The 118,961-nt window shown below is 41.8% G+C and overlaps 6 protein-coding genes across 12 annotated transcripts; 3 read left to right on the forward strand and 3 right to left on the reverse strand.

Moving 5' to 3' along the window:
* Nucleotides 1-7,468: 7,468 nt before the first annotated feature.
* On the reverse strand, nucleotides 7,469-48,330 carry LOC135496329 (uncharacterized). 3 transcript variants are annotated; one of them, XR_010448645.1, is made up of 10 exons: nucleotides 47,555-48,330; nucleotides 46,603-46,827; nucleotides 46,149-46,388; nucleotides 45,642-45,714; nucleotides 45,166-45,368; nucleotides 42,896-44,926; nucleotides 42,496-42,629; nucleotides 39,213-39,263; nucleotides 25,121-25,157; nucleotides 7,469-8,196 (listed from the first exon to the last, which is right to left on the reverse strand). XR_010448645.1 is itself a non-coding variant. In XM_064785593.1 (8 exons), the coding sequence occupies exons 1-8, from the start codon at nucleotides 48,264-48,266 to the stop codon at nucleotides 8,131-8,133; spliced, it is 3,678 nt and encodes a 1,225-aa protein (XP_064641663.1). In that variant the 5' UTR covers nucleotides 48,267-48,330; the 3' UTR covers nucleotides 7,469-8,130. The 3 variants fall into 3 exon arrangements, 2 of the variants coding, with proteins under 2 accessions (XP_064641663.1, XP_064641662.1); XM_064785593.1 differs by lacking the exons at nucleotides 25,121-25,157; nucleotides 39,213-39,263 and having other exon boundaries at nucleotides 46,603-46,821; XM_064785592.1 differs by lacking the exons at nucleotides 25,121-25,157; nucleotides 39,213-39,263.
* A 194-nt stretch (nucleotides 48,331-48,524) lies between these two features.
* On the forward strand, nucleotides 48,525-59,811 carry LOC135496215 (importin-4-like). Its single transcript, XM_064785402.1, has 26 exons — nucleotides 48,525-48,595; nucleotides 49,600-49,686; nucleotides 49,983-50,068; nucleotides 50,308-50,349; nucleotides 50,454-50,589; nucleotides 50,963-51,099; nucleotides 51,430-51,472; nucleotides 51,707-51,772; nucleotides 52,176-52,277; nucleotides 52,470-52,553; nucleotides 52,836-53,039; nucleotides 53,189-53,298; nucleotides 53,386-53,494; nucleotides 53,662-53,800; nucleotides 54,008-54,121; nucleotides 54,871-54,987; nucleotides 55,365-55,488; nucleotides 55,624-55,839; nucleotides 56,164-56,241; nucleotides 56,602-56,762; nucleotides 57,186-57,379; nucleotides 57,673-57,846; nucleotides 57,971-58,179; nucleotides 58,347-58,479; nucleotides 58,819-58,923; nucleotides 59,120-59,811. Exons 1-26 carry the CDS (start codon nucleotides 48,530-48,532, stop codon nucleotides 59,324-59,326), a joined length of 3,243 nt encoding a protein of 1,080 aa, XP_064641472.1. The 5' UTR covers nucleotides 48,525-48,529; the 3' UTR covers nucleotides 59,327-59,811.
* Nucleotides 59,812-59,915: 104 nt separating this feature from the next.
* On the reverse strand, nucleotides 59,916-64,603 carry LOC135495656 (uncharacterized). 3 transcript variants are annotated; one of them, XM_064784488.1, is made up of 7 exons: nucleotides 64,422-64,603; nucleotides 63,141-63,254; nucleotides 62,540-62,750; nucleotides 62,152-62,336; nucleotides 61,831-61,917; nucleotides 61,340-61,489; nucleotides 59,916-61,001 (listed from the first exon to the last, which is right to left on the reverse strand). In XM_064784488.1, exons 2-7 carry the CDS (start codon nucleotides 63,202-63,204, stop codon nucleotides 60,757-60,759), a joined length of 942 nt encoding a protein of 313 aa, XP_064640558.1. In that variant the 5' UTR covers nucleotides 63,205-63,254; nucleotides 64,422-64,603; the 3' UTR covers nucleotides 59,916-60,756. The 3 variants fall into 3 exon arrangements, with proteins under 3 accessions (XP_064640558.1, XP_064640556.1, XP_064640557.1); XM_064784486.1 differs by having other exon boundaries at nucleotides 63,126-63,254; XM_064784487.1 differs by having other exon boundaries at nucleotides 63,126-63,302.
* Nucleotides 64,604-65,168: 565 nt separating this feature from the next.
* LOC135495237 (probable Na(+)/H(+) antiporter nhx-3) lies at nucleotides 65,169-96,557 on the reverse strand. 3 transcript variants are annotated; one of them, XM_064783695.1, is made up of 15 exons: nucleotides 96,236-96,557; nucleotides 94,718-94,960; nucleotides 94,070-94,299; nucleotides 92,565-92,824; nucleotides 91,855-92,072; nucleotides 90,823-91,025; nucleotides 89,333-89,422; nucleotides 89,025-89,095; nucleotides 88,574-88,792; nucleotides 87,971-88,030; nucleotides 87,062-87,236; nucleotides 73,781-74,000; nucleotides 72,677-72,796; nucleotides 71,613-71,726; nucleotides 70,684-70,821 (listed from the first exon to the last, which is right to left on the reverse strand). In XM_064783695.1, the coding sequence occupies exons 1-14, from the start codon at nucleotides 96,477-96,479 to the stop codon at nucleotides 71,635-71,637; spliced, it is 2,445 nt and encodes an 814-aa protein (XP_064639765.1). In that variant the 5' UTR covers nucleotides 96,480-96,557; the 3' UTR covers nucleotides 70,684-70,821; nucleotides 71,613-71,634. The 3 variants fall into 3 exon arrangements, with proteins under 3 accessions (XP_064639763.1, XP_064639764.1, XP_064639765.1); XM_064783693.1 differs by lacking the exon at nucleotides 71,613-71,726 and having other exon boundaries at nucleotides 65,169-70,821; XM_064783694.1 differs by lacking the exons at nucleotides 71,613-71,726; nucleotides 87,971-88,030 and having other exon boundaries at nucleotides 65,169-70,821.
* A 903-nt stretch (nucleotides 96,558-97,460) lies between these two features.
* On the forward strand, nucleotides 97,461-102,026 carry LOC135495716 (sphingomyelin phosphodiesterase 5-like). Its single transcript, XM_064784586.1, has 5 exons — nucleotides 97,461-97,541; nucleotides 98,282-99,191; nucleotides 100,186-100,399; nucleotides 100,644-100,733; nucleotides 100,966-102,026. The coding sequence occupies exons 2-5, from the start codon at nucleotides 98,355-98,357 to the stop codon at nucleotides 101,286-101,288; spliced, it is 1,464 nt and encodes a 487-aa protein (XP_064640656.1). The 5' UTR covers nucleotides 97,461-97,541; nucleotides 98,282-98,354; the 3' UTR covers nucleotides 101,289-102,026.
* A 393-nt stretch (nucleotides 102,027-102,419) lies between these two features.
* On the forward strand, nucleotides 102,420-117,403 carry LOC135495476 (uncharacterized). The gene is made up of 27 exons (XM_064784163.1): nucleotides 102,420-102,587; nucleotides 102,892-103,258; nucleotides 103,560-104,218; nucleotides 104,389-104,601; nucleotides 104,707-104,977; nucleotides 105,077-105,258; nucleotides 105,515-105,646; nucleotides 105,862-106,028; nucleotides 106,165-106,376; nucleotides 106,813-107,070; nucleotides 107,180-107,493; nucleotides 107,739-107,877; nucleotides 108,061-108,253; nucleotides 108,374-109,548; nucleotides 109,665-109,907; nucleotides 110,293-110,481; nucleotides 110,832-111,013; nucleotides 111,228-111,429; nucleotides 111,768-113,126; nucleotides 113,300-113,547; nucleotides 113,670-113,863; nucleotides 114,150-114,331; nucleotides 114,546-114,746; nucleotides 114,935-115,441; nucleotides 115,606-115,761; nucleotides 115,904-116,062; nucleotides 116,643-117,403. Exons 1-27 carry the CDS (start codon nucleotides 102,525-102,527, stop codon nucleotides 117,131-117,133), a joined length of 8,658 nt encoding a protein of 2,885 aa, XP_064640233.1. The 5' UTR covers nucleotides 102,420-102,524; the 3' UTR covers nucleotides 117,134-117,403.
* The last annotated feature ends 1,558 nt before the right edge of the window (nucleotides 117,404-118,961 follow it).

A 118,961-nucleotide genomic window follows, 5' to 3' on the forward strand; every position in this document is an offset into this window, starting at 1 on the left:
CTTCCTCGTGCAACAATGACAGGCTTAAAGGCGACATTCTTCGTACTATGTTTCTTGGAGAGGGGCAGGCGCTATAGCCCCGGGGACAATTGCCTCAAGCTACAAGCGCTGATTGTTGGAATGGATTATCGAAAATACCCTCGCCGTTATCCGATATGATACAATATCTGAGAGAAACCTGTGCATTTCTCAAGTTGTTATCACTATAAGGGGAGTTAATTGGTGTATTTAGTGTAGAGTTATTGTTCTGGAGCTGATCATAATATTAGCCTCCGTCACCCGAGACTATCACTTCTATTGTCAGCTTGATCCGCCGCGAATCGAGGCCAGGCCCGGGGGTCCGGGGTCAACTATGTCGCTAGATGCTTAAAAAATAGGAAACGTGTTCATTGTTTATCACTTTTGTACTTGAAAATCAAACCTGACAGCAAGTATGACGGCCGAAAATACCCCACGCAACCTCCCGTTTGCCGAGATGTATCGCTCGTATTTGCAGGGTAGCAGAGTTGTACTTCACGATGCCGCTGCTTGCGAATTCCTCCTCAAAATGACCATCTGGAAATTCCCCGCTGCAGCAAAAAAGTGCCACAATTGCCGCCTCCCACGCAAGTCATGGTGTCGTCTGCTCTGAATGATATCTGGACGGCGCAGACGGTAATATTCATATCATAACTAATCAATACGGGGGTGGATCCAAGACTCGCTCAACTGTGTGACAGGCAGTAATATCCTGATATTAATAACCGACAATAATGGGAAGGCTAGTGTTCCCGGGAGGCAGCGATGCGTCAGGACAGGTGGGAGTCATCGGATACATCCGATATTAGCTATTGAAAGCCAATCAAATCGTCATAATAATTCATAACGGAGATGATTACCATTCGTGATGTGTCGGAAAACATCGGAAAAATTGTCGGCGGAAAATTGTATAGGTGAATCTGTCTTTTCTTGGCATCTGACACGCAGGGGATAGGAAATAATGGAATTATAATCAGTTCATTTTTAGAGATAATTTCCTTTGATGTGTTGTGGAATGCGATTCATAACGTCATTTTAGCTGATTAACGGGAACATGGTACATGTATTTGTATTTGTCGTGGGTTGTTGCACGATTTCTTTGTGCAGTGACGGAGTCAGACGACCTTTGTCATGGGCGATTGGAAACTAACTGATGAATTTTAATTATAAGGTTATTTTATGACTATTTTGGAGCTCGTTTAGGAACGAAACTGATTTGTCTCATTCAGCATCCTCTGTTAGTCGCCATCATGTTTGTAACAGGGGTAAAATTCATTCTACGGACTGCCGTAGAACATTCAATGGAAACAAACAATTTAGGACCGGCGCCCGTGTCCTTATTGGAGAGAGTGTCCTTAATAGAGAGGTGTCCACTAAGGGATGTGCCATTATATTTTTGAAATATAGCCTACTAATTCCGTGCTCAGGACGGCGCTGTCACTGACGGCGCTAGATTTACTTACCCAACCTAGCTAATACAATAGATTAGATTTGCCCTCTGGAGCCCTTCCAGAATCCGTGTAAAATATCTCAGATTGGCAAGAATCTCTCCATAATTGCTTCTGTGTCAATATGCGCGTCTCCAATAGATCTTCATTTCCTTTCCTTTAACATTAATAATTGTAAGAGATTTGATTACACGATGAGACAAGCCGGCCATGCATCATTAGGATGCGCAATAATAAAGACATCAGGCCAGCGCGGAAGAGACATGAGCAACTTGGAAATTCTTGCGCTGCGCTGTCAACAACAATTTTAGGAAGGTTCTGCGACTGTTACGATCATCCGAGTTGAATTCGAATTCGCACTTTGTACAGTAAAGAGAGGTTCTCCTTTGGCTGACAGCGAAGAATGGATTTTGTATTGTTTATGATGCTAGCGATTACTGCGAAATCAGACTTCGCGTACCTTAATCTTACTAGGGCTCGTGCCTAGTCTCCCTTTCACAGCTTTCGGTGTGAATAATCCCTTCTCTTGCCGCAACAGAAACGTTTGGCAGGTAGCGCAGCCTCTCACCGCATTGCGAAACCGTCGCTTTGCACGTCATCTATCGCCATGTCTTTAGTCATCACTCCTGCCTCTGATCACACAGATATTATCCTTAAGCCAGTTAGATGATTTAGTGACCCTAATCATGACATGAAATAAAACAGCAGGCGAAAATAAAGCCATTTTTATTTCAACATTGCCCCGAAGCAGTTTAATTACTGGCGCGCGTGCGCGTCTTTTATGAACGTGCATCCTTCGGAGACGAAGTGTAAACCTTTGAACGACTTCGTCGTCGTAAACGGTAACCCGTTTTTCGGAGAGTTCTCAAAGAATTCACGCAGACGTAAATTAAAATCATGTTCGACTGTCGTTTAGATGGTTGGAACAAAAGCTATGACTTTAAAGGAAGTTAAGCCTCGGGCTCATTGCTATTCATAACTAATATAATTATCTTATATTTATCTAGTTCCCCTCTCTAGTGATTTGCATAATTAATAAGCAGACGACGAGGAATCAAAGACGGAATGACGTTGACACAAGTGAATTGCATTAAATACCCTCTGGTGAGTTCCCCCTCCAGCAGATGACAGTACCAAAGTCAAAGAAACCGTCCGCCGAACAACTTCGGGAGTTTCCGGTGAACATCGGAACCGCTCTGCAAGAAAGTAATGTGCCTTTCTTGTATGTTGGTGCCCTTCACGCGCGTAAATACATAAAGGTCGTCGTAAAGGGTAAATGAAATGGAATGAAAAGGAGTGTATGTGATAGAAACCAATGTATCAGCAGCGGGAGGCAGTATAGTTGGAAGAGGGAAGGTGGTCAAGGAAATATCCCCGAAAAGAAGAAATCTGACCGCAGAAAACGACCTCTTTTTCTTCCTCCATCCCAACTCCAACATATCAATCCCAAAACCACAAATTTTAGCAATGAAAAGGCCGACGCCAAAAAAACTAGACTGCGAAATCACATTTGGTTTACGCCATCATGGCCATTTCCTACTGGCCATCTTCAAACATAGCCGAGAGAATGGCCAAACAATGATTACCGCGTCCAAGAAAATATGTCATCCGCGTAGAAAAAGTCCTAAACCAAGATATTAGCTAAATAGCGGTCTAATGCATAGAACCACTCACCCGTCCTTGATGTTATTGACGACCAATATGCGAGATGGCGGGGGTAACAACATCAGCCTAATATGGCCCGAGTCTGGCGACTAGCTTATTAATTTGGATCAGCCGTCGGGAAAGATACTTGGTTGGAAGGAATAGCGGCTTTGGTCGCCTAGTCGAGCTCGAGCTCTGCCAGTGACGAGAATAAAACAGAATGACCCAGCCACCCAGACATCAACAACACTCAAATGTTTTCCATGGCCTGATAATATACTTTCTTTTCTTACCAATACGCCGAGATAAACAACCACCTATATTCTTGAGATGACTATAATTTCATGACAGACTATAGTATCCATCACGGCATTAAGCCATGGAGAGATGAACCACTATGATGAAGCTGGAAACGAATTGATGCTCCAGTCACAAATCACGAGCCAACAATCTCGCCACTAATTAATGACCGCGTCATAAGTAATTAATAACTCGCCGCTAGCCATCTCCTCCGAGCTAAGACTGGCCAGAACTGGATGCTGAGTTTGTTTAATGCGACTTGTTGGATTAATGAAAAAACTCAGATTCGGCCAAGAAAATGTCGCACGCGGCGAGGGAAGTTACTTTTTACCGGTCTTCTTCCTTTTCAAGCTGAAATATACTATATGCTTGCTTTAAAAGGGGGTTAAGGGCAGAAAGACGCCGTATCCAGCTAATATGATTGTCTGAATACCTCCAGAACTGAATATCATTTCCCCCCATGGTCATGATGGTGATATTTGTGATCAGCGGACGTTCAAAGATGCCGATCACCGCCCGGAGAAATGTCAACACGCCGGGGACAGGGAAATATCTGTAAATATGGGGACATCTTTCATATTATTACTTAAGCAAACAGCCTAGAGTGTGCTCTCAGCTCTCCGTATCAGTTTACCATGGAAAACGATGTTAATACCGCTTCAATCTCGGCGCTAAACGGATTTCGCCCTGTGTCGCCGACTCAGCCGGGGCAGCGCAGAGTTTCTCCCGTAAATCAGATGACAACGCGGCGAAATCCATATGGCAGCTGCCAGCCTGTTTTCTTAATTCAAATATAAATTTCAAATCAGTTTGGTAGATCTTGCCATTAGCGGGAGGTGGTACACTAAAATTTCTAATGTCCATCATCACACTCCGGTGAACATATTCGTGAATAATTTACGGCCGGATGGCGCGGTGAATCTTCTGCAAACATGACGAAAGGATGACTGATTCGGAGTGGGGAGTTGGACAGTCATAGCGCGCGAATGAGCTCTTGATGGTGTATGATCACCCTGGGCAATCGGCAATAAACCTCCGAGGGTATAGGCCACCTCCCTGGGTCAATGCTAACCACCTCTTCGAGTAAATCCAGCCTCAGTCGAAGTCTCTATACCGCTGAACAGGGATCTCGCGTACACGTCCTAAGGGTACACAGGTCAATAAGGTTTGCCATTTTAACAGTGGCCTCAATGAATCGGCAGTTGGCTTTCCAAACAGGTGATTTTGATAATCATACATAACGAACACATTCTCGAGAAACAAACCAAGATAACCAAGAAGAGCTTGTAGCGTGAGGAAAGTGAGGAAAAACCTGACCAGCGTCCGCCTTTAATCTATCCCGCCTGATATCAATTTGGCGTGCAAATAACAAATTTTGACAACTTGCTGGAGACGGACAGTTTTTCTGATATAATCATGCGTCTATTCGAACCCATGGGGGTCATTTTCATCTCGGACCTGTGATATTCTGACCAAACGATTCTCTGTTTTTCGCTCCTCTTTTTCACCTTATGGACAAACAAAAGATGTATCATTCCCTTGGAGTGTCTTCCATTTATGTTATCGAAATTGACGAAACTAGAACAATTATGAATTCACAGTACGTGATGTTCGTCAATAGACAGATCAAAGCTGTTTGCGGGAACACCAAACTTGGAATGACATGAAGAGCAATGAGCTGCGTGCCATTGCCGGTGAGCAGGTCACCTTTCAGTTCTCACTGCAGAGGACAAGTGGCCCTGGCTCACGGCTCCGGGTCTCCTCCTTCACCAATCGTTTCAAGGTCCTTTGGCTGAGCACTCGCAGGTCCATCTGGTTGTGACGTGCCCTATCAAAGCGTCTCTCGCCTCTGGCTCGGCCACTTCATGAGCCCCATACTCAAGTCCTCTAACCACGGACGGGTATGGCGCTGGCTGCTTCTCCGGCCCTCCGCCCTCCAACAACAATTGTCTCAAAGTGATGGCCCCGAAACTAAGACACATCACTGCAGCCTGCAATTCCCAGTGAGAGATTCCCCAAGCAGATTGATCCTCTATGCAAACAGCCATCTGTTCCAAGACAACACTGATTTCGATCTTTAGAGAAAAACCACTTATTAGAAATGATATTCCCGACATTCGAGCCTGCCAATCGCGGCGTTTCGCGACAACCCATTCTCGTTAAATCGTAATGGATTTCTCCCCGAGTAAGCAAAGACTACCACTCTACTCGCATGGATGTTGTTAAAATTGAATTTTCAAGGCTCACACGATAAAAAGAAGAAAAAGAATTAAAAGAGTTGCAGATTTTTCAATCACTCACATACGTTACGCTTCGGATCCAACACGACTTTTTTTGCTGCCATGATTTCTTTAATGTGCACTCTCTATCAAAACTTGATGCGTTTCTTTTTGCTCCGCGCATGGAACGCACTTTGCGGTGATTTTGTGAATTTGTAAATGGATAAATCGGTCGATAAGCTATATAGGCACGACGAGATCAAAGAACGTAAATTAACGAAAGGAATTTGATGTTCTGTTGTTGTAAATGATGCAGCAGTGATGATAGCAGCATCATCGAATATTTGTGAAAGTATTTTTTATCAATCACATTTTTCGAAATCTTATAGGCAATCTTGTTAAAATCTTTACTTCTAGCTTCTGTCCAAAATATCACTCATTATATCTTTGATTATATGCTCTGTCGACAGGTTTAAGCCAGTTGAGAGGTCATCTTTTCTACAAAGACCTAATACAGATAAATATAGGGGCAGCGGTAGCGCAGTGGAAGAGAGTCGGCCTCATGATCAGGAGGTCGTGGGTTCGACCCCCGGCCGAGTCACTGCTTAGTTCCCCTACTGGTCGAGTTCAAGTGAGCACCTTCTGGTTGCTCCTTGAAACCCCTGATTGATTTCTGTGGAGACCGGGGTAATAATATGATATCCCAAAGCGCTTTGAGCGAGAACTATAGTGTCACGGAATTGCGCTATATAAAAGACTCATTATTATATTATTATTATTATAAAATAGGCCTTTCAGCCAGCGTAAACCTGTTGACACAGTAAATATAGTCATCTGGTGCATGACTGCAGGTCCAGCTTGAAAAGGGTGACTTTCTTGTTTACAATTCATCTGGGATCTGCGACAAGGCTAGGTTTTTTAAATCTGATTAAAACTCAGCCACCACCAGTGTACCCAAGTCTGGTGTCCAAGACACATCCACCACTATTCATATCAGACTAGAACCGCCAATAATGATACATATCATATTTGGAGGCCGGAGATGATAGACAGACATCTGCATATCTCGATGTCTCCCCGGAATTTCACCGCTCGTCGGGAGGAAAAGTTATCTTTGTGAATAATATTACAAGAGAACATTCATTTTGAATGGGAATCATCTCGGAAATTGTTTATATTATAATAGCCTGCGCTATTACATTGTTCTAGACTTTCTGTGTAGGTGGCGCTATAAGTGGTAACCAATTATGCCAACAAGGACACCCAAAGGGGTTGCAGCCCATTAACGGAACAGCCTTCTATCATAGATACATATCACATTGAAGAGATCAAGCAGAGAAAAGCATGTTTATGCATATCGTTGAGACATAACGCTGGCTGGGGAGCGGAACGCATGGCTAACATCTACGACCACCCTTGAAAAGAAACTGCCCAGTGAGGGGGACCGTCGGGCTTGACGTGATACATACTTTAGACGCTACTTGAATATTACATACTTACAGAAAACCTTTTGTAAGAAACACCCCATCAGGCTCTCCAAAGACGACTTGAATTGAAGGGAGACTAGAATGTTACTTGGAACCCTTTTATAAGAAACGGCCCATCGTGAGTGAATCCTGTCATGTGTGTAGACACAAAGAGTCATTGATTGGTACAGTAGAACCTCTCTATTAAGGACACCCTCGGGACTGACTAGTGCTGTCCTTAATAGAGAGGGTGACCTTAATAGAGAGATGTCCACAAAGGGAGGTTCTGCAGTACTTGAATCAAGAGTCCTTAGCTAAATCATGTAAAACAGCAATTACAAATATTTTTCAATTTTTATTAAAAAGTTGACAAAAAATAGTTCACTTTACAAAACATTATGTAAAAGCTACTCACAAAATATGTGTACACAATATACAATTTATACACAAGTTTCTCACCATAATATGACCAAGGCCGTTGAAAAGCTTTGATTAGCTACATATAATGTACATGTTTGTTCAGACTTGAAACTTATTTAAACTATCAAAATAGTTTCGAGAAATTCCAAGGCGGACTTGGAACGCAACACCTCAAACAGAACCGCTAATAAATCTAAAGGACAAAATCACTTTACTGAAACTTGAACAGTTATCGGAACGACTTTGACCCAAAGACACATGTTCACTCAAGTTTGTTAAGTGAATCAAAAATTAAAGCAATTCCATCGAAACGATGACAAAACCTTTACGTCCATTTAACAATTATTACAAAATTTCTAACATAGTTTCATTACCACTTAAGTGGCGTAATTGAATTATCAAAAGTTAATGAGTTATCTGTCGGTCTTTGACCCATGGTTTGCGCTTTCTGTGATGTCAGGTAATCAAGCATAAAACAAGAGTTTGAACAATAATGGATAAGCATGACTTTGTTTGATCAATCAACATATACATTAACCCTCAAGGGTTGGGATTTAAATAGACTACAAAATTTCATGGAAGTTTCTATTTCTCTAGTAGAAACCAAGACAACATTCACAACTCACTCTCATCGAGCTCATCTTCGAACGGCCATGACCACGAGGCGTCCATTTCTATTCCCTGCAAAGACAGAAAGAGGAATCTTTCAGAATAAGATCAATTTCTATCAGCAAAGTCTAAAGAAAGATGTGAACTTTTCAAATCCTGGGAAAGGAGTTTAAAGGGAGCCCCTATAGGCAGGACCCAAGCAGGTCAGATTGAGCTAAACACAGATGTCAATAGGGGTGACAGCGCAAAGTAAATATTCATGAACACAAAAGTAAGAGGCACGCAACTAATTCCGGGTTCACAGTATAGAATTTTGCCTCTCGAACAAGGAAAATCCCTGAAATCCACAAAAGCAACGGGCAATTCTTTTGACCCAAATCCCACATTAATTTTTCAGAGGGCTAATCCCCCAGCTTGCTCCCATGACCTGACAACGATAATTGACTTGTTCGAGTCTCAAACTACTTCAGAGACAAATGTTTCTTTTCGGCCATTAGCGCGAATCCATTTGGGCTCAAGTTGTCACCCGATATAATAACAGAGATCGAAGTGATTATGGCCATATTATATGGTATTAAAGGGTCAACTCATACATCATACGGTTGAGCCGAGTGTCAAACGGTATTAGCGCCGCGTCGTGGGATTTAGAAATTATCACTCGCGGAGATGGTCAGTCTTAATGAGCCGAGAAGGAGGGTACAGAGGTGTCGCTGGTCAAGGAGTGTTATTTAGAATGTGACGCCAATGTTTAATTAGATGAAATATCGTTAACCCCTTGGCGTGGAGCAGAGATAAGGCCAACGTTCGCCATGCCATTTACATATTAGTTTAAGTATGACTTTTACATTGTAAATTTCAAATAACCTCGATTTGAAAGGAAATTGCGAAAAATATCTTCTTGATGGGGAAAAACTAAGGGAAATTTTGCAATCTGCCAGAGAAAAAAATTGTGAAAATTTTATTTCTGGCAGTTATTTCTGAAAGGAGAGGTTGTTTGCACCCCAAGTGCACCCCAAGTGCACCCCAAGGCCAGGTATAGCTTATGTTAGTGATGGATTTTTACACTTGTTCAGATTGGACTCTTCTCTGAGAGTTTGTGTCATGCACCTAAGCTTTGGAGAATCTGCAAGAAAAAAATCGTGAAAATTTTATTTCTGGCAGTTATTTCTGAAAGGAGAGGTTGTTTGCACCCCAACCGCACCCTAACTGCACCCCAAGGCCAGTTTTAGCTCATGTCAGTGGTGGATTTTTACACTTGGTTCAGATTCGACTCTGCTCTGAGAGGTTGTGTCATGCACCTAAGCTTTGGAGAATCTGCCAGAAAAAAAATTGTGAAAATGTTATTTCTGGCAGTTATTTCTGGAAGGAGAGGTTGTTTGCACCCCAACCGCACCCTAACTGCACCCCAAGGCCAGGTATAGCTCATGTCAGTGGTGGATTTTTACACTTGTTCAGATTGGACTCTGCTCTGAGAGGTTGTGTCATGCGCCTAAGCTTCGGAGAATCTGCCAGAAAAAAAATTGTGAAAATGTTATTTCTGGCAGTTATTTCTGGAAGGAGAGGTTGTTTGCACCCCAAGTGCACCCCAAGGCCAGGTATAGCTCATGTCAGCGGTGGATTTTTACACTTGTTCAGACTGGACTCTGCTCTGAGAGGTTGTGTCATGCACCTCAGCTTTGGAGAATCTGTCAGAAAAAAAATTGTGAAAATGTTATTTCTGGCAGTTATTTCTGAAAGGAGAGGTTGTTTGCACCCCAACCGCACCCCATGGCCAGGTATAGCTCATGTCAGTGGTAGATTTTTACACTTGGTTCAGATTCGACTCTGCTCTGAGAGGTTGTGTCATGCACCTAAGCTTTGGAGAATCTGCCCGAAAAAAAATTGTGAAAATGTTATTTCTGGCAGTTATTTCTGGAAGGAGAGGTTGTTTGCACCCCAACCGCACCCTAACTGCACCCCAAGGCCAGGTATAGCTCATGTCAGTGGTGGATTTTTACACTTGTTCAGATTGGACTCTGCTCTGAGAGGTTGTGTCATGCACCTAAGCTTTGGAGAATCTACCAGAAAAAAAATTGTGAAAATGTTATTTCTGGCAGTTATTTCTGGAAGGAGAGGTTGTTTGCACCCCAAGTGCACCCCATGGCCAGGTATAGCTCATGTCAGTGGTGGATTTTTACACTTGTTCAGACTGAACTCTGCTCTGAGAGGTTGTGTCATGCACCTAAGCTTTGAAGAATCTGCCAGAAAAAAAATTGTGAAAATGTTATTTCTGGCAGTTATTTCTGAAAGGAGAGGTTGTTTGCACCCCAACCGCACCCCAAGGCCAGGTATAGCTCATGTCAGTGGTGGATTTTTACACTTGTTCAGACTGGACTCTGCTCTGAGAGGTTGTGTCATGCACCTAAGCTTTGGAGATACTCGGTCACTTTTATCAAGACAACAAACTCCATCCAGCAGTCAGGGACATAACACTTAGGCAAGGGAACCTCCATCATTTGGACGCAGTTGACCACGACTAAATGATGAGCGCATAAACAATGCGGCGTCCTAGGGATTGAGTCATCGTTCATCGTTCCATTGTCTTCCAATCTTAATGATTGCCCAAGGTTTCCGAGGCGGTCTCGGGTGTCGTAGGTCATCTACGCTTCACTTGAACGGCAGGGAAGAGGCTAAAGTGTCCATATGTCATCGTTGGTGGTCATTTTGAGGAGTCTGATGGCCGGCTTGCATGCCTTCTTCTGTGATCACTCTCTCTTTTTAGCAGACACTGTTGTACTCTTTTGAAACAAATTTTGAAGCCTGTCCATACAGGGCTGAAAGTGTCAATAAGTCCCCTTGGGTGGTCGTCGTTCCATCCTATCCAAATTTCAAATGATCAAAACTGTGACAGTTCAAGATGGCTGCATAGATTGATGCACATGTCTTCACACTACATGGGTGTAATTAGGGTCTAGGCATGCATGGAGGGGAAGGGGGGCAAAACACCTCTGTCAATCCAAAAGGTGCCCCGAATCTCCCCTTCTCCTACCCTGTAAGACTTTTGGGAATTCATCCCCATTGAGCCGGTCATATCGAAGAAGTGATTTTCTGTCTGTTTACCTGGTGCCTAATTTGAATATAAATTAATACTTGTATCTGCGATAGAAAGTACGCTATTTGATTAGGCGGCTTTATGAAGAATTGAACGAGCGGTGATGAGATCATCAGTATGCGTAAGACGCAGCCCCCAGCGCCACAAATAGTCAATCCTTTCGGCGAACTGACAACTTCATATCCTGTTGCTGGAGATGGAAAAAGATTCTTATAGGAACCAATTTTCATACAAATCACCGGCGTATATTGCCTGATTAAAAATACTATCTGCGACGGCGGATTCTTTCATCTCTAAATTACTCATCGGCGAAAACCAAATCTGGATGTGACAGTTTTGGATTACCTTCTTGATATTAGCATTAGAGAAACATGACGAAAATGAAGCGATTTAGTTACTTTGTTTAACCAATTAGAGATGACAGAAGTGAAATTTCGATGAATAATACGAGTGAGTTTTCGACGGGCGCCGACGACAATTTCATCCAATCGCAATTAAGAATATTACCATATATGCAGAAGACGGAACGCTTCGTTTGCGTCAGTCCGTCGTGGCAAAGATGTGCAAATTTCAACTCATTTTGAAGTAATCTAATCTGCATATTTAAGAGTTGGGGTGACTCCATTTGAAATGTGATTTTGTTTAGAATCTCTAAGACAGCGAACCTAGATTTGATGAGAATGCCTACTAGAAAGTCTGTTATTAAAGAGGTCCGGCCATGATTTGTTGAAAAAAATTCTGACTCTAAAACATGGCATCCCTCCCACCCCCTCAGGGAAACAGATTTCTTTTTATACGATTAACAGTATAATTGAGAAGGCCCCCAAAGATAAATTTAAGTTTTCAGTCTTTTATTTTCTGTCAGAACTGCTCCACTACTAAAAAATTAACTTGGTTAAGAGTGTCATGCCTAACCCAGACCAAGGTAGACTTCACACAACTACTTCCTGGCGTTATTCCGCGGTATTAAATCTTCATTTACGAGGTGTTATTGTTACAAAAGTTGACGCGAGGCCGTCGGATCTTGCCATCAACGATAATGGATATTATGTGACTTACTTATCTCTGCGCTCATCATTTCGCTGGCTCAGTATTAAACTGATGAGTTTATTGAAACTCATTGGCGGGAATTTATTTAAGTCAGGATGTACGCGGGGTGCCCTTGTTGGTGATGTGGTGACGACGGTGACAGGCCCTGACTAATATACCTCCAAGAGTGAGAGAACACAAAAAGGAGAATGGCGTAAAAGCATATCATGAAAATAAGAATGTCACAATCTCAAATTCAAGTTCAAATTTCAAATTTTAAATGCAAATAATTTGGCCTTCTTACATTTCCAGTGAAAAAATTTACTGCACATTTCAAATTTTTTTTGTTTAAAATACACACATGACATCGGAGTCTTCCAACCTTGGAACAGACCCAAATTACAATTGTCACTCTGCAGGCACGAATCTGTGCTCATCGCCAGATTTTACCCATAATTCAATTCTTATAAACTGGTTTGGTATTCTCGACATGTAGCGCTATCTGAATGATAAAGTTCGAATTTAACAATTTCGGATAATTTGATAGAAATTAAATGAAGGTCCTAGAAACGGGGAAAATTAAGTTTGAAATGAACGCTAAGATTTTTCAATTGGTATATTTTATTGGCAGATCTAGAATTATCTGTGGTAATGCTTTTATGTCGAAAAATCTGACAAATTGAATTTCTCAACTTCTTTACAGCAACAAAATCTCTGGTGAATTTGAAGAAACTCCAAAAAATAAGCATAAACATTTGTTGGTATCTATAAGCATAATAATGGTGATCTGATTTGTGTAATAATCATAAATTGAATCAATCATTCAAGGAATAGTGTGGTACCTTTGAGCAGAACTAAATTCAAGATGGCTGCCATAACGGCCATCTTTAAAAAGTGAAAGCATGAATGTAGACAGGCCGCTCCCTCTATAATCAGACTCCAAACAGCCTCATGAGATGGTATAAAATGTGTCAAAAGAAGATTCCCGGAGCCGGACACAGAACAAAACAGCACAGTAAAATATGACCGCAGCTAATGGCTGACCACGTCAACGAATTATGAGGCTGCACCGGATTGGACCACATCACCCTGCCCATCCGAAATCTGGTCGAACAAAAGCACGAGATAAGTAATGAGAAAGATATTGTAAAGCCATGTAGCAATTCATTATGGAGGGGAATCGACGCATCTCCGTATGATACAGAGTTGGCAACGCAAGATCCGCCCAATGCAAATAGACTGCGGTCACATTCGTATATGAATAAGAAATGCTAGCACTTAACCAGATGAACTAATTTTCTTCTCAATCAAACTTTGTGCGAAAAACTCAATGCGTCACTAAAAGTACAAAGCATTAAATGATACTCGAGTATTTGCTCAGCTTGACAAGATGGCAATGATTTCAATCTCAAGCTAACGTCACCTGAGTAACCTGTCTGTTTTCTGTATGAAGCAGTATTGTTGCGGTCATCCTAGGACGGCACAGAATCCTGTCTAAAACTAGTCTTACACTTTCCTGCACAATTCCTTCATGCGACTGTTCATAAACAAATAAAGATACACCTGCTCTTCTAGCAAATTCAGTGACACCAATTCTAGTCAAAGATTTTTCTATCTAGTAATTTTCATGTGGCAATGGGAGAACTTTCCCGTGGCCAGATTTTGGTCACAGACGACGGATTATATCACACCGCCAGAATATTTTTCTAACACCATCTATTTCCTTTCACAAAATTGGAAGATTTTCGTCGGGATTTCCCTGGTCTTCTTCCTGAGCCACATGATGAATGGCACATTAGCAAACGGAGAAATTATATACAATAAGGGAATGGCCTAATCTTGAAAAGTTGGCGAACTCATCTTGTGGAAGTCAAATCAAGGGCTGATGAATATGCAGTGTGGTCATGATTTATCTAGGATTGAGAGGCATTCTGCCTTTACTTTAGGCAATAGTTTTGGCTAGCTCAGGCATGTTAGAACTGATTATGTGTTTGGAATGCAGGAGAGAAATTTCCCCACAACGGATTATGGTACCATTTAGGAACTATGACGTTCTGATGGCCATTGAAACTTTTATTCAGGCCAGCTCACCTTTAAGTGTTGTTAAACCCATCTGCAATGAACTCAATGCCAGAATGAGTTAACTGATGCCAATTGAGACAAGTTATCTAGCGGAATCGCGAGACTATTGTACCGCCTCGAGCAGAGGTGTCAAAATGCATTAATGTCTCAATGATGATGGACGCAGATCGAAGGTGTCACATGGCCGTCGCTTCCCAAGTGAGCAGTCGAGGCAAAATCTCGGGCAACGGAACGAGAAATATGAATGCGGCGATGCGAAATCTGATCACATGACGCTGGACAGGTCGCGGGTAATTATTCATCCATTAGCCTGGTCATAGTTCAGGTGCGAGCGAATTGACGATTCTTAGACCAGATCTCGTGTCATCATCGGAGACTTAGCCTCATCGGAGTCGCCAGTGCAAAAATTTATTACTTATTAATGTGTTGTCACAATGTGGAAAGTTAGGCGGCTCTAAAGTCCATTAGCGGGGTCGTGTTTAGAGTGATGCTACTTTCGCCGCTCTGACCCGCCACTCAAAATACATAGATCGGGCTTAGTAGGGTCCAATCCCATGGGGGTTCTTGCAAACTTGACACTCCCCAGACGGACGTCGTTTGAGTGATGCATTCATAAATGTATGGCTCCGTTCGGTCAACACATGTTCACACATTGAACGTCTCATCTCGATGGATTAACCCGGCTGTTTAGGAGACAGCAAAGGGCCAGGGGGTAATGGACCCCTCTCATGGTTCGGTTTGGAGGAAGCATTCAAAACGCACCCTTTATAGGTATTGTCCCAGAGTTTCTGCCCCTGAAATTGGCTTACAGAATATCCCCCTTCATCCCCCCCAGAAAAGGAAACATATTGTGGCCTATTAGAACCTTGAGGAACCAGTGACCAGTGACTTTTTTTGGACAATGCCCCAGACAATCATGACCATAGCAAACTCAATCTTGAAATGATTATGCGCTAACCTGGCCCATCCTATCGTCATAAAGAGCATTATCCACGCGCCCGGGAGAAATACTATCTACTGCCCGCTTAATCTTAGCAATAAATATTCCATTCCTCATGTCAAAGCAGCATTATTACACACAAGGCAAAAAATGCATCTTCCAATAAGATCACGAGTGATTTTGACATGCAATAAGCTTACGGACATGGCAGCGTTATTACAGCGTACCGATTCATCATTTTGCTCGTGATGTCAGATTGGCAAGAAATTCTGATGTAGAGAAGACTTTTTTCTTATTCAATTCCTTGTTTTGGACAACTGGGCCCAAATTTGTAAAAAAGTTTCATAACGTTTCATTCTCCCCTCCTCATATCAACGGCCAGCCTGGCCTGACAAGCCCAAGATCTCATCATCGCTTTCCCATGATTCGAATATCCCCTAACGTCACCCGCGTCAAGAAAGTACTCGCCGAGTGTATGATTATTTTATCATTACGATGTGTCGTTCATCATCATCATTCGTGACACTTCGCCGAATTAAACCATGTACAAATACGTGGCATTTTCCCCAAGATTATACATAGTTGACATCCGATAAATTAACGATGGCCCCATCTGATAAATCTCCTTGACGAGAAGACGTTCATTTATTACGGGGATCTCGAATGAAAAGAAACGGAATTGCAAAATGAAATACATTTGATGATGAATTCGTGACTTATTTTCGTACAGATGGCTAAGAGGAACGGACCATTTTGACATCTGTTCGAGGAAGATGCAAGATGTACTTTTACAAAATGAAAAGAAGATTGATAAAAGCCCAAGTGGTAATCCAGTATGTCTCAAAGACGACAACATTATTCAGTTTCGCATGCTTCTGTCCCTAGTTCCCATGCAACAAATTCCTCCATGGCTGTGTTGCAGGTCGCGAAGATAAAAATCGCCCGTTTGAGAAGCGTTTTACAAACAATGGTACCAACCATCAAACTAATCAGTGTTGACGAGGTGCTAATTATCAACTCATTATAAATTTACCATGTCCTACCCTGGTAGTGAATATTTACAGAAAATTGCACCGCTAAATCGTGAGTGTGACATGAAATCACAGCCGACACCCAATATCTAATTTGTGTATTTTCACAACTTGTATAGCGAGTGGCGCTGACAAATGACATCGAGTTGTTTAAAGTTTACACACTGGAAGCTCTTAAGAGAAGTTGGAGCACTCTAAACATCGTCGAGAGACCCCTCGAAAATGTAACTAGATACGAAATAATTATTAGCTCAAATCTCGGCAAATACCGGGTCAAGAAGAAAACGCGCTTCAACGAAGACGATTCAATTTGCCAGCGTCTTCAAAGCTACTTAATTACCATTCAATATGATATTTGTCAGCGCGGGTCATCATAGGATCACGCTGATCTGAGCGAGAAACGGCGCCTAATGGAAATCATAGCAAGGTTAATTTAAACTTGAAATGGAATTTCGCGCATTGACATCTGGCCGGCTTGCTCCAAGTGTCATCCAAGCAGAAATGATTACCGCTCGGATTCTTATTAACCGAACAGAACGCAAAATTGGATATAACGGGAAATAGAAAAGGAGTAATTGCGATGTTTCTGGGGTCAGGGTTTGTAGGGAGCGTGGTGGTGTAGTGGAACTGGCCTGATTGATAACCAGGTGATTTCAGGCTCAAATCTTACAGCTTTCCAACTACCTCTTAACTCGGGTCGCTGCTGAATGTCACTGATCTAGGGATACATATTACGCCACGAAAAATGTGTGATTACTCACTTCTAAGAATAGATTGTACGCATTTATCGCCCCAAATAAGGACGATTTTGAGGTCAAAAGGGTTTAGCACATAAAGTGCAATGCTCTGTAATATTTCACATCCGAACAAAGAGAATGACGTCTCGACAAATTATTCGCAAAAGTCGCCGAAAACACGTTCAACATTTATACTCCTGATTAAATTGTTTGTTTTGGGTTTATCGAATGCGGGGATGATTGATGATGATGATGTTATTTGGGTAGATATAAGTCGTGGAATTCCTTGATACCGCCACTCGCACTTTTCCAATCATCAGTGGTATTGGCCCGTAATGACTTTTTAACTGTTTTCCACATAAAGGTTCATTTTTCAACTTTTATTGGAACAAGTTGTCTACATTTTGCAAATAACTCACATCAGGGCAATAAATTGGCATCAAACTAATAAATTACCATCAATTAAAAACGATTCAACTTTGTAGCTCATTGTGTGATCGCATAATTTGTAGACAGAAACATCTGATGAAAGTTGAAATCCCAAACCCTGGGTTGTACTGTCATAAAAGAGCTGTGATCTGAAACCATGTGACAATCTGAGCAACTCCTAACGAACTATTGGATTCGGATCGAACTTTATATTCAAATATCCGATTACCCCCCTCATTAAAAACCAAATCATTCAAAAACAAAGCAAATATAACCGGATAATTGAGTTATCTTTTGATTCAGATTGTTGGTGTCACATTAATGTCCACGTTTTTATATCCGAGTCGCATTTCAACCGCTGAGGAATCAATGTTATGATGTGCAGGATCATTTTATAATGAGCACTATGCATGGTCATACCAGGTTACATTCTGGGCAGTGTCCACGCCCGGGGGCATATGATTCTTGGCTAATTATCAAGTTTTTGTTTGTGATATACTGTCACAGTTCTACTTTGCCCGCGGGCCCCCTCCCCTTCCTAACATTGCTAGTATTATGAAACACATTATTTATATGGACAATGTCTTATGAAGTATTCAGACTTACAAAACTAACCAGAGAATAGCTGTGTTTACAGTATCAGTAACCCATCCACAGAAGCCTCACGTCGTATTATTGCGACAAATTTTTCACTAGGTAATGTCAAGTCATTGTCACAAAAACCAAATCACTTCCTCGCTTTTATGGTTTCGAGGCGAACGTTTTTGACAAGCGGGAATTTCTAAGATGCGCCCTAATCAAGGAGATGTCAATGGTGTAATGAGTTGTGCGGGGTAGGCGTATGATGTTGGTGATGGGGTTAAGCATGGTCGAAGGGGTGTTTTTTTCTGTTGGGTAGGGTTCATTTAGGTTGAGAGATGGACAGACTAAAGTACAGTAGAACCTCCCTTAGCGGACACCTCCGCTAAGGGACACCCTCTGCTAAGGACACCCTCTCAATTAAGGACACTAGTTTTCGTCCCAAGTACGTTGTTTCCATTCAATTTGACCTCTCTAATCAGGACACTTCTCTATTAAGGACAGCACTTTTCAGTCCCGAGGGTTTTCTACAATGCACAAGGGCTGCTTGCTATAAAGTAGAGAGAACGATAATTGACACAATTCCTTAAACGACTCAAAACACAAAATACTGCTTTGCCAGCCCCTTTGATGTTACGATAGCCGACCCAAGACCATGAATAGCTGAAAATGATAAATAACAAATGTCAACGCATAAGCCATGAGATAAGTCTAATCATGGGTAAACTGCTCTAAATGGCCGCATTAAACCTAACGTTATGATAACACGCACCCCGTTGACATTCGTCACCCGGCATGCCGCCGGAAATATCATACCCATGGTCCTCTAGCGAGTTAAATACTTGATAAAACCGCATAATCTAGTGTCGAAAATGAATCGCGAAAATCCTCCCTGGGCAATCAGACGGTGAAAAATGACCCGGAGATTCCACTTGCAGCGGCATACGCCAAGTTTAATTTTGGAATTTTAGCACAACCCAAAGCTATAAATCACCATTGTGCGCTTATCCGAGTACAGAGTCACCGGGAGAATTTATAAAATGGCACCCGTTGTAATCTATTCGACAATTATTATTTTGGTTCGCTGGGCCATATGCTATGAAAATGTGTTGAAGGAGGCAATTGGCAATTGTTTTATGCATCCCATAATATTCATTGTGCGTCTTGATCAGGAAAGTCACGAGCAGACGACGGTCGTTTGGTTTTGAATAATCGCCAGATATACAAAATGAGAGGCCGACGAGAGTAGTGGAGATTTAACCCCTTTCGACTATTGGCCACTTTTGGAGCAAACTATTGGAATTTGGAAGGAAGGTCCAGTCTACCTGCAGTTTTGTTATGCTGTTGAACAGAATATATGTCAGGTGTAATACCAGCTCATAATGTCTCGACGCTCAACTCTCAACTCAGTTTTTTACTTTGACCTGAAATCCCCTGTCTATTTCAACAGGGAGAGAGCCAACTACAAGTTACACCTCTCCAATAGCAGTCCGCGAAGATGACGTCACTGCAGCTGCTGCCCTCTATTTCCCCATCGCTGAATTACAGGCAATGTCGGACAAACATGCGGTTTCGTAATGGATTCAGGCTTTCTAACTAGGGCAGTTAGATTCAATCTGGCACATGTCCGAGTGTTGGAAATACTACATAATTGTTCTGAATACTTCTCTCTCTGACTCTATGGTATCATTCATACTAAAAACAATGCAGGGTCAAAGATAATTGACTTTGAAATAAGCTCAAATGCGTAGAAATAAGTGTCGATGTCCGACTGTCACGTGACTAAAACGTCATCAATATCTTATGCAAATGACCTTGTGAGCTATAAATAGTAACTTCGCGGAATGCTATAAAGACACTTTCAGTCCAATCATCATGACAAACTATCATCTTACGTCCTCGACGTTCCCGCAACTCGTCATCTTCTTATGATATTACAGCCACACAATTTGCCGGCCCTTTAAGATATTGATATTTTATATTGACGCATTAATCGCTGACGATGCCCGGCGGGAATATCGCTCATAAGCGTTATGAATTATTGTAGCCGTCGAGAGGAGACCCTTTAAGAAACTACGGTTATGGGGGTAGATGACTTGGTAGCACTAAGAGGAAGAGATTCAAATTCTGGAAGTTGCAAGTTTGAATCTTATATTTCTTGAACACTTTAACTGCCAAACCATATAGATTTACATGGAGCCAAAATCCCCTCTTCAAAGTAGTCAAACCTGCTCTATTTCTTGAACACTTTAACTGCCAAACCATATAGATTTACATGGAGCCAAAATCCCCTCTTCAAAGTAGTCAAACCTGCTCTAAAAGCTTTGACGTTAAAATAAACACCATTTTAGGGAGAGGCAAGGAACTTATCTTATCATCCTGTCACGTCATTACCCTATGCCAACTTTTAACACGTTATAAAGATGCCCCGCGCCACTCACCGCGTACGAGGACAAGATAAAAAGATAGCATGTCACTGGTTTCACACCTATCACCATCATAGGTCAAGATTCAATTCCGATATTCCCCAATAATATCACCTATCAAAACATTCGCTGCAACTCAAAGCCCCCGTTGAATAATTTACGATTTTTATCGACCAATCAAATATCCCCTTATTATATTCAAATCAAAGATTATCGGTTCTTTCACGCACCTGTCTAAACCTTGACATTTTCACAGAAAACATGTTATTGAATATTCTTAATAACACGCTTCAAGTTTGCAGCTGTCCTAATCTGTACTGTAATCGTCAAATATAGGCATTCCGATCGCGAATTATGATTTTCCTAATCACGGTACTATCATGTGTTAGCTGAGCATCATTATTACTCGCTGCGCAATTATTGGATAGTTTAGGATTTGATCCAGGGGATTGCCGCGAAGCCCCAAACAAACAAGACAGATGCGGTAAACTTTGTCATCCGATCATCCTATCGTCCTCCGATATCAAATAATCCCGCGTTATTCGTCCAATCTCCTCGCAAACTTATAGATTTTAATAGCCATATTATCCTACAGGGATCGCGATCCGATTCCTTGTGTCAATTGCAAATCGATCGACCCCAGACGGCCTGTGCCCCCCTTGGTAAATCTTCATAACGATATCGCCAAGTGAGACATTTACGCGCGTTGTCAGCAAACGGCAGAACCCCGCCGAGCCCCGTCAATACCCAAGATTCCGTTATGATGAAAAATAAATGAAATCTTCTCCGTGATAAATCATACGATGATAAAACGCCACCTAATGGGCAATTTGGCGACAAATATATGAGATTTTACAACGCCTTGTCACATTATTGCGTTCAGAATGACGTGTACACTTATTACTCACAATAACTCGTTATTTATTTGATATTATATCGTCAGCTAAAGGACTACTCGGCGTATTAACCTGTGAATTAATACGCATTATGTCAGGAACTATTTTGTATGGTAATCGCCACTCACGGGTCAATGGGACCATGTAAATATTATTTCTGCGACTATCATCACGACGTTTATAAGATTGACGGCTACGACGCAATGCATTATGGATGTGATATCGTAAGATCTTAAAGGGTCATTGCACGCTATTGCTATAATAACTTATTATCGTTATGAGACGGCATAATGCTCCTATCGCTGTAGCCTGTGATGATTGAAGCTGACTAGCTCATGTTATCAGTTCAACGGGTGATGAGAGGCCGGGGAGAAAGTGCACGGCAATATTGCCATAGCATGCTACGCTATTATATTAGCTCTTAAGAGATCGACATGCGTTATGGCTATGATAAATTCTGATGGTGACGAGTTATCAAATCAGAAAGAAGAGTTTGTGGCCCGTGGAGCTTAAGACACGGTCATATACATGTGTACTGAGAAGCAGATGACTTGATGTCTGGAGCCAATAGGGGGCACTGTGGTGTAAGGGTTCTAGTATAACGCTCAGACGCCCCTTCCTTTACCAGGATTACGTAACCACAGACTTTCTGTGCCCATTTATTTTTCAAATCTGCAAAGTTCTAGGAAAAAAATCTTGGTAATTTCCACTTTGGAGGATGACAAAATTTCTGAGCGTTTTTCAAATTTTACCGCATTATTTTTGATAGGAGGTTCTACTGTACCATGCAATGTACCAAACACTGTAACAAAACCGTGGCAACGAAAGTGTGCTTCATCAACTCATCTGCCCTGGGGTATCGATCCACGAAAGGAACAGAATTTGTCGAATTAATGAATAAAATTTTCGACTGAGATTAATCCAGCACCTGTCTCTAACAAAACTGTCCTAAATATTTGGATGTCGCGCTATTATTTCAGGCTTTTATATCAATTGGTTTCACCCAAGAGTCAATCGAAGTATAGATCACCTGGGTTCACGCTCTCTGGGAAGGCATAAGCCACTTTTTGTCTCAAAAGGGACCAAAGCTGCCTGAAAACCAATATTTTTCAAGCCAAGTTTTCTGTGGCCTACGACCAAGGGAGATCGAGGGGGGGTGAGCGCAACTGAGGGCAAAGACGCACCGATTCTGTCGCTAGATCATGTCTAACTCGTGTCACAGCCTGTCTTGTGTCTATTGATTTTCTTTACTGTTTGTGAAATGAAACAACTAATTCATCACCTGCACATTCATCTCGCAATGATTGAATTTTTCACCAGGAGGTTGGTTATTGACGTAGCGGTGTACTGTAAAATGTCAAATTTTGAGAATAATCTTGATTCGTAAAGGAACACTTTCATAAAGGAAGTACAGTGCTTCAATAGCGGACACCTCTCTATAACGACTCTTCTATAACGACTCTTCTGTAACGACTCTTCTGTACCGACTCTTCTGGACTCTCCTATAACGACTCTTCTGTAACGACTCTTCTGTAACGCCTCTTCTGTACTGACTCTTCTGTAACGACTCTCCTGTAACGACTCTTCTATAACGACTCTTCTATAACGACTCTTCTATAACGACTCTTCTGTAACGACTCTTCTGTAACGACTCTTCTGTAACGACTCTTCTGTAACGACTCTTCTGTAACGACTCTTCTGTAACGACTCTTCTATAACGACTCTTCTATAACGACTCTCCTATAACGACTCTTCTATAACGAGATGTAAGAAAACGTACCCCCCTTCCCACATTTACGAACCAAACAAGCAAACTCGAAAACACATTTTTCATGCAGAGCTAGTAATTAGCCTACATATCCTAGGATGATCCAATAAGATCACACCGATTATAGGATTAAGGCAAAAGTTGTATCACTAATTGCTTAATTTATTAACGGCCCTATGCATAATGTTTTCTCATCTTTATGATAATTTTTGGATTACGTCTAATATGACAGATCGATGCAGCTGACAAAAGGCTTTATCTTATTTTCTTAACAGGGATTCCTCTCATATTCTGCTGTACTAGTTGGCTTACAGAAGATTGTAGTCTTCACGTTAGGGTCGACACCAGTCTATACACGCCCTAATATTTCTCCTGGCAGGTTACAGCACCAGCATTACCCCACTCTGTCATTGGTCCATGAAGACTCCAAGAATACCAATAGAATTTTTCACCCTATGATCGAACACGCTCAAATAGATTTAAGAACTGATGCCATTCCTTCTGACACAAGTGACAGATATTCTCCGCCGCGCTAATCTTTAATTATTCCGTATTAAAATGATCAGTACGCATGCTGGCTTCGTCGAACATTGTGAAATTGCATCATGGTCTTGTTACGATGTGTTTGATAAATAACGACAGATAAAAACGTGTTTTGATCTGCCGCCAGGCGAACGCGATCCATTTGGATGAATACGCGAGTTATCGCGCTGACGGTTTTGTTTGATTCAATTTTATTCATTTTGATGAAATCGATATGAATTGTTGCTAGGGTCACATGCTTGGGTGCTTTTTTAAATCGGGGTGGGGCAATAGGAAGGTTCTCTTCTCAAAAATGACATTCAGAAAAACCATATCCCTGGTGGCACAATGCCCGAGGGGCAAAAACACCATGTCACCAGATACAGAATCTGAAGCCGAATCATCTAATCTCGCATTGTCACACTTGGCTCATCTTCTTAATCACGCGGAATAGGCCGACCATGGCGTAATGGACCTGAAGTGGTTGCACGAATTTGAGATGTATCGATCCATAATTAGCGGATTTTATTTCAAATTTTAATCCCTTAGAAGACGACAAAGATTTAATGGAACCTTAAAGGCATGTGCCGTTCGTTTAAAAAATTTGAAATTTGAAATTGTATTTCAGATTTTTCAACTGTGTAGATACATTTGAATATGAATTTCAGCATTGCTGTTCACCGATATATATATATATTCTGCAATCTGTGTGATTGGAATAAAATGGAGGGGGCACACTAGGAAAATTGACAAAATTTTACACTGAAATTTGAAATTGTATTTCAGAATTTTCAACTGTGTAAATACATTTGAATATGAATTTCAGCATTGCTGTTCACCGATATATATATATTCTGCAATCTGTGTGATTGGAATAAAATGGAGGGGGCACACTAGGAAAATTGACAAAATTTGACACTGAAATTTGAAATTGTATTTCAGAATTTTCAACTGTGTAGATACATTTGAATATGACTTTCATCATTGCTGTTCACCGATATATATATATTCTGCCATCTGTGTGATTGAAATAAAATGGAGGGGGCACACTTGAAAATTGACAAAATTTGACTACGCTACAGGCTTCCTTCAATACCATGGCACTTGATTAGCAAATATGATAGCAGTGTGTCTTCCCCATGAGTGGAGTCTGCATGCAACTATAGGACATTCCTGACCACCACCTGGCCAGTTCACATCACAGAATGTTCCCACTCTCCAAGGCAAGGGTTGGCTAAGTGCTATTCACTAACAGGAGTTTGAGGACATCAATGGTTAGCAGTAGATTTGGAGAGTTGTGGCTAGACAACTGAAATTGGTCAAGAAAACGGAATTTTAAAATTAGAGGTTATTTGGCGAGACATTACTTGGCTAGCCTTTACATTCAGAGTCATGCATAGGCTATTAAAGAGGGATATTTTTCATCTCAAAGGAGGATATCTTTTTTTCCTAATAATGTCTCTTACCTTGAAATATGGTCCTATATTCCAACAATCAGAGTTTCTGCAAAGACGAGACAAAAAAAACAAGATTATGACGACAGCCTGAATTTGAAATTATATACACCTTGCTTACTTGTGGTATAATGCACAGTGCCTTATTTTGGCGGCAGCAGTCATGATAAATTCAATCCATTTTCATCTTCACCATGTAAACCCAGTTGATGAATATAATAACTCAAATCTATTACTATAAACGAACAAGGTGTCAGCCAACAGTTTACCTGATAAAGTCATTTATTTTCATTTGAGAATCGGTGACAGGCATAACGATAATTTATAACGTGGTGCCGTTACGTCTCCCCGCAGACGAATGGCGAGTTAAAGATGGCTTCCTTGGCGGCGATGTTCTCCCCGCGGTTCAGAATTAATAATGAAACTTATTCGTACAACTCTTTCACAGTCAGTCACTTTTGTTGTTCCTCATCAGAGAACGCATTCATTATCTCCGAATTCGTTTCACCCCATGAAGACCTGAACTATAGTGCATTGCATGTACATTTCACCATTTGCAAACGATTTTTCATTTCACTACATCAGGGACGCAACCGAAAGTTAAAGAAAGAGAAACACTTTAAAAGTGGCGGGATTCTCTATCGGTTTTTACAACAAGTTCTGGGCAAAAATTTTACCAAGGCCAGCATTGCCATAGCAGTTGGGGCCTCGAAAAAGGGTCTTCTCACTTGTCTCTCAGCTCTTCTTTAACACTTTTCAACACCCCAGGCCAAAATGGCTCTAAAAAGGTCCCCTAAAACTTTTCGAAATTTGAGGCCTGCATGCTGGTTTCTCAATATTTGTGGTTGCCCCAAGATACTGAAAAACGCTGTGATCCTTGTTTATTTCTGAAAAGGTCTTTTCATTTGTCATGAGAAGACTGCCTGGTTGGAAATGGCCTCTTGATTATGATGGTCTTGTTTCTCACAGGATGCCCAGCAGCGGAATGACCATTGCATATTATTCCCCAATCAATAGTTGAAACAATCCTTTGACGTTTTTTGCACCAACTACCGAGGTAAGAGGATTGGTCTCCAACTGAGATTAACCTCCATCAGATTTACTGTCTTTTTGCTCTAAATTGTTGTCTAAACTAAAACTAAACGCCTCGGTTTCCGCCGAATTCAATACCACTCCATCATGTCAGTCGTCTGATATATCGTGCGCGCCGAAACTACCAAATTTATTTTCCGTAAATCAAAAAGAATTACATTTATCATCAGAAGTGAGGGTTTAGCCAAGTCTACTGATTAAAACGCCGAACTCAGATGAGTCCAATTATTTTTACAGGGGCGAATATCTCCCTCCATTAATTGATCGGAGCGGATGGTGAGGTTCATCAGTTTTAATTCCGCGCAGAATCAATTTGACTTTTTATTGTCTTTAGCGCATTTGTGGCAAGATGGTCGCTCGCGATTGCCCGTCCCACCGGAGTAGGAAAATTAATAACGAGGCTATAGCCAATGGAAATATCTAGAGTTATATCGTGGCAGACTCGAGTGTATTAATTAACGTGCCTCAGCAATGCGGAGAAATCGTAGATCATTTTGGTCTGGAATTACTCCCCAGAGGTCGTTCTTATCAAGTGTGAAAATTTCCTCGATTCTTTTACGCGCACTGCGTCAATGTCAATTTTGGAATATTTTCATCAAAATTATCTCCATGCTGCAGTGCACTTTATTCTTGGCACAGCGGTGGTGCTAGTTCGCGATTGTTGATTCATGGAAAAGATGGCGGCTTATTCATCCAATCAATGGGGCAAAATGAATAAACAGTTCACTTGAGATTCAGAAATATTGACGCAGACAAGATAACCTTGACTTGTGCTCAACTATGTGGGATCATGTCCAAAGTCCGCACCCAAAGTTCGAATGAGAAATGTGCACATTTTGTCTGACTCCATCCCTGAACACACTGAGAAATGAACCACCTTCTTATGATTTGCTGATGCATCACCATGTCAATAAATAAGACCCCTTAATTACCCTTATCATTTTGACCCTGAAGATGAGCCGCTTAACGAGCGACTCAATTAACAAAGGTGGACATGAAGCTGTCACTGTCGCTAATCAAGTATTCACGTTATGACTTTCGCTAATTAAATTAGCACCTTGCGACCTTTCATACAGATTTACAACGTTGGGTCCATATTACAATCTCAGAATCACCGATATAATATCTCGGGTTAATTACACTCCCTGATGAGTTTACCCTCGACCAATCAAAATTCCCATCTCATACTTTTATAGCGTCTGTACCAATGCACTCTGGTGGAAGCTAACCAGGATGAAATTCGTAATACGATAAGTTCTGAAATACACTCATCTTTTCATTCAATTTATATGGAAAAACATTTTAAAGTCTGTTCAACTCAAGTAGAACTAATGCAACGTACATTTTGATACTCATACCAAAGGAAATGTACACATAACTGAGATCAAGTTGACCTGAGATTGACTGACAAAAGTAGACTGTCATTTCGGCACCATTTCCATAACCTCATTATCCCCATGCTGATTAGCCCTGGAGCTGAAATAGGCACGTGCAATAATTCAATAAAGGCATTCAATTTTATCGGAAATACCAACAACATTCCTGGGATGTATCCATGGAATTTTGATCAGGTTCGTTATCTTTGAGATTTTAATTACTCATCTCATTAGGACGGATAAGAGGTTCAGTGCATTACGATTTGGTACAAGAAGCTCCGGGAGCTGGGAGGGTTGGGTCTGGGCTAACCGTTGCCCCGGCCATTGTAGAAGGGGATAAGTAAATGAGTGCATGAACTTGACCAACTTCCTTCAAAGATCCAATGGACAGCGGAGACCACTGGCTATACCCTCCAGTATGCCGAGGCCAAAGGTAAAGGAATGCTGTGTCGCTTTCCATCCACAACCATTCCTTTGTTATCTCTCCCGCTATCGAAAAACTACCGCACGGTTTCCCCATCTCGCCGTTACAGAAACCATATCAGAAGGAAATTATACGCCATCAATAATGAATCGAAACAGCAGCCCCAATCTGACCATCAATAACACGAAGACCAAAACTATCTTTTTTCCCGCGCGCTGATTCCCCGCATGAATTGCAAAACAATACCGTTGAAATGATACGCTCCTTTGAGATGAGTTCCCAGCGCATTTCTGCGCAAAATATCTACCAGTTATGTCTCGGATGGTCTTTTTTCCTCCCCGTGGACGGAGAACAATTGTCGCAAAATCTCCTCATCTCAGCGGCCAACCACGCGCCGTCAAACCGTACAAACACATCGCCATATTTTTGGATTAAAACCCTCTGAATAAGTAATAGGGAGAAAATTGACTTGATATGTTTAAGACAGTCAGGGATGTTCGGCAAGCTTTCAAATCTCCTTCATGATCTCGGCTGATATTGGAAATTAACCTTTCATATCAATGTCAATTTGTTGCAACAAAAGGCTACCAACTCTTCATTACCGGTGTCATTTCATATTTTTTCAATTGCCCGTGATGCCGCTGTGATTGGTCATTATATTAACGGCGTAACCCTCCTGTATGATTCATGACAAGGCTAAGCCCCAAGATGCCCACGGAAGCCATAATAGCGCCCGCACGCTAGCGATTGGTGGGTTAGCACTTTGCAGTTGGCATCATATTCATACTCTAATCCGAAAACGTCCAAATAGCGTATGATTTATCCAACGTTAAGCTTCATTCTATCATCGCAAAATAAACGAACCCAAGGGCGATCAACGCGCATTTCAGGTCGATATGTCACCTTTCTCGATCGCCCAATTCCCACGTTGATATAAATGGACAGAGAACGAGTCTGATTTACTCCAAACTTAAGCCATCATTTTTACATTTATATTGAAGAAAACGGTACCAGTGTCGGCGATGTTTAGCCTCTCATCAGCGGCACTGACAAGGTGACAGGTCTCAAATTGAACATGACTGTCCATCTTAAGGTTAAGCTATCATTTGCAGATCATTAATCACCAGTAGTTAATGAGTCATCATTCATCATTAGCTATTTTATCCTCATATTGGAAACGTCTGAGAATCGACAAATTAGCTCAAAAAATTGATTTCAAATTTCATGGAATTTTTCATTGTTTGATCTATGGCAGCACATGTAGGTGTCGATTCATCCATAACCCTCACATGGGAAAGTTTCTCAGAATCAGCAAATGAGCACAAAAATTGATTTTCACATCAAGATAGTTCTTATCAAAGGCATAAACTACACAGGGATTTAGATACCAATATTTCGTGTCTTACCATGGACGTAGCAAGCGTACGCCACACTTTGTCCAATATACAACTGGGCTTCCGCAGTGCGCTTTCGAAATCTCGTATTCTTAGCAAGGTGCAGTTATCGCCTATAACCTCATCATGTCTGCTTGTATGAAAATAGCGCAAGATGTAACGTTATTGCTCTATTTGTTGTAAATCAATATACATTGCAATTGGTGTGTAACAATTCAATTCTGGCGATACCAAGGGCTCTGGCCTGTCACATGGATACATTTGGTGGACGGGAAACTGGGAGTCGTTTTAGCCATTACTGCAACGTTGGCACGTTATAGCAATGGGTAGTTACGATTGGGGGGATTTCCGGTATTAATTCATTATACAAAATGTATACACGGATCAGCGGCAAGATATAAGGATTTGCATACATAACAGGGAATAAAGTCATGAATCAGACAGACCAGGATGGATCATACTAGGTGACACAAAAAACATTATATACTTTTGATCTTGAATAACTCCTAAAATAAAAAGAGATTTTTACAAAATTTCTGCCACATGTATATGTACTTGAGATTGATACTTTTTTGCATCACCTATGGTGTTGACCCATGAAATTTCACAGAATGATGCAGTACTTAGCCCAAAGGAGCCTTAGATATATTAGCAATGAAGTCACATCCCCTTATCTGGTGATTTTTCTCCGAACCATAGGTCAGGCCAACTCATCCGAGGGTTAACCCGCCACCTACGCTCAACACAATATCATGATATATCAGACATTTTCCAATATTACCCAAAACAAAAAACACCCTTTCTTAATTTCTTTATCAATAAGTTTCAGCTCCGCGATCAATTAAGACGCCTGTCTCGGATGATTTTCTAAGACGTCACAATATCTAATTGACAGACACATTAATCATCCGAACACAATAGACAATAGCGTAACAAAGGGATTATAGGATTAGTCCACCTTAATCCATTGTTCTACGTTTAATGTATAGTTGTCACCTCATCAGTGTCAGGTACAAATTGTCACTTATATCTTCAAGTGTTGAGATACCGTACACCGGAAACGTTCGCAATGCCAAAAATTGGAGCACCTTGATGGCTCCCCACCACCAAGGGTTAAACAAATATCCCAATTCACACTTTTATGGTGGCCAGTTAATATATTTGATTAGCATAACTTGGGACTCATAATCGCCAAGACCCGCCCTATTTGCGGATACGTCCAACAATATATCAACTCAATTAAATTAGGTGGCGATATATTAATATGCCCACTTAAATACCTAATTACAATATGCCTAATTAAATACTTAATTACCATGAAGGCAATCATCGTAGCAGAGCCAGATGCGAATTTTCAAGTTTCAGAAACAAAATCATCTTACGTTCTGAATGAAATATTGCCAAGGATTTAAAATTCATCATTTCTCTCAAAATAATTCATTGAAAAAGTTTCATAGCATTCAAGGGGATTTAAAGTTGATTATTTGGTTCAAGTGCCTGTTATTAATGAAGTTTGGTCTATTTTGGTGATGAGAACATTGAATAGCAGTTTCCAACATGAGTTATGTCTTCTTGAAGGTATATTGACTTTCAGACTCAAAGTCATTATTTTTGGGCGTCTTTCCGCAAGTGCTGATCTGAAGAAGAGGAATCAAAAGATCTTTCAAAACAACGCCTTCTTTCATCATTTCTTACAACAATAGATCCTGTAAATTTTTTTTTGAAGAATTCATTGTAAAAATACTGGATTTGAAGCGTTTGCTTATTATAAAGTTGGATCCCACGCGACATTATTTTATCCTTAAATTTGTCCTTGCTCCCTGATTTTGCACCTCTTCAACATCAAGGCAACGACGACACACTCGTAATTTTGAAACAACCGTACAATCTTCGCCAGATTCAAATACCTTCATCCCTTTATCGACGCATCCCATCCTGCCGCCATTTCTTTTTACGCGCTCCAATGACGCAATATTTCCCGCCAACCCCCTAATCGATGATGTTGTAATCGTTACAAGAAGACCCCAGTTATGTATTTAATACGCCATATAAAGTCATCATCTTCCACTCGAGTAATTTTTTTAAAGAAGCCAAACATGCGTGATAATTTTTCCCGCGGAAAATTAACCAATAATTCGCAATATAATAACGCATGTCCTGATCAAAACGCAACCTTATCTACTAAGGCGTAAAATCATATCACACGCTTTCTTGTTTCTACTTGATAAATTAATGTCGCGATCTTCCTTCGATATTTTCTGCCTGGCTTCAGCAAAAGGCACCCGCAGCTCCGAGGCAAATTCGTAAAATATGATACCAAACATCAGACCAAATCAGACGGAATTGATTAAAACGATAAATTAGCCGACTTGAGTGATTGGATGGGTTAGGCCGGAAAAATAATTGGACGTTTCTTGTCACAGTCTCTTGAAAATGTGGGGCAATTGCTTATTTTGAATTTGATGCAGATATACGGATTAGATTGTGCCGGAATCCAAGCCAACCTCACCTCCAGAACCTCACCTCCATGACTGGAACTCTACTTCATGCAACGACCTCATCAATTGATGACCTCATTCCGTCCTTGCCGCCATTATCGGTGAATGTGCAGGTTTCTCTCATTTCATTATTACACGGCGCTATGAATAGAACCGTGTGGGTACGTGAAACATGACATCTCTTTCACCTGGCCTAATGTATTCATTGATGACAATGGCAGCACCGTGGCAATCTTTGTCCAGATTGGGAGGCATGTAGCCCGTCTCCACCCCTATCCCGCCTGTTCCTTATTCTTAATCACCCAGTTATCAAAATGCAGGGTTTTTCGCTGCCATTTTAATTGTTTGTGCAACGTTTATTAACCACAGAGTTAACACTTTCTCAAGAAAGCGAAAGTGATAAAGTTGTTCTTTTCCGTTTGATGGAATTTCAAAATTGTTATACCAGTTAGTGAAACACCATTCCAACCCACTGGAAATGCCCCTCTAACTTTGCACGCACGCCTACCCGGCACATAGGACATTGGGACAGGTACCACTGTCCACCACCCCACACCCCACACCCCCACTGAGCTCGAGGCCAATAAAACGACGCAAATCCATTTATTGTCATGGAGCCAGAAACACCACAGAAGGAATTCCATACAATTAATTTATCCGAATATCCTACAGATATAAACCATGAGATAGTTCAGGCTATTTGGATAATCTTCTAAGGCTCTGACAAATAATACGATTAATTCTACCATTGTCCTTGGATTCAGAATAATTGCAAAGTACTTCAGCGCAAATTAAATAATTTTCTTGTGAAGACATAAAATATGAACCCATGGCTATTGACATAGCTATTTTCCTCTTGGATCTATTTTATGGTGATCTGCCCAGATGCCATTTCTTTGGGCTGTGTAAGGAATCTTGGAATCCGGAAGATGACCAGGTCAATTAGCAAATTATTGGTCCTAATTAATTATCCTTCAGACACAAAGACACCATTCATACACTCACTATTTTTAAATTATTGGTCAGTAATTCCAAGACTCGACTTGGATAACAAAGACATGGGTTTTATCCCAGAGAGCACAAATCTCTAACTGTAACCACACTAAACAAAACACATCACCATGACCAAGCCTGGGCTGTAAATATTCAGTATATCAAGTTTGATTATACACTGGTGCAATAAAATTGGTTAAAATTTCAACCCAATATTGCAGAAAAGTTTGCAACTCTTGTATATTTCTCCCCAAATGCTCATCCACAAACGCCCAATTGGCCCCCAACATTCCAAACGCATCTCAAAACATCGTAGATTTCTCTTGACGGCCATTCATTTGAATATTCCATATAAGCGGCCATTTGTGCCATACACCGACCCCCAATAATTATTAAAATCAATAACGTTATCCCCAAAGTCCCGACCAATGAAAAGTTCCAAATTATATATGACCGTTGCCACGACGTTTGACCTTCTGGGACTCATAAGAAGACTAATGATTTGGATGCAGTGGAGAGATATTGCGATGACTTATCGTGTGCGGACGCAATCGACATGCCTCTCACGTCTTCGCTTTAATATTTTTGGTAGATATGTGGGGTCAACGTGATGAGTTAATAGAAGCCACGTCTTCTGGGGCTTCGGGAGTGCTTGAATTACGAGAAACCGTTCCCGGCCCGCCGGAATAAATAAAGACATATTCATGGCTTGGCGAACATTAGGCGGCATTTTCCCTTATAATTTCTCCGCGCCATTCATGGTAGTTTATGTCTGTTGTTGTGGGGAATGAATAAAAATTTCCCTTTTTAAATAGACGCATACATCTAAGTTAGCGCTTTGTTTCCTGGATGGCCCTACAATGAATTATCTATGCATTTGATCCGAATAAATTGTTTGCGGCCGCGGCGGATAAAATGTTATCAAGGGAATTAAGATTGATCAACATTTATGTACCGAGCACTTTTTTCCTCGCCACGCCAATTAGCTGCATGTATTGTCCCTTGTTTCCTTGGGTTAGCCACTTAACCCAAATAATACATCTAAAGAGATTTTGTTACATGTAACTGTCCTGTTACAGTAGACCCCCCCCCCCACAATTCCCCTTGCTATTGAGCAAATGCCAAAGCTGACACCTTTTCAATGATATACACAATGCAAAATAGCATGTTATGAGAAAAGTTACATCGGTGCACTAGACCTCCCCTTCCCCTGGCCCAGCAAGATCTTCATTGGACCAAGGAGCTGCTATTTCAACCATGCACCACCCAGCATCATGACCATTGCTATTGGTCGATTTCTGCATGACTGACGCCCGCTCCTATGATATACAAACTTGATCCGCGGGTGATGGAATATCGCAGAAGTCGATAAGTAATTTCTGCAGGCAATTCTGTCCATGTTCTTGCGAAATCAAATTCGCCAGATCCAGTAAGATATGTAGATGACGACGTATTAGCTGTATGGACACTTGGATGGTACAAGTCAATAACTGGTAGGTTGGTGGGCTTGACAGGCCATGCGATGACAGGGGGATGCCTCAGAAGATGGCTAGGGGTTTATCTCATGCCTTTGGAGCCTCATAGCCTAGTGGTTAACACTGCTGGCTACCACGCAATAGGGCCCGGGTTCGATCCCGGGGAGAACCCAGGATTGTATTTCTGGATGAACCGGCGTGGCTTTCAAGGAACTAAAATTCCTGGCTCTTCACAACACGTACATTAACGTATGAAATACTCGAGGGTCTGTCGGATGAGACTTAAAGCCGTGGTCCCTTGTACCTGAGTGTCTATGCCAGGGCAAGTAAAAGATCCCACATAGGTGGACAGTAGCCTGTAGTGGACTCAATACCTCCGGCAAAAATCCAATAGGGTTACGACACCGGTAATGATATGATATGATATGATTTGGGAGAATAATCAAACTTCAGCTTCAAATTCCTAAGTATGACATTTTTGAAGCAACCAAGTCATTTTTTCAAGTTGGTATGTCAAATCAAAAAACACTTTTTCGCAATTTTATTTTTAGAGAATTGTGTTTTTGAGCAAAATCCACCGAAATAAAATGCCAACAAATATTTGGTTGAAAAAAAAAATCACCCTGGTGAGAGAATCAGGAAACCGATCCAGTATTAACAAGCTACCTTATCAATAGAAAGTATCAGAATTCTGTCAAACGTCTGTCAAAGTTTTCATTGGGAAATGCCCCTTTGAGAACGATTTCGCTCTTTACCATATGAGACACGGTACGACAATGTCTCGATCATAATCACGAAGGAATCTTCCAAACTCAAACATGTCCATCGCGATTCTCTCGAGACGACCGTTGCCCTATTGATATAGATGTAGCAAGGCAATCTTCAACTCTTAATTGCATAATTAATCACATCACGCCCATCTCTCAGCGCCGACTGCAAAGCGACTGATAAAATTCATTCATTTGCGTCTCAATCAAAATGATAAAACGGCATCATTTGACCTGTTCTGTGAAAAGCATCTCGCCATCAATTTTAATGATTGTTCGAGGTTCCGTTTCTCCAAGGATACTTTCTCAATCCATAGTCAGGCGTATTGTTGCATTGGCTCGGAACCATCAGATTCTGATCACAACAACAGCTCCTCTAGAGTGCGTTCAAAAAGATGTACTATCACACTGTACACTGTCTGTTCCAATTTAAATGATTGTGAGAGGTTCAGCCTACTTTCTCAAATCTTAAGTCAGGTGCTTGGCTGTACTGGCTAGGACCATCAGATACTAAATGTACAACTAGTGGTGTCATTGAGTACCCCTGGGAGAGGATGCCTATTTTTCTACCAGGACACCCTCATTAAGTTTAAATAGTTCATCATTTTGTCAAAATGAATCGCTCCGTCGAAACCAGTCAATAAATTAAATGAGAAATAACAGTGTATGTCTGTTTGCCTCCAACAAACATTCTAGACAGTCTGCAATCATCGCAGAGATCCTAAATCATCTCCCGTGGACCCCGTATCAAATGAACCAAGGATCAACAATCAGACTTCATCAAAAATGAAACTGTTCGTATTCACTTTATATTCTGTCAATTTCAGTATTTGTTCGTCAAACGTTGTGTTGATTTCGATGGTCTTTAGTCAAAATTGTGTAAACATTGGTATTTCTGTTGTCTCATTTGATGAATGGACTATAAGGGTAGACGGATTTAGTGCCGAGGAACCATTATACTTGAAAGCTCACAAGCTGAATCCGCTTTCTCATCTTTCCTTCAATAGGTGGCACTCCCAGTTGACGAGCTGATGGTCTTTTTGCCTTTCTTGACCCGCAGAGCAGGCGGTGCTCATTGTCAAGTTCTGCGAAAGTCGCATCAAGATTTTATTCAAAAATCGTTTGTTGTACGTGTTTTGGAGAACAAAATTCAAAACCACTTTCTAACCGTTCTCTACTAATGAGCACACCCATTCTTTAATGGCTGAATTTTTACAAAACTGCAATCAACTGCGTAACAACAAAGGATGAATAACCATCCGCAGAGGAAGTGTTGCGCCAGGAGACGGATGTCTTTGTGACCGTTAAATGACTCGGGATTCCCGAAAGACTGCATCCTGACGTGCCTCTAAATACGCCACGCGAGCGATGAAAAATTGCATATCTCTGGACGAGCCATCAATCTTTTGGTAAATATCTAGAACATTTCAATTTTCTCTATCCCCTCGGTGATTATCTGCGGTGTAAAAACTCTCATCGCACAAACTATCCTTCTAAATACCGTCCCAAGACGCCCGGATGACGAAAACCTATTACTTGTCCGTGAATCTTTGAACACGGTTGGTCAGCTTTCCGGCGCTCACCGCGGCCGCGTCAAGTGATAAGCAAGAAGACGCCGTGCAGGTTATTTTATCAACGTTTGGAAGGCAAGTGTACATTTTGTACAGTATCATGAATAGCTTCTCCACTCAGCTTTGAGTGGAAACTGCCACAGATTGCATTTTACCACCACTATTAGTAGAAGTTGGTGTACATTTTCAACACAACTAAGTACTATTTCCCCAATCAAGTTTGGGTGAAACTGCTATAAACTTAGTAAATGCAAAAGAAGATCAAGCCTGGTGTACATTTTGTACAGCATTGTCTCGAAAACAATTGTATTTCAGGGTGAAATTTCCATATGCTGCGTCCCAAAAACCGGTAGGCCTATGTTTGGCCGATTGAAATTAAAACGTGTACATTTTACAGAGAAACCTGTACACATTTCCGGCCATATTTGACACAAAACCAATCCTGATTTCCTGCGATTTCAACAAGCCTCACAAAAGAACAAGTAAAAAAAACACGTGATGACATTCTGAGCAAACGGCGTTCTCGGCCTGTGTGTGAGAACCGAGGCGTTTTTGTACATCAATTATTAACGACCAGAGGTGAAGGAAGATAGTGCTGTTTGGCGACCACAGGAGAATTTGTGAAAAATGCTGCAGATTGAACCAGAATGACCTGTGAGCTCAGGTGATATTGCTGGAAGCTATTTCAACTGAGCAAGAATGGCATGTTTCCGCAGATTGATTTTGAAGTGTGAGACAATTGTAGACTCATCAAATACATATAAATCATCATGTGCGGAATCATTTTCTTGGTTAATGGAAAAAACAATTTGAAAACGTCACATTGCATGACCTCCACCTACAGAACCATTTGCGATGTTTTGGAAGACATCTTCCACCGCTCCATGCACGGAAGTCATTTATAAACACAGCACCATTATGAATCCTGAACGGCCTAACTCTGAATTATCAATAAGGCTATCAGATTAGGTATAAAATATATCGGGTCAAAGTAATTTGATGACGGCTTAATTCGAAGCCTCGACTGTCTGTCTTGAGCGCCGGAGCTCTGTTCCCCTAATGCCATTATAACAAATTAAGACGTATTGATGAGATTTGCCTGACATCGCGGATTGATTCAATTTGGGACAACCTGACCCTTGCACTGACCAGCGCATGGCATATTTAGAAGGATTTGGACCGTTTGACCGTTCCACTCGTCCGTCCTTCTGCCGCTTCATCCAACTGATTATCGGCGCAAGATTGATCAGACGTTTTTATGCTTGACCAGTTGATGCATTTGAGATTAAGATTTCGACGAGATTTCGCTTGAAAAACTGCCCGTAATAAATTGGACGGACGAGCCGCAAGATTGGTCAGCTGACAGATGGGATTGGAAAGATGGTCGCTCGTCTTACTCTGAAAGAAAACTACGCCTAATAATTCAACTGTAAATCTCTCTTTTTTTCCTCGCGCCGATTATATTTACGATGTTTTTGAGAGCGGTGGACCAGATCACGGATACAGCGGAAGAAAACAAGCGTCCATTAGCCCCTGATTTCACATATAAAGATGCAAAATTATCAGTCAAATTTTCACAAATCGCGATTGATGACAAGATATGAAATAAGGGAATTTGGGAAAAAATCGGTGACATTGAAACCATGAGTATAACATAACCCCCCCCCCGTGTTGTTTTTTTAAATTCCTGGATCAACCCTTGGCACCAGTCTGTACTGGTATTTTGATGCCAAAAAACAAAATCACACAACACTGGGAAGTCAACCAGCTATTCTCGTAGGAAACATACACCTGAATTTAAAAGACGACCCAGGTGCAAAGTCCATCGAAAACATGTAAAAAATGGTGGAAAGGGTGCCACAGATTGATGTTGAATTCAACAAAATCTGACCGAAAAGCTCAAATGGCCTGCAGAAAGGATGTGACAATAGCAATCTAGCTCATCCTCCCATTTCACAACCCCCCTCCTCCCCTACACCCCGACCCCAATGACAGCAATGGGTTAACAACCTTTGAAAACACAACACGAGACAACATCAAATCTAACAAGACACGATCATTCACAGAATCTTCATAATTCTTGCAGTACGACGACTATGGCTTAATACCCGCGTTACTACGAATATTTCTCTAATAAATTTGATCAATCGCGATCTATGGAGTCAGTTATTGCTTACAACGCGTCTGTCATTGAACATACTGCTTATATTATGAAGATTTCTGCCTATGAAAATATCATGGTTCACACTATGCGTCCTTACCTCTTACAATATGTGCAGCTCATTATGGGGAGGGACGGGCAGAGGCATCTATTGTTATCACGGTGTACCATCAATTCCAGCCTCCAGAGTTAACCAAACAACCAAGATAACCAAATGACTCAAGGGAGACTATAGGCAGGAGCCGGGTGCAGGGCCATATTTAGCGCAAGAGGGGGACAGAAGCAGAGGAGGGTACACTGACCCGAGATTAACTATAAGTTCCCCTTTTATTTGTCACATGAATTTGACTTACCAATGAAACTAGTTCTCTCTATTCTGTCTGGTCATGGGGTCTCGTGTCTGTCTGCAATAAAATACAACAAAGAAAATAGTGATGAGGTTACAAATGAAAATTTTGGCACAAACCAGGACAGGTCATTTTTTGGGAAAATCTGGCATTTTATAAAAATTTGTTGGAAAATGCTCCCATTGCAACAGCTATGATGACTTGGTGAAGAAAAAGTTATATTTCAAAGGCAATAACCAATTCAGTACCAAATGCTGTGTCCTTATATAGAGAGGCTGTCCTTGATAGAGAGGTGTCCGCTAATGGAGGTATCACCGTACTTCTTTTATTCTCTGCCAGATTCATTTCGGCAAAACATTTCTCATAATTTTTAAAAGTTGCGCATCCCATTTATAACATTGGCATGATGAATCTTCCTCATCAGCGGTTATTCTCTGTCACACTCAGCTGTGATGCAACTTTAATTAAAGTTAATTTTGTTAATTAATCTGCGGTAACCGAAGGTAATTAATAAATTAATTCAATTGACAGTGTTAAATGCCGGACGTTGTTCATGTAATAGCTTGCTTAATTGAATGTGGCTGAAATTCCTATCTTTGGGAATAGTGTTGCAAGATGAACCAAAATGAAATGACTGTATCCTGGGGGGGGGAGCGAGAAGGTTGTCCTAGTACAAATTCGATGTGCAGTTTGGAACATCCAACAATGCTTACACAATTCTTGGCGCAGGCAACTGCGATGATCACCGCACAGGAGAGATTTTTGTTGCATGCAATCATGATTGCAGTGATTTCCACCAAAACCTCCCCATTCACTGATCATATTCTTATTAGCCTTCCAGGACAGATATATACATTCTTAGCAACATTGAAATAATCCCAACAATAGCACAACTCATCTCCAAAGTGAAATTCTATACAATTCGCTAAAATGGCAATAAATTCTCATCCACATGCCTTCAATTTTACAGAGTGAGCAAAATATCTATTTAGAAAAACTAACACGTTAACCCTTATCAATAAGTCATTAATCTTAAAGTTATAACGATGCCTACATCCAAAGTCTAATTCTATACAACTCGTCTCAAGTTTATAAATCCTCATTTTAGCACCATCTCAAGACGCTATCACTTCAACAAAAGAACATGCAGTAAAATGTTTTTCTTGTTCGCCCGCGTCCCGGGAGAATTGACCCTCGACCAATTTGATTGGATAACGCCATTAGCGAAGTAGCGCCAAGCCATAAGCAATCAATGCAGAAGTGTCTTATATTATTGCCAGATGTATAAATCTCCTTATGTACGGGGCCATTTTGTCTAAATTGGTATATGTTGTCAGTGTCGTCGTTAATTTTGTTAGCGGCCTGATGAATGTAAATTATATTCATAATAGTTCGACACTGCCACTTTGATTAGCGTTACGCTACGTAGCGCTACGAATATTAGCGTCTCAGCTAATGAAGTTGTGTTCTTACCATATTCAATAGATAAAACTGTGTCGGAAGGGCGAATGACGCTCTCGCGAACAATATCGACATGGCGTGTATCGCGCAGTGTCGTGAAAACAAGACGAACAGACAGTGACTGCTCCTGACGATGTCGTCCTAATTATTTCATGACATATCATTTTATTATGACATGTTAAAAACTGCAATATGTCCTAATTATACCTATTACATGCGCTTTCATTCCCAAGAGGGAAACTTATGACTAAAGCACTAACATAAAAATGTGCGCTAGATAGGACAAAAAATGTCATGTTTGGCGAATGTTACTCGAATAAATCCTCTATTTTAAAAGGCATTAGAAGGTATGTTTTTTCAATCAATTTCAAAATAGATTTATAAACCGCCAACTACTTGAAAAAAACATTTGAAATTTTTTAGGATTTATAGCAAATTGGCTAATAACAACCTGTCAGTCATTCCAACCGTGATAAGTATCCAGCATCCGACTTATCTAATATCTATCCGTAGCAGCGATGATCACTTAGAGCTAAATGAATAATATAGGGGTCTGAGTGCTCCGTCACTGCATCCTTAGAAACCCTCTCAGAGTACCAACACTCAGCAACAAAACCATACTCTTCATATTACTGTCCGAACTAATCTCGAGATTTCCCCAAGGCCAACCACAACCAACACCTGTTTCTAACAAAAGGGCCTACTTAGTATTTTGCTCACCTACGCGACGCTAATGCCGGCCATGTTGGGTGCATTGTAAACAGTGGGGCCCACTAATACACAAGTAATGCTCGTCATAATTGCCTCTTGTCCTGGTAAAACCTTTCGAGGCGAGTCAATTTCCATGTATCATCCGACAAGAGCCCCACGTATTATGATTTCATTTCTTCGGCGCACTACCGTCATTTATATTGGCGTCTGTATCATCCACTCCTTATTACTTCCGTTTACAAATATTCTCATTTTCACTATAGCAAATGGCAAAGCCTTGTAATAGTTTCCAAGTGACGCATGCAGCGCTTTGGGAATCGAACCGGATTTGTGTATGCAATTTGCAGATTTAGACGTATAAGTTCGCCACTGTGGGAGAGTGAAATCAGATCGCCATTTGGCCGACACTGAAAGTGCCATCCAGACGCCGACAATATCGGACAATATCGCTCATGTGGCGTATTAACAGACTTGTTGCCGTTGTTGTTACTTGATAGCATGGACACTCGTCGAATAATTGCTTTTCTCCAACTTTTGGCATTCCCGTTCGATATTACTTCCATCTCAGATGGTGTCGGCTTACAGGAGCTTAATCGCCAAAGTTTATTGTTGAATATTGGAAAACGAAATCATGCATTACCCGCGGGTCTACTTGAGTTACTTTTTGACATAACCGACTCATATTTCTTGTTGGCATTCTGAGGGGGACTGACATGTCTTTGAGACCCATGAATTCAGGTTTGTTAATTCTATGCGGCAAAGGAGGGACAAAGTTCAAGGCGATCGTAAGCATGTGACTTCATATGCTTTCACTTTCATAGGCCCCACCATTTGTGAACAATAATGTGATCCAAGCTTATTTACTCCAAGCTGTCTGTTCCAGCACCCTGGATTACACCCCGGTAGGACCAACCTCTAGTCTGGTTTGAATGATCATACATTGTATCACATCATAATGCAACTACGACCTGACAGTCTTTAAAAATCCGTTTTTATAACACCAGCGTCAGTCGGTAGGAGACAACTGCTGCCCCCTGCATAAATACTGATGAACCAAACTAACATTGGGGAAGTTAGTCTCAGGACGCAATACAGAATGACTGTTTAATGAGCCTACCTGGATCTCGCGATTGTTCTGTGCCTGTCGTTCTTCTAAATGGTTCTTGACCTCGGAATTTTCGGCATAGGGTTGGACAAGCGGAGGTACCACCTGGACCTGGGATGCAGGTTGACTTGTGACTGGAGACAAGGCTGAAAGAATAAGAAAGCGAACTATAAGAGACAGGTAATCAAAAAATTGAAGTGTAGCTTGAATTTAAGATAAATATACTGGTAGTGGTAAACCTTTTTACAAGTTTTAATCAGCCAGCCTGTAAAAAAACTGCACTGGGAACTTGTGAGAACAGGAATCTTGATTATTGTGCAAGGTGCATGAATAAATAGAATGTACCGAACGTTCCCTACCCTATAGAGAGTTGGGACCAAGCATCAAAAAAGTCAATCTTCACTCAACTCACCTTGGTTTTCTCTCGGCATATACGGTTGAGGAAGAAGGCTATAGGTGATGCTGCCATCAGGTGCTGCCACCTGTGGGACCAATCTGTAGCAAATCCCACTCTCGGTTCCAGGCGACATTGCCAGCATCATCTGCGACTGCCCGGGCGGCACCATCCCAGGTGACATCTGCATCGGTAGGGATGGATTATCGACACTCACTGGAACCTGCATCACGACAGGTTGATTCACACCGACTCTCGAATCACTCCCCTGCATTTGAACTGTTTGGTTTTGAGGAACCTGCATCACGACAGGTTGATTCACACCGACTCTCGAATCACTCCCCTGCATTTGAACTGTTTGGTTTTGAGGCGCAGAAGGCCCGACAAAGTGGCAGTCACTATTTGGCGTCTGAACGAAAACAGGGCGCCCTGAACCGTCAACAGCCCGAGTATTTTCACCAACTGGGACCTGTACGACGACCTGATGTCCTGGAAGGCCATGAGATTGCACCTGGACACTATTACCATCACTTACAATACCTGCGTTGTCCCGCGTTGACCTATATACGACTTGAGGACTTGGTCCCGGTATCTGCATGACGGGTTGATGACTGATGGCTGCTGCACTCGTTTGAGAACTCGGACTTAAAATACTACGCACTGTCTGCTTCTTCGTCTTCTTCAGAGGAGTATGTGTGATTTTGATGGCAGAGTTCGTTGACATAGTCCGCCTCCTAACTCTTCGGCCCTGGGGTGGAACATTAGAAATGGAAGAGCTAGCTGAAGTGAACTGTCGAATCTGTGGAGAGTTTGAGACCGGCAGAGGCTGAACTGTAGACTGCAGGTGGCCTTGCCCGCTAGAAACAGCAGCAGTCGACATTTGTTGTGGAACGCTTGAGAAACTTGCCACTGCTGTTGTCGTTGTGTTAGAATAAACAGATTGGATCTGCCCAACTTGTTGAACCCGTTCGATTCCGGTGGAGGGGAATGCTGCCGTTGTGTAGAAAGAAGGCTCTGCCACACTTCCTGAGGCAAGGACATTCTGCACCGTAGTCAGGTGATTCTCGCTTAAAGTTTGTGGTGTGCCTTTGGGTACATAGTTAAGATTTCCACCAGCTGGTACAGTCACCATATGACCACCTGGCACCATTTGACTCTGAGGCCCGGGCGGGGCCCCACTGACTTGCACCACTATTTGTTTCCCACTGCTGCTCTCTAAGATAACAGCTGGCGCGTTACCTTGAATGAAGCTAGACTCCATTGAAACATATCCAGGCTGATTTGACGTCACCAACTGAGCGTTCCTATTGTCAACAAGCACAGTTCCAGGTGCCTGCTCGGTGACAGCACCGACGCTAGCCTTTCCTCCAGATACTTCAAAAACCTTAAGGGGTCCATCCGACCCCTCATGAACAAACTGCCGCAGATCTCGCACTCCCTCACCCCTCGCTTCCGCCTCACTTGAACTGCTCACTGTCGCCTCCTGGGTTTCACCACCAGAGGCAGCACAAGCTCGCACAATATTCGTAACGGGTGTCTGCAACTGTAACACGGCCAGCGCCGTATCCTCCATCACGATCGCCAACTCCTTGTGTTGCTTCATGTGGCTTTTATAAGAATCCTCCCGGACGAACCCATCCCCGCAAACAGAACAATCAAAAGACGTCTTACACAACGGGCGAGTTTTATGCGGTGATTTCTTAAGCGTGTCAGCTTTCTCCTTCTTCCTCTTCCGCAACGGCAGCTGTTCTGGATGTTTACGCATGAGATGATTTTTCATATTCCCGCGCTGTTTAGACGAATGCGTACAGTAGCCACATTTGAACGGCCGCTCCTCACTGTGAGTGACCATGTGGTTTCTGAGCGATGATTTTGTGCTACAGAGATACTGGCATTCGCCGCACTGAAAGCTGTGTTGATCGCCCAGATGTATCTTTTGGTGTTCCCGTAGCAGCTTCTGAGAGGAGATGGCAAAGTCACAGCCCTGCTCTTCACATTTATACTGATTGTCTCCGGAGTGGTTGATCTTCACGTGGATCTGGAGATTGCCTGGAAAGTGTAATTGCCTTAAATAATTGTGCTTATTGCCTGGAATGAGTGTGTTCATTGCCTGGAATGGTGAATTTATTGCCTGGAATGTGTTAATTAAAACTTTCAAGTCCTTTCATTTGCATGTTTTCACACTGCTTAATGGTGTAAGAGGGTGTGTCATTTTCTAGCAGCCAAGCAGTTTTTTCACAGAAGTTTAAAAGGAAGTGACATTTACATATGAAAGATACTAATTTTACCTTTGACGGCACATTTGTAGTCACACATGTCGCAACTGAATGGTTTCTCTCCTGTGTGGGTCCTCATATGACGCTTTAGATCGGAATTTATCTTGAATTTGGATGGGCAGATGTGACACTGGAACGGCGCATCACCCGTGTGAGACCTTAAGTGGACGATCAGCTGGCTGGAGTTCCTGCTGGCATAGGGACACATCTGACACCTGACAATTGATGAGAACAGAAATAATTTTGAATTTGGACAGGCACGTGAAACTGGAAAGGTGCATCGCCTGTCGATATAGCTTATAATGTCCTAGTTGACCTTCAGCTGTCAATTCAAATGTTTTATTTCTCATAGAGGTGTTTTCTCTCCCCAAGTCAAAGAGCTAGCTCCGGGCCTGGAATTATCATGTTAGAGTTGATAGTCACCTTCAACGGCATATATGCAACTAAGATTTAAAAGCATCAAATTTGATAATGAACCAGTGCCTTACTTGTATGGTTTTTCTCCTGTGTGTATTCGAATGTGTTTCTTTAGAGCACTTTTCTCAGCGGTGGAATAGTTGCCTGGAAAAACAAAAGTGGGATGAAACTATGACCAACTACAAGGGCAGTCTCTGTACTTACATTGTGGACAATGATACGTTTTACCCCAAGTATGGCAGTACAAGAACAGTCCCTTTACTTATGTTGTGGACAATGATATGGTTTACCCACAGGTATGTAAGTTCAAAGACAGGCTCTATACTTACATTGTGGACAATGATACATTTTACCCCAAGTATGGCAGTACAAGAACAGTCCCTTTATTTATGTTGTGGACAATGATATGGTTTACCCACAGGTATGCAAGTTCAAAGACAGGCTCTATACTTACATTGTGGACACTGGTATGGTTTATCCCAAGTATGGCAGTACAAGAACAGTCCCTTTACTTATGTTGTGGACAATGATACGGTTTACCTACAGTATGCAAGTTCAAAGAAAGGCTCTATACTTACATTGTGGACACTGGTACGGTTTACCCCCTGTATGTGAGTATTTGTGCAGTTTCAGATGATCAAGGCGTGTGAAACTCCTCTCACAGTGTTCACAGTGATATGGTCTGTCCCCTGTATGAACTCGCCAGTGCCTCTCCAGATCCTTCTGATAGGCAGTCATATACGTACAGTCGGCAAATTCACACGAATATTTCTTTACTGGGGCCAGTCGGGAACTTGGTTGTTTTGGTTTCGGTAAGTCTGCAATGAAAACAAGGTTGAGTTCTATTTTACCAAATATATCAGAAATAAATTCAGCTTGACTTGCAAGATTATTGAAGGCTATCTGTACAGCACGTGGAATGGATTTGCTGGGATGCGACCACACGTGGAATAAAGAATCATTTTTGCAGTCATTAGGTTACCATATTTAACCATGCCATTCTTACTTGAGAAAAGCAGCAAATATACATACTTTTTGCTGTGTGGCTTTCTTCCAACAACCTTTCTATTTCTTGTTCCATTGGCTCAGGCTGGATGACCTCTGGAGTCTGATGGACAGGTACGTCTAGCCTTGGTTCTGAAGGCATGGAGTCACCTCCAACCTGGGGTGCTCCAACCTGGGACTCGCTAATTTCAGATACAACAGTAATATTGGAAGTGGTTTCATCTGAAGTGGGTCCTGAGAGAGACTCTGTTACTAGAAAATATATTACAAGCATGTTAGAAAATTTGAATTTTACAATGTTTCAATTATCACATCGTCATAATTTTTACAAAATATATTCATGCCATTCAACACTTAAGTCAACATTTGGCATATTTTTAGAGCCAGGCTTTGACACCATCACCAGGGACATGAGAGTTTACCACATCTTTCTATCTTAAGTAATAAATAGGTCAACATGAATACATTCGACTCTACTTGTTTTGTCATCAACAGAATGCCGACAGGTAGAAAAAACTCCAACTCTAAATAGCATCCCGCGAAGTTACTATTTATAGCCCACAAGGTCATTTGCATAAGATATTGATGACGTTTTAACTCATAGTCACGTGACAGTCGGACATTGACACTTATTTCTACGCATTTGAGCTTATTTCAAAGTCAATTATCTTTGACCCTGCATTGTTTTTAGCATGAATGATACCATAGAGTCAGGGAGAGAAATATTCAGAACAATTATGTAGTATTTCCAACACTCGGACATGTGCCAGATTGAATCTAACTACCCCAGTTAGAAAGCCTGAATCCATTACGAAACCGCATGTTTGTCCGACATTGCCTGTAATTCAGCGATGGGGAAATAGAGGGCAGCAGCTGCAGTGACGTCATCTTCGCAGAATGCTATTAGTGGTGACCATTGACCAGGGGGTGTACAGGGTTTAAGTTGACAGCTGCATAAAGGAATCTAAAGAAATGGTACCTTGTTCCTGTTGAGAAATTAAAGGCTGCTGCTGTACTTGTGGCCTCATCACAACCTCCTGTTGGCTCACTGGTCTCGAGATCTGGCAACCCTGCTGTTTGTGACGAATAAAGTGATCCACATTGTTGAACTGGAGCTTGCATCTACCACAGATATGAAGGTCTTCAGAGGGAGCCATTACTGCACAAATCTTACCCTGTATCGGTACGGTTTGTTGTTGAAATGATGTTTGATTAATTGTCGCCATGGGACTGGGAGAAGAGACGGGAACCGACTGCGATTGCATCATGATAGGTACGGACACTGATGGAACCGTGAAGGGCATCTGAACTGATTGGACACCACCAATGTCAACGAGGTCAACAGATCTCACAAATCGTTCCTGGTCACTGACAGTGACATGGCCACTGCGTTCGGGGAAGTAATCGGGAAGTTGTCCTTGTCCTTGTCCGAGCGGTAAATTGGTGTAAGACTGTGGCATTTGCACAACGCAAACAGCAGGTCCGGAAGTGTGTGGAAATGAGCCGGATGTTGGAATATGGTAAGATTCTGGCGGCTTGAAGGCGGACTCTGTAGATATGCTTGCAGAATGTTCTGAGTCAGGTTCAGAAGAAAATTTGTCACCGACAACGCCAGTTCCACTTCGACTTTTCTGCTCTTGTGCAACTCCAGCAATTTCGTGCCTGATGACAACTGATCCAGGAACATTCATTATTGAGGAGGAAACTGTTAAAAGGAGAAAATTATCTTCACTCCCCTTGAATCCAGTTTTTTAAAGTTTCTTCACTGCAAACTACAAATTACAAACTACAGCAACCTTGCAAACGTACCAAATCGGGTATGCGCTCGTTTCGCTCCCTGACCTTTCGGCCCCAGTTGTTGGTACGTGTAGGTCAATGTTTATGCTGCCACCTGTCGTAGTGCTCTCTAATTTTTCCTAGAGTATTGCAGTAAAAGGAGGATAGAAAAATCAAAATGGCATCCAATTTGGAAAGTGTTCTTGCGAATCTTTTAGTGCCAGACAACGCTGTTATTCAGCAAGTAAGCATATTCTAAGAAAAAGAGATGAATAATCACATAGATATGTATCTTATCTACCGATGTCTAGCGGAGTGACCCCTGTTGTTTTCTCAATATTCTGCTATCTTTGCCGGTGGGTTTGGGGTCGAGGTGTGTGTAGTGTATAGGCCTACATACATGTACAATCAATGTAGTCTACGCCAAGTCTGTAAAAAGTTAGGTGTGGGCTATGTATAGACTTGCATGTATGATGTACATGCATGTAGTCCACAGGCATGGCCGAGATGGGCACCAGTCCATGCACACAGACAGAGTGAGGCACCGGGTGTAAAAGGTAAGGTGTGTGTAACCTTGGGGCCGTTGGGCTATGTCAAAACCCGAAATTTTATATCGAATTATTCAAAACTTGCTTCAGGTTTATCCAAGATTAAAACATCTTGTGAGTAAATGTTACAAAGAAACAACGTTGCCATATTCAGTTTTTTATTCACATCAATTTTACCATCCTTTTGTGTGGTCGATCTTGCTTTCTAAATTTAAATTTGAATTGATGAGTCTAGGATTAACCATCGGCTAGAAATGATTGTGGCATTTCTGATTTCAATGTATTCAATGTTATCTTTCTTGCTGTTTGTTTTTGTTTTTGTTTACTAGATGTTGCTTATCATAACCTTAGGTGCTCATCATTTGATGAGGCAAAAGAAAAGTTGATTGTGGAAATCACTTTCGGGCCTGGCCCTAGAGTATGGTGTCTATAGTTCATGACACAAAAGAAAAAATCATTGTGGAAACAGCTTCGAGTGTAGCCTCTTCCTATATGATGTAAGTTAGTTAGGAAGAAGTCAATTCATGAAACTACTGACTTCCAGTGTGGCCTTGTCCTATCACGTTGTAGAAAGAACTTCCAGTGGGGCCTCAACGAATAATAATGATGTTTAGTTTATAAGAAGGAAGAAAAAAAGGTTGTGGAAACCATTATTATGGGGCACTATTTGTCAACTAAAATGCATCCATACATTCTTCAGGCCACATTGACATTAAAAGAACTTTCAAAGGACCCATCAATTGTCCCAGCATTATGCAATGTTCTGCACACGTCTCAGGACCCTCAGGTAGGTACGGTCATCACGATGTGTTTAAACCTGTTTTATTTAGTATTGCCGGAGCTGTCTGATTGAAGCATGCAGCCATATCACAACATTCTGAATGGGATGTTTCTCAAACTTGGCACTTTGATACATGTAGGTGGCCCACCATGAAAAGAGGGCATCTCGATGATTCTCATGAGTCAACAATTGAACAATAAATCTGCTGAATCTGTTAATCCAGTTAGTAAAATGTCCGTTTCAAAAGATGAATTTATCAATAATATAGAATTCATTTATTTGCGATTTCAATTTCAATACAGGTGCGCCAGTATGCTGCAGTTCTCCTTCGTAGGCGTATTCAAAAGTCGAAACAGTGGCAGGGTCTGCCGGCAGTGATAAGTGAGAGGTAGGAAGAATGATTCATCCATTCTTGTTAGCTGGTCACTTCATTCTAAAGATCTATTCTGTGATTGTGTGTATTGCCATTCGTTTGCCTTGGCAAGCTGACTTTAGCTTTGGAGAAGGGGGATAGATTAAATCACAATATGTGTTAATGCGTAGGTACATAATGGTGATGTCTCTGCTAAAAAAAACACTGTTAAGTTTTATCATTGTTTTCTAAATATATGTTTTTTTCCTTTTCAGCATTCGTGCTTCACTGATTCAAGTTCTCATAAGTGAGCAAGAGTAAGTAATGATTTTCTTTGGCACGTATTGTTCAATATGCAGACCTTTCCAATAACTTGTCTGCCAAGCCCAAGAGTTGATATTTGAATTCTGTTCAATTTCAGAAAAGACGTAAAAAATGCCATTGGACAAATTGTGGGCGTTGTGGCCAAGCACGAGTTGCCTAAGCAAGGAGGATGGCCGGAACTTTTCTCATTTCTCGAGGCTTCCACCACGAGTCAGGACTCAAAAGAGAGAGAAGTATGATATTCTTATTTCAATATCTTGCTTATGAAGTAGGTGTGATGCTTTTTAAGCCCAGGCAAAACTAGGGGAAAAATAACCGAAACTATCATGGTATGTCTGTCTGAGCCCAAGGTAAGGTCTACCTGCCCTTCAATTAGTTTGAGTGAGAAGTTGGGAAAAAGTTATGGCAGTTGATGGTTATTGGATGATGATGATCATCATCATCATTTAGGCATCATGGCCCCAAATTGGGCCTCTGCCTCAAAAGATGGCTTTGAATCTGTGACTGGTGGCAACTGTTCTTTGAGAATTTAGGTGTTGGCTAATTGATGGTGTGTGTCTTATTCTGTTTTGAAAGCATCGTCTACAGATCGAGCTCGTTTTTCAGATTGGTATGTACGTGCTGAGTATCATCTCTGGCGTAGCCACAGATCAGCTGAAGCCACATATCCTGTCGTTCTGTCAGCTGTTCAACAAGGGTCTCGTTGATATGGAGAACAGGATGATCCCATTCTATACAATTGTGTAAGTTCGTAAACGCCAGTGTTCCTTTTTGGCCACTTTTTAACGCAATACACCTTTCCAGAAATGGGGCGCTGAGGGTCCGAAATAGTGATGTCATAAGGGGAAACTAGGCCTTATGTTGAAGGGACAAAGGAGATAGTCATGGTTGACCAACACACTTGAATGCCTTTAATGACGGACAAGGGGAAAAAGTTAGTTCCAATGCAAGCCACCAATTTCGGGAAGCATGTATAGACTGAGTTGAAAACCCATTTTGACGACGTAGGTTTCCTCCTACATAATACATTACAAATTGCCCAGTATTGTTTTTTCACCTGTTTCTCTCTTTAGTTGCATGACGAATCTGGTTTGTGAAATAGGAACTGATGAAGCGGTAAGTTCATGTCATGTCTTGACATACAATTTAAACCTTTTCATGCTCAACTTTGCAAACATCATTATGTTCACAGAAGCATCAAGAGAATATAACGTACATTCCTCCTGGCACTTCAAACCAACAATCTTTTCAGTCAGTGCTTTCAATGACAATGCACAAAAGAAATTTGTGGATAAAATGTTCGACATATGAAATTGAATACCATTAATATGAGAGTGCAATCTTTTTCAGAATAAGTTCCAGGTGATGGTACCGAAGGTACTTGATGTTATCAGAGCATTGATTACGGTGGATGAGGTATGTGGGCCAATAATTTTTTGAAGTTCGACTTTTGTATCTGACAAATTCCAATCAATGTCTGTTCGAAGCTGTAAGGTATATTTGGTTGTGCTGTAACAGCGATAAATCCTGCATTTATCCTTTCAACTCTTTATGCATCGTTAACAAGGATGCATGGAAGAAATTGGAACACGCAATCTCTCCATCTGGACTCAGACAACCTCTTCGGTTGATGATTTGTTTAGGAGGGCATTTTCAGCCGTGTTGGACTGAGCTCTTTGCCCTGTGAAGTTAGTTGAGACTTTTTAGGCACCAATTCAGTCGTGGCCAGAAGGCTGCCCGTGACAAAGAGTCATACCTAATTCATTGGAACACTACAGGGTTCTTCCCACTCCTTAATGACCATGCAATTGTCTTTTAGGAACAAGCTCGTGAAGCCCTTGAAATCTTCGATGAACTTGTTGAGTGCGATGTTTCTATCGTCGTACCGCATATAAAGGCCATCGTTGAGTTCTGTCTCCAGGTAGGTGACCTAATGTCTCAATCAGTCGCATCTCCTTAAATTGATGCAGGCGCCTGTGGATGAATTGCATGAATATGGGGTAGACTCCTTATCCAGTCGGAAGTCTTTGTCAGTTTTGTGTTTCAATAGAAGACACTGTTTGTAACCAATACTAGTCATGACTAGAATTCATAGTTTTGATTATGTTTACAGATTGCATCGAACAAAGACCTCAGTGATAGCCTCCGAGTGAAGGCGCTTACGTTCATTAGTTGGTTGACAAGACTGAAGAAGAAGGTATGTCAATTTCATCTGCGCTGTGCAGGGCAATAAGTTATATTTGTCCTGCTCTGTCAAGAGTAGGCACTTGAAGCCAAAGATATATTGAGTTATTGGCCTGGGCTGATTGTGCACAAAATTACCTTTAGGATTATATGTGACACTTTCGTCAGTTGCTTGAGAATTGAAAGAGATATAGTCTTGACAACACATCATTCTAAGTTTCTGTTTTGAAAAGTCTCATCTAAAGATATCAATACTTTGTGACTGATCTGATAATATCTATTCCGCTTCTTTCAGTCCATCCTAAAGCATAAGCTTATCCAACCCATCCTGGATGTCTGTTTCCCGCTCATGTGCTCGGCATCTGACGGTGATGATGACGATGATGATGATGATGACTCTGAACAGGGGGCAGAGTCGAGCCGACCCAACTCAGTCGCTGGCCAAGTCATTGATACTATGGCATTACATCTGCCACCGACTCAGCTCATACCGAAATTGGTGAGTTTGAATTTGAATCATTTCATTAGGCCTGAGAGATAGGGGAAGAAAAAGAAGAACTACAGTACGAGGAGATTCAAGGCTGGCCAAAAAGTGTTCAAAAAAGTGCTTTGCCCAGGATTAAAACATCTTTCTGTAATATGTTCCAGATGTTACTGGTTGAACCATCGCTGATGAGTGACGATCCCCTCAAACTGAAGGGAGGATTCCTGGCCATAGCTGTGATTGCGGAAGGATGCGCCGATAACCTTAGGAACAAGTATGTATGATGAAGACCACATTTTTGTCGAAAAATTCTTCAAATTTGGACTGACATCGTTTTTATGACGTGTTCAATTTATTGTAGGTATCTGAAAGCCTTACTGCAATGTGTAGGAAAAGGTATCCAGCATAGCAACCCGATGGTGAAACACGCCGCTCTCTTTGCACTCGGACAATTCTCTGAGTACTTACAGGTTAGTAGAACATGGGAGGAGTGCATCACAGGCCATAGGCGTAGCAAGCAGCAAGAATATATTCAAAGGTCGTAACAATCGCTGGCTAGTTTAGTCATCTATGAATGAGTCTCAAAACCATTTCTACTCACTTTCTGTTTTATATTGAACCCTTTTGTCCATTTCAGCCTGAAATTAGCAAGTTCGCTGCCGATATTCTCCCGTTATTGTTCACCTATTTGAATGAAATCATGCAAAATGCTCACGTGGATCGGACGGCCGTCTCCAAGACTTACTACGCCCTGGAGATGTTCTGTGAAAACTTGGGTGAGTTGAGGAGTCAAGATGGATTATTGTTTACTTTCAAGTTTGGGGTCATATTTAAATGATATCATGACAATCAAAGCAACACCTCACCTTGAATTGCACACTGGCAAAACTTCTTGAATATCAAGGGTGTAACCCTACCTTGAGAAGTCCCTGTGGAGAAGCCTTCAGTTCATGGTCATCATATGTGAAATTTTACAATTTCAGGGAAAGACATTTTGCCGTATCTTCCGACCTTGATGGAGCGTCTGTTAACAGCTCTACACACATCACCATCAAATCGAGTCAAGGAGTTATCGATAAGTGCAATAGCAGCAACAGGTGAGTAGTCCAAATGATTTTGTTTACCGGTATTAGCACGTTTTATCCCTTTTTGCCAGTATCTATGAGAGTCTGCCCTTTATTTCAGGCTTCAGCTTTGTTTTAACACTGTAATGAATCTCCTTTGCACAAACATTTTAGGGTGGGGCAGCAACGAATTATGGCCTTCTGGTTGTGACGCTGTCTTCAAAAGACCAAATTACTCTCCTAGACTTATCATTGAAGACCAATTTGCTGTCCTAGACTTATCATTGAAGACCAATTTGCTGTCCTAGACTTATCATTGAAGACCAATTTGCTGTCCTAGACTTATCATTGAAGACCAATTTGCTGTCCTAGACTTATCATTGAAGACCAATTTGCTGTCCTAGACTTATCATTGAAGACCAATTTGCTGTCCTAGACTTATCATTGAAGACCAATTTGCTGTCCTAGACTTATCATTGAAGACCAATTTGCTGTCCTAGACTTATCATTGAAGACCGATTTGCTGTCCTAGACTTATCATTGAAGACCGATTTGCTGTCCTAGACTTATCATTGAAGACCGATTTGCTGTCCTAGACTTATCATTGAAGACCAATTTGCTGTCCTAGACTTATCATTGAAGACCAATTTGCTGTCCTAGACTTATCATTGAAGTAACGGGAAGAAGGGTATATAATTCTGAGAGCCCACAGAATAGACTTTTGAGGACTAATCGGATGACATAAAGAGCACTTGGATCAAAATTTGCTCTTTCCATTTCAGCAAATGCTGCGAAAGAGGAGATGGTTCCATATTTCCAATCGATTATTGAGCAGTTGAAGGTTTTCCTGATGGCAGGTAATACTGAGGAGAACATGGAGCTGCAGATACAGGCTATAGGTGAGCTTTAAGGATCATTAAAGCTGAACTGGCATCCTTACACATGTTTGTACTGTTGTTATTATTATTATTATTATTAAAACAATTTATATAGCGCCTTTTGTAAAACACTTCAAGGCGCTTTACATTAAATTTAAAAAAAACAAAAAACAAACAAAAAAACAAACAAAAACCAGAATACACTTCTCCCAACCATGAATGATTTGCATGAGCTTGAAGGATCGTTAAAGATGGCACCCATACTCATGTGTGTACTCTTGATACAGAATACACTCTCACCAACCATGAACTATTTTGAGTCTGGTGTCAAGGTTAACAATGTCTTCTGCAAGTTCATCGCTTTCCAAGTTAAAAAAAGTGTTCTCCATTGGTTGCAGATACCCTCGGTGTCTTGGCACGAACGATTGGTGCTAACAACTTCATGCCATTGGCCCACGAATGTGTCACCTTAGGACTTAAACTGATGACTGATGTTGATGACCCGGACCTTCGCAGATGTGTGTAAGTTATTTTTCATTTGTCAGTTTCCACCAAAATACTCCAAAGTAAGATGGAAAAGCACGCACATTTGTGTAGCTCTTTTGTAGAAGAAGATTAAATGCTTTCCTGGTTTTCAAAGTCTTGATTGCATTTTAGGTATGGTCTGATGGCAGCGATCTCAACCCTGCTGAAGGCCGACATGGCCCAGTACTTGCCAACGATCGTCGAGGCGATGATTACGTCGATCAGATCGACCGAAGGGGTCAAGCTGCATATTGGTGCTGAGGAGGAGGCGTTCAAGTTATTCGATGAGGAAGATATCACGCAGGAAAACGGGGAGGAGGAGGAAAAGGAAGTCGACGACGTGCAGGGGTGAGAACATTACAAATCTCGTTAGTTTGATTCATTCAGACTGACGAGCTGTGGATTGTTGGTAGTCGAGCGACAAGTCCTTAATAAAGGATCTTGGTTAAGCTAGAGAATAAATATAAAGCGCTTCGAGAAAGCACATTTCATTTCATAAGTCTTCGAAGCAACCATAGGTGGTGTTTAATGGTGATGCTGAAAGACAAGAGTCCAGTACTCTTGCCTTGTAAGACCTGCATCGGGGATCAACGACGTATTCATTATCTTGGAACAACTCAGACAAGAAGCCTCATCATTCTAATCAACAGTGGGTCTATTCTTTGCTTTCAGATTCAGTGTCGAGAACTCATATCTGGATGAAAAAGAGGATGCGTGTTGCTCACTGGGGGAGATCGCCATGAGTGTCGGGTATGTAGGCACACTCGTGAAACATTTCAGTGCATTTTACTACAATGACTATGATCAAAAACCCATTACTTCAGAATAGCCATGAAATTTCAGGGTTATGATAGGTCAGATCTTCTGGAAATAGAAGATTCTGTCTATTTTGCAGATGATATCGGGATCATGTTTAAGGTTTGCTTGAAAGACTGGCGTGTCCTCTTAAAATTCAAGCATTTTGTCATCTCTTTTTCTGTCACTTCTGAGATGGTCAAATCAAGTCCTAGTGAGGTAGACAGTGCAGGATGCTGAACTATTCTGGTCTTAAGAGTGCCTGATAAGTTAAGCACTTCTGAATTCAGTTAATTTGTTCAAATTCCCTTGTAGCCTCGTGTTCATGCCACACATGGAGCTTTGCTTCAAGGAGGTGGTCCCACTGCTGGAGCACCCTGGTACAGATGTACGTAAAGGTGCTGTGACGGCCCTCGGCCATTTCTGCTGTTGTCTCGGTGCGGCGGCACTCGAAGGAAACCAAGAGGTGCTTCAAGGTGAGGAAATTTGCTGTGCAAAATGAGGAGTCCGATATCTGAGTGGTTGGCACTACTGTTCTGACATGTATGTGGTCCTGGATCCCTGATTTGTGTATCAGGATCAACCGCCATAGAAATTTCCATGGCGTTTCACAGTCCATTGGATGGCTCTCAAGCTAAGAAACACAACATCCATGGCAACAATCACTGAATTTTAGGGCAGCGTTTGGTGAGCCAATGGGTGATATGAATTAAGACTAGTAAATGATTTTACTTCAGTTTTGTACAGAAAGGCCTAGTGTAAATGTACATGGGGTTTTCAGTAAAAGCAATTGCTAGTCTTTATTCATATCACCCAATATCTCTTGTCTTATATTCATTCCCTGATGACAAATTTAGGTGTAAACCAGCACAACTATCTCAACTCTTCCTTGTTCTCAGGTCTCTTGATGATGTTATCGACTGTGATTCCCAAGTTTATCGAGCTGGTCAGGAAAGACTCCGACCGTCATGTCTCCATGACCGTCCTTGAAGAGTTGAAGGATATGTTGGAGAAGGTCAAAGGTCCCGTCCTCCAAGGAGAAAATCACCTCCAGATGGTAGCAGCATGCCTGAAGGATGTGTTGCTCCAGAAGGTATGTATTGACAAATTTGTTTTTGGTTGTATGGTGCTAAATATACAACAGCCAGAAATAATGGTCGATTGCTGTGAAGGGCTTTTTTACCTATATCTGCATAAGGCACAGAAAATATGGACTCAAACACCAAGAACATGGGTGATATGAATAAAGACTAGCAAATGCTTTTACTCCGGTTTTGTACAGGAAGGCCTAGTGTAAATGTACATGGAGATTTAGATAAAAGCATTTGCTAGTCTTTATTCATATCACCCCATGCCAACACTTGTGAAGTTCTAAAATTGTTTCAGACTGCTTGCCAAGACGATGATGAGGACATAGAACTTGGTCAAGATCAGGCTGAATATGACATGATGTTGATACAGTATGCTGGAGATGTCATCCCTGCCCTTGGGTCAGTTATTGGAGGGAAGGACTTCGCGCCTTACTTCACGGAATATCTGCCTGAAATCTTGAAGAGACTCGTAAGTCCATGATTTTCAATCTTTATTGTAACATGAATGTTTGAAGTAATATGTTTTCGTCATGGTGGGTCGATGATTCAACTTTTAGTCTCTTGATCGAAATTCTAAGTGGTTCTGATTTCAGAAAAAGGATTCAAGCATCCCCGAGCGGTCTTTTGCCATCGGGACAATCGCCGAGGCCATCGAATCGTTGGGGCCAGCATCTGAGGCGTTTGCGCCGAAACTCTACCCGATTATTATCGCAGCGATGAAAGACGAAGATGAGGAGGTGAGAAGCAACGCCATCTTTGCATGTGGAGTTCTCGCAGCGAATGGTGGGCAAGTAATGTTGCCGTATCCTTTGAAGAAGTTGTTTTGAAATTGTTTGTCTTCAATGATATTGTGTTAAAACTTGGTGTGGGATAAAAGGTGATAGTACACACGTGATTTAAAAATCAACACAGAGGAGTGGCTCTTGAGAGAATGACATATTGAGGAAATTATCCTTGACCACACATCAGACATTATGAAGAGATTTTGAAGCACTTGTTCCACGTACTTCAACGTGAACACAATCCGCGTGTCCTGGACAATATCTGCGCTGCCGTCTGCCGGATGATCATGGCAAACATGCAAGTCGTACCCATCGATCAGGTGAGTAGAATAGAAAACGTTTGAGTGGTTGGATGTGAAGTGAAGAACTGTGTTACATCAGTCAGTATGACTACCGTACCAGGGGGCCAGATTGGAATTGGGGCAGACACCGATATGTTCAATGATTCTGGGAATTTATATTCCTGGCACAGTTTGAATCTTTTTAGTAAGGTGCCTAGCACTGTTTAAGATATTATTCCCGATATTCAAGATCAAATTACCACTTTGGAATAATAGTGCTGTTGGTCCCAATTCAAACAGACATTCACATTCTTGCTTGGGTGCCGAGGAGATACAAGTTCTGTCAAAATTCGCATTGTGTGTCTTTCTCTCGTTCAGGTGTTCCCAACTGTACTGCAGTGCTTGCCCCTGAAGGAGGATGATGAGGAGAATGTGACCGTGTTCAGGTGCATCGGACAGTTATATGAGGCCAACCATGACCAGGTAAGCAATCGGGTGTTTTCAGTTGAATGACAATACCGGTACACATCCTCGAAGAAAGTCTAGCATTTAAGTTATCAATGATTTTCTGCACACGTACTCATGGAGTGTCCACCATTACCAAAGGGAGTTACTTCCCTAAGACCACAAGCGATGAAGTCCAAATTTAATAATACCTATCATATCTTTTACGTTTCAGGTTGTGAAGAACCTTCCACAGCTGTTGAAAATCATTTCGTCAATTCTCGGAACGGAGCTAGTCAGTAGCGAGGCGCAGACCTTAATAATACATCTCGTTCATACTGTCCACCAGAGGTCACCCGAAGTGTTGGAATCCGTCTTAGCAAGTTTGCCAGAGGATCAGGCTCATAAATTACGGACCTGCCTCTCGTGTAGCACACTGTAATGGACTACGATACTAGATTTATCAGTTTTATCCTTTTGGAGTATCATGCATGCCACTGCTTGCTGTGTTAAGCATCTTTCGAATGCAGTGTTCGTTTGAGCCATTTTCAATTCTATACATGTAGGAATTGAAATGAAATTTGTTCTTATAAAGCGCTTAATACTGTACGACTGGACGGCCACAAAGTGCTTTGACATCAATTCCTCTGCCAAACAAGAAACCAGCATTTAGACTTGATGCCTGCGTCACTGCCAATGGTGATTGAGTAACCGGGCCTTAGTCTTTCGGCTACAGGGTATTCTCTCCGGCTTTCCTGCTTGTAATTGGCAAAATAAGTAAAAGGAATCATAGCCATCTACGAGGACTGATGCAGGATTTTGCAGAAGACAAAAACAAATTCGACTGTTAAAAGTTTTACCTGTTTCTTTTGTTGATGATATGTCTTCCAGTAGTGACGTTGTTGAACAATAAATGCTTGAAAGATATTCAGTTCTGTTGTGGTCTTTTTGTTGATGTGTTGGGAGTGATTACTCAAGGACGGAGTTTTACTTGACTGGAATAAAGTATAAACAAAGAAACAAACATCCAGTATGATGTAAACCTTTATTGCCAGTTACCAGAAACTATTTCTGCTTTTACCGGTGTAGAAGTTTGAAATGTCCTGGGAAAGATTGTCCAGGGAACAAAGGATTCTATTTCAGCTTAGATCTCCAAGCTACATTTGTATTGAAGGTCATGGCCTTTGTAGAACCGTATATCATAATCCCAATACAATAGAGCTTGACAATTTTTCCAGGGGGACATTTCTACTTCTACACCAGTACCACTTACTAATCAAAGAAGTATAGCGTCTAATTCATTGAGCAGTGCCTGTGGTACATACATGTACAAATGTGCTGCCAAGACTGGAAACTGGGAAATATTAGCGGCTTTTTAGTTTGTGCTTCTTTAGAAACGCTATTACAGTAATTTCAATAAAATTCAGTGCTCTATGCAATGCTATGAAATCAAAACAAAAATTTCCCTGTTTACCGTAGTTTGTGAAATGCAAAGCTGAAAGTGCTGCCTATAGATACCAAATTAACCAATTGCAAGAATTCATAATTCAAGTGAGCGACGTGACGTCACGTGACGTCTTCACCTTGACGTGTCGTCTTCACCTTGGAAAATACCTAGTACATGTGTGCCGAAGCGAAAGTGATCAGAATGGGTCAAGTGTTAAACACTGTCAGATTGAACTTGTCGAAGAAATTCAAATTATTCATTAAGGAAAGACTTCACCGTAACTTACGTACCACCAGTACATTGAGGACAAATGGGACAAGAATCAGATGCCATGAAATGATGTGCAGAGGATTTGAATGTGAGGATGAGTTTCTCCCTGGGAATTTCATATTATGATAGCTATAAAAAAAGACTTCGCGTGATGTTTATTCTTCGTCATCCTTATCTTTGAGTTTTAGGTATCCGTCTGAATTTCCTGCCTGATTTTCAGTTGGAGGATAGACTGTCGTGTCCTGTGCATCCTGATCTCTGTCGAGGATGTCCTCGGCTGATATAATTATACATTGCGCGTCAGTGAATTTGACGTTGGTCCCCGACGTCCCAGAGTTATGGCGTTTTCTAATTTTATTGCAGGATCTGCATAAACACTCCTTGCAAGTCAGGCAGAGATCTGTAAGAAATCGATTATAAAAAATTAACTACTCAATGATGTTAAGATTGGTTTTTCATAAATTTCTAGAATTACAAACGCCTAAGGATTGATACAAAGCTGGCATATTGAGGTACCTGTTTGGGTTGTCTCACCAAACACCACGAGTGTGGAGATTAAATGTTGGCCAAACTGGTTGGCTCTGTGAGAAGTATTTCGAAACACCTCCGGCTAAATATTGAAATGTGATGTAATTTGCTATTTGACAGCTTCCAACATAGTTCTGGTTGTGATACCAACCAAAACTGCTCACCACAGACATATGCTGCAACCAAAGTGGTTTAGAATTTCCTACTTACAGACTTTCTTCTTGTGTTTATACCAGCAAAGTGCAAAAAGGAAGATGATGACCATCAGCGCTAATAATCCGATGATTCCCATGAAAATCTTCTTCTTGTCTTCCTTTGACATTCCTGGAGGAGGTATGTCAAGATATTTTGTCAGTCGATCTGAAAAGTAGGAAGTGTTTCGAGTATAACTTGTTTTTTCCGACGTTTCGACCTACCCTTGCGTAGGTGATTGGGAGAACTCCTTCGCTTACAAAAAACGTCTTTGGTTTTCCAGGCCCTTGACAGGTGCCTGAGTATACCAGAAACTGCAGTTGATCAGCCCTGAAATCACTGATACACACTTTCATGTCCAGGGTTTAGTTGGTGTTTTCTATGGGATTTGTGAGGACTGAGCTATCGCCATCGATCTGTACCTGATTTTGGAACATTTAGGCCTACTCTATACATTATTGCCAGCAGTGCGCAGAAATGATGTTGATGTTATGGTACCTTTAACTTACCACATTCATAAGGGTTATCTGTGCACTTGTTATTGGGGCATGTGTGTCTGAGGTTGACACCCCAGTAGCAGGATTTGTGTTTAATCTCTGAAAAAAATACGAAGAGGAGTCAGTCGAGACAAATCCCAAGTTGCCAGATTTCATGTTTATCTGGTTTTCTGCCAGCAACAGCTAGGCTTCAATTTGTCAAAACTCTCCAGATGCAGTGGCCTCATAAGGACGTATACAGTCGTATCAGTCTATCAAAGGCTTGTATGTCAAGATGCACCAAATTGTTGACTGTAAATGGAAAAATAGTATATCAAAGGGTAGGATTCATACCTCGTACTGCGTATGAAATTTTCCAGCTGATTTCACCTTTTGACGAAAGGTTGGAAGGTCGTTTGGTACCGGTATAATCGATTTGGACCTTTTTTGCGGAAGTGATGAAGTATTTTCCAGTCTGGTTGCCTTGCAAGATTGTTACGTTTGCTTTACCTTGTTCTCGCACGACGATAGCATTGTCACTGAAAAACGGCGTTAAAGACATAATGTGGGTTTTGACAGTTACTTAAAAGGGAAACTATAGCAGGATCAAGGTGGAACTTGCCAATTAGTCTCGCAGCCAAATATAAACCTTTAAAGACCATTCTCCTGCCTATAGTCCGCATTAGATCTGGATAGTAATTTTCATGGGATGATATTGTATATCAATGAGAAAAATACTAACGAAGTGCCCGGAGAGCTAGTTCCTGATTGTTGTGTTGGCTTCGTAGAAGCCAGTTCCATTTCCCAAAACACAATATCCATATAACATCCTTGGCAGGTGATGTCCAGTTCCAGCAGGCATTTTGTCGATGACGCTCGAGCCAGATCACCAGTTTTAGAACCAGCTCCGCCCATTGATAACGTCTCCTTGTAATCACAAGTGATTTCCCCAGCTGAAATAGAATTTTACAAATCAGTTATGTCTTTGTGCTCTTACATATTCAGGCCCGCCTAAGTTTTGGGAGACAGGTGGAAAGCTGCTAACTGACTTGAGTGGAGGACCCTGATGGAAGCCCCACGTGCCACCCAAGTCACTAAGGGTCTTCAGTAAGCAAGTAACCATTAGGATGTCTGGCCATATCAGAAGACCGAAACAAGTCAAATTTGGAATTCATGATATCATTGCAAAGATGCTGATGGCAAATGAAACTGAAGATATCGCCAGGTTATATGTGTATTTAACCTTACAGATGAAGGCAGAGTGGGAGTCATTGGGGTGCTCAACCTCTGTATCTGTCCAAAACGTTTTTATTTGTTCGTAATAGTACCTTTTGACGGCTCACCTGCAACGAGAGTCGTGATGCTCAAGAAGACAAGGATTGTGAGTATTCCAGCCATGTTGATCATGTCGTTAAGTTGCGGAGATGACACGAGTACATGCAGTGAGACTCTGAAGGCTGGAATGCAAATATGAAGAGTTGCAGACTACTGTCACCTCACATCAGCTGGAGGATATAAGAGGAATAACATTTACTTGCCAGTCCGAAATCTCAGGGTGTGGGGAAAGATTTGAAAAGGACTGTGTTTTGGATTGGTTGAAAGGATCAAACACACTCAGGAAACTCATTTACCTGCCACTGAAATCTCAGGGTGTGGGGAAAGATTTGAAAAGGACTGTGTTTTGGATAGGTTGAAAGGATCAAACACACTCAGGAAACTCATTTACCTGCCACTGAAATCTCAGGGTGTGGGGAAAGATTTGAAAAGGACTGTGTTTTGGATTGGTTGAAAGGATCAAACACACTCAGGAAACTCATTTACCTGCCACTGAAATCTCAGGGTGTGGGGAAACATTTGAAAAGGACTGTGTTTTGGATTGGTTGAAAGGATCAAACACACTCAGGAAACTCATTTACCTGCCACTGAAATCTCAGGGTGTGGGGAAAGATTTGAAAAGGACTGTGTTTTGGATTAGTTGAAAGGATCAAACACACTCAGGAAACTCATTTACCTGCCACTGAAATCTCAGGGTGTGGGGAAAGATTTGAAAAGGACTGTGTTTTGGATTAGTTGAAAGGATTAAACACACTCAGGAAACTCATTTACCTGCCACTGAAATCTCAGGGTGTGGGGAAAGATTTGAAAAGGACTGTGTTTTGGATTAGTTGAAAGGATTAAACACACTCGATACTAGGAGTTCTGCTGGACAAATTGCATCCAAGGGGAATGTGTTTGCGGAGACTTATAGACTCACAACACTCGTTAGCCAATGCTCAGCCAACGACTGAGCTTGGGAGTAACATGTGAGCGGGGAGGAGGACACGACTGACTCTGGTTTTTCGAGGATGTTGTACAGAGGACATGTTGATCTGGAATGCAGCCAAGCATCCATAAACTATCTCCAAAACACCAGTTGTATCATCTATGGTGTCCATTCATGTATTTGGTCCCATTAGAAGCTTGATTTACCTGCAGTACACTATATAGTGGTTGTTGGAATCATGCAGTCCCACGTTGTTTAGAATGGTCAATGAGTGGTAGGTCAGATTCAGGATAAGATCTATCTGGGCCACATTGTGGGATATGTGTCTTAAGTTTTGATGGCTTTCTTCTCTCTTACTCACCGTTCGTCTCCTACGAATCACCATTAAGGACACAGTTCCAGGCAAAAACTTTGATTATTGCATCAGTCAGTTTTCATTTCCACATGGATATCAACACCTGATCATGCCGTGATGAAACCGTGTACAAACACGCGGTCTCCTTGCATTCACAACATATGGACTGAATACATATGACTGAATGTATAGGCTTTTAGATGCAAAATTTACAGAAAGATTTATGGTCCTGTATTGATATATCAATTCATTATTCAATGAATATCTAGGTCAAGCAGACGATACTGAATGCACGACACATTTTTGTTGTCATCTATTGAGGTGGGCGCATTGTGTCTTCCTCTCAATGGATTCATTTGTGTCGAAAGTGTCTGTCCCACTCCAAGTAGAATCATCTCTATGGGTACAGACGGCACAATCTCCTTTTGTATCTCAATGGTTGTTTTGGGATTCAGAGCATCTGGCCATCTGGCCATCTGGCCATCTGACCATCTGACCATCTGACCATCTGACCATCTGACCATCTGACCAGAATGGCTAGCTTTTGGGAACAACTTCCAGTTGTGCTCTGATTGGCCTATCCGGTGACACAGAGAAGTATAGACAAGGGTCATGGCATTTCAATTGCAGCCAGTATGATCTTTTTATTATTCATCTACGCTCCCCATTTAAAGACAGTGTCGTTTCATGAACGAAACACTATCGCAAGCAGGAGTTGGCCTGATTGGAGAACCAAGAACAATAACACCATAATTTTCTTAGAAATATGTTTATTTCCTAATAAATAATTTATTTCACTTCTCAAGATTCAGTTATTTCAAACTTCTAATTCCTGAACTCAGTTAACAACTGGATCTACTATACAGTACAACCAACTGTTGTTTCATTTCAAATTGCTGGGAATCCATGTGTATTTATACACTATTCCAGTACAGAATACACTGTGGATGACCATCAGTTTGACTTGAAACAATCTTAAAGGGACCATGAGCTCAGTCAGCAAGTTGAAAATACAGAAATCACAAATTTTGCACGTACTTATTATTTACCAGAAAATAATTGGTTGATCTCATGCACACGGAGACTCGAGCAACCGAACAAGGTGCCACCAAAGCAAATTAAAATTGTTTGTGCAAGACTCGTTGGCTCAATATTTTGCAACCTGCCGACAGAAAAGCTTTTGATACAACATAAAATAACCTTCAGAAAGATGGAATAAAACCCTGAAGTGATAATAACTCTTTCTCAAATACCAGGAAATCATTTCCCAAAAGAGACGTCACCAAGATTCGAAATTTGGCAGCTTTTAAAAATATCAGGCTCATTATTTACGAGGCCTGTAACCTCTGTTTTCGACACCTAAAAATTGGCTAGCAGATTACATGTTTTCCATAACACTGACTTGTAGGAATGGCCAAGTCTCATGCCTGTTAAAATATATTTTCAAGAGTTGCACACCTTTTTAAAAGGATTTTAATTGCAACGAATTAATATTTCTAGTACTTTGCCACAGTTTCAGGTCAGTCAATCTTTAAGCGCCTCGCAAACAAGAGATTTTTGTTGCAGCAACTTGCGATAATTATCACAGGAGACAAAATTATACGGTCTGTTGTGTCTTGCCATTTTGCCCACTTGTCAATTGGCAATTATCAGTTTAACTACAAAATCACAATCTTTATCACACAACACTGCAATAATTGTTGCACTGATAAAATCTCTTATTTGCGGGGTGCTTAAGGAATCTAACATGATAATAGTTACAAGCCACTGATTGAGATTAAAATTGAGATTAATTGATTCACGGCATAATCACCTTCAACGTTCGTCACAGCAGTCTAATTATTAAGTTATCATGATACAACGAGGGAAGGAGAGGATTACTTGGAATAGCCTCATCACAAAAACACGTGGAGGTGGGAGGCTGTTCCAAGGTGCTAATAGCTGAAAGTCTTGCTTGATGCCAAATATTCAAGGAGATGTGTGCAAGACAATGAAAAGCAAATGGTACTACTAATGGTACTGGAGCATGTAGATTTCATACCTGGCTGTCGGAAGTATTAAGTGATATCAATGGGACTACATCCAAGATCATTTTTTGGAATTTGTGTCAGATGTCAATAACAATAAACAAGGTGCTTTCTCTGCAGGGCCCCAGCCCCAAGAATCAAAGAAAAAGTTGTTTTCCATGCATATTTTTGCCTCCTCAAGGCCAACAAACAGTAACACAAAAATAGAGGTTCTTTGCCACCCCATACCGAAATGCTAGCTATGGATCTGACTTTAAAACCTGAAAGTGACACCCAACACACATTCCAAGAAGGTTGCACGTACTACCTGTGACACACGCTTTTGGTAGCGCGTCACGAAAGCAGTTTCAGGGATGTCAATTGTGAACTGGACTGTAGTTTAATGCCTGTTGACAGAAGAAACAAAAGGGTACAATTTGTAAATAAGGGCAGGGGCGGATCCAGGACTCGGAGAAGGGAGCACTTCCCACTCAAAATCCTGATTAAAGATTAGAGATTTTTCTGAAATAGAGGGATGCATACTGGCTTTACCTCCCTCCCCTGAAACCACCTGTGAAGTAGATGAAGGCCTTTCTTCAAAATGCATAACAAAGGCGCAATTGTCAACAATTTCGCAGTGATTTACAATTCATAAGTAATCAGCATTACAAACACAATTATTAACAAGTTACAGTTTCTTATATACATTCCATAGAATCGAAAAACTATTATTTGAATTCATAAGATAAATTTTCTAATGATTTATACAATATCCTGAGCAAAAATCACAGAATTCCAAGTTCTTGATTAATTCATTTAGTAATCAATTTCTAATTACAATGTCCTTCGCAGTCATGGAAGGAGTGTCCTATAATGCACAGACATGGCGTGACATGTGATTTAGCGTGAATCGGAAGAATCCATAAAGTATGTACATAACCGTGGGGAATTTCAGCAAATGAGCATACACCACATACAGGCCAGACATGGCGGCCAATTTTTGCTTTACAAGGGGAGGTCTGAAAACGAGTGCCTTGATGCGTTCATACTTTATGGATACCCTTTATACCGGAAACTGTGGCGATCACTTTATACACACACACTAACAGGACTAGTGATGCTTTTAACAACCCCACCATTGGCCCGCCATAGAATTAGACAAAAGATTTTTCAACAATAGCACAAGACAATAAGACAGAACTTGATGCAACATACTACATTTTGTCCAAATAACCTTCTCTCTCAATTTATTCAAAACTAAAAACTTTTGTCTTTATGAGTTTTGAGGCCGTGTGCACTATTCACCTCGAGGCATACTGATGTGATGGAAGCCTTCTTCACGACCAAAATATTTGATACACGGGTACATGACACATCGATAGAATATATTTGAACCCCTGACGCTTAAATAACTCTTCGTAAAACCATTTTAATTATGATAATTGTAATCACGCCCAATCCAAATCACACTTCCTCCAGCTGCAAAATGTATTTTTAACCAGTTGTAATTAAAAACCCCAGATGGCAGCACTGTAGTTCAAAAAATAATTTCACTGAGCTGTCTTGATAAAATGACACCATGCCTCAGAGCCCTTTTCATTTAACAGTGAAGTGTTTTGATAATAATTTTTAAATGCAAAGTCATCCAAGTACAACCTGGTCTAGGTGCATCTTAAGTGACTGTATAGGAGCCCCCCCCCCCAGCTCCTGCCTATAATCCCCCTTTAAAACAGGCTTAAGGTCCCAACCATGAAGGTCAAATGAAAAACAGGAATCTATAATCCTGCAACCAACGCCACTAATGTGACCTTTCTGCCTACACAAGACACAGCCCATCCTGAAAGTGCAAACGAGTACAAAATATTAAGGAATGCCATGTTCCTACATTAACTGTCTAATGAGGACAAATGTATCCAGCCAAGCTACATAAAACTGAACAGTTGCCATGGTGACGTTGTTGTCATGGCAATCAGCAGTATTAAGGATGAAAATGTGAGCCTCCTGTGATTTCTGGATGCGACAGTGAGGTTCATGTTTGACTGTATTCCACCCGTACATGAATGGAAAAAACGTCTTTACGAATTGACAGTTCTCAGTTTTATGGCTGGATCACTATTTTTACATGTACTCTGGAACTGATGTATCAAAATTAATGATTCAAGCAAAGTAAGAACATTATCTAGCACAAAGTGTCAGAATGAATTGGAAGCACTAAAATTGCAATATTCACTTTGACAGATTCAGAGATGTACTGTTTTTTCCTGACCTCTGACTTGACGGGCCCACCCACTTATCCTCGACTTCTGGGCATCGACTGGTATCAATAGACACCCGAGCATCGGACTTCGAACTGTAGCTGATCAAAATGCTCGACCAGTGGATAAATGCGCCCAGAAACAAGATGAATGCAAGATTCAAGATGGACAAGATTCTTACCTCCTCAGAACTCAAAATGGAAACCTACTGTAAAACCTGTTAAAAACCACAAACCAAATGGTTTAAGTTAAACTTTGGATCTATCATTCATGGAAAATGCATCCATTTGCAGAAATAAATGGAAGCAAAATCTTAAAAGGATGTCTACATAAACATTTTGGCTGAGAAAATAATCGGGTTTACAGTACCAGTATCCAGTTTACCCTGTCGTTACAATAAGTTAAGCACAATATTTAATCAACACGTTCACCAACAAACATATCAACTGTTGCAGGTACGCAGTCAGTCAGTCACTGAAGAGTTTTAGCAGGGTGCCTTTTCTGAATTTCTGTTTCTGCCCAGATTGAATTTGGTCAGATATCTATCATTATTATCATCAATTTGCCAAGTTTCCCAGACTTGGACCTTTGCCATATTCTTGATTTCTCTACAATAAGATATGAAGGAAAACAAGTTGGAACATTGCACCTCCGGGAACCAATGGATACAATGTACACAGAAGATGACCTTATAATATATTTACACTAGATAAAACTCAAGGATGGTCCCAAAGTCAACGTTGATACTACTTAGTTCAGTGAGCCAAGAGTTGTTACCATAATTAGATTTTGGGATCCACAATTTTGACAAATAACTTTTCTCCAATTCAGTATGCAGCCTTGGCTCACTATAACTGGAAACCTGCGTTACGTGAGGCATAATCTACTAATGACATGCAACGTTTGTTGCTGATAAATGCACAGGGCAGATGTGTACCAAGTCACCTCAATGCACTGTCATTTGGAAATGACTGAAAGAGACCAAGCAAATGATATATTAATCTCAAAATTAAGCTAACTTTCCCCTCCCCTCACCTTGCCAGCTTTCACACTGTCACCACTGTTGTGTATGTAAGAAATTACCCTTCGCTGAAATTCACAACAGGAATATTGTTAGTAAAATCACAACTAATTTGAGACAATTGGAAGAAGACATTTGAGGAGGCTTTACGAGTTGTTATCCGGGATACTGCAAGGAAAGCATAATTGCCTACGATAAAAGGAACAAGACTTCATTCATTATCTAAAAAATAGCATGGAAAATGTATTTACAATCTGAGATATTTCCTAAGTGGAGCCATTGCTATAACATCGTCTCCATGTCGCTAGTATTTACCATCCCGGCGATATCAACATGTCCGGCGATATCACTGTGGGGTGGCATATCAATGGTATTAAAAATGTCTGCAGGGGGCGAGGCGAGATTATCAGGATGACTGCTCCGGAGCCAGGTTCGAATTCGTTCAAGACGATCAGCGTCGTCCCCGGTGTCTAATGGCAGCTGGATTGAAGGGCGGCGCCCACGGTCGATTGAGCGATTGCGGAAGAAAGATGGCCGACGGCGGAAGTGCTCGTTCTCCTCATCGCCGTCGTTACTGCCATGATCGAACAACAGATTCTGTGATGGCACATGATGCATATCGGACAACGAACCATTCGTGCGAAGATACGGCAGATCCATAACATGCTGCATGATGATTGGCTCGGAGTGTTTCGAAACACTATTATCCGTGCTTGGTAGATCTGACGTCGCTAACCGCGTGCTCCAAACTTGACTAGCAGTCGGGGAGATGACGGGTTCTGATTCAGTCCCGTTCTCATTCCGCCATGGCAGAGACGACACAGGTGGGTCTTCCGTCGGGACTGTACGCCAGGGAAAGGGTAATGGCGAGTCTACACTGTCTTTATTGTTTTCCTCATTGAACTTGTCATTGTCATTGAATCCGCCATTGATATTTCCGGAATAATCCAAATTATCCACCCACGACGGGCACTCGCTGAGTTTGGCTTCTCCGTCTTTCGGCATGGAATGTGTGAAAGACGATGACATGGGAGGGCGATTAGTTTCTCGTTTCCACGGTAATGACGTTTCAACTGCCGTCTGCTCATTGATGTTCGTCACAGGAGGTGGGTGATAAATTTCAACTGAAAAAAACAGATACAGAAATGACGGTCATTCTTTTTTCTTAAAATCATTTACCACTTTTATGTCTGTCACAAAAGTGAACTTTTAAAGTTTCAATCTGTGTAAACATCGTCAGCCACCAAATTTTCGTCCCTATTTACTGTTTGCGACATATTCACAACTGTCCATACTTACGCATTTCATACCATGTACATACATGTACAAGCAAGTTGAATGAAAACAACGGGGACTTTTTACATTTTTGGCATTCAATGTAGACCAGTATTGAATCGTGATTGAGTTTAGAGTGAGAATGATTGAAAGAGCCCAATCTATAAGCGAGGTTTGGCAAATGAAGAAGTCATCCTGTATGATGTATGACGTATCTGTATCAACTTCAAATATGAGGTGATAAATGGGTTGCGTGTCTCAACCATATATCGGGAGGGCCAGTATTCAAAAGTGTCTCATAGGATTGTTTGTCTAGACATGCTACAAGCATTAGCAAAAAGAATCTGGTACCAAAAATTGCAATGCCGGAAAGATTCAGTTCTACTAGTACCTCACTCAAGTGATACTTTGAGCAGTCAGATTGAAGGCCTGGATGATCTCACTGGTATATACTTAAACACCTATAAGGAAAGCCTAAGCAAAAAACTAGGATTACTTTGATTGGCGGCAGCAACTACGATGTTATTAAGCAGAACCAATCAAAATTGCTATAAATGTTATGTATACCAATGGCACTAGCTATTTCTTGAAACCTATCACATGTTGTACCTAATGTACCCGTCCTACGCTACATCCTCACCTCCATCAAGTCTAAGGATTGCCTACTTAAAAGAGTAGCTCCCCCTAGCATGTAGCCCCTTAGCTAGCTTTTTGGTCATGGGGGGGCAAACCACCGGTTTTGTCATAAGCCAGTCTGAAAATTGGCCAGAGACTACATGAAAAACACTCTTGGGGAGGCATTGCTATTTGTCATCTCACCCCCCCCCCCCCCCAAACACTTAAAAGTGGGTATTTCAAGACAATTCAGGCCGCTGTTCTTGAGATAGTTGAGATTAATGTTTGAGATGTTTTTATTGGCCCACCCGATATAACTCAGATATAACTCAGGCCATCGTTCCAGAGATATCCGAGATGAGCGCTTGAGACATTTTTATTGGCGCACCCGATATAATTCAGGCCATCATTCTAGAGATATCCGAGATGAGCGCTTGAGACGTTTCTATTGGCCCACCCGATCTAATTCAGGCCATCATTCTACAGATATCCGAGATGAGCGTTTAAGACATTTTTATCGGCCCACCCGATATAATTCAGGCCATCATTCTAGAAATATCCGAGATGAACGTTTGAGACATTTTTATCGGCCCACCCGATATAATTCAGGCCATCATTCTAGAGATATCCGAGATGAGCGCTTGAGACGTTTCTATTGGCCCACCCGATATAATTCAGGCCATCATTCTAGAGATATCCGAGATGAGCGCTTGAGACATTTTTATTGGCCCACCCGATATAATTCAAGCCATCATTCTAGAGATATCCGAGATGAGCGCTTGAGACGTTTCTATTGGCCCACCCGATATAATTCAGGCCATCATTCTAGAGATATCTGAGATGAGCGTTTGAGACATTTTTATTGGCCCACCCGATATAATTTAGGCCATCATTCTAGAGATATCCGAGGTGAGCGCTTGAGACGTTTCTATTGGCCCACCCGATATAATTTAGGCCATCATTCTAGAGATATCCGAGATGAGCATTTGAGACGTTTCTATTGTCCCACCCGATATAATCGATACAGATACGTCACACAGGAACGAAACACACCAACCGAAACTCTCTAATACGGCCATGATTACTTACTTTGTGGGTCAGTTGTCCTGGCGGTGAAGATGATGCCCATGTCGTCCGACTCGTTGTCACTGTTTGAGCTGCCAACCACCATCTCCTCCTTTTCTTTCTCTTTAGCCTCCGCGTCATCCTCTGAAAATAGAACATTTTCGGAGAACTTACAAATATGTCACTTATGTTCCCTATCAGAGGTGAAAGCTTGACTCATTATGACCATCAAAACGAAAATTGTAAATCCCAATATTTCTTGGCCCCTGGGTTTATTATCTGTTCTAGATTGAGGATATAAATGCAAGAATTGGTAACCAGACTTTCTGGATTGGGACTACCCCTGACCAGGCTGATCCCTAGTTCAGAGGTCACCAGGAACTCTCCCAGTCTCAGTCTTCTGCTTGGTTACTGAAATCCTACCAGAATCACCTTGATCCAAGGCTAAATAAGTGAGGCTATCTAAATATCAGATGGTCTACTTGGGACGAGAATGATGGACATGGTCCCATGAGCGAGCATGGTCCCTGTTCTCATCTATAACAGAGTCAAAATTCAGCACTTAGAATTCAAACCACATCATGTCATTAATACATTAGGCCGTATTAAACCCCGACAATTTACATTTTCAGTCCCCTTCATCCCATTACGAGTATTTTTGGTGAAATGAAAGAGAGATATACACGGTGTATGCGCATATAAATTGCAACTAAATAGTAGCTATATCTTGTGGTTAAGTTTAATGAGGTGTTCTATATGTTATATAGTCTTTATACAATAAAGTCCTGCACAAACCAGCAATTTTTGTTGCGGTGACCTAAGATCATGATCACATGCAACAAAAATCGCTCGGCGTTGGTCAATGCTGTCGCCTGCGACAAGAATCATTGATTGCAGTGACCGCTGATGAATAACTGACACAAATATAACTCCACCATCCTAAAAACTTTCTATTGATCTGGAGCCGATATCCAATAGAGGAATGCTCTTTGTGAAAGCCTTGGTTATATTTACTCTGGGACCCAGTGATTACCAGCTTTAATACCTCTAGACAAGAGATCCTTTACGTTTGACATTAGATTTGAAACTGATATCAATTCAACCCCCCCCTTTCTTCATGATACTTACTCTCCATACCGGGTAGGGCCTCAATGTTGAAGCTGACGTTTCTCACAGTTCTCCCACAAGCGATCGCGTTCTCCAAGTTCTGCGCTTTGCTCTCACGACGTTTCTTTTCCTCTTTGACTTTCTTACTGCTCACCAGGTGGCGAAGATGTAGGCGTAAGTTGTGGTGGAATGGCGGGTGATTTACTACGTCATCCAAGCTATGGCGACGATGTTTCGTCCACTAAAAAGAGAAATGTACAATACTAATGAATATTGGGCGAAGATAACTTAGTTTTATGGACTTCATTACAAATTCACTAAGCATTTATGCGAGTACTGAAAACAAAAGACCAAGATTTGTAAGATGTCAAACCAAACAAGAAGATGAGAATTTTTGTCATTTTTTCTAATAGCCAATTAGAAAATCAAAAGTGCCAATCATATCTTGAAACACACAGTACATCAAATGTCATGTCTGGTGTTTTTGTACCTTCTTGCTCAACATCTTATCATGTGGAGTAATTGGGCGCCAATTACTGGTATAAAATTAGCTTGATCTTTTCATTTGCTGCAGACCGCAGTCTCGGTAGTCTGATGACATGTCGGGGGGGGGGGGGGGGGGGGATGGGGGTTACGGATCATCATACGGATCATAATCCTAATGATGTCAAATCGGTGGGTTGGAGAAGGAGGTAACGTGTTTGTTTGGATAGTCTTTTCAGGTAAAATATTTGCCCATTTGCAGGTCATAAAGGGACTTTGAGATCTCAGCGCCTTGTGTTTCAAGATGAAAGGATGGATGGCTCATATTCACTTGGAAAAGGAGGGAAATAAAAACCTGGGACAACAGGCAAGAAGCCGTTACCTTGTTACCTTGTTAACAGAAGTAGGTTATTGCTAACCTTATTTTTTGTGTACTTGCACTTAGTTGGAATGCATAGGCGGAGCGGAGACAAGCTATGCCTACAAACAGGTTGTAACACTAGAACAACCTTTCTTTGCCAAGCCTAAGCATCTCTCTCCTCCGTGGTGAATAGGCCAAGGGTCATTGAACTCGTATAACGGTAACATCGTCCTTGGATCGAATTTTTTTAGGACTGAATCAGGTCGGATTCCATACAGAAGGAAACTATCACACATGAGGAAGACGAACACTAAACAGCCCCAAAAGTGTTCAATGATCATGAAATTCTTCTGCGATTCCACCCAAATGTACGAACTGATCTAAATCCAGCTATCAAATATCTAAATCCAGATATCAGTATTTTCAGCAGCTGACAAGTGATATGTATTTAAGGCACACCCACGCCTCATTGTGAACCATAAAATGTAATGAAAACCCTCGCAATGGTGAACACACCCATAACAAGGTGTTGACGATCGTTGAAAACAGGTGTAGCCAAATCTGGCAGTTCATTATATGTATAAACATATTGTATAGAATGGTTTAGTCATCTGACCTACAGAGCCCATGCACAGGCCGACATTGAGTCAACCTGCAAAATATTCTACAATAGTATAGAACTTTTCTATTTCCTTTTAATTGAGAGCTGCCCTGTTAAAATAAATGGAAATGCCCGATCTGATACCTAAATCAGAGTTCTTAAGAGTACTCAACCAGGCACCACCGCTTTGAAAGACAAAGTCACAACTATGAGGCAAATTTTTATAAAACTTCACAGAAAACATACATGACAAGATGATTTTAAGTGCCCCCTATTATTGAAATAGGCAATAAGTTTCTGAAGTCCTTGTTTTCAAGTCTAGGTATAACCTGATGAGGTTACAGCACATGCAGTTTAGATGTATACAAGACTTGGTGAAATGTACACCGAGCCCACCTTGAGCCTAGCGAGATAGCAATGCTACTACATCCAGGGGCAAGGAAACTAACAAGGTGAAAATACACTCCCGTCAATCATGCAGCATGCAACAACCTGTTCAGGAGTGGTATTTCGTCAGCCATTAAAGGTAGAGCAGACGCCATACAGAATTAATATTAAATGGGTCAAGGCCACAATTGTGTCCTAATTTTCAACAAAATAACCTCAAAAAACCTCGACATATCAAAGTGAAATCCTCAGTTGACCTCTGTTGTACTACCCCCCCCCCCCACCCCCCCCTCACCTTCCCTTCCCTCCTCAAAAGTGCAGCCGGCATGTATCTGTAAGTCATTGAAAGTTGAAATAAAAGAGTATAACAGCATGTTCGTCCCCCTCACCTCTCTGATCTTTCTCTCAACTGGACACTGTTCACAGGCAGGCATGTCTAAAAGAAGTACGAAGAAGGTACGAGGGTACATGGACGAGTGTGTTTTCTCTCAATGGCACACTTACTTCTCTCTTCTCGTCTGTATTGCTCCACAGCACAAAAAAACAAGACTAGTGTTGCCATATGATGTGAGTAACCCTAGCCAACGTGATTAGTGACTACATGTTTTGCGACTATGTTTTATTAGAACGTCATATTTCATAACGAACCAAACACACCACCGAGTCTCGTGAAAATATAATTCAATACCACAACAAACCAATACGTCAATCATGTGTACTTATATGACCTCCATATTAAAACGGCTTCCTCAAAAAAAACAGATTGATTTTATGAATTATAGGCCTCGAGGCAGGTGATATAATTTAAAACGTAATATATGCATTAAATACTACGACATACGAATGTAATCATCCTACTTATATCGATATATAGTTACAGTTGCCAATTGGGCAACCTGCCTGGTGGAGCTGGTTGTCCTACTTCTGACACCAACCAATAGACCTCGAATTTTTCAGGAAAAGGTGAAATATCTTGTTGCCGCTTGGGCAACCTTACTACTCAAAGAAGTTTACCCAACCTGAAATTAGGTGGTTACAGGACCACTGCTAAAGTTCACTCAGCCATGAGCGACAAACTGTATTAGACCATCTTGCATGGACCCATGCCTCACAAAAAGTAGGCCAAACAATCCTCAGATCGGAATGTGCAGGGTCAGTTATATTTCAAGTAGAACTTGGTCAGTAGGGTCAACCTGTAATTGGGCCATTCTAGAAACTAGATCAGGATTAAATTATGTCAATTAAGGAGGTGAATAGGAAGTCATGTGAAGCACAGGAGAGACGTCAGGGGATATGCTTTCCCTGCTATCCGGTTTTGCCTCACTGCGCCAAAACTTCAGTCCAGACCTACAAACTAGGCAAAGTGACCTGCCTTCCTTGCTGGACATTACACTGTCCGCAAGGCAATCAGCACGACTTGATCACTCCCAATTCATCAGTAAACTTTGTTTTTTCTGCATTTTACAAACTGGAATGTCCAGACTGCCTTTCTATTACAACTGATGTCAGCAATTTGCCTTCAGGTGACCATGTTGTGATGGCACTTCAGAAAGCACTTACCCTTTCCGAGGAGGTTTTGCTACACCCTCTTTCTAAGTGTTGAACTTGGATGTTCTAAGAAGATGGTAACACGTGCGTACTTGCTAATTAGGACCAGAAAGAAACAATTTGCTGACAGTGACACCCACTCTACCTATGGTGTGGGAAGGGACCCAGAAACTGTCTCGGAAGGTCGGCAAATCGAAGAAAATGTCACAATAAAGGTCAAGATTCAAAGAATCTTAATTACTCATAATGATACATGAAGAAACGCCAGAGGATAAGCAGACTAACTGCTGAAGAAATGTTAATAAGTAAGTAATTAACCATCCTCCCATAGCAGGCCTTCTGAAATACACTCACGCAATGAGGTCAGTTTTGTAATGGGGTAATGCCACTCAAGGTACTGGCCAAGATATCTTTCAGGCCTATTTCAGCAGGGCTTTAAATTGAGTGTGTTTTAGGGCCGTTAAAAAGACCTGCTGAGGGAGGTTGGTGATCAGTAGACTCATCAGGCGTCTGGTCGATGTCATATTCGAAGGCAATCTCGTATAGATCCTAATCACAAATCAATGAAGACTGCAACACACCCAGTCAAGGAGACGAGGACATTATGCGGGTCAATATTTCGATCATAAATGTAGACAGATTAATGGCTGTGTCCTCGGCCCAGCTAGAACGTCATCAAATACTGATTAAAACAGTGATTCCACCATACGATCGATCAATGAATGAAACAAATGAATTTCAATCTTTGTCCGTCACACAGAACAATCTTTATCTGTCACACAGGTGAACTTCAATTTGTTGAAAATACATTGATGGATCAATGTATCATCTCTATCTGTCACACAGATGGATGGATCTCTATCTGTCATACAGATGGATGGATCTCTATCTGTCACACAGACGGATGGATCTCTATCTGTCACACAGATGGATGGATCTCTATCTGTCATACAGATGGATCTTCATCTGTCACATGGATGGATCTCAATCTCCATCTGATCTCCATCAAACAGACGGATCTCCATCTGTCACACAGATAGATTTCAAATATGACCTTGATTTGTCATACGGATTCATCTGTCACATGGATGGATCTCCATCTATTCATCTGTCTCCTGGCTTGGATATTCATCTGTCACGGATGGATATCCATCTGTCACACAGATAGATCTCAAATATGATCTCGATTTGTCATACGGATTCATCTGTCACACGGATGGATCTCCATCTGTTCATTTGTCTCCTGGCTTGGATCTTCATCTGTCACGGATGGATATCCATCTGTCACACATATAGATCTCGAATATGAATATCAATTGATTGGATCTCCATCTGCTCATATATCTTCACCAGATTCTGTCACAATCAGTCTGGGTGTGAATCTCATCAGTGCCAACGCCGCACCCAAACACACTCAGATAACCCAATGATTGCATCCATACAGGCGAGCCTATTGCACAGTGACGTCAACTAAAAACCTATTCAGGAGAACATAATCACCGTAGCTGCAGCATCCTAGCTACGCTTATATCTAGAAACCACTCGATTGGTCGATTTCTCTTGCAGTGGCTAACACATGAGAAATACATTTAAACGTGAATTAATGGAACAAAATGTGTATGCACTCACAGAGATGCTCTCTCACAGAAAGCAGTTTTAAAACATTAGTAAAAACAGTTTCATTAGTTTCTTAGTTGGTATTACCAATCATGCAAAAAAGGTTCCCAATCGTAACAAGTCACAGCATGAAACAAGTATAAAATATACAGTGAAGACATGTTTGTCTTTCAATGCAAGAAATCATACTCAATACTTGAGCAAATATTTTCCCAGCGGTGGAGCTCAAAAAGAGAAAACACTGCACTGGTTTACACACTAAATACCTTCTGGCTAGTTTTTTGCAATATTCCCCTGATATGAGATATGAGATATCAATTGTTGACAGAGTACATGACTATTACCTAAGCAGCAGACGCCTTGATTTTGGATAACAGTTTAGGTCACAGGCACTAGGAAAATAGGAGCCTCCCAGAGTAGGGTTCACCCTCTTTGTGTGCCTGGTGGCAAGCTTTTCATGGCACTTTTTGAAACCTGGGTGCTCTGAGCTGCGATTTGTGGGAAATTGTCCGAAATGATAAAAAGCATCAGGAGGTTAGTCCAGGCACATTTTGGCAAGAGGGAGTATTTTCTAACATTCCCCAGACCCACGGCCAATCAACAGAGGGTGAACCTCCTGAACTGTTCTCCTGTGTCTGCCCCTAACCTTGGGAACAGATGCACAGCACACCGAGTGCACTTACCAGGTTCATTCCAAGGACAACACACCACCATGAACGTGTATAAACCTCTACAGCTTATTTCATTGAAGTCTTAATGCACATACAGCCAACGGTATACACACACACACACACAGCAGACATTATCAATAATCAGCTGAGAAAGAACAGGGTGAAAGAATCGAGCAAATCGAGTTTTAGCGTGAACTTACGGCTGCTAAGATCATCACAAACACACACAACCAACATGGATGGCTCTCCTCGCAGGGTTTGACTATTCTCTTTGTTAGAAATGGACCTGGCTTGATGGTGCACAAGGGACTCCAAGAACAGACACTGAACAAAGCCGACCAGCTGATAGGCAGACTGCCGGGGATAAATGGGGTCACAAGCGACCGTGAACTCTTGAGAAGGTCAATTGGGAATATTTCTAGATTTTCATTGAAGGTGGGGGGAAAAGGATAGAGATTAACATCTTGTATGTTGTTTGGGTGGATGAGGGTTCATGGGACAGGCCGAAATATCATCTTAGTGGATAGGAAATATAATAACACAGCTGGCCGCAGAAGAGAAGAGAGAACAGCAGGCTGAACGCGAGAGTGAGGGTCATGGTTCTTGCTCTCACCGGGGCGGGATAGGACTACTGTAGAACGCAGATGTGGGTATATGCGAGGTTCACTGTCAGACAATATTGGACATCCCAAATTATTCCATCACCAGGAATCAAACTCAACAAAGGCCTATGGGAGGAATGTCCTCACCACTTAATTGCATTATTCAAGAGTCTATCAAGCAATCTAAATCAGACAATGAACCAATATCATAGATGGTGTAGAAATTCCCTAGATTTTGTTACATAACATCCAGACCTAGTTAGATTCCTTTGTCTGCCTGAGCACACCTGGAAATTTGTTAAATTCTCGTCATTTTAGTCACTTTTGGCTGTAACTAAATTCTATTTCACGCATTGTTACAGATTTCCGTTTACTATCCGGTCAACAAAAACACAGGAAATCACACACAAAACATAACATTCCTGGTTGCTCAAGGACAATTAAGTCCTTTGTCTAAAGCTTGACAAAAGAACAAAGCCTTTACATGTGCCAGCAATGTTTACATGGACTTATTAATTAGATCTTTTAGGCGTACATGCATATTCATGAGTTTGGCACACGTGCATATGCAGGTAGGGTATAATTACCATACAATAAGATATTAAGACGATAGTTTTATGGTACAAAGCATATTAAATGGTGCATGCATGGCTAAACCAGTTATGTCAACAAATCATATATATTTGGGGGGGGGGGGGTCTTTAGAACTCAATAATTGACTGCAATCTTACTCCAACAAGAGGCTTGGTATATGCCCCTTGCAATAAACGACGTTGACTCATTCTTGCCATTGGCCCTTACAATACATACCCATTTCTATTAACATGAAAGTGTCTATCAACAGACTTCATGTTTCTACAGACAAAGGGGGACAAATGTAGGCTAACCATGCTTTATGTGGGTAGTGCGTCATGTTAGTCAGCATTAATTTGGAATGATATTTCGTTGAAATTAGCTGGTCAGGAAGTAGGCCTATGTTACCACGTCAATATTGTGCCATGGGTTTATTCTTGTTATCCTGAAAGTCTGGTTAATAGGACGGAACAACACATGAGATTTGTTTACTTTAAAATAAAAAAATTTACAAGAAGAAGTGTTTTTGGATCATCCAAAATGACTCTTCAATGACAGCTAATAGATATCTTAGTCAGAACATCCTGGACCCATGCGTCCAGACTACCTGTGGCTTGCAGCTAGCATTCCAGGATGAAGAGCATGTCTTGACAAGATGGGACCCCATGCTGGACCTAACAATTTCATGAACTATTTCCGTAATACATGTATTCTGTGCCATTGTGTTGGCTAAAAATAAAATGGTCAGCTGTTTTTGAGGTTCGTGGCGAAGTTCAATACGTTATGTAAGAGTGCAAGAGATCAATGAAGTGGGTCAATATAGCAGACAGAGTTATCACATTCCATGCAACAAAGTCCTTGTTAGAAATGACCTGGAATCACGACATTGCATGGGCTATATATACACGCCATATGCTACTTGCCACGCTTATATGCTATTTGCCACAAATAATTTTTACACTCAATACCCTTCCCTTACCAGAGAATTTCCTAGAATCAAGAAAAAAACTATAAAGAGGGATTTTCTGTCAGTGCCCAACACACTTTGTAACAAGGTTTTGCTTCATGAAGGTCACACAAAAAAGAAAAAGTAGATTTTGACTCACCAGAAGAGAAGACCCAGAGGAAATACATTCCAAAGCCATGTTTGTCTTCCAGAGGAGAATGATCAGAATGTCCTACTGCCTACTCATAGGCCTATAATATATATATCAAATGATATCAGGTGTTGGTTTTGGTTGGGACATCAGCTGGCTTTAATTGCGATTGCGGAATTGTTTTAGGGTTACTGAATGTCGACGTGTAGCTCATTTTGCTGGTCTAAAGTTCACAGCAGCCGTTTGGGGAGATGACATTCTGATAGATAAGGATTTTCATAGCTGCCACATACAGCCATGAGGCAAATTTCTGATCAGTTCCAGCTTAGCATTGGTATAGGTCAGGTAATCAAAATATTAATTATGGGGGGATGAGTAACACCCACTCATGAAGGTAAGATGATGATCTCTCAGTCGCCACAATCACTTCCGAGGAATTTAGTCACCTCCTCAATGATAATACGCGATGATTCAAGATCCTCCCGCCATGTAGCAACTGCATGGCTACGTCACTCGCGGAACTACATATCGTAATATTGATTACCAGTAAATATCGTCATCAACATACTGTATCACGCAGTATGCCTTATTAGGGTGAAGACGTACAGGGAGGCAACATTTACACTTGAGTGACCCTCCGACGTCCCACAGGTGAATAGAATATCACTACTCAGCAAGGGAAGGATGCGCATTCGGTTTCTCATCATGAACGTCGCGGCAACAGATTGATACTAATGACCAGATGATGACGGGAGAGCCAACAGCTTGACCAACATAAATTAGGCCCCCCATATAGTTTTTTACCCTGATCAGGTCCCTCGGCAGAGTAAGTTCATCATATAGACAATTTCATTGTAAAATATTTTATGGGGTTTACCAAATCTATATCGGAACCTCAAATCGACATGTCGGGAAGACCCAAATTGATTACTTAGGAATTCCTAGATTGGAGCCAGGAAGTCAAACAAGGGGAAAATCTAAATGTGAAACCAATTACAGTTGACACGAACTGAAACTACATGTAGGCCTACACATCAACCAGAAAATGAGATTGAGAACGCTTACTTGGTTAGATCTAGACTTGAAATAGAAAAGGTCTACCCATAAAATCTGTGTCACCATGTTCGACACTGAGGTTGTCGGATAAACATCTTTTTAAAAACTTAGTTACAGGTCTATACTACTACACTGACCTATAGGGTCACCATTCAGAGTGAAACAATGATAAAATGAAAAGACAGAAATGACTCATTAAGTAAACGAAATTGAGATGCACTTAACCTATACTCATGGAACAATTAGGCCTTTGGGATTTGATTCAATCACAATGCCATTTTGAGTGGTTTTTAAAGGGTGGCACTTCATCCAGACATTGACCTTTTACGTGAAGTAGTGTTATCATAAGAACTGAGTGCTGTCAGAATATCACAACTTCCTGGAGGACCGACAGTAGTCATACTGTGTCGCTATATAACTGTTTGTGGGGGGCCTGAACAAAAGGCCTACATGTATCTTATGTGTAATAGGCCAATGTGAAACAGACACCCCAGGACGGCTAAATAGCGTCTGCATTTAGTATCTTCTATCAACTACATCTTTCTTGTTGAGGATGAGAATGAGATACGTATACACCGTAATGTAGTGGGGCTGGGGGGGGGCTGTTTCCGGTACATTGATACACACATCATGTCATTGGGAGTTACTACGATACCCCCCCTCCTCCCCCCCCCTACAGAACCCAATCAGCAGATAAACAGAGAACCAAAACAGTGTTTTGTGAGGTTTTCTGTTGCCAGGACCAGTGTAAGACAACAGTCAAAATTTACAATCAGAAATGACGTAGTTTAATCTCATTCAACTTTAAACCCATTGAACTTTTGGCACTTATTTCGTCAATTGGTGACCTTTTTTGGGCCATGGTCTACATTATGTTCCAACAGACCAGTGGAGAGTTGAGAATGAGAGTGTATTGTATTGTATCCAACTCCTTTGTGATTGTGCCCATAGCAACAATGTCCTCATCAGCTCATTTTTTCATCGTCTGGTTGGTCTGTCCCACCAACACTAGCCGAACCAATGCCATAATATAACAGATTTTGATGAAAATGAAGGAATAATAGAAGGAATCATAACATTCACAGGCAAGATAAAGCAACAAAGGGACTGTGTATGTACCGGTTCACAATCACTACACAATACCCGTCTCCCTTGAGGACCGACCAGACAAAACGGACTGAAAATACCAGAAAAACACAAATTTCATCAATTTACCTGATCTGTGGGTATATCAAACATCAACTCTAGCCCCGAATTGAATAATCCCGACAACCAAGCTTCGCCTCTCTGCGTCCTCGCCTCACATATGTGAAAATACATAGAGCTGAAAACACACAGCCTGCCACATGCACGAATCTCAACCGACTAACCAACTCACACAAGGTGAAGGTGACTTATATGGGAGAATGCCCGTGTTGACCTGATTCACAATATCCTTTAGGTGATTCCAAGAACGAGTCATATACATGTACTGAGTGAAGTGCCCACGTGTTTAGTCATAGGGACAATCCACATTGATACGATTTGATTCTCCGCAGATATTTAGAGCTGATTGTTGAACTCAACATTTTCCTATGGCTTTGTGTTTTGAACAACTGATGTGATTGTTATTCAAATCGCTCATTGTGTTGCCTGATTGTTTATGTATGTACATGATGTACATGTATGTATATATTGGGGGTACATTGGGACAAAGCTCATTGTGTGACAAATATAAAGTGTGGGGTCGACTATAGCTTTGTTTGATGTGGGGGGGGGGGAGGTATGAATGGATTGGTTCACTGGGTGGGGGGGGGGGGGGCAAAATCAACCAGGAAGAGGAGGATCAAGAGAGTAATTCTGAATAAATACTTCTAAACATGCACTGACCTCAATACCCAGAGATATCAGGAGACTTCCCCTTTAATTTATTGGCACAAAATTGATCCATGGCGACCATGATGTGTCCACTCTAGATCCAGCAAAATTTACACAGCTGATGGATTGACATACATTGGTCTGAATAATTCACTCTACCACATAAAAGTCTTATGAAAACCAGACTCTGGCCACCCCCTGGGCCAGCATGAAATATTTCCGCAAATTACCTTAATCTACCATGATTTGTGTAAGCCATTCACCTGAGTCCATATCATGGAACATCTGATTTCCTGTAGCTTGGCAACAGATTCTCAAGTAATCAGGATTTTAACCCTTGGAGCAAGGATAGTACTTGTGAGTACCTGCAAGGGTGTCCTCAATAGAGAGGTTCTACTGTATTAATGCAAGTATCAATTCGTGTCTTGTACCCCCCTCCTCAAAGGTACGACACCTTATCACCCTATAACGACATCTTAAGGCTCAAGCATCACCCTTTTTTCACCAATGCTACTTTTTCTTTCGTCAAGACATCACCATCAACAATATATCAGTTGTCACCATCATATAAAGTAACCGGACTAATTTTACTGGGTAAGGCTGTATGTTCGACAAGACATCGACACATTAGCATCCTTATTCTTTCCAGCTTCGCCAAATTTTCACTAAAGGAAAAATAAATACTACTCAAGCATCGGCAAAGATTAGTGGTGATAGCTTAACTACCCTTGAGGAGGGGGGGGGGGGGTACAAGAAACGAATTGATACTTGCATAAACAAAAGCTTGATAGAAATTTCATGACCAGTATAAACCTTGACTGACATTGTCAAGTGTACATGGAAATATTGGGCCTCCTGTCAATAATGCCTATCAAAACACCGGCTGGTCCCCAATCAATAATGCACCGACGTCATCAAACTCAATGTTCTACTCCGAACAACCATCAAATAGGCCTATCTGACGTGTGAATTGGAACAAGAGGCTGGACTACAAGGATGTTACAGAGAACTGAAATTGTCAACAGCCAAGTTACAAAGGCCTTGTCAAAGATACCAGGAACACAAAAGCTCGGGTATCAAACCAGAGACAAAAATTCCCTCTCAGGACACTTTTTTATGATTCTAGGTACTTTAACTGACAGTACCTACCTGTAGTTCTACTTCAAATATTCTTAGTGAAATCAGAAAAGGACATTTTTGCTCTGAGAATTTAGGGCTGCGTAATTAAGGGGTTTACAATATATCATGATCATTGTCATTTGTATCAAAAGGCCAAAGTCCTTTACAAAGTAGGCCACGTTACAAAAGTAGAGTACTACGAACTTGTACTCACAACATGCATGTTCCGGTACCTAAAATTAGATAAACCACATGATACTAAACCATTTCTAGACGGATCTATCAAATATATTACCAAGAGAGTGGCATTCGTTTGGCAGATGTCCCAAGTCCTTGGCCCCTGAGTACAGCTGGCCATTAACAATACCAGTGGATCTGAGGTGATGACATCATTATAGTGAACTGCGTATGTTTTGGTACAAGAAGGTGAACCAATGATAATGATCTATCAATCAATGCTGGTTATGAGCTTCTCAACAAAGACTTAAAGGCCCAGTCCACTCATTAAACTACATTTTGTTTCTATATATTGACCACCCTATTGATGCACGTTTTCGTTGCTGTTCAAGCAGGCTGTGTATGACTATCTTCCTTAATAGTTCCTGATTAGACCACTGCTCAGCCCACTGCTCAGTCCACTACACAACACTTCCCCCTCAATCAATTAAAAATAGTTTCCCTGTTCCCTACTCAGAATTCCCATTGTTGAGCCCTTTAAATAGAATACAGCAGCATGATTGGTCAGGAAAATCCCTAAACAACCCTCTATTCAAGGAATTAAAGAATTACCACATGAATACTGTCTGTCTGCTCTTCAATTAGGTCATATTTTTAAAATAGGACACATCGCTTTTCAATTAGGACAGACATCAGTTAAATAACATCTATGATCAGACATATTTACATAATTTTTTCTCAAGGTGGTATCATGGCACTCCCAAGTATGGCCCACGCAGGCCACAAAATCGAGTCAGACCATTGGAGCAACACAAAATTTCCTTTGTACGACCAATCAGCAAAGTTGATGTATTTTCCTCTTTTGAAGAGTTGCCCTCGACTCAATCGTGTGCATGGGTAAATATAGGTAAGAGCAAGAGCATCCCATAATGTCTCCAGGTAGATACAAATGTGGAAAATAGGGAATTAGGGCTGGCTTGAATTAGGGATAAAAGTATTCCTTGATTGTACAAATGTGAATAAAATAGTGCCATATTGACTGCGATCACCAATTCTTGTCGCAGGTACCAGCGATACCGCAAACTTCGCATGCGATTAATATCGCTGCAACCAGCTCGTTTCCAGGACGCTTTAGAGAAATCTTTCAGCCTACCTGCTTTCTCGGTTTAAACATGTCATCTTCCAGTAGATGATGCATTTTTGAATCGTCGGCCATCTTCTTTGAATACTTCGGATCGATGGACCGCATGTCAAGTATCGTGTCATTGCGGTGTTCTTCAAAATTACTGGCCCCATCAACCGCTTCCACTTCACCATTTGGCACCAAGCTGGAAAAATCCAAGCAACGTCTATTACTGGGAAGTTGTTTGATGACCACTGCACAGATTACATGAGGTCGATATTTGAAATCATCGTAGGAGGGTAGTTGTTTTTTCCTTTTGTCTCAGGAAAGGCACTTTACTGTGTCAGTTTTTCAAGGTGCTGTATTTGAACCAGACTTTCACTGTTGACAACAGGTGGTCTTAATCAGTCATGGCAACAAGGGGTTTTGGAATGGAGGAAGGATTGTTTTCATTTCAAAGATGCTTCCTATCTATCTTACTCCAACCCTGTTGCTTTCTTTTTACAATAACATGCCGACTTGAATCGAATTAAACTGATGCAAGAACTTGCAACATGCAATAATTTCCCTCTTTTTACAAAATTTTACCTCGCCTTTCAATGGGTAGCCCCTCCCCATTTGCCAGCTAAACTGAAACCAGCAGTCGTTAGAAATCAACCTCTACATACGACCATTCACACAGGATTATTGTCAAAGACAACAGCAGTGACATCTAGTGACATTTTACAAGAAACTGGTGCAAATCTAACGTTCTAAATATGAGTGGTTGAGCAAATTCATACTGAAGCATACTACATGTACACCAAGTATGGATTAATCTATACCTACTTTTACTAATATCAAGAGTTAGTCTATATTTATTCTCGCTAATATCGAAACTACATAAAGCTTATAATTTTAGCCGATATGAAGCAGAAAGTGAGAATTTACAACGCTGACCTGTCTCCATCTTGATAAAGTTTGCCCATATTGGGAACTGAAAACGACCTTTGCGCCGGACTGGAGCAAACAGCAAGACAATTAAAATGCCATCAAAAATACACTGATAGTGAAAGCAGGAAAAAAACATTAGGTTCACTGACAACTAACTGTTATGCACGACAAAGGGTAAAACTCTTAGTAAAAGCCAGTTGCATATACATTGAATTATAATTTGACATTCAGAATTATCAGAAGCGCAACAACATGTATGATTATCAAGAGAAACATGCAATTTAAGGGTACCTTCTACTGAAGTATCTGCAAGCAAGACAAATCATTTCATTTAGAGAGATAATGAGAAGGCCATCAATATCTTTAGTGCCACCAGTAACACCACCCTGACCTGTCTTGAGACGCATATTTCGACCCTCTTACGACCCCTCATCACATTTAACAAATTGGCAACCGCATTCCAGTAACAATTGTCACCTCAATCACCAGTTGTTCGTTGCAGGTCACAGTGATAAAAATCACTCGTTAGCGCATGGCGCTCTAATTACCTCAGAGTGCCCGAAACTAAAGGTGGGCCCGGTTATAGCATCAGAGGAATATGACACTTACGTCTGCATAGAACCGACTGACGCCCTCCGGATCATATGCGATAATGAGTGCGTATGGATATCTGATGTCGAGTTAGAAATTGATCCATGGCGTTTGACGTAGTCGACGGCATCTTTGAGATTCAGACGCGTGAATGTGCGGAAGATGCTGGTTTCTCGCGTCTTTGGTTTCTCTCGAAGCAGAGCTGGCTTTAGATATTTCGTGTTGAGAAGTTCAAACCTGACAATAAAAGCAAAAGGTTGGTATTTCCTTGTAGGGAAAAACGGAAAATTCTGAATTTTGAAAATTTACAGCCTTGACCTTTAGAGTTGCCAGCAGGATAAGCCACATCCACAGAAAAACTACTGTACACTTTTCTACGGAAATGTTTTTCTCAATAGTGTACCCTCAAATTTGCCTCAAATTCAAGATGGCTGTTTAATTCAAAATGGCCGCAAATAAGTATACTGACCTTCCCCTTAGATAGTGATGGCCATGATGACCGGAAATATCTTCAATACCAGCCATAATGTGGTCCATGAACTGAAAATAGAAAGAAGCAGTCATAAGTTTACTTTGTGGACTACATGTAACATTTTGAAACAGTTTTGTGGAAAAAAATTTCTGAGGATTATCATATGATGATATTACTAAGGATTACTGGATAGACAAAAAACAAGCTTTTATGATGCAATGTATACTTTATTGGGTCTAAAATTAAAGACCGAACGCTAAAAACCAGAATTTCTGAAAAATTACATCCCTGCAAGATGTACCTACCCTTTCATTTATCTGCTCATTCATTGTGCATTCATGTTTATCACTCTTCTTGACATGGAGAGCGTCCACGAGAGGTTTGATTGTAATACCCTGAAAAGATAATTCAAAACTTATCAGAGTGTTTTTTGCTGATAGCTTTTAAATGGGTTGCGGGTTGCGGGGTATGTAGAAAATCGCTTAAAACCACATTGACCTAATTCCAACGCAATGTTTTAAAGTCTTTCACAGTATTGGATGAAAAGATCGGAAAATATATCCCCAACTGCATGGAAACAACATAAATAATCACAGAACGCCAACAGATTCTACTCCGAAAAGTCGAACATATCTAATTCCAAAACTGTACGACGACAGAATAATCAAATGAATATTATTACCATTGTTATATCGTAAACGTAGAATTCCACCCCAAAAGTTGAAACTTTTTGATGATATCCGACAAATAGAGTAATATCTGAACACAACATACACAAGGAGTGATAGCGGATGCCCCTAACTCAAATGACACAGATGGCCAGGTACGCATGAAGTCATATCAAACACAAACAAAAACAGCGGCTTTAAAAAAAAATAACCAGTGGATTTCCAATTATGGTAAAAGCATCCGCTACAATGTATAGCACATTTGAAAGTGAGGCTGCCCGGACGAGTCATCGGTATTAAGAACCTAACACGTGCGTCAGCGCAGTTGACACTTTCATGACGGCACGTGCTACGGAGTATATTGTCAGAAGTGTGTTTTTCGGATTAAAAGTGGGAAATGATTTGTTAGTGAGGGACGCCTTCAGTTCAAAGAAGGGAAATCATAGTACAGAAAGGAGGAAAAGCATTATTTCAAATTTCAAAATCCGACATCATATTCAGGAGTTATGGTCCTATCTCGACCTGAATGAGCATTCTCTGCTGCCCTCATGTTACCAAGTCAATGCAACCAAATTTTCAAAGTGTACAAAGGTCAGTTTAGGCCTCTGAATCCAGCCCACAATGTATAAGCAAGTGTTTATCTAATGTCACCAAGTTTAAAATCTGACCAGATTTAATATGAGGCTCAATTAGCCTACTCTGAGGATACAAGGGTTAACATGGGCCTCCTAAACATGGCCTTAAAGGAGTAGGCTTATTATTTTTCTTCGAAACCAAGTCAATCAGAGCCTTTTTGAAACCAAATCAGACACTGACGTACATCACTGGACACAAAAGAGACATGAGAAGATGCAAGTATCTATTTTTAGACTATTCATGGCACCTGCAGCCCTGGATTGGTTTTCTCAATATATCAAAGGGTGACATCAGCTCCTTCGTTTACAGAGCAGAAGGACCAACCTGACCATAAATGATATATACAACAAACAGATATGAGCAGGATTTCGTAAATGGCCACTTCAGTTAATTATAAACCTACATATTACCACCCTAGCTATCCTCTTAACCCTTTTAATCACAAAAGCAAAAATTAACAAGATGACGAAAAATTTATATCAAGCACTTACCTGGATAAATACTGTAAAATAAACAACAACAATTGTTGTGGTAACAAGCATCCTCTTCATTGGAACGTGGTTTTCGTTTAAAAGTTTGCACAATGAAAACGCAATGGCACCACGAAGGCCCCCGTAGGCCATGACGAATTGGTCAGTTTTGGTCAATTTGAGCAAACGAACACGGTTGGCCATCCATGTTAAAATCAGAACACCTGAAAAAAACAAACGTTTGAGAATGCCCTGACAGCCTAACTATAACATTTTGAAACCTTTTTCTGATACGGCTCAGCGATTTGTTAAGGAATTTTTTGAGCTAATATTTCAAAATTTGACTCCTTTTTTTTACTTGAATTTGGTCCGAAATCATGGATGATAGCTGTCATGCCAGAACATGAAACAAAATTTTCATTTTTTTCTGATTAATAAATCACTATTTGTGCTTAGACTTGTCACACGCCTGGAAACTTAAACCCACACACAATATCACTTTATCATGCGCAAAAAGTGATTAATTGAATGTGCAATAGAGGTTTCTGTTTATGGAGATATCATGGGTATCACGTGCAACAACTATTGATAAATCAAGTGTGTAGTCATGCAGCAGGCTCAGGACAAGGAAGTCCAAGCAGATGGTTATGGTATAGATAGTGAATACAAACTATTTTAGGAACAAACATTGGGCACAAAAGCCTTTCAGACCAAAGTTGATTTTTGGTATGAACACTGCCCCAACTTGTCAAAGAATTTCATTGGAATTATTGAAATTTTGGCAAAATGCAATGAAATAGTTTGATCGGCCTGCTACGTGTCGACTGAGGGTCCTTGCATAACTGTTTACAACATACAGTGGAACCTCTCTTAGCGGACACCTCTCTATTAAGGACACCCTCTCTAATAAGGACACTGGTTTTGGTCCCAAACCTGGCATTTTCATTCAAATTGACCTCTGTAATCAGGACACCTCTCTAATAAGAACAGCATATGTCAGTCCCAAGGGTGTCCTTAATAGAGAAGTTCTACTGTACTAGCAATTAAACTCACCTAGTACTCTATAAACGAAGCAAAATATTAACGTGAATCCTACAAATGCCACTTGGAAGTCGTGGGTGTCAATCACAGTCGAACATCCAAGGAACATGAAGATGATAGTCTCGCTCACGCTGCTCAACATCTTCATGAAGTATTTGATGGTTGTTTGAGACTTGTTGGTGACGTTTGCTTCGACGTATTGTTTCATGGTGATGCCGCAGAACACAGCACTGAAAGGATGAAAATATTTTGTTACTTTCAAAATCAAATGATTCAGGAAGGTGGGGAGATGTGCTTTCCTTACATTAGTTGGACAGAAGCCCAGTCTCGCAAATAGTATTACCAAGGATTGATAAAGAAAGACTTTATTTATTCTTGGTATGATTCATTCTTTTCATGGCCCATTAAACGTTTGAAACACACACTGCTGATGTATGTCAACAGCACAGCTGTCAGTGAGACAGCAGTAGTTAAAAAGTGAACGGGAAAATTCTCTGCCATTTTCAGTCTACTCACCAGACACTGGTGACATCTGGTAGTTAGTGTAAAGCACAATGGCATTAGATATTCAGCACAGCCTCAAGATAGATTTTAAAACTTCTCAAAGAAAAAAAAAGTTTGAGGAAAATATCATGTTACTCTCTTTCCTTTTTGTCCCCTTTCTCCATACGCCTTCTTTGGCCAAAGCTGGTCACGTCACATATCTGAAAATTTTTACTTACGCCATTATCCCTGATAAGTGGAACAATTCAGCAGTTAGGTAGGCCAGGTATGCCATGACAAAAACAAAGATGGGCTCAATCACGCGAACATGGTCCGTATATTTTGTAATCAATCCCGTGAAGAAGCCAAACAGAACACCAATAAGCGTGCCGACCCCGCCAGCCACAAAGAATGATCCAACACCAGCGATGACATCTATTGGCATCACAGCACTTTGTACCTCGATCTCGCTGAATGATTCGAACATGTGATAAAGCACCTAGAAAGAAAGGGTTAATTCATTAAGGACAGCTGGTGCCAGAATGCTATTTTGAGAGTGTACGATACATAAAATTTGCATGTTCACAAATATCTTTTTTAATTCAACAAAATACAAATATGAGCCTTTTTAAGTTTCTTTAATGGCGGGTCTATTTGGCAAGCCGCTCGCCGAACAGGCATCTTTTTTTGTCCTGTTTGGAGAGCCGCGTGCCAAACAGGTAAAAAATCTACCCTGTTTGGCGAGCTGGAGACTTTACAACACATTAGCCAATCGGAGAGCTCTCCATTCAGGACAACAAAAAGTCGCTGTTTGGTAAGCCGGGCTTGCCAAATAGTCACTTCCTTCTTTAATTCTGCTCCCGAAAACCCTATTATGATCGTACACAGGCACACCTTCCCTGGCTTTTTAATTGTTTGGTGATATTTTAGAAAGTCAAACTGATTTCCCAGGGTGCTATTGTTTGCAGCATTGTAGAAACTGCTAGTGGTACCATGGCTACCTACGCGACAGAGTATAGCAGACTGAAAGCAGTGACAGCATTGTTGAGTTATGAGTCTCCAAACACTAGGATAAAGAGCACCTTGTTGGAACAGTGACAGTATCAGAATTAATTTTGCTAAGATCACCAAAAAAAATTGAGGGATGAATCTACATGTGTTCCTCAAATGCTTTTAAAAAGGAAGATTTTGTACAATACTCCAAAACGCTTCTCTACTGGCGCAAATATTAAAAATAACCTCGTCTACATGGCCATTTGTCACCTGGATGGATATGATATGGTGATAACCACAATATTTAAAAGATACCAAACCACCTGTGTTGGGTGTCCCTGGTTCAGTGGGATGTGGTAGTCTGATCGAGCAACTGTAATATTTATGCACACAGCATCGGGGTCTCTTTTCATTTTGTTGAGGACACCACAACAAACATACATAATACAGTTAACGGTGGTGATAACGTCAACAATTACAGCAGGTTGGCCAAAAACCTAAACAAGCATACTTGGCCGCTTGGCGCAATAAACCAATACGTGTAGATGGAAAAAAATTCTCAAATGGTAATACCATGATATCTGGATTTAACTGGTTGTAAAACTAAAAGCACTATCAAGAGATGCATAGTCAAATTTGTCTTGCATAGTTGGTGTTGGGCAACGAATACTACTTGTCGCTCAAGAGGATATAGAACCAGTGTTGGTGTTAAAATGCAGCACGTAAACACAACACCTTCAATTCAACTTACAACGGTGACCGCATCATTCAGCAATGATTCTCCAAACACAATGATATGAAGGACTTCGTTGACTTGTATCTCTTCAAAGACGGCGAGAACAGCGACTGGATCCACTGCTGAGATCAAGCTGGCGAATAAGAGGCAGTGTAACATCCCTATATCTACATCAACCCATCCCAGGACTTCATTGGACACAGCCCATAGTGAAAACCCAATGGTCAGAGTATTGAACAGAGTACCTGTAAAGAGAGAATAGCTTGGTATTTGGTTATTTAATATTTGTACTTTGCGCAAAATGCTGTGTTGTGGGGGGGGGGGGGCACATAAAGACCCCTGTATTACACCATGTTATGTCACAGGACCTATGACTATGAGATGACGCAATTAAAGGACATGTCTCTCAGATTCTCCACAAGGTAACAGGGTGGCCCGACCTTCATTGGCAGCTTACCACCTACCTTCCTCTAGAATTTTGTAAAGGGTTTCTACAGGGCCACCCTACCTCAAATTGCTGGCCACCCTACCTTAACCTTGTGCTGCACACTGGCAAAACTTCTTCAATATATATCAAGGGTACCACCCTACCTTGAAAAAACCCTGAGAGAATACACTGACTCTCTATTAAGATACACCACAGCTAAGAATTTTCATACTCACCAACTATTGCATAGAGCAAAATGGTCCCAATGTTGTCAAAGAATGAGCGATTTGGCATGAAGTATCCAGCCTCAAGTACGATGGGCGGTAACAGAAAGAGGAAGAATATGGTTGAATCTAGCTGGTAGTAGCTCGCCGACAGGAACTTGCTGAAGAAGAGGAGGATGCCAACGATGACACCGATCAGAATGAGGAGGCAACTCTCCGGGAAGATAGACGATAGTTTGTTGTAGAGGTGGAAGCCTGAAACAAACAACGAGACATGCATCAATCAATCAATCAACCCACCTGACTACCCAACCATCCACCAACCCACCAGACTACCCACCCACCCACCCGACTACCCACCCATCCACTCATCCATCCGACTACCCACCCATCCATCCATCTGACTACCAACCAACCCATCCACCCAACCACCCCGACTACCCACCCACCCCACCCACCAAGAGATCTGAATCATTTAGTTGGCTAAATACTATAAGACTTGGCCCTTAGTCCTGGAAATTGCCTGTGTCACATTCATCTTACTGAGTTCCTGAGACATATCTTTCATAACTGGTCAAATCCATCACTAAAGATTTTGTTGAAGTAATGATATGGTTGTGAAAACTATTTGGTCTCATGGTCTAAGATTTTTCTACAGAAAACCATTACAATTTCAATGATTATGATCTGGTGGTGTGTTTTAATGGTCTTGTGGTATGAAAATGGTTCATCATTGGGCTGCCCTATCAGTATTGTGCTCTAAGATATCCAGACCTCAGCATCCCTAACCATAATTCTAGACCAGGTAACTTTTTTCACCTCACCTCAGCCATAACAGCCTGAGCATGTAAAAATTCATTAAAAATATATTATTCTTATCAAAAATCTAATATTCTGCTCACACCATTCGGCATTATGACCAAACCCAATAAAAGGACATCTGTTACACTGAGGCCAATAATTCAAAATGAAATTCTATGGATGATGACCCACTTCACAAAGTGTCTAGGTTTTCATAACCAAGACCTTTCAGACCATGTGATAAGATTGTGATATAGCACTAAAATGCCCCATGTTCCTGGTTGAGATATGTTCCAACTGTTCTGCATAACCTGTATGGAATGAAATAGAAAATATTGGACACACGATATGGTTCACTGATATTGGAACTACATAATGAAATTTTGTTAGGTTCTGGGCACTTTTTGACCCCCCAGGACTGAATGTAAACCAGGGCAATGTCTTCATTTCAACCTTGAGTTTCAAATACATGTATCACACAAGGGGAGGGATATGGTGTAGAGAAGACAGTTTAAAGCGGACTGGTCAAATGTACCCTGCCAAGTTAGGCCAAGCTCAGTAGGGGGAGGGGGAGGGGGGGGGATGATTGTGATGTATACTAACACATGTACAGTAGAACCTCTCTAAGCGGACACCTCTCTATTAAGGACAACCTCTCTATTAAGGATAGCTTTGGTCCCAAATCCATCAAGATCTCTGCAAAGCAAAATTGTTAGAAATAAAACTCACCAATCTTTGCTAAACTGGCCAGCAGTATCCATAGTGAAATTACGAAAGGGACTGCCACACGATCGAAGTTTATACCGGCAACATGATAACGCATCTCTTCAACAGCTGATTCGTTTTCGTTGTGGATAGAATCCGTTCCATTTTTAGGACTAATAGCTACTTCACTAGCCTCAGTAAGAACAAATGAAATACATCCAATGATGAAATTTATTAGAATAAACCCCACATCACCATATGAACCCATGGTAACCGCTAAAAAAACGAACAATCGTGATTTTCCCCCCCTAATTCGCAAGGCTTGCAAACATCGACCACATCCATTGCTAGCATGCTTCCAAATGGGTATTGGCAAGTTGGATAGTGGCGACATCTATGCTAATATTATTGCTAACTCAGTTACGACCACACCTCAATACAGTGAAGCAGCCCTGAAGCAGTGGTGTTCATCTGCCTTATACCCCGGCCTGCGACGTTTTTTTAAAGTTGGCTACTGCTGAGATTCGAACTCGCACGTTTTGGTCATCAATGATCTTGTTCTAACAACACGTGCCCCCGAGCACATGCTTTTCTAATTTTATGACGTCAGGCGAAGTTACTGAGCTGTGATTGGCTGATTGATGTACACAATGGTACAAACCAACCTGTAAAAAAAAAACTCGCCCGGGGGCCCAAGGCCTATAGATTCCCTGGGCAGTCCGTTAGGTCATCCTAATTGGGTCTCCTAATGGTGAGGGTGAGGAACGAGGCCGGTCCCCTCCAGTATTAATTTCCCCTCCCTCATAAACCAAACGAGTCCTCATTGAATGGTCCGTCTCCAGTATGAACCCCCTTCCCTAGATGACCGCATCACACAGGAGGCCACACTAAATGGTTTATCTCCAGTATGAATCACTCCCTCAGATGACCATAACCAACATAGTCCCCATTGGTAAATGGTTTATCTCCAGTATCTATCCCCCCCTCAGATCAGACACTGTCAGACCACACCGAATGGTTTGTCTTCAGTATGAATCTTTCAGATGACCACAATCATCGGACGCGGCCGCGGTGGGTCTTCATCATATTGATGACATTTTTTTCAATGTCTAATTTACGCATTCTCGCGGCATTATTCTAATGGTGTTATCTTGGCTACGTATTTGGTACGTATGTAGGTCAGTGTCTATGCTGCCACCTGTCTTAGTGCTCTCCGATTTTTCCAACCGTATTGCGGTAAAAGGAGGATGGAAAAACCAAAATGGCATCCAATTGGGAAAGTGTTGATCTTGGGAGTCTTTTAATGCCAGACAACGCTGTTATTCAGCAAGTAAGCATATTCTAAGAAAAAGAGATGAATAATCACATAGATATGTATCTTATCTACCGATATCTAGCGAAGTGACCCCTGTTGTTTTCTCAATTTTGCGATCTTGGCCGGTGGGTTTGGGGTCTAGGTGTGTGTACTGTGTAGTAGGCCTGCCCTAGTGTAAGTGTTACAACTACAAGTGACGGAAGTGTATACAATACTGAATACAGTGACTCTACACGAATACAATGTAGGCCAAGCCTGTAAAGAGTTAGGTCATGTAGGTGTGGGCTTTGTAATACATACACTTGCATGTATGATGTACATGCATGTAGTCCACAGGCATGGCCGAGACGGGCACCAGTCCATCTACACAGACAGATTCTCGGCATTATTCCCATGGTTTTAACCCCACTTACGCAGCAAGTACGTTGCAGGTCAATGACCTATGCTGCTACCTCTTAGTAAGGACAATAACTAGTAGTCTGTTTACTTCTTCGCACATTTTGTACACGTTGTAGTGAGTTTATTGAGGAGAGTTTCATTCGACGCTGACACCAATGTTATTGTTAATGTTAAGTCCTTTTCACAGTGGACTGGAGTTGACCATGAAATATAAAGGTCATTTTTCAAACTTAATGATCATCAAAGTCATTCAAGACATCATGAACATTTGAAGACAGGGACAAGTAAATTGCTTGAATCAATAAGTTTGAATATTGATTACTAATTTTCCATTTTTTGTGCTTTGACACTTTCAGGTAAAAGTTAAATGACATTGCATAGAGGTCTACCATTTTTGAACAGAAGTCGCCTAAGTTTCACTGGATCGGCATGCTTCCAAAACAACCCTACCCATCCTCTGCCCTTGAAAATTTGGATAAGCTGCTATACCTGTGCAGGAAACCGACCTTGTGGCTTTTCAATGAACTAGTTTGTTCCCTGATTGTGATTTTCTATCATGAAAAATCGTACTGGAAAGTCTTCCGCAGGAGTACTTTGTACTGTTTCGTTTGTCCTTTAGTGTACATTGTTGTCCTCTTTGCTATATTTCCACTGTTTATATTTGGCTTTGTCTGTGGACATGTTGTACAACATTTTCGCCAGCCATATCTATACATTGAAAACAAAACAAAGACATTTAGGAGCAATGGATTATATTCGTTTGCAACAGCCAATCTCTGCCTGGGACCGGAATTTGTCGGTGTCACAAATAATTTGCCACATACGGCCGAGCGGGCAAAATTCATGGGGGAAAATTTGGCAAAGCAGCAGGCGTCCTGCTGGCTGTATGACACTGAAAATCACTGCCATGTAAAGCATGTACTCACAAACTCTGAAAGTGGGCAAAATTGTGAACAAAATATGAATGGAATTTCACTGGAAAGTGATGTGTATGGTGTATGTACCTCTTTCCCGCCATTGGATCTCATCTGCTTTCAAGAAATCCTGGATAAGGAGAATTCCGAGGTCTTCAGCAAGGAAATACACAAACACTTCCCCTATATTGTTTATGACGTGCGGTATGACGGCTGGAAAAGCAATCATTTCGTCTTAAACAGTGGCCTTGGAATTGCGAGTGTTCACCCCATCATTGATGTGGACTTCAAAGTGTTTGAGAAAAAGATCAAATTTTGTGCCTACACATGTAAAGGACTTCTGATGTGTAAGGTGGGTATTCGTCATTAACGTCAAGTCAAAGGGAACTGGAACCGCCAAGCCAGTTCGTATGACCTCGTTTTCATTTCCCGCGTATCGGGTGATCAGAACGAGGCATGAATGAAACATGGCGCCTAGCTGTCAATCATTGAGTGACGTCACTACTATGGAATTTACTACGAAAACTCATGAATGAAAGATCGCATGACTCACGTGATTCTCACATGATTCTCAATGATAACAAATTGAACTGCGCATGCTCGGGCACTGGGGGCGGAGCAACAAATCTGAACTCGAATAGGAAGTTGGAAGTTTGACTTTCTCGGGCGGTGAAAGTCGAAAAGTTGAATAAATCGCTCGGCGGTTCCAGTTCCCTTTAAGTAAAATGGAAATAACTTGAATTTGGTGTCAATTTCAATGGGTGAGATATCATCAAAAGGATACCACTGGAGAAAGACAACAGCTAGGAGTGGAAGTCGCCCTCAAAACCAGATTGTGAAGACAAATGAATATTGCCTTTTTCATTGTTTTTTTCTTCTCAGAATAGCATGCCGCGAAGTTACTATTTATAGCTCACAAGATCATTTGCATAAGATATTGATGACGTTTTAGTCACATGACAGGCGGACATCGACACTTATTTCTACGCATTTGAGCTTATTCCAAAGTAAATTATCTTTGACCCTGCATTGTTTTTAGCATGAATGATACCATAGAGTCAGAGAGAGAAATATTCAGAACGATTATGTAGTATTTCCAACACTCGGACATGTGCCAGATCGAATCTAACTGCCCTAGTTAGAAAGCCTGAATCCATTACGAAACCACATGTTTGTCCGACATTGCCTGTAATTCGGCGATGGGAAATAGAGGGCAGCAGCTGCTGTGACGTCATCTTCACGGAATGCTATTAACAGCCTAGCCCTGTCCTTGGAGTGAATCTCATCTTAACTGACCTGAGGCCTCCATGTGATGTCATTTTTAGTGAATATCATGATACTTTCAGGTTCTGCTTGATGAAGTCGACAACAAAAGACAAGTTGGCTATGTTTATACCAGTCACCTTCAGGCATATCAAGGAGACAGTCCAGTCATTCAGCAGCAACTTAGTCAAATTGAACGTTGCACGGCTGAGTTCCGGGAGCAAACATTCCGCGATGATGAGATGGTCATGTTTGATGTAATTTGCGGAGATTTCAATCTTGACAATATGTCTCCAGGTACGTTAATCAAACCTCTAATTTGTTCAGCCTCTAGGCATTTTATCGTCATGGATTTTGCAAATAACCTAGTTTGTCGAAAATAAAACCCACATGAAATCGTGAAATCTTTGTGAATTGCAAAAATACAAAGGTATAGACTGATTTGTACGGTACACCCACTCGAAATATGAATGGAAAGGGTATTTTAAAGAGTATTAGAGTAGAGGACTCTTAATTGATTCATTTTAATGTTTTATTTTAGCTGACTCTGAAGAGGCCAACCATCCTCTTTTCATGAAATACCATGATTTTGTGCGAGTCCGTCCAGGAAAAGATCATGATTGGGCTGTTGGTAAGTTTGACCTTCATGACAGAAAAGCAAAGTCTTATCTCCCCGAGTACTTAGATGTTTGATCTTTGGCATAAATGTTGCCATTTGCAGTCATTTATGGTCAGAAACCTTAAACTTGATTGGTAGAGGTCACGTTTTTTTGCTCACAGGAGGCTTGATCTATTGAAAACACTTGAGGAGTGAATTTGTATTATTGATATCAAAATGAGGTCAAATTTTAACAATTTTACAGGTACAGAGAGGAGACAAAGAGTCATCCATAACCCTGAGGTTCAAACTGCCAGTGGATTAGCCAAGTCTCTAAAGGACCCCTACTATCGTCAGCTGCACGTCCTCGATGCCAACGTCCAAGAACACAGCGTCAATCTCATGACAGTCATGCCGGAGGTTGATGAGCATGGCAACATGGTACTCCTACCTGAAGGCGGTAAACGTCGGATCGATTATGTCCTTCATAATCTCGAGGAGAATTTGTCTGTGAAGGCTTATCAGTTTGTTACTCAGTTTGCTAGTCAGACTGACCACATTCCTGTTAGTGTCACTCTTAAATCTTAAAGGCTTATCATTTTGTTGCTCAGTTTTGCTCTTGTATTCACTTGCAATTATAGTGGAATCTCGCTTAGTGGGCCCATCTGATAAGGATACCCTGCCTTGATTATGTATTCTTAGTGTAGATAATCCAAGAGAATTAGGGCATTTCAACATTTTGCAATTGTATGTTTCTACTCTGATCTTGGTATACGGAGAGAATAATATGCATTTTCTTTACTGTTCTTTACTAGTGTCACAATAGATATATTTCTTATATCAAGCTTACTTTTTATATAAATTATACGGCTGTTCTGTCAACATTGCTTATGTCATAGACAATCTTATCCAGTAGTATTTTTTTCACATTTTCTAGCATTTCATACTTGTTGGTTCTGAAAGACCAGTGTATTTCTTACGTATGATGTAGTAAAGACATTTATAAAAGTTGCCGGGGAGAAAATACCATCAGATTGAGTATGTCCAATGAAGTCCAAGGAGAAAGAGCTAACAAGCTATTGGCTGGGTCTCTTTCAGCATTTATTATTGTGAGTTGCATGCTAGATACAGAATGTTTCAATAATGTCCTGTCTCATCCACCAATCATTGAACTTATTCCATTGACAACATTCTGTGAAGTTTTTGGATATTTGCAAATGAGTAATGAGAGATTATGATAGATTGTATCACTTTTCATTTGAAGATGAACAATAAAACATTGATATAATGTATGTCATTACATCAAAATAAACACTGTTTTTATCAGATAGGTGTGTTTAATGTCTGTTTAGTTAGTCTCGGAACTGGCAATGCTCCGATAAGAACTGGCAATGCTCCAGTAAGAACCTTGCCAAGTCGTACACTCCTCGACAAGTTGTGATGATGCACAGCAGCGTACTGTGCTAGATGTAGTCCTATTACAAGGGTATCCCACCTCGGAGTAATCAGCCTAGGTCATATAGCAGCACCGAAGGGGCAACTTGGGACCCATTGGGGAGGCAGGCAGCGGCGGTGTGGCCAACGACACGTCTTCGGGCAACTAAACAGACATCCGGCAAGGACAGATTAGAGAATCACGACGACAACAACAGAATTGCGGTTGTTTTTCGCCCTCAGTCGTTTCGCTCCAACTCGAAGTCGAAGGACTGGGGGCGAAACGACCGGATAATCGTGCTTGTCCGAAAATAGGACTTCGCTTCAGCAGCATGTTGATGATATTTACACCCTTATTATAGTGTTGGTATTCTCAAAAAGGCAGAAGAAATGCAGAAGAGAAAACCAGACAATAACCCATACAGACAAGGTGACGAAAAACGTTCCAGAGTGGTGAGTATGGATTGTTTTCTCGCCAGTGTCCCATCCGGTAATCAGATCTCTGTCTTTCGATTTGGGTGTTCTTTCGGTCGTTCTTTCTTGCCATTGCTTTGTCCTCGGCCTAGCCCCAGTTATGATTGACTGAATATGCGGATAAGAGCACAGAGTACATAAATATAGGGCCTATGCGACCTGACAGGTTTTCTGTCACTATTCAAATTTGCCGATTGTTTTGGCTCGTAACCGGAATCCTCGGTCGGCTCTCCAGTCAACCATGCATCATCATTATCATCAATAATCAAGGGATTGATTTCAGCATGACACACAACAAGGCCAAGTGCAAGGAGGAAGAGGACAAGGTGACCATTATGGTCGCAGTGGAAGGTCAGCAGATGTATTTTCCTTCCGAACTGCAGACTTCCTTACCCCAGCCCGAACGTCCAATGCTCAATATGAACAGTTTGCGCGGACGTACAACAATGCAGCAGTAGCTGCCCAGCAGTTGGCTTCACAGCCTGGGCCAGGTTATTCTCAGTGGCTGGCGCCTGTCAATCCAGGAGTCGCATTTAATTATGGTCCTGCCACGCAGAGCTACCCTCCATTCCAGTCTAACGCTCCAGGGACAAGTAAGAGTAGTGGTGCAGGGTATTCTTTTGGGTCCTCAAGACAAGACAATGAGAAAAGTAAGTGACTGATTTTGCTGGTGTACCTAGATGGGAGGGCCTGTGTACCATCCAATGAAGCAGTTTCTGAGGCAATCAAGCAAATTATTTTTGTATGCCATTTCCTTTGGCATTTCTACCCAGTAACATAATTGAAAGGCTGTGAAATACCTTGGTGTCGTAGTGACATTAACTTCAATTTGAATAAAATCAAATGCCAAACGATAATCAAATGAAATCAGAATTTAAACGGAAGTTGATTTCAATGCAGTGTTTACTTATACAGTGGTTACATATAAATAGATTGTCATGTTTTGTTTAGGCGAATCTCGTGATGGTAGCAGTTACGGAAAAAGCAGCAGTGGTCGGAATTATGGATATGCCTACGGCGACTACAATGATGATTACGAATATGACAGCAATGCGAGATTCAGCAAAGGTCAGCTGGAAGCTGCGGCAATTAAGGTCATCAATGATTTAGCAGACGACAGAGAGCTTGTCACAACTCAAGCCATTGAAAAGAAACTTTTGGAACACTTCAAGAAAAAATCACTCCGCGATTTAGGAATACGCCACCTGGATGATATAAATTACGTCAGCGAGCACATTCGAACGCAATACCAAGTCAGCTGTTGTATTCAAGCCTATGTGACCGTCTGCAATGTTGCCACCTATTGTGATTTGAAGGATTGTTTGCGGGAGTTAGTCCCAGACGATGGCGGATTTGAAGATTTGAATTTGGGTCCCCTGAAAAAGCAACCGTTGGTGTACAAATACTTCAAAGTTCCGCAAAAGGTTAAGATTCCGGTTATCACCGCCCTTGATGTTTGGACGCATCTACGGGATTACGTCACCAAGAAGGATCTGTGGAATAGTTTGGTTGACCTTCAGGCTTTCATGGAGTATTTACAAAAGGAGTACGAGGTTGAGAATCCGTATCACCTTGGGGTGAGGTTGAAAAGCATGCCATTGGCCATGCAGGTGAGTCATCATCATTAATATTGGTTACTTTGCAATACGCCCTTCTGCTTTCCAGTAAATTCAAATCCAGAATTTCCAGTATATTCGAATCCAGTCAACAGATTGAACTTCATAGTGTTATTGTAAGCATACACCAGTACTCTAAACAGTTTATGATTCTTTCTCTTCAGATGTTGAAAAAAGCTCAACGGGACCAGGGAAAGGCTATCAAGAACGCATTCATACGTTTCAAGGGGGAACTCGCTAATGATGTGCTGCAAGCATTCCAGAATTACCGGACGAAGATCTTCCAGCGAAACACGGAGACAGGGTTTGAAATCAAGGAACATTACCTGACAGCCAGCGTGCCTGAGGTTACTGGAGGTATCTTCAACAGATTGCAGGTAATGATCCAGTACAGGTCTTGACAAGTTCAAACTTGTTTCAAAAGGGCACAGCAAATCATGCCGAAAAAAGGAAACGTTTGCCTATCTATTTTCTCTTTGCAGATCCTGTTCAACGCCGTGCTGCACCAGCAAAAAGCCAAATGGAAGGATCTGCGCAAAATGACCGACATCATCACCGCCTTCTCATCAAAGTTAGCTGAGGATCGTCTCCTTGCTAGCTTGTTCCAGCTAGCCGTTAGCGTCAGCAGTCACGACTTCCAAGAGAATCTGGTGAAGGAGATCTTTCCGTCTGCTCGGGGGTCAGGGACAGCAGACGACGGTGAGGGTGCTGGAGGCGGGGAGAAGGTTGAGAAAAAGACACCACCACCTCTCGGTAAGTGTGCCCAAAGTTTGACAAAGACCTATTTTCTCAATTCAAAGATGACTACTTTCGGATTGTCCCATAATAATTGACCAATGTTTCTTTTTCCAGACACTCTCCTCTCACAGCTTGAGAAGTATGTAGAGAGGTGCCTGGCTCATGGTGCACTGACCTTGGAACAGATGGGCAAGGTTGAAGAAAAGATCTGCACAGATTTTGGATTCAATCACTTTGGCCTCATGGGTTTCGGGAATTTTCTGCGGTTCTGTACTGGACAACAGGAGGCATTAGATGTAAGGCTTTCAGAGAAGTGTTTTTCCGTCTACAAGTGCAAATTGAAGTGGAAGGATTGACACTTTTTTTCATTTTAAGAAGGATTTATACTGCTAGAGTCTGGCCTCCAGGTACAGCAGACAGAATTTGTTTATAGGTTTTAGATGTTTTTAGAAAAGTGTTTTTACAGCATTGCAAAGTGTAAAACAAATGCTTTGCATTTCGAACAATTTTGTTAGGTTCACCGGGTTAAAGGACCTTTTAAAAATCTTTCAGATGTTCGCGGACCTGGGTGCCAACTTCAGTCTGGCTGGCGGTGGCAGTGGTGCGGGTAGCGCCTGGTATCATCCTTCCATCCATGATGTGGTTGACCTCATCCAGCAGTGCAATGTCAAGGAAAAATCCAAGGTAAAGCGGAAACAAATCGTGGTTAAAATCCTTATCTAAAGAGATTCATCGTAGGTTCTATCGTCAGAATGTCTTGCTCCCATTGAGCCAAAGACTGACGCGTGGTGAACTTATACCAAATAGGCCAGTCACGTTTAGATTTTCCCTTTTGCTCTGAATGTCAAGTTTAACTCAATTTGTTGATGACATGTTTTTGAATGCTTTCCATCTTGCAGACGGACATTCTCGAGAGTGCCCTGTGCAGCCACTATCAGGTTGACAACATCAAGTCTCTTGGCTTTGGCCCGATTAAATGCATCCAGCTGAGTGTGGAGCGTCAACAGAAACATCAGCATCGGGACCAGAATATCTTCTACGAGAGCGCCATCTGCTGTAATGCCAGGTAAGGTGTCCCTGGGCAGAGACTAAACGACTTAGGCGAAATCCTATTGTAGGAGATTCAGTCATGTTCTGTAAGAGGATTTGTCCCTATTCTCCTTCATTGTAATTCATCCCCTTGACCTTGTCTTTCTTTTCAGCTTAGTGCAGCAGGCAGGACAGGCTGAGGAACGTCAAGTTGGCCTGCTCGGGCATCAGACAAAAGAAATGGCACTAACATTACTACAGTCCTGCCCCCTATTAGAAAACATGGAAGAATGGTCACATTGGTCCCTTGTGTTCCAACCCCAGCTTGGCAGGCTGAAGACCTTTGTACAGAAGCATGGTGGCATACAGACAACACACTACACAGGTTTGGAAGTTCACGGTTCATGAAAGCACTTGAAAAATCCTAAGTTTATCGTTTTCGAATCATGTTCTTTATCCTAAGATATAGCACTTTTAAAGATTTCATAAAATCTTTGATAAACTTAGGCAAGAACTGCTTGAAGTTCTGACTACAGGAGGACATTGCCAACCTGTTCAACCAGCGATGAGAAATGGTGAATAGGATATTTTCTTTTGACCAAGGAACATGAATATTGCCTAAAGTTGCTAATGGAAATAATATCATGCAAAGGCAGTCTGTACGGGGTGTACCAAGATAATTGCGTCTCCTAAGCATGACTGAAGACTACGCCATTTTCAGTTAAGAATTGTTTGTAATTCATCTTTTGAATTTCCTTCAAGGTAAAAGTACCAGTTGTGTCACATTGATTAAGATTTTAACGTCATGAGTGGTTCTCCAGGTACAGGTCTGATCAGCTCCGATATTTTGGCATTTGAAACGGAACCTGGCGTCCTACTCAAGATCACCGCCAAGACGTCTGTTGACGATTTCCTAGAGGGGGCCGAGACGGGCGATGTGAACAAGGTGTGTGGCCACCTGGTGTCACTGATTGTCATGAACAAGGGGACGAAGAACACACCCTTGTCGCTGCTTGCGAACAACATGGTGACGGGTTTGTTTGAAATCCACAATGCCGAGACGAAAACCAAGAAAGGAAGTGAGTACATGTTTATTTCTTGTTAAGTATTCTGTCGAAGAATTAAGTAAAATGATGTAAGTAAGTCATGTTGAGCTCTTGCTGACCACATTGAACTTTTACCTGATAGGTGGCGATGCCTCCCAGATCAGCAAGTCAGCCGAAGTCCAGTTTGTCCGCGATTGTTTACTCAAACTGCCCCTGAGAGTCTGCCAACTCGTAGCGAGCCAGATCTTCCTCGAGCCGCTTAGCCAGGTGGTCGGGGCATCGCGGTCGAAGAGCGCTCTCCTGGAGAGCTGTGTCACCATCAAACAGAGGAGTCGGATGGAGCTGTTGGGGATGATGCTCGGCGTCGGCGAGTGGTCGGAGGCGTTCCAGAATCGAATGAAGACGTCACATGACGAAGTCATCAAGATCAGCAAAGCTGAACAGAAAGAACTTGAGGTAAGCCCTGTGTACTTTTTCATCAAATAGATGGTTCTTTTCAACTCACAAATATTGTATAACTGCCTTGGGGCAAACGCAGAATAACGAGTGTTTGCGAGGGGGTCATAATCTGAAGCGCTTTGAGCGACTGAAACCAGTTGGATTCAAAGGCATGGATGATGTTAATCATTAAAATCTCTGTGTGTGGGTGTTGAGCAGACTAGCCTAGCCAACTCTCTGTATCATTCCCATTTCTACTTCAGGCGTACATTCCTAAAGGTGAAGAAGATGATGAACCTGAGAGCGATGAATCCAGTGATGAGGAGTCTGACCATGAGATAGATGCACACATCCTGTCCGACATGGAGCTCGATGAGGAGGAGACAGGAAGAGAATCAAGGGGTATATAATAATTGCAGTATCGGTACATGGATGCTTTGGTTTAGTGGCTTGGAATCTCAGCTTGCGATCAAGAGGGCCCTGGTTCAAACCTCACAGTCATTATCCTCTAGTCACTGGTGTAACTTGCCTTACTAACACTTACTTACTAACTGGGTTGTCAAGAGTTTACATCTTCTGTTGTAGAGGGTAAACGAGGGAAGCAGAAACTAGAGATGGTGGAGGACAAGAGAGATGGTTTGACAAGCAAAGAGAGGAAATGTAAAGAAGTTGTGGACTCGATTAGGAAGCAGGAGTTTGGCATCGGTATAAAGCTGAACGATGAGGCAGCGCAACTTCTCACGATCCAGCAGGAACGCCTCGGTAGGAGTCTTGACAGGTGAGTAAACATTTTATGAAAAGCCAAGTCATGGTTATGAGTGAAAAGTAATGCTGCAGTTCTTGTGGCCGAATATCTCACGGATCATTTCATAATTTGTTGAGTTGTTCTTATTTCCAGATTGTCCAAAGACCTTTACAGCAAGGACACCCACTTCGTCCTGGAGTTGATCCAGAATGCCGATGACAATGCATACCCTGATGATTTCTTCCGTCCAAAGAGTAAAACCCTGCCATCGATTCAGTTCATCGTCGACGAAGGAGCCATCATTGTTATGAATAACGAGTGCGGCTTCGAGGAAAAGAACGTCCGAGCAGTCTGCGATGTCGGCAAAAGCACCAAAGGAAAGCACAAGTTCGGCTACATCGGGCAGAAAGGTATCGGTTTCAAGTCGATTTTCCGAGTGACTGACCGGCCTGAGATTCACTCCAATGGCTACCATATCTGCTTTGATGTCAAGTCCGGCCCGATGGGTTTTATCCTGCCTCATTGGAATCCAGAAACAGTGAGCGATATTAAGTCATGGACGACGAAGATTGTACTGCCGTTGAAAGAAAGTATGATCGGTGATGGGTCATCCCAGGCCCTGGGAAACCGATTCCACGATATTCACCCCTCACTTCTACTCTTCCTTCATCGACTGCGTAACATCACGGTCCTTAACAAAGTCGATGGCACGACGCTTAAAATGTCCAGGAAAGATATCGGGAAGAACGTTATAGAGATCAAGCACAATAATGGACTTGACCGCTGGCTTGTTATGAAGAAACTACTGGATGCAAGCAGGATATCCAAAGAGGCCAAATCTGGAGCAGAAGTTGAGTCAACTGAGATTGCCCTGGCTTTTCCCCTGGTGCAGGCAAAAGACGAAAGAACCAAGGTCCTGCCGCCCAAGCAACCAGTCTTTGCCTTCCTTCCCCTGAGGAGTTACGGCTTTCGTTTCGTTGTCCAAGGTGACTTTGACGTACCATCCTCCCGTGAAGATGTTGACGGTGACAGCTCGTGGAACCAGTGGCTACGTAACGAAATTCCAACGGCATTCTTGGACGCCCTTGATACCTTCAAGGCTCATCCCGATTTCAACTTGATGGAGGCTATTATCAACTTCCTACAGTTTATACCGCTCGAAGATGAAGTCCTAGATTTCTTCAAACCGGTTGCCTACCAAATTATGCAGAACATCAAGTCGAAGCCGTGTATGCCTGTATATGTCCAACCGGAACAAACTACTGAGGAAAAAATGGAAATGGATGTCGAGGCTGATGATGAGAAGAAAGCGGCCAAGTCAAAGAAGGGTGAGTTGAGATCTTTTGTTCTTTAGTTCTTATCGGGTGACAAATGTGAATGATCAGTGGTTATTTGGAAAACAGTCAGGACTTCTATTTCATTTGCTCATTTGATTCTACTCCAGATACAGTCCTCCAGTGGAAGCTACCCTCTCAGATGATCACCTGCCGTGACCCATTGGTCAAACAGCTCATCAGCCCAGTCCTGTTGGAGAAGCATCTGAGTCTGTTTTACCTCCACGACGAGATCATAAAGTGGGCCAACCCAGCCCTGTTATCGGCGCTGGGGGTGAAGAGGCTCAAGTCCCCACAGATTCTTGAAGTTGGTAAAGCGTTGGCTAAAGAATGGGAAGAGAACTTCTCACCTGGTAGGTTAACATTTCTAAAACGGGAGAGTCAAGAAGATGCAATGTGTAATTACTGAATTAGTCTTGGGTGTGTCTATAAGACGGGTACTCTAGTGGTGTAACGATAAAGTCACTTTTCATATTCATTTGTTTGGTCACTCACTAATTAGGAGGTACTCTGCTGTCTATGTAGCTATTATTCTTCATGCAGTTGTTCCTATTCATCCTGTGGGGTCCTGTTAGAAACAGCTCATCGCTGCCAGCCCACGTTGTCGGAGGACCAGACACTGCGTTCTGTTTGGTACTCTGTCGTTTCAATTTTTCAACTCTGCCACTCTAAGAACCCATTAGAATATTGTAGAAAAGACTTGCTGCTTGAATAGTTTTGAATTGCTTTGCTTTGCAGAGAGCATCAGGCAGATAGCGCAATGGCTAGTGTGCCTCTTCCGAAGCATGGATGAGTTTGATGTGAGCAAGACGGAGTTGCAACTGCTACAGAGTCTCAGGATCATCCCAGTCATGGGCAACAGACTCATCAGCCTACAGGACAGTATGGTGTTCTTCCCGTCGCAGCAGGAGGGAGACAAAGAAATGGGTAGGACTAGTCGTCTATTACTGCTTGTAATGTAGCTTAAATGATACCAAATCTGTGGATCATCCTGGTCATGGACAGCAGCAGTTAGCTCCCATGGGTTGCAATTTGGCTCCCATGGGTTGCAATTTGGCTCTCCAGGAATTTGGTCTGCTGATGGTAAGATGTTAGCTTCTACAGAAAGGGCAGGTTAGGTTTCGGTCCAAGGTCCTTTACCAGAAAAATTTGAAATCTAGATGTTCTTTGTTGGAGCTTTAGGTCTATTGTCACTCCAGGTAATAGAATTGTTCAGTGTTATTGACTTGTGAATTTGTATTGGCATGAACTGTAACACTCCTTTATATCAATTGCAGACCAACTCACCAAGATGCAGGGCGACTTAAACATCCTGGACGATCGTCTGCTAAACAGCGTTGACCAAGTGGGAAACTCGCAAGTTTGTCGCATTCTGGAACAAGCCGGTGTGAAACAAATGACAGTGCATGATATTGTCATGCATCATATAATCCCAGTTCTCAAGTCAGAGGAGTGGAAGGTAGGTTTATACCACTACTTTCGACTGTCATATCACTTGTTTGACTTTTCGGACAACTGGTGCACTAGAAGTACTAACACTAAGCCATCAATGGCACTACGTATCATCTAGTCCGTTTTTCAAAGTCATGACTCCTGGCTTTTGAAAAGAAACAGTGCTGCAAACTTTGATTTTTACTATATTTGCTAATAAATCAAATCTTGATCACTTCCAGACCAAGAACACTGCGACCATTGACACATATGTCATGTTCCTCTTCCACTACACAGAGAAGAAAGACACTACCCTGAACATCCTCGACTTGAGGGGCGTTATTCAAGTCTCGACTAACATGGGCGTAAAGAACCCACAGACTGATGCCATACATTTCCCGCCTGTGTATGGGAACGAGGTTAACCTGTCGCTCACTCTTCCTGGTACGATTGGCTAAATTTCTGTCCAAAATACTGCTTGTAAATTGTTTTGGCTCTCAACTTTACATTCTATGTATTTTGAGATTCCTTAGAGTTAGCATAAAATTTCAGGGAAATGGCACGATTTCTACTCTGCTTCAATCAGGTAAACGGCTGCTGTGAATGGAGCAGCCTTCAGTGACTTTCACTCAGATCCTAATTTGGTGTATGACAAGATTCCTCACGCATTTTTTTGTCACGGCAATATCACCCCACTCATTGTTGCTATATGGTATTGTTACATGTAGTTGCATCAACGTTTTTTTACCTTTGCAACGTTTTAAGCTTATAGTATCTTTCAGGTTACCCATGGATCATGTTGGCACCACAGTACCTACCGAAAAATGCGACCAATCAGGAACGTTGGCAACTACGACAATTCTTCACAAAATTGGGCATCCTTGACTTCCTTTCCACAAAAAAGGTCAAACATACATTCACGGCAGCGGAACTTGAAAAATCATCTTGGTCATCGTACAAAGCTGGTTTGGAGGAACACAGGGGGCCGTTTGTGATCGAAGATCACGTCTGCCAGGAGTTTTCAACGCTGATCAAGAACACGTCACAGAAGGAACACTTCACGCAGATGAAGGAGCTTTGTCACTTGATGGAGAAACACCACGAACGGTTCACGGCCAAGTTTCTGTTGACCCAGATTTGCGACATGGATGGCAAGACGTTAAAAACGGACGTCAAGACGACGTTTGGTATGGAAGTGACGGAAGCTGCATGGTTGCCAGGGAAGGAGAACAACTACTCGAACATTTTCGGCAGCATACGCTTTTGTGAGAACTGGAAGCTATACAAGGGATGCGATTTGTACCTGCGTACTCCTGTAATAGAGAAGTGTCTGGCAAATCTTGTTGCGTATTTGGAAGCAAATATCCCACCCGACGGAAACATGGTCGAACTGTTGAAAATTTGCGCAAATCTTGAGATCGACGACATCAGGAAGTTCCTCTTGGATTGGTGCTCCCGTTCTAGCGCGACTGATACGGAGCCCAAGACGTTTGTGACATCTTTGTCGCATATGTGCGGATTGTATCACTACCTCCAAGACAACATGCCACGAAAGATGCTCGTAGACCTTCTCACTGTACACCCCTGCATCTTCGTCCCGGAGAAACCCTCGAGTGACCACTCAGAAGTGATTGTAGGCAATTTCCTCCATGCGAAGGAAGTCTGCTGGGTTGACCCGTCCGGTCTGTTCAGCAAATACCACGCGGGCTTAATGGCGAAGCAGAACTTCCAAATTCCGTACACACTATCACGGCTCTACGTAGGATTACAAGAACTGTTCACGCAGTCAGCGCAAGTGCAAATGTGGCCCGAATTAGACTGTTACATTCAACTGATCGAGTACATCACCCAAGTCAATTTCACTCCGATATCTGTCGCCGATGAAATCTTGCAAGTCTTTGAGGTCATCGGGCAAATGGTGATGGGGCTACCAGATAACGTCAAAGAAGCTAAGGGCAGTATCCTCCAGATGAAATTTCAGAAGATGCGCGTTATCCCGACGAAGGAGAATGCTTGGGTTTCACTGAGTCAGACGCCAATGATTCCCGACAGTAAGACACTTGTGAAAATGTTCAGTAACCAGACGGGTGTTTACATCGTGGATATTGAAGACCTGGAGGAGAGGAATAAGGCTAAGAAAGGTAGGGGTTTGTTTATCTGGCCATCATTGCTGAAATACCGAGTCTACAGCAACAGGTTTTTATACAAAGACACAAGTGTAAGTGCTTGACATGTACTATTAGTACTAGGTATAAAAGAGAGTTGTAAATCTGAAACCATCTGAAAATCTCATCATAACATTTGTTTCTTTCAGCGCATACTCTCTACAACCTGGATGACGTCCTTGCCTTCCTGAAGTTGTGCAACGTTCCCACATTCTCCGAGTGTCTTGAGAAGAGCCTTGTTGTGGAGGATGTTTACGATTGTCCCCAAGTCCAGAAATACATGCACCACTGCGTGTCACTGCTGCAGACGTTCTTGTACAATAAACATGGCGAGCTGTATGACAGTCTCATTGCTGACAACATGGCGGACAAATTGGCCGAAATGACTTTCTCTGTGGTAAGTTAGAGTTGACTTGTCAATGACGAGGGCCTGCTTGGAATGACTTTGCCAATCTGACGGTCAGTCGCTCTTTTTAAAAGCTATGGACCCATTATTCACTCACCACTCATCTCTTTTAGGCCAAGAAACTCGAAGTCGTCCACAAGTTAAAACACCTGCCATCTGCCGTGGCCTCGAGTAGGCCGCCATGTCTGATTGACCAGAGGAAGGGTTTCTACGTCACCGAGGAAGCGGTGAATTCGACCTCTGAAATCCTCAAGGTCATTGCAAACTTCTTCAGTCAAGATGATGAAGCCATCAGCAACAGTATCAGGTACTGTACAGTTCTCGTCAAAAGTGACCTCTCTTGTCACTAGCGCTGGGCAGTATTCGTTGGGATCCTTAAACCCAAGGTGGGGGAGGATTCACTCAACAAACTTAGGAATTCTATCTGCCTCCCATTTTTGGCTTGCAATTGGAGTTAATTTCTGTCAAAGTTGTGGGTCTGTTGGTGCAGTCAAAAGCCCTCATTTGTAGGGAATTGTATTGCAAACGTTTCAGGTTTGCTATAACTAAACTTACTTAATGGTAGTACAATTTACATTGTGTTTTCCCACCAGGCTGTTCTTGGCCGACGTCCTTCCGTCTCTCGACTCTGAGAAGCCAGTGCTAGACCAGGATTTCTACTCCATGTTTGGCTTTGATCATCTCCCCGAAGAGGAGAAGCAGTGGTTTGTGGAACTGCCAGTGGAGCCTGAACCAGAACCAGAACCAGAGCCTGAACTAGAGGAAGATAAATACCGTAAACAGTCATTTTTTAGCAATTATTTTTTTTCAAAATTTGCAATTATTTACTCAAGAACCTACTCATTTGCAAGAAAGTTTTGACGAGAAATCTCAAAATGATGATAACACTACCATCTAGTATAACTGCAACAATTCTCATTTGGAAGTACTAGTCTTGGGTGACTGTGGAAAGTTACCACTCCGTGTCAATGTGTGAATTGTCTTTTCAGCTGATGAACCCATGGATGAGTATGCTGCCCCTCTCGAGGGTGGTGATGACTCAGAATATCCGTGGACTGTAAACAATGACGATGGGGAATGTGACCGCACCCGTGCCAGAGACATCCGTGTAGAGTTGAAAGATTTCGGTGCACCCAAGGGTGGGACACCAGCAGGGCTGCAGTGCTGGCCACCGCTGGGAGTTGATGGTGGTAGGTTTTAATCATTTGACATGTATCCTTTGGTTTCCTCTGTTACATGTAGGTGATCAACTGTAAGTTTAATTAGGAAATTTTAGGACTGGTGCAAATTGTCATACTAAAATTACTCATTTTTGACCATCTTGAAAAAAATCATGTTGTGGTCTTCAGCTAATGTCATTATCACTTGATGATTTCAGATGATGAAGTGCCAGCACCACCAGAAGGCTATGACGAGCAAACTCCGCTACCGTACTCAGAACAGGAAGTAAACATGGGCAACAGGAACAAACGGAGAAAGAATTTGAAGGGCGACTGGTACGATAAAAAACGTGACAGCCACCGTTACAAATGGCGAGAATTCGAGCAAAATTATGAAAACTTGCCACAGGATGTTTTTAAAGTCTGGGGATGCCGTCCTCCGTGGTATCCTGATGACATGTCATGGCCGCCAGAAAGGCCGCAGTGGTTGGATCCAAACACCCCCTGGCCACCCCCGAGACCGTATAATCTCGATCCTCATCTCCCCTGGCCACCACCACACTGGTATGATCCGGAGTTTGGTGAGGAGTTCCCCGTATGGATGGACCCGAGATCGAGATTCCCTCCGCCAAAACGGGAATGGGTCGACCAGGATCAGAGTGAAAGGCCAAGGAACTGGAACATGGAGGAAGCAGCGAAGTACTGGGCAGACGATAAAAACAATGGTAAACAAGAAACACACTTGTTTTTTTAACTCTCCTTTCTTCAAATCACCTGCCTTTACTGTATGGCCTTCAGACCCTCGGTCAGTAATAATGGGAAAGATCTTTGTTTTTTATCGCAAACAGAGAGTCAAACTTCTTGTTCAGCATTCATATTTCACTTGTAGGTCATAAACGTGATGACAAGTATGAAGAAGGTGGTGACGGGTTTGCCCATCCAGGCGGCGGAGCCCGGGATACACCGTTCGAAGGGGATGGCTATGAAGAAGATAGCGATGACGAGACGACTTATTATGATAGGGAAGGAAATCCTATTTGGAAAGGTAATTTTTGCATTTGCTCATTCCATTTAGATTGTGATGACAACTGATGGGCACCAGCCGTCTGCCATCTTTGTTACTTTTCAACCGAGACCACCGTTGTGACCACAAACAGTTCTTTCTACGTTCAGTCTTTCTTCTTCAGGTCGTAGGGATAACAAGTCTACGCCGAGAGATGGGGCCAAGAACTTCCAGGATGTTTCTGTGAGAGAAGGCGAAACGGCCAAAGTCGACATCTCAGAAGATGGGAAAAGGAGGAAAAGCCGAGGTGTACCGCAAAATATCCGCAACTTTGAGAGAATGGGTAGGTGGAGGTGACATTGATGGCTTGGTTGACCTGCATGAATTATTTAACAGAGATACAAGTTCACTTGTATTCGTGTGATTTCCGGTGTGTTATAAATAAATTCATTATTCCACCAGGCCTCGACTGGTAGTAAGAAATGTTGCCATCTCCTTCACAAATGTACTAAACAGTGTTGTTTATCTTATTCTCTTTGTGCATTGACTTGCAGAAGGTAATGTATATCACTGTGGATAGAAACACATCACCTTATCACCCCAATCATATTGGTCCACAGTAGGTTGTTCTGGTACAACCTGTGTGGGATCTTCAACTTGCACTTTTGTTTAGAAAATTTCACTTTTCATCAGATTCAAAGGACTCTAGAGAGCCAGGAATGATGTGCCCTGAGAACTCATCAGGTTTAATTCGTAGATTCAAATCTCGATTTTCTCTGTGCCAGATTGGAGAGTTGACCAGCAACTACATGAATGCCAGCTGGAGTTTGCTTCTGTTGAGGTTTTTTTACTTCAAATCTTAATTTCGGCACGGACGACATTTTGCTCTGAAACTTTCCAATATTGCTCTCTGTTTATTCCAGGGAATGTCTCCATTGCCGACGAGAATGTTTACGAGTCCCTCACAACTGGTGCCCCCATGTTGCCCGATGAGATCAAACTGGATACGGCAGGAGATCAACCAGATATTGGGCGATTTGGAGAAGAGGTTGTTCGAAAGTATCTCCAGGGGGCAGCCGTTGACTTCCAAAAGGGTTGTACTGTTATGGATACGATTTGGTGCAACGAAAACACAGAGTCAGGAAATCCGTTTGACTTCATTGTGAAATTGGAGGATGATAAAAGTCACAAGATTCATAGCATTTATATTGAAGTCAAAGCTACGATGGCAGATGAGAAAGAGGTTTTTGAGGTCTCTGGGGCCGAGATTCGCTTCGCGTACGATCATGGACAAAATTATCATGTGTATCGGTTGTTCAATGTGTGTGATCCTGAAAAGGTCAGATTGAAGAGAATTCAGTATCTGTCTGATAAGATTGAGAAAAAGCAGGTCCGACTTTGTATGATTGTGTAAAGTCATAACAAAACTGATGTTGCACCCGAGTTAAAATATCAGAGATTTGGCAAGCAACCCAAAACTCCCGTGTTTTTATTCCAGTCCAAAGTTTTTACATTTTACAAGCCTGAGGTATATTGAAAGAGAAAAAGCTGTCTACTCTGAAGAGCATGAATTTTATGAGTTCACTGCCATCTTGGATTGTGATGGGCCTTTTATACTCTAATGGTTGCCCCCAAACATGTAGAAATTGTTTCCAAATATATGTGACATATTTGTATGAAGTAATAAAGCAGCTATGTGTTTATAAAGCTTTTACTGTTCAAATCGCTCAGACAAACCCTAATCAAGACAATGTCCCAGCCACAGGATCTTCTTCACTGTAACACTGACCAGAAGGACTGGTTGTGCCAGGAGACAATGTCTCCACTAAGACCATTAGGTCACAGGATCGCCTTCACTGTTACATTGGCCAGAAGGACTGGTTGTGCCAGGAGACGATGTCCCCACTAAGACTATTAGGCCACAGGATCACCTTCAATGTTACATTGACCAGAAGGACCGGTTGTGTCAGGAGACAATGTCCCCACTAAGACTATTAGATCACAGGATCACCTTCACTGTTACATTGACCAGAAGGACCGGTTGTGTCAGGAGACAATGTCCCCACTAAGACCATTAGATCACAGGAACGCCTTCACTGTTACATTGACCAGAAGGACCGGTTGTGTCAGGAGACAATGTCCCCACTAAGACCATTAGGCCACAGGATCACCTTCACTGTTACATTGGCCAGAAGGACTGGTTGTGCCAGGAGACGATGTCCCCACTAAGACCATTAGGCCACCGGATCACCTTCACTGTAACATTGACCAGAAGGACCGGTTGTGCCAGGAGACAATGTCCCAACCAAGACCATTAGGCCACCGGATCACCTTCAATGCTACATTGGCCAGAAGGACTGGTTGTGCCAGGAGATAATGTCCCCACTAAGACCATTAGGCCACAGGATCACCTTCAATGTTACATTGGCCAGAAGGACTGGTTGTGCCAGGAGATAATGTCCCCACTAAGACCATTAGGCCACAGGATCACCTTCAATGTTACATTGACCAGAAGGACTGGTTGTGCCAGGAGACAATGTCCCCACTAAGACCATTAGGCCACCGGATCACCTTCACTGTAACATTGACCAGAAGGACTGGTTGTGCCAGGAGACAATGTCCCCACTAAGACCATTAGGCCACAGGATCACCTTCACTGTAACATTGACCAGAAGGACCGGTTGTGCCAGGAGACAATGTCCCCACTAAGACCATAAGGCCACAGGATCGCCTTCACTGTAACATTGGCCAGAAGGACCGGTTGTGCCAGGAGACAATGTCCCCACTAAGACCATAAGGCCACAGGATCGCCTTCACTGTAACATTGGCCAGAAGGACCGGTTGTTCCAGGAGACAATGTCCCCACTAAGACCATTAGGCCACAGGATCGCCTTCACTGTAACATTGGCCAGAAGGACCGGTTGTGCCAGGAGACAATGTCCCCACTAAGACCATTAGGCCACAGGATCGCCTTCACTGTAACATTGGCCAGAAGGACCGGTTGTTCCAGGAGACAATGTCCTCGCCAAGACCATGAGATCACAGGATCACCTTCACTGTAACATTGACAAGTAACATTGACCATGAGACCACAGGGTCGCCTTCACAGCTGCATTGACCAGAAGGACTGGTTGTGACCAGGATACAGTTTCTCCACGAGCACAGTGAGTGACGCCCTAGCGCGCTGCCTACACTGTAACATTGACCAGAAGGGCTAGTTGTGCCAGGAGACAATGTGTGTG

This window comes from Lineus longissimus, chromosome 11 (assembly GCF_910592395.1).
Source record: "Lineus longissimus chromosome 11, tnLinLong1.2, whole genome shotgun sequence".
Lineage (NCBI taxonomy): Eukaryota > Metazoa > Nemertea > Pilidiophora > Heteronemertea > Lineidae > Lineus > Lineus longissimus.

Excerpts from the sequence above, each read along its gene's own strand:
- LOC135495476 (XM_064784163.1), top strand. The coding sequence starts at position 102,525 with ATGCAGAAGAGAAAACCAGACAATAACCCATACAGACAAGGTGACGAA. Across the intron at positions 102,588-102,891 it reads ACGAAAAACGTTCCAGAGTG|CATGACACACAACAAGGCCA; the intron begins GTGAGTATGGAT and ends GATTGATTTCAG. Across the intron at positions 111,014-111,227 it reads TCAAGTCAGAGGAGTGGAAG|ACCAAGAACACTGCGACCAT; the intron begins GTAGGTTTATAC and ends GATCACTTCCAG.
- LOC135495716 (XM_064784586.1), top strand. The coding sequence starts at position 98,355 with ATGCTTCCAAAACAACCCTACCCATCCTCTGCCCTTGAAAATTTGGAT. Across the intron at positions 99,192-100,185 it reads AAGGACTTCTGATGTGTAAG|GTTCTGCTTGATGAAGTCGA; the intron begins GTGGGTATTCGT and ends TGATACTTTCAG. Across the intron at positions 100,734-100,965 it reads AGATCATGATTGGGCTGTTG|GTACAGAGAGGAGACAAAGA; the intron begins GTAAGTTTGACC and ends ACAATTTTACAG.
- LOC135496215 (XM_064785402.1), top strand. The coding sequence starts at position 48,530 with ATGGCATCCAATTTGGAAAGTGTTCTTGCGAATCTTTTAGTGCCAGAC. Across the intron at positions 51,473-51,706 it reads AAATAGGAACTGATGAAGCG|AATAAGTTCCAGGTGATGGT; the intron begins GTAAGTTCATGT and ends AATCTTTTTCAG. Across the intron at positions 53,801-54,007 it reads GATGTTCTGTGAAAACTTGG|GGAAAGACATTTTGCCGTAT; the intron begins GTGAGTTGAGGA and ends TTACAATTTCAG.
- LOC135496329 (XM_064785592.1), bottom strand. The coding sequence starts at position 48,266 with ATGAATGTTCCTGGATCAGTTGTCATCAGGCACGAAATTGCTGGAGTT. Across the intron at positions 45,715-46,148 it reads ACCGTACCAGTGTCCACAAT|GCAACTATTCCACCGCTGAG; the intron begins GTAAGTATAGAG and ends TTGTTTTTCCAG. Across the intron at positions 44,927-45,165 it reads CTACAAATGTGCCGTCAAAG|GCAATCTCCAGATCCACGTG; the intron begins GTAAAATTAGTA and ends TACACTTTCCAG.
- LOC135495656 (XM_064784486.1), bottom strand. The coding sequence starts at position 63,204 with ATGATCAACATGGCTGGAATACTCACAATCCTTGTCTTCTTGAGCATC. Across the intron at positions 62,751-63,125 it reads TGCAGGTGAGCCGTCAAAAG|CTGGGGAAATCACTTGTGAT; the intron begins GTACTATTACGA and ends ATTCTATTTCAG. Across the intron at positions 61,002-61,339 it reads TAAACACAAGAAGAAAGTCT|ATCTCTGCCTGACTTGCAAG; the intron begins GTAAGTAGGAAA and ends GATTTCTTACAG.
- LOC135495237 (XM_064783693.1), bottom strand. The coding sequence starts at position 96,479 with ATGGGTTCATATGGTGATGTGGGGTTTATTCTAATAAATTTCATCATT. Across the intron at positions 94,961-96,235 it reads GGCCAGTTTAGCAAAGATTG|GCTTCCACCTCTACAACAAA; the intron begins GTGAGTTTTATT and ends TGTTTGTTTCAG. Across the intron at positions 89,096-89,332 it reads ATGAGCAGATAAATGAAAGG|TTCATGGACCACATTATGGC; the intron begins GTAGGTACATCT and ends TTCTATTTTCAG.